Here is a 143884-nt window from a genome sequence, read left to right on the forward strand (position 1 = left end):
ATGAGGTATAAAATTAAATTTGATGGTTCCACCTAAAAGTTGACTAGATAGGCCATCATGGTGGATAGTGAATGGGTATAGCAAAGAGAGGAAAGGAGTTCCTAATATGACGGGATCTATTAAATTTTTGATTAGAACAAAAGATGTTATAAAACAAACATTTTTGTGACAAATATGGGCTTGATTAATTTTATATTTTAAATCCATTTTACTGCCATTGGCAGAATTTAGTTTTTCTTTAGTCTTGGTGTAGTATATACTAGGTATGAGACCTTCTTGGACACAGTTTAAATCTGCACCTGAGTCTAAAAGGGCATGTGTGGTTAATTGAAAATCTTGAATGATTATGGTGATTTGAATGTGCCATTTCCTAGGTGTAGGCTGTGGGGATAATGGTTGATTAGGATGAATCTTTAATTCTTTGATTTCATTTTTAATTGATTTGGACTCAGATTGTAAATCTTGAATGGTGATAGGAATGTTTTTGATTTTATGAGGTTTAGGTTGAGAATTAATAACTGTATCTAAAGGTTGATTATGGAAAGGAAGTTCAGCAAAATGTTTTAGATTTTGATTTGAGTATTGATTAGGACATCTATGTTTTAGGTGACCAGATTGTTTACATTTAAGACACCTACTTTTCTGCATTTTTAATATTTTAGGATCTATGGTATTGGTACTAGGAGGTGATTTTGGATGATCCTGTGATGTTTTATCTAAGGTATTTAGATTAAGGGATGATTCTGGAGGAGAAGATTTGATTATTTTTGTGTCTAAAGGGTGATTTGACGCAACTGTTGATTTATTTTTTGATTGTTTAACTGGTGCATTTTTTATGATATTAAATTTATTTAAAGGGTGATAATGGTATTTTTCTAAATATTCAAAAAAGAAAATATCTTTTTTGAGTGTGATCATTGTTTGTTTCCAACTAGCTAAGATACTAGCTTTTTGTTCTTTATTATATGTTTCATGATAATTAAGCATATTATCTAAGTTTTTTATTGATTTACTTTCTTTGTATAATTTAGTCCAGCTAGGCCTGAATGGTGTACTTAATGTATTTAGTTGATTATATTGATTATCTAAAAAATCTGAAGCTGTGGGTGATTGTATTGATTGTGATTCCTCATCACTGTAACGAGGTTGACTAACCTGTCCAGTGTGGTGTATTGATGTTAATTTAAGATTGTCTAATCTTAATTTGTATAGTTGTTGTTCTAATTCCAGAATTTTAATCCTATATAATTCTTTTTCTATTTCTTTATCTCTTCGAGATGTATTATCAGAAGAGATTGATTCTATGATTGGTTTATTAATGGATTTTCTAAAGGAGGTTTCTCCTAAGTTTTGATTAGATTTATTTTTATCAAACGTGATTCGAACTGATCCATCATCAGATTGTAAGATAGATTCAGTATTGGTTAAGATATTTTGGACTGGGGTTGGACTTTGGACATCCGTTAATACCCAATCAGAGGGTAAATCAACTTCTGACCATTTGATTAATCTAGGAATTTGAATATTTAAATCTTGATTTAAATATTTCCAATTTGGTTTCCATTGATTAGTGTTGATTTGTTGGCAGCTTTCATCTTGATTGTTTAAATTTGATGTAGATTTAAATGTGTGATTACTAGATGAATTTGAAGATATATTAGACTTAATACTAATAGGTTTACTAGGGAAATTAGATCTAGACTTACAATATGTATTAAAATTACTATAAGAAGGATAATTATGTTCTTCATTATCTACTCCTAATATATCGTTACCACTAAGTGATGACAACCTAGAGTTAGTACTTAATCTAGAACTCGAAGAAGAATTAGACCTAAATAATCTATCCATTTTCAAATTTTTAAATTTAAATCTTTATAAAATAAATCTATTCTTTATCCTAATCTATTTTTTTAATTTTACCCTTCTAATCAACTATCTGCTTTTCACTAACCTTTCACTTTACCCTTTCACCCTTCTTCCTAGACCTCTCACGCCGCTCCTCTCATGCCCTATCCCTCGGGTCTTACTGTTCAGTCCCACGGTCTTACTGTTCAGCTTTCGGTCTCTGGGCAACGCTTGGTAAAGCAATTGGCTAACTACGAACAAACAGAGATAGCAATATGGCAAACTAAAAGGTAGACAAGATTCAGAATAAATCTACGGTATAAAGGTTTAAGAATTAAAAATTAAGAAATGAAACAATTATATAAGTATAACACATCCTACGGGTGCTAAAAGAAGAAGATAGCATATAGATCGGAACACTTATGGCTCTGATACCAAAACGGAGATAGGGGGGAAGATGCGTTATATGGATGAAGAACAGATATGGAAGAGACAGAGTATGAATATGGAAGCGGAAGGAAATGAAAATGACAAAATAAAAGATAGAAATAGAGGCGGCAAAGCCAGCCAAGCAATATAAAATAATAAATAATTAAAAACGAAATAATAATATTGAAGGCGGTATAACCAGCCAAGCAATATATATATATGAAAACAAAAATAATAGATAAAACAAATAAATGATATGAATGAATGCTTACTTGATTCGAAGAACCAAAGTGTTATAAGCACTCAACACTCAGAATAAACTCAGAATAAATTGATTACAGAGTTTTTTGGGATAGAAGAAGATTGAGAAAAGAGGAGAAATCTGCTAGAAACTCTCATGTTAAAACCCTTCCTTGTTTGGGAATTCCTTCTCCAAACTCATTTAAAATTGTTCAAACTGATGCCTCCGACATTGGTTTTGGTGGTATTCTCCTCCAACAAATCACTCCTGAATCACCTGAACAAATAGTCCGGTTTCATTCTGGAACATGGACATCCTCTCAAATCAATTATAGTACAATCAAAAAAGAAATTTTATCTTTAGTATTATGTATATCAAAATTTCAAAATGATTTACTTAATCAAAAATTTTTAGTTCGCATTGATTGCCAGAGTGCAAAATACATTTTAGAAAAAGATGTTCAAAATCTTGCATCTAAACAGATTTTTGCCCGATGGCAAGCTATCTTAAGTGTTTTCGATTTTGACATTGCATACATAAAAAGAAATCAAAATTGCATTCCTGATTTCTTAACCAGAGAATTTTTACAGGAAAAGAAATCTCTCTGCAGGATCATAATGCCTCTTAAGAAAAAGGGATCATCTATCCCAAAGGGATCATTTATCCCTCCTCCTCTTCATCAAAAGGGATCATCTATCCCTCTTTCTACCCCATCCATTCCATCTTCCCAAAATCAAAACCCCCCCAATGAGGATCAAACATCCCAAAATCAATCCATAATTCCCATTAAATCAACCCATCTTCCTCATCCTATCCCAATCAGTCAAATCAATTATCAAACTGCTTTAACCAAACCATATAACCCATACAGTTTAACCCCAAGTCAACCATTCACACCTCTTGCCCAATCACAACCTAAATCAACCCCTTACTTTGATATTGCTAAAAAACTTCTATTCTATATTGAACCTTCCCTTACTAAATTACCTACCATTCCCCAAATCATTAATCAATTCTTACCACCCAATTTCCATTTCATACCTAAATTACCAGGCATAACTTTAAAATACTATACAGCCATTCTCCAACATACACAATCAGCAACCATAACCCCACTCTTTGACAAAAATGATAATCAAACCATTATTTCCAATAAACTCTGGATCCATAAATTAATCACCCTTGAAGAATGGAATCAACCAGCCTACAAATCAAAAAAGATCACTTATCCTGGTGATGTTCCTATGATTCCCTATACATATAATTACTATGATTATATTGATGCTTGGGAATATATTTTCTATCATCAAAACGAATCATTTTCCCATTCTTGGTTTATCAGTTGGGATTCAAAATTTCAAAGAAATTTCCCTAGCTGGTTTTTCCAATGGTGGTGTGATCATGGTACTGTAAAGGAACATCTTCCATCACAAATTCAAAACTTAATCAACCATTTTTCCAAAAAATATCAAATCAATTATAAAGAAAATGGATTTCCCATTGAATTAATTTTTATGTCTAAATATAAAGTCTCTTGGATATTCAAATGGCAATATTCTCGAGAACAAGATATTATTCATCGAATCCATTCAGTTAAATGGTGGGATAAATGGAATTCAGACCGAACTCATAAAATGGTCATGGATGAATTTCCCATTTCTCCTCCCAAAGTTATCAAATCATCATCTAGTCAAACTTCCAGCAAATCAACCAGATCAAAGAAGGAAATGCTTGCTCATATCCAAAAATTAATTGAAGAAGTTGATCAACTATCAGACGACTTAGAGACATCTGATGAAGCCTCTAGTCAACCTATAGCTGAATCATCCAAATCAAAGGAGCCCTTTGGAGCATCCACAAGATGGGCCGACTACCAAGATAGTCAAGATCCATATGATTTGGGATCTGACTAAATCATAATCAAACAACAGAGGGAATCTCTGACAGTACAAAGTTACTTTCAGATATTCAAAATCAGACAAATCACAAAATCAGACAGATCACGAGACTTTACTGTTCAATCACTATTCATGAACAGTAAAAGGAGCCGAAAGCAGATTACTATTCAATCAATCACCAACAGAACACTGTTCAATCAACTATTCACAAGACCTCCTTTGCCTATTTAAAGGAGCCTCATTTTCATTTGTAAATCAAGTTTTTTAAAGTTTTTGTAGAAGTTTAGAGAGAGTTTAGAGAGTTTCTGGCAGATTTCTCCTCTTTCCTCAATCTTCTTCTCTAACAAACTTTGTAATCAAACTAGTGTGAGTGCTTGTAACACTTTGGTTCTTCGAATCAAGTAAGCATTCATTCATATCATTTATTTGTTTTATCTATTATTTTTGTTTTCATATATATATTGCTTGGCTGGTTATACCGCCTTCAATATTATTATTTCGTTTTTAATTATTTATTATTTTATATTGCTCGGCTGGCTTTGCCGCCTCTATTTCTATCTTTTATTTTGTCATTTTCATTTCCTTCCGCTTCCATATTCATACTTTGTCTCTTCCATATCTGTTCTTCATCCATATAACGCATCTTCCCCCCTATCTCCGTTTTGGTATCAGAGCCATAAGTGTTCCGATCTATATGCTATCTTCTTCTTTTAGCACCCGTAGGATGTGTTATACTTATATAATTGTTCACTGTTCAATCAACTTTTCCCGACAGAGCACTGTTCAATCACTGTTCAATCAACTGTTCATCAACAGGAATCGAGTATGGTTATTTGAATGTGCCATTTGTTAAGTGTGGGTTGGGGATATAAAGTTTGATTAGAGGATGCAGATTGAATTTTTAATTCTTTTATTTCTTTTTTGATTGATTTATATTCAGATTGTAGATCTTGAATGGTTATTAAATTTTGGTTTTGTTTTTTGTTAGGTTTTGAAAGAGGTGATTCTGGATGTTCTTGTGATGTTTTGTCTAAAGTATTTAGACTAGGATGATTAAGGGGTGGTTTAATACAAGAAGAAGATGTAAGTTTACCGGGGAGTGAACTGAACACAACTGTTGAGTTATCGGTTTCTTTTGGTAATGTATTTATGTAATTTAAAGTATAATAATCTTCGAGAAAATTGAAAAATAGTATATTAGTTTTAAGGTCGAGCATTGTCTCTTTCCAACCAGATAAAATATGAGCTTTTTGTTCTTTAGTGTGTGATTGTTGGTATTCTAGTAATTGAGTTGTATGTTTTTCTAATTTAAATTCTTGATTTAAATATTTCCAGTTTGGTTTAAATGGTATGTTTTTGTTGATTAGGTGGCAGATTTCGTCTTGATTAAGTAATGTATATTTAAAATTTTTGTTATAATTATTACTAGATGAACCTAAAGATATATTAGATCTAATAGACTTACTAAAGACAGACGCACTACAAAAGGGACTACAGGAAGGATAACTAATATGTTCTTCATTAATTATGTCTGGTATTTGATTTCCACTAAGTGATGACCTAGAGCTAGTACTTAATCTAGAACTAGTAGAAGAATTAGTTCTGAATAATCTATCCATTTTCAAATTTTAATTTTTAAAACTCTATTAATTCAAAATTACTATTGCCATTTGATTGCTCTCTTCCCTTGACCTCTCAGACCGCTCCTCTCATGCCTCACCTGGGACTTATTATTCAGACACGGACCCTTTACTGTTCAGCTAGGGACGAACACGAATGACAACAATAAAGTTGTTGTAATCAATTTATATATATGTATATTCGGAAATTCTATGGTGAAAATAGTCCGTATGAGAACTGCAATATTAGTGATGATATTTTATGGTATTAATAACGGTTTTTTTAAAAATCATCACCAATATTATAAAAAACTGTCACCAATACTGTAGTGCACATGAGAACCGTCCGTACCATAAACGGACTGTATGTATATCCAAGATTTAATTTTAGAATGGACTTTTATAATAATTTTTAAATGTACATCATCAGTTAATTTATTAATTGAAAAGTGAAAAATGCTGCAAAAAATAACTACTCTAAATCGTAGATTTTTCAATTGTTGTACATTACAAAACGTTATTTCATATAAAGAATATCCATGGAATAAATATAATTTTATAGTAAAATATTTAGTTGTATAAAATCAACAGCTAAATTAAATTAAGTTTCTCAATTTATTATAATAATAAACTCTAATTAAATTTTCCAAATTAGCCAATAATATTAAGAGAAATGCTGGATCCACTGCAGAAAATACTTTGTTTAAATTCCCATAATGCCCTTAATAGCTACGGTATCACGTTCCTTCAGTTATCCCCCTACAATCGTAGACTCACTTTTCCCTTTCATTTCACATATCTTCATCTTCCATCTTCACCTGCTTTTTCATTGGTTGATGAGATTTTTCTATGGAAATACAAGAAACCAACTGAAAGTCAGTAGAGCATGTATGAGTTTCTACTGAAAAGGACACAAATCAGACGTGAAATTTTAAGAATTCACTTTCTTTTCTTTCCATAGATTTTCTCGGCAACCAAACGAACCCTTAAGAGGGAGGGAGGGAGAGAGGAAGAGAGAGAGAGAGAGAGAGAGAGAAAGAGAGATTACAGGAAGATTAGGGATGTAATCAGATAGGTGAGGAACATCTTAAAGAACTTAGCGAGGACCGACAACGATGTTAAGCACGGAATTGATAGAAATTCCCATGCTAGCCTTGGAAAGATGAAGTAGCGTCTGTGATTGGAAATTAGATTAGGGAAAGGAGTTCGTATGATCGAAGCAGAGAAAACTGGGACTGGTAATTGTAGCAGAGCCTGAAACGGTGGACGGGCAGGGCGAGGAAGAAAAAATAAATAAATATATAAATAAGGATATTTTGGTCATTTAAAATTGTATAGGACTGTACAGAGTTTATTTTACATTGCTAAAAGAACTTCTCTAATATTAAATCTGTTAATGCAATTTACCAATCAACATAAAGGATTCCACCTCAAAGTTATATTTTAATAGAAAACTAATTATAATTTATTGATTTTTTTTTTTTTTAAATCCATAAAAAACTTTTTTTTCCCCTCAAAAGAAAAAAAATAAGAAAGATATAAAGTACTTTTTAATACTTTTTAATTTTTAATTTTGTATATAAATACTTTTTAATTTTCATCTCTCTATCTTTCTCTTCTTTCTTTCTTTGATATTTTATTTTTTATTTTATTTTTATGAAATATAATTTTTTTAAGGAAAATACTAATATATATACATATATATATATTATATTGTTTATATTTTTTAATTTTAGTTTCCCACCCTAGCCCTATCCCTATCCCTACGGTGGCTATGTCTTGTACACAAAACCAATGTCATAAAACAGGCAATAAGAATTCTTTCAAAATTTCAAAATGGTTTATTACCACCTTGGAAACTAAATTTCAACATGGTTTATACCCCACTTTGGAAACCAATGTTTTATAATAGATGACGAGAAAAATGGTTTATTAGCCAAATACATATTTTTTATAAATTTTATAATGTGATTAAATGGCCATATTTATTGTATATAGTTTTCCAAAGTATTTATGTAAGTTATATAACAATATTTTTTATTGGAAAAATTTTTAAAAATCACATCTCATGATCTTATGGAACTTCAAACCCATAAAAGAAAGACTTCTACAAGTTCCATAAAAGATTGAACAAAGATCCTCTTCAAAAGATCTCAATTTGAGTTAGCCAAATTATGACATATCAATAAAATTGATTTCAACGGTTAAATTTGTACCATGTTATCATTCTTAAATAGAAAATATTTTTATTGGTCGTTAATTTCCTTTTGTAGCTTATAGTTTAAAATAAAATAAAATAATTAAATATAACTATACAAAATTAAATTTCTAACTGATTACATTTTTTAAGAAGTGATAAATACTAAAAGAATTAAAAAATAATAATAATTTTTTAAGTTTTACCAAGATATACTTATATAGTATATATAAAATATACATAATGTATTCCATAGCTCAACTTTAGTTTTTCTTTTTAACCCTTGGATCGGGCTAAGATTATATTTATTAATTATTAATTTGAAGAATTTATTTTTCCAAAACATTGTTTTAATATGTCGCTAAAGTCATATTTCATCACTTTTTGAATTTTAAATATAAACCTTTGACATAATTCAATAATTAATAAAATGAAGATTTAATGCTAAAACATTAAGTCGTTTTGATGATGTTAGCTCACTTTTCCATGTATTATATAAATATTGAAATCTTAACGATTAATTATGCATACTTTGCTTTTAAGTTAAGATTATTTTTATATCTCCATTTATTTAATCCTTAATATTACTTAAACATGACAATTAAAAAAAATATCATATACATATATATATATGAGAGGAGGCTATGATGTCGTCTGTCTGCATGCAGATTTGTATCAAAACCAATGTTTTTTTTCTTTTAAGAAGCATCGATTTTGGTGCGAATCCGCTTTCGGACGAACTGCATCGTAATCTTTCTCTAAGTATTGCAATTTGTCATCAATGGTGACGATAACTAGTTTATGTAACAAATTTTAATTTGAAAATTTAATCATATTATTTTCTATACTAAAATCTTAAAAATAAATACTTTAGTGGTTGCTATTTAAATTGTTATATGGCATGTGGATCTCATTTATGATCATTTGTCTGCAATGACAAATAACATTTTTCTATATTATTTTGGTCATATTTTAGTTTTTTTTCCCCCCTTTCTAGACAATCAATTAGGAATTTTATTTTGATTAATTATATTTGATTTTTTATTCTATTTTTAATTTTAAATTATAAAAAAAAATTAAAACTAATCAATGACTAATAAAAATATTTTTTATTTAACAATTATGATATGGTCCAAATTTAGCCATCGAATTCAATTTCGTTAGCAGGTCATAATTTGGCTAAACTAATTTAAAATCCACCATTTCTAAGGAAATTGAGAGGATTCTTATCATAAAATATTGCTATTCATACATTATAAATTTTATATACACATCACTTTTTTATTACATTTTGCTTATAACTCTTTTAACATAATAATAATAAAAAATTATCTAGGTCTTGTTTGGTAAGATTAATTTTTTAATTACATTTTTTTTATCTAATTGTGTATAATTTGCTTAATTATGATAGTTATAGTGTGTTAAATATTTTAAATAACTAAAAACTTGAAGGAAAAAAATTTGAAGTTATGTTCAATCTTGTATTTATGTTTATTTTTTCTTTTTCATTATTAACTTTATAATTAACTTATACGTCCAACAAACTTAATTACCATTAACACTTAAAATAAGTAAATTACAAACAATTAGGTAAATAAAAATTAAAACAACAAAAATTAAAAACCCAACATGTTACCAAACTATACCCTAGTTTTTTTTTTTTTTTTTTTCTAATAGAGTTCCAATTTCCAACATATTAAAAAATTGTCCCCAAGGACCAAGACAACTTGAGACAAATTAATTACTTTTCAAGATAAGGTGGATTTTAATGTTATATGAAAGCACTTACCTCATTTTTGTTAGATTTACATTATGGTTGGATTAATGGAATATAGAAGTATAAGAAGAAAATGATTTAAATCCCTTCTTTGTATAGTTAAAATAACGTGAAAAGGAAAGGAAATGGAATGAATTAATTCTTTTATTTTAATCAATTTTGTTTTCTTTTCAAAAATTACAGAAAACGGATGGAAAAGAAAAAAAGTTTTAATAACTACCCTTATTATTATTGGATGAAAATATTTATTACCTTTCATATCTTTTTTTTTTCTATTTACTAATCATCCAAACATCAATTATTTTTAAATTTTAAATTTTAATTTTTTTATCCTAAAATTTTAAAAATAAATCTTTTAATAATAACCTTTTAATTATCATTCGATATATAAGTTCTATTGCTGATCATTTACCAATAATATCAAATAATAGTTTTCTATTAACTTCTATATATTTGTTGTCGTTTAAGTCATAATATAAAAATAAAAAACATGGTCTTGAAATAAAAATATGTTAATAAATTATTTGAAAAAACTATAAATATTTTACCAAGTTAATTGAAATTTTGGGATATTTATTTTGCTCTCTATTTCTAAACAAATTCTGTATTTTTAATTATTTCAATGGAGATTTTTTTTCAAATTTTTTTTTTTAATTTTGATATAAGCAAAAACTAAAGGATGATAACAAAACAAACGAACAACAAAGCTTATTGTCGAACTTCAAACAAAATAATCTTCAACTCAAAAATAAATAAAAAATAATATTTATTTATTTTTTCTGGTAGTGTATTTATAATTTTAGTGAATTTTACATTTTTCACAAAACAAGTCTTATATTATCAAATTTAAATTTTAGACTTCACATTTAGTAGATGGTTTTCAAAATAAAATTCATGATAAATATTTTCTCTTATAATTTCTAAACTTAATTGTAATTTTTTTTTTGTTAAAAAAAATTTAATTGTATTTTGTATTGACACCAATGCACCTTTAATGGTATATCTTTGACACTTTTTATCCTATTTTTTTAATGGTATCTTGCACTTTGAACTTCACTTTTTTTTTTATTTTTTTATTTTTTAAGTTGCACCCTCTTTCTTTTGTCTATTAATTTTTTTAATAGATTCATCACATGGCTGACATATGAGACAAAAATGAAAGTGCAGAATGTAATTTTATATAATTTAGAGTGCAAAATGGAAAAAAAAAATCAAATTAAAATTAATAAAAATTTATTCAAATTTTATAAAAATAAAATAGATATTATTTAAAATGTTATATTTGAAAATTTTGCATTTTGTTATCTAAACTATAAAAATTATACAATGCATTCTCATTTATTACCCATATGCTAGCAATGTGAAAAATCTACTAAAAAATTAACAGAAAAGAAAAAAAAAAGATGCAATAGTAAAAGAAAAAATAAAATTTGAAATATAAAATGTAAAAAAAAATAAAAAATTAAAGATGCAAAATGCCAATATATATAATTTAAAATGTATTGGTGTCAATATTTTTAAAATTAACAAATTTCATAATAAAACCTCCACGTCATCAATACCAGTTAACCTCGTTATCTTTTAAACCTTACCAAAATCAAACTTAAAATAGAATTTTATTGTCAAAAAAAAAAAATCAAAATGGAGTCTCAATTAAAAAAAAAAAAAATTTGAAAAATGACGAGCTCAATTTTAAATTGAGGGTAAAACAGAGAATAGCTAAATTAGTTATTTTATTTTATTTTTGACCAACAATGATAGTGTTTGGAATCGGATTGGTTTCCGAGGAAAAATTAAAAATTAAAAAATAAAAAATAAAATAAAACCGAAGAAATCGATGGTAAATTATTAAATCGTCTAAAATCCCACACACAACCGCCACTCGCCTAACACCTAAGATAGGCATCATAAGTCATAACCAAACCTAACTAAAATCCGCCACGTGTACGGTCGGTCTCAGTGAATCAAGGACAATTTCGTCCTTTCAAAAAAATTCTCTCTCTCTCTCTCTCTCTACAATAAAATATATAACACAATTAAGGAAGTGTGTTGCATTTTCTAGACCACATCTCCAACTGAACTTTGTCTGGCTTCTCCAAAACAAAAACGCCCACCACACTCCTAAACACCCCAAGAAAAACAAAACAGAAAACAGTTTCTGAAAACACGAAAAACACTTTCTTTTATTTATTTATTTATTTTTTGTTTCGTCATTGTTGTTGTTTTTTTTTTTTTTTTTTTTTTTGGGGGTTTGTGTGGAATTATTAGGTTAGAGCTTTATGGTGTCCGTGAATCCCAACCCAGCTCAGGGTTTTTACTTCTTCGATCCAATGAATACGGCCTTGCCGGGACTTGATTCTCTGCCGGCGACGGCGACTGCTACGACGGCTCCGGCGACAACTGTGACTGCTACCGCTACTGCTACTACTACTACTACTACTGCGCCTGCTTGTACTGCTTCGACGGCGACTAATTCTACGACTTCGTTGGCTGACGATTCCAATAAGAAGATTCGGAAACCGTATACGATTACTAAGTCGAGGGAGAGCTGGACTGAGCAAGAGCATGACAAGTTTCTCGAAGCTCTCCAACTGTGAGTTTTTCAATTCCTCCTCCTTTTTTCGTGTCGATTTGTTGTGTTTTTAGAGTTGGTTTTGTGTGGATTAGTTGATGGTCTGTTTGGTTGCTGGTAAAATTGAAAAAATGATTGTAAACTTTCTTCTTCTTTTTTTTTTTAATTTTAATTGACTGAAGATTTTGAATTGTTTATTTTTCTTCTTTTTTCTCTAATTTTCTATCAAACAGAGAGTGGTAATAGGGTTTATGAATGGTTTTGTTAATTGGTTAAATAGGTTATTTAGAATTGAAGAATTATAAGTCAAATTCAATTTAGACAAGTATTTTCTTGTATTTTGAGCTAAATTTTGGCTGTGGACGTAGAAATGAGCAAGTCCATTTGGGGTTTTGATTTTCCATATAGAGATATGGGCTTTTGTATTGTGAAATATATGTTATTTTGTTCTGTACAGAATGCGATATAAAAGAGTATGCACCCTATTTGAGAAAGCCTTTTGATTTTTAGTTCTTATTTGTTATGTATACTGATCATTATTTTTTTCCCCCCTTTTTGGTTACTTTATGCATTAGATTCGATCGTGACTGGAAGAAAATTGAAGCATTTGTTGGCTCAAAGACAGTTATTCAGGTATTTTCATATCATAGGTGAATTTATCTTGTATCCGATTGATAGCAAACCGCTTAATGATGATAGGATTATTATTATTATTATTATTATTATATTATAATACGCTGAAATATTGTAAATTTGTAACTTCCATTAGTAAGCCCTGGTGCTCTGCTGAGAAGATAATTTTTATACTCGAATTTGTTTATTCATGTTTAAACTTAAACAAAGTTTATACAGTTCCATTATAAAAGTATCTGACTTGGGTCGGTGTCATGATGGAAAATCCCATCTATGTTTCTTTGAGTCTTAAGTGCTATGAAGCTTGTTCAACTACAGTTGGGTGGCCTTGGAGTAAACTAAGATAGCTTTGAACGTTATGCAAGAACTGCTTGTCAATTATGGTAGTTAGAGCACTTTTTGTTGATGAAACTAGGTCATGATTCCAGCTTTGCTTCTTTTTTCTTTGCCTTGCTGGTATCAACTGAGAAGCAGAGTGAATAGGATGGCAGACCTTTCTTTGTTTATGGAAATTATTACTAGTTCAAAAAATGGATGTCTTGGAATCATGTTTAATCATCCATCACGTAAATTATATTACAAAGATTATTGAATTTTGGGTCTGGTGTTTAAATTTTATGTCTTGTTTAATCAAACTAAAAAGATGTGAAAATAACAAGATAGGTAATAAAACATTTACTCTATGCATGGAGCCATCTTTTACAAAAATTCTACCTCAGTTGTAGAACTACTTTTGATTTCTTCTTCTACATTCTGTTGCACTGCCTGTGTACTGCATTTTTTTTTTTTTTTTTTCATTACTTAATCTAAGGAATGTCTTTGACAGATCCGTAGCCATGCACAGAAGTATTTTTTGAAAGTTCAGAAAAATGGGACCAGTGAACATGTACCTCCCCCTCGGCCAAAGAGGAAAGCAGCTCATCCATACCCCCAAAAAGCCCCTAAAGGTGGTTAGTATAGTTGATCATCTTTCTTGTTTATGCCTTTTTTGGTTTGGAGAACCCATTGCTCATTGGGTTTTGTCTGGCAGCTCCTATTGTTGCTCACATTAATGGACCATTTCAATCTTCTGCTGCTTTGCTTGAGCCTGGATATGTGTACCAGCCAGATTCATCATCTGTTCTTAACAATCCTGTTCCCACTGCTACATTATCTTGGAGTTATGGTTCCTTGCCACTGGTCAATGTCTCACAAGTGATCAAAGGTTTAAGCTTTTCCAACTCAGTCTTTATGAACTTAAACTCAATACTTGTCCAGTTTTCCTGCATTTTAGAATTTTGCTTGCAACATTTTCTGAGAATTTTCTATATTATGTGGTTTTCAGAAGATGGTAGATTATCTGGACCAACTATGGCAAATAACTGTCACAGTAGTAGTAATGAAAGCACTCCGAGGACTTGGCCTACCAGCAAAACAATTGATCTTGGTGATCCAAACAAGGCAATGAGAGGTTGGAATTGCAAATTTTATGTGAATAATATAAATGCCTAAAAAAGTTTGCTGGAAAAGAATTATGGAATAACTTAATAGTAGTTCCTTAAACAGGATAAAATTTGAGCCCATCTTTTGTTTGTAACTTGGGGCTTGGAATTTGATTGACTTATATGCATTAAGTTATTCGAATTTCCTCTGATTCTCGCAAATTTCTCGGTCTGCTTCAAATGTTGGCTGCAAAAAATTTATTTTATTACCTTTCTACCAAACATTCTATCATCCTTTTAAGTTAACCACATATATCTCTATAAATTTGTTGTTGATGCCATCTTTTATCCTAGTGAAAAGTGGCAATAATGTGTGTGTTTGTTGCAGCTTTATGTCATCCTGATGACGTTTACTAATCAACATGTGTTTATAAAGCTTGTTATATGCCAAATACATATTTTGTATAGTATATGTATATCTATATACCGTTCTATATTCTCTTCATATTTTGCTACATTGTTTATAATTTTTTATGATATATTTGTACTTCCTGTGGTCGTAATCCAAGCTTCTACATGAACAGTTATGCCAGATTTTGCTCAAGTGTATAGCTTCATTGGCAGCGTCTTCGACCCTAATGCAACTGGTCACTTGCAGAGGCTGAAAGAAATGGATCCAATAAATTTGGAAACTGTATGTTAAAGTTAATTTCTGTATTCTTTTTTTCTGGCAATTTTTGTTTACAGTAAAGGTGACAAATCCCAATGCATAGAGTCAAGTTCTGTCTGGTGTTTTTCTAATTTCTAAGGAAACTGTTGTTTCACTGAATGATTTTTATATGGATCTTTCACAGGCACTGCTGTTAATGCAGAATCTCGCAACTAATTTAACAAGTCCCCAGTTCGAGGATCATGTAAGCTGTTTTCCTTAACCCTACTCTGTCCATAAACAGATATTGGTTTGTACGGCAATGTGCCATTAGTGTACCACTCTTCTTGCTCCTTTCATTTGAATAGCATAATTCTAAGGAGTCAAATAGGTTTCTCCTGTAAAGATAGATGCAATTAGGTATTTTCCATTTTTCCTTTTCCCTTATTTTGGTGCGAATGTTTTCTTACCAGTTTAGCATATTACACCTTTTGGCCAGTTGATAAATTAATTGGAGCTGTTGAAATGTAATATGCTATGAAATCACTGTGTGTGATCTGCTAACCCCTTAGTGTTTTGCATGGCTGCCAACTGGAACCATATGATATCTTCAAATGATGTTGCACTGCATTGTAAGAACCTTGGATATTTGCCCAAGTTGTATTCTTTTTTTAGTTGAAACATAGCGTGATAGATAGTTTGCACTTCATCATTAACTACTAAATTGATACCTAGATAGTTGTTTTCAGCTTCTAAACTAGGTTGCAGCAAACTATAGCATGTACATGTGCCGTAGTTGACTAGTTATAAACTGATGTTGGAAGTTCGGAGCATGAAAATTACATTTCTTTCTTCATGTTTTCTTCTTTTTTCAATCGCAAGCTGGAAGCTGGTTAAAATTGATGGTTCTTGTGGTGGTTAATGGATCCGTTTGATGTGAACTTACCAGTTTGTTCCTTCCTCCTGAATTACAAGTATTACTATTATTGTACCTACCTACATGCTTAATGACACTCGTTATAATGTCTGTTGCACTAGAAAACTTATGCTTCTAAGTCGGTCATTCATATACTGATTGCAAATGGTTCTCTAGACACGGAAATAGAGTTTTGATTTTCGCTAAACAGAGATAGTTCCCGTTCTTCTTAGCAAAATTCTTTTATCTTTCTTACGTGCCCATTCCATACAAATTGTACATTGTTTTGCATTCTTTGCATGTTGATTTCCCTTTCCTAGCTGGATCTAGTATGGCAGTTTAAGTTGTCTTACATTATGATTATACTCTCTCATTGGTTATATATTGATTCAGAGGAGGTTGCTGTCTTTATACGATGCTGTTCCCGAAAAGGCTAAATCCGGCAGTCCTTTCAGCTTCCCTTTCAACAGTAATTCAGAGAATGCTATCTTATCTGCTTAAGAGATGGAAATGTTAAAGCAACCTTTGAACCCAAGTTTCCACTGCCAGGTAAAGGGGAGAGGAGGCTGTGAGATGATTCAGTCGACTAACTGTAATAGCATTGGGACTCTCGGTAATCTGTATATATGTATAATATATATGATCTTAAATGGCCTAGGGTATTTCACTGTTATTGTAGTTTGTAAGAATACCAATGTCATTTTTGTGTCAGCTGTGTATACCGTGTACGACCTTTGTTTTGAGTATATAGGGTAGTATAGGTCAACTTCAAGGTTTGTTGCAGAGGCTGTCATGTATAGAGGTTTTGAGTATATTGTCACTGAGCGTTGACTGTAAATGGTGGTGAGATTTGTATTTTTCCTTCTTCTTTTTTTCTTGTATTTATATAGGGGATTGTTACTTTTTGCGAGTTGCTTTGGTTCAAATGATGTGAGCGAATGCATGTATGTGCATCGTCCGATAATTTGGGATGATTTATCTTATTTCCTTACATATTGGCTTTTAAAAATATTTCAACTAAAACTCTATTGGCTTTTAAAAATATTTCAACTAGAACTCTAATACCTTTTAAAAATATTAATTTGTACCCGCTGCGAGGAGTGAATTATGAAAAAATTGATGTTAAACTGGGTGTGAATGTAATAGCGGGGGGCTCGATGAAGAGGGGTTTTTTTTTTTTTTTTTTTAATTCTATTTTATTTATTTATTTTTCTTAGTAATTAATGGGAAATTGAAATTAAAGGAATCCAATTGAGTTTAGACTAAACTTTGAGAGAGGTGGAGACGAATGGAATGAACACCCTTTCGGATTTTGGGGTACTATATTCAGTTCATCCATCCTTTTCTTTAATTTGGCGAAGGTGGTTTTTAAATTAATGGAGCTCAATGGACCTTAAGTCTGACAAGGTGGTTTTTAAATCAATTCGGGGGCCTATCAAAGAACGAGAAAGACCACGATGTAAAAATTTTAGTGACAATGGACCTAAAGTGCTACATCATACTCAAAAGACTGACAAACTTGGCCTCGAATCCTTTGATGTTGTCCTCTTTTGTCTCATTGTCCAATGTTTATATGTTTCTGGCCCTATCCTTAAGAGCCATGGGCAGCTGGTTCTCCCGACTTTTGCCTGTTTGAGCTCATAGCCTCATTCAAGGAGGTCCATTTTCAGCTTGGCCATCCATCATGCATTAGGGGACGAAAGCAAAACCTCTCAGAGCCTGAAGGCTGAATTACATTGTCAGCAAAACTTCATCTAAATAATGTACAACTTGATCAACGCCCATTGCATATTTCAACATTTACAAAGTTCTCTTCAAAAAAGTCGTATCAAAATTGCATTAGGAACAAACCAAGGGCATAACAACATTCTCAAATACCTATACCAGTCCAAAGCCAAAACTACTCCTTAGCTATGGGACAAAACAAGGTCATTCACACTACAAAAAGATAGAACAAGAAAATATGCGAGACATATCTGTGTCCTGATTATAGTGCGTGTTTTTTTCTTTTTTAATCTTTTTTAATCTAAAAATGAGAATTCATATTACCATTTAGAAACACGAGATCTAAGAAGATTCCCTTATCAACCTCTCTACAAATTTTTCTACTCTTAACTTGTGAGAAATGCTTGTACCTCTTCTTCTGTCCCTCCAAAACATCAAAAAGACAAAATGAACTTAATTTCTGAATTTTATTTCATATATTAACTTTCATGCCTTGATACACCACCAACTCCAAAGGATACAGAATGCAATTTTTCAACCACCTTAATAGATTTTCAAACAAACTTTCTCTACACCTACAGCTAGTCAACCAAGCTGCTGCTTTTTTTTTTTTTTTTTTGGGGAATAAGAAAAAGAAAAAGTTAATAATAGATCCAAGAAAAGCGCCAATAGCAAGAAAAATCCGTTAATTACACAAGCCCCATCCGACCCCATTTGAAATAAACGGCATTAAACCCATTCCTCAACCAACCAAAAACAACCGAAAAAAAAAAAAAAAAAAAGGAAAAGAGCATTTCCCAAGCAAGGAGTTACAGATTTGAAGAGAGACCATTAATACACTGCCATATACACTAAATCATAATCCCCTTTATCTATACCCAAAACCCATATCGAGCTCATGTCCAAACATCCCCTGACTATGGCCACCAGGAGCAAAAGGGTGAATCTGTTTTGGGTTTGCCCTGAGTTCCATCTCAAGAAGCCTTTGGAATGCCTCTGGATGACTGCTTCCACCACCAACATCGTGAGCTGAAAGTTCAATAAGAAAGAAAAATTATTGACCACATGAAATTCTAACATGATGCATATTAATAATGTCAACAGTAAGCAATGTTCCGCTACAGGCACCCAAGTTCTAGATTACAATGAGACAAACCCAGCAATTGCATCATTAAGAAAAGTAACTCAGTCAAAGATACTTCTCATTTTATTTTTTTTTGCTCTGAAGTCAGAGATACTTCTCATGCTACATTGTATCACATTTTCAAGACCTGACGCTAAAATTACCCCCTCCCCAATTTATCCAAAAATAAAAAATAAAAATGCAATTTTTGGGAACTTAAAACAAGAAAAATTTTTAAAGGCCTCAAGATAGTCTCATTTGACTTCAGATTAATTTCTACTTCCAAAGGAATAACTTTTAGTGCAACTATGGGTTATAGCAAAACCATGTGAAAAACAGCCTCAAAAAAAGTGAAAAAGTGAAGACGCAACCTAACAGCCATATACCACCTAAAATATGCTATCTAATGAGAAAAGAATGTTTTCATACAAGAAAGCATTTGGTTGCTATGAAAAAATCAAATTGGGATAGAAAGCAAGTAGGTTTGAAGTTAATTGAGAACGGAATCTTAAATATACTGGGCAGGTGGAAATGAGAGGAGAACAGAATGCACATCTATCAACTCCAAGCGATGTTATTCTCGAAATGCTCAATCAATTCATTTGTTATCAATCAAACAAAAGACTTTGAACCACATATTTCCTAAAATCAACTAGTGTATTACCTGGTGGAGGCATTCCAAGACTACCAAAGTTTGGCTGTCGGTGACCAAAAGGAACATTTGGCATTGGGTTCAGATCTTGTACAAAACCAGTAACCTGACTGTTGGGATGAGCAGGCAGATGTGCACCACGGCTCGGATGTGAAGGCAGTGGTGGACCCCTGGACAATCCTTGCAGCATGTGAGGTGGTGGAAAATTACCTTGCATGTGTATTTGCTGCAACATAGGATGATGAATGGGTTGATCAAACCCAGGTAGCCCTGTGCTGGGATGATGGAAAGGAGGACGTAGCATATCAGCAGGAATTTGATGATTTGGAGGATCATGATGGATGTTAGCTTCTGAAGCCAAAAACTTCATCTGGGAATTCATATTAACAGGATGAGAATCCATTGGATGGAACAAAGGCCCCATATTATTCAATCGAGGATGATGGAGCTGTGCAGAAGACGGTTGGACATTAAGATTCTGATAAGGAATATCTGACTCTCTCTTATCATAAGGACCACGAAAGAAAGGTGGTTCTTGACCTCCCCTTGCAGATCTTTCATCTTTAAAAGCAGAATTGAAAGCTGCTAACTTTTCAGCAATGTCAACTTGTGGGTTTGAGGAGGATGGCAGCTCTGTTTTAACAAAACTCCCAGAGGGCATAAAATTTTGATGGTTCGGAGGATTAGTGGCTGTAATCAAACTATCCTCCTCAGGAAGTGGAATATCAGCAGGCACATCAAAACCTCCAACTTTAGATCCTAAGTTGATTTGAATCTGTGATGTATTATTTAGTCTAGCTTGTGGATCATCAAAAGCTAACCATTGCTCATCGGTCCTGTCTCCTTTGGTTTGCTTCCTTTTATTTGCAATTAAAACATTGCCACCATGAATAGCGGTGCTAAATCCAATTTCATTGGTAGAAGGAACAAGACTTTCATCTTTCACAGGGAAAGGCAGTCCATGAGGCTCAGATACATCAACTCTTGCAGCCCCGGCCGGAGCCCTTTGGACAGAAACTGGAGCACCAACAGATTGCAATTCCTGCATAAATGCAGTGCCAAAAAGTGTTTCAAGTGTCAGAGTATTTGATGAATTAGAAACATTTTCACTATTAGCCTCTCTTAAATTTTGAAATGCAGCACTAGTATTAACTCCTTCAGTAGCATGTAGACTGTCCGCAGATGTGCCTAGATTGGTTGATGATTCCTTATCATTCAAGCTTGTTCCCTTCTGCAATAAGGAAAGGAGGTGCTGGGAAGCATGATTATCAATATTAGCTGTTCGCTGCTCAGTCTTTCCATCAGGATCAGACCAGCTTTGAACAGGTGGCTGCGAGCTTGAACCATTTGCATCAATTCCCAAAAGAATTGACTGTTCAAGGTCTTCGCATGTAAGCACTGCAGAAACCGTCTCGCCTTTATTGGTTTTGTTCAACTGCTCAGATGTATCTATGGTAGTAGACATCATATTAGACGTCATTACTTGGTCAACAGGTTCAGAGGTTTGAAAGGGAAGATTAGGTGAAATTTTCTCATTTTTACTTCCAGAAACTAGGGATCCACCTTTTTCACCACCACCAATCAATGAAAGCAAGTCATTAGACCTGCCAGATGAATGATCATTGCTGTGTTTCTTTTCTGCAGTTAAATAGATAAAACAATTAACACATATTTAGCAATTAAGCATAAACAATTGAAGTTCAAATGAAACTAACTCCCAAAAAGTGACAGTAGCTAACCTTCTTCAAGAAACAAATAAGCAAACTTGGAAGAATGAACAGTCTGAGGACTATGTGTCTCATCTGCTTTAGCATCTTGATCCTGAAATAGTGATAATAACAACAAATTCACACAAAGCTTAGATTTTTGCAATAACAACTTTTGTTAAACGAACACTAAAAAATCAAGTCAGTTCATGTATTAATTATACATAAAGATGATAGATCAGGATGTACTCTTAGAAAATCTTCAGTAACCTAATCCTCAAACGCTTTAATAAGAACTTTTCAAAACAAAAGTCATCCATGGGAGAAGTAACAATTGGGAAAGCAATAAAGGAGAAATAAATCAAAAAAATATTTACATAAGGAAAGATATTTAAAGCGACAATTATCGAGGCAATGGCAGCAAGAAAAACTCAGATTCCAAATTTTAAATAAATTATAAGGATCAGCAATTGATAATTATTTTCTAGAAACTCATTAATAAATAAAAATAAGAGAATAAAGGCTGTGAAAAATGAAAATATACTAGTAATCATAACTACCTCAAGGAGATTAGAAGAGCCACCATTTTTCAATGTTAAAGCACTGCCAAAAAGCTTGTCCAAGATCGAAGTAGAATGATCTGGATTAGACTCACCCAATAATGAATCCCCCATCACCTTCTCAACATTGAGCTCCATAGTTTCACTATTGTTTGAGGCTTCAAAGGCCTGTGACAGATTACTTTTCTTGTACAACTTGCCATCGATGTCCATTGTTGTATCTAGAACCCTCTCATTCTTGTTAATAGTTGAAGCATAGCTACTTGTATCTTCATGTTGCTGCTTGCTCAAACTCAGTTGTTGAGCTAATTGTTTCTCCACTTGGTTATTAGAATTCCCACTTGAAACAAGGTTGCTTTGGGCATGCAAGAAGTTATCCTCAATTTCAAGATTCCTAACCTAGAGAAAGGAGGCTAGGGTCAGCATTTTACTAATACTTACTTTCTCTGCGGTGTAAACAACACAAGCTACAATGGTTAAGCAGACAACAAAATAGACACAATTTTCCATTAGTAAACACCAAATACAAACAACCATCAATTCTTCTTCACAAGAGATCATTCTTAACAATATCATTTTCATTTTAAATCATGCACAAGGTAAACTTTCTAATTTCTTATGACTGACGATGATCTCTGAAATTTCCATCCAGGTTAGTATATTAGGAGATGCAAAACACATTATATCACGTCATACAAACAAAACTGTCCCCCAGCCCCCGCTGACTTTCAAATATCATAGAGATGTGCAATTTCTTGTCCATAATACTCCTATTCATTTAAGAGCTAATGTGAAAGAAACCATAATTATAGGTTAAATATTTAAAGGAAACATGAACAAATTCATCATCAACTGTACATATAATTACTGTATAATATTAAGATCCTGAAGCTACCACCTCAAAAACCAAGCTTTAAAAAAAAAGAGTGCAGGGCAGCAATCACTATCCAACCAGCAGATGCATAATAATTGATAACACAACAATAGTTACCTCTGTTGCATCAGGATGATTTACAGATTTTGCTCCAACATTTCTATCCAAAACTGTGCTGGTAAAACCAGGGGGTACAAGTGGTCTAGAAGCAAGAGTTTGTGGGGGGACTGAGGAACTTTTGGAATCATTATCTGAAGCAGATGGTATAACAGAATCATTAGATTTGTTGCTTCTGTTCAAAAGTTTCTCCTCATCTTTGGAACCATCCATCAATGTAGTAATGTCAAAATCACTGCCACTTTTGTCTAGACCTAACTTCTTCTTTTCTTGAAATGATTTATGCTGTTCCTTCCTCATCAATTCAAAAGAAGCTGGGAGGAAAGACACAAAATGTCACCATTTAACAAGAAAACACTACTAACCCAACTAAAGAAGTACATAACATTGTGAAAACAGCACAAAAATAATAAGCAGCATCATCAAACATTCTGAAGAAAAGGGGCTACCTCTTCTCTTTCTTTCCTCTTCTGCTCTATCTTCACTTGTACACTCAGAAGAACCAAATGTTTCATCATTATAGGAGTCATTAGTCTCCCTTCGTGAGTGAGGTACTGCCTGAAAATTATAGAATAAAAAAATAATGCACTTTCAAGCGAAGTTTATTCAATTGGCTTCAAACAATAATTCTTTCCCGCTATACTTTTTCTTCAAAATAGACATAATCATACTGCAGCTTTTAAAATACAAATCTAACCTTATATGGGCGAGGAGGATGATATGGTCCATTGCTTCTATTAAGCTGGTAATGCTCATTAGGTCGAATCTTTGGTGCTGAAACTCCTGCAGCAAACCCAGATGGTCTAGGAAAGGAACCACTACCAAGAAGTCCATCATGCTCAGGAACCTGCCAAGAACGTCGAGATTGATTGCTATTGCGCCTTCCAGAATCTGCATAATTATGAAGAATTCAACAGACATCACAACAAAAATTATACAGATGAATTTTCTTAGAGAATAGTCTAGCAGGAGCTCGGCACCATAATGTTAAGAGGTGGAATGACATTACCGCAGAATTGAACATTAAGTGGCAAACATGCAAACAACACGTAGTACAAGACAATCCTTTCTCAACCAGAATAAAATTTATATATAGACAACTAAAAAGGGATGGGTCACCTTAAGGCACCATTCACCAATACTACCAATCAAGGTATCACATAAGTGCTAACATAGGGCATCCAAGTCTCCAACATTATTTGGTAGCTCTCAAAAGAAAAAAGATCCAGTCTATCAAACAACTTTTTAAATTGTGATTAAAGTAGACTTAATACTGACCCCAAGTCAGATAAGAATTAAACTTGATTTACATGCTTTATTAGTTATTACACCAATTGCAGATGATCAACCCTTCATTCTCCTCACAATTAAGATATAGCTATCAACTTGTTTCCAGAAATATTTCATGTTTTTCAAGGCTGTTCAGAACAACTTTTGACATCACCAGCTACAATTTCTTAGATCCTCATAATTTACCTGTCCTCAAAGGTAAAATAATATGTCCACTTACAAAAATTCAATTAATTGGATGAAAGAGGTTATTCCCCAAGCTAGAGGTTCAAACTATCAGATAAATAACTAAAATTTTAAATTACATAAATATATTGAAGAGGCACCCAGTATTAGAGTGGTAGCTGGACTGTAGGAGAACATTAAGCTTATACGCTATCAAAGGCTCCAGAATCTGAATCTTAAAACAAGGTATATCACTAGGCAAATTAGTCGCTGCAGGCCTGGTTATATTAGTTACTGAACTGTGAACTTCACAAGAGCTCTATGTGACAGCGCATTAAATACATTAATGGATAGTCTAAATACCCTTAAGGCACATAAGATGGGAGCATATGCAATATTCAAACTCAATCCTGGTTAGTGAACTATTAAGAAGCAAAAAAAACATTATTGGGTCTCAACAAAAGATTTTTCCTTTTTGCTTTCGAAAAGATAAAAGAAAGTGCCTTATGGGAAGTCTTAAAATAATGACTTCTACGCTAACTACAACTTTGACCCTAATGTAAATTTAGTCCTTAAAAATATCTTATTTATTTAATTTTTGGAATCTTCTCAACCTTGAACTTTGATTAATGTGATCACTAGGTCCTTAAGTTAAATAAGTATAGCTAAATTTTAAGTTTTAGCATTGAGCAAAACGTAGTTAAAAGAAGTTAACATGCAAACTAACAACTTATACATCGAACTACATTTAGTCATAAGACAGTTCTGTTTCAATCTTGTCAAATTTGAACAAAAATAGCAAATAAAGGGCCCAATTGATACATTTATCAATGTTCAGCACCAACTTAACATTGGAAAAGTTTTGAAGGAATTTTGTAACTTTCCCAAAATAAAATTTACTACATCCATGAAAATATATCGATTGCATTACACGTCCCGACTGCCCAACTGCATGAAGCATTTCGTACGTTTGGGAAAAGGGGGAAAAGGCAGGGAGTGAAACCTTACCTGAATCCCATTCAGACTGTGAGTCACTGTCTTTATCGCTCCGTCCAGAAGAACGACTTTCCCATCTTCCATGGACTCCGCGAGAAAAACTAAGTAAATCACCTCTAGTAGGTGGGGATGACCCATATTCGCTACGTCTGAAACTATTTAATGATAAACCGCTAGAAATTCTCGGTCGCTCTTGGGAAGCATCCTCAAGTTCACTGTCAAAACACAACTACCCCACATTAAGACCTGGGTACAAAATAAAAACAAATAAAACAGAACAAAAACCATGAAAACACAAAGTAGTGCCAAAATATTACATCCTATACCTATTACTTCATTAAAAATAACAATAATAATAATGAAAAGCTACAAATTACAAAGGTTGGATCGTCTTAAGAAAGATCCTACCTTAAAATTGAGCGATCAAGCCCACTTGGTAACTTTTTGCATACATCTAAATTGCTTAAGGATAATAGAAAATCTCTGGTGTACGATTTCGTTACTTTCCTGGAACAATAGAAAAATATGGTCATGGTTCAACGATAAAGAAAAAACAAGAACAACCGAAATATTATAAAATAAAAGACATAAACCAAAAGCAGCCGTATTACTTTCGTGCTTCCTTGTTCATTTCAGAAGGCTGATCCGAAGAGTACTGGGTTGAACTCTCTAAGCTCATTCTGCGAATTCTGAGTACAACCAAAAATCAAACTACAGTTTTTTTTTTTAAATTTTTTTCTTGGGCAGCAAAAATTTCCAAACAGAGTTTGATTAAAAGCTAATCGTCAACGATTCAATAAAAGACGAGCTTGCCCTCGATGGCAAAAAAACTACCATTCATCAAAACAATAGCTCGAGCTAAAAACTAGCATCTTAATCGAAGCAAACTCTTCCTGCCTCTTGCAAAAGCCTGAATCCCTACTATTCTGTTCCTAAACCAGTAAAAGCAATTTGGTAAATGAACCCAGAGAATTCAGTGCAAGCAAATCAGTAACCCACAAGCTCTTCCATTACCAAGTACCCACAAGCCCAAAACAAATTTCACCATCCCACCAAAAATCCAAAAAAAAAATAAAAATAAAAAAAGTCAGACCCACTAACCTCTAAACCCTAATATAATGAAATTCCATTTCCAGATGCAGTTCAACCTACAAATTACACCCAAATCCACCCGAGCTTCCGAGAACCACCTAATTTTTTTCCCCTAGTTAGAAATTTTTTTCCCAATCTGAACTCCAAATACCATATATACACAGAATCAACCCCTCAAAAAAGCTCGAATGTTTCGCATACATCATGAAGTTATCGTCGAATTCCGGTAAAAATTTAGCTCCTGAATAAGCATCCAGTGGGAATGAAGAAAAGAAAAAAAAAATCTCTAGGGTTTTCTTGTTTTCCTCTTCTGGTTTTTCCTCAAAGAGCTCCAAAAAAAAAAAAAAAACTAGGATTTTCTTACAGACGAACTATCTGGATCCAAAATGACGAAAAACCGAGAGACAAAATCACAGAAAAAAAATTTTGAGGACTTCGATCTCTGGCTAATTATCCGTCCTATTGATTACACAGAGACAGAGAGAGAGAGAGAGAGAGCGCGTTTCAGTGACAAACAGAGAGAGAGGAGAGAGAAAATGGCTAAAGGATCTCTCCGGCTGTTTCCGAAATGACGATCTTAACCTTCAACCAAAACAAAAAAATTTAAATTAAATATAAGAATACAAACATATTAATTTACATTCTACGCGCTGTTCCTTTACGTGAAAGGTACGCTCTATTTTCGCGGACCTGGATTTGCGGGAAATGTGTAAGAATTGAGCTAAATGACGGTTGTTGAGTGGTTTCCACGACATATGGTAGCGCGTAAGAGAGAAGATTTGTTAAAAAAAATTTCTGTTAGGATAAATATGAAATAAATAGAATATGGTTTTGTGTAAGAAGTCCTAAAATTTCCCCTTTTCTTTTTTGTTTTTTTTTTTTTTTTGGGTTGGCTTATCAATTTCAATTTTTGCTTTTAGATTTCTCCAAGTAGGGTATCTAATATGAAAGTTGTTTATTTTTGGGTTTTATTTTTAATTGTATTTTTCCCAGAAGTTTATTTTGAGGAGTTAGGGTTGTTACTGAAAATGCTCATATATAGCCACGTTTTGTTTGTATTACTATCCAAATATAACATAATAATTTTGATTTGCATAATTTTTTAAAAGTTTTGGTAATGGGATATGTGCATTGGAATTCGTTATCATTGTATTATATTCAATTCCATTTAGGGTTATTAGTTATATTAGTTAAGAACAACTATGTTCATATTTGCATTTTTTAATTTGAACTTTTTTTAATAGTAATTTTGTATTCAAAATTATAATTTTTTGGTGCATTGTTGGTCCTTAAATTAAATTACTAATTAATTTTAAAAGCTTAAATTATTAATATGTAAGTTTTTTATAAATATCAAGGTACACCATTTTAGCATAAATGTCAATTCTTTAAATAGATATTTTGGTCTTTATAAATATTAATTTTTAAAATGGATAACAATATAAATATAGTGCAACATAAATATGGAATTTTAGAATTTTAAACTTCAATACCATATTAAAATATCATTAGTTTAAAAAATTTAAACTGTTAGGATGTGGATTTATAATTATTATAAAGTTATGTTTAATATGTAATATATTTACCGCAAAAGAAAAATAACAAAATTGCAAAATTAAACAATTCCGTAATATTCCTACATATTGCATCCATTGCATTATATTCTTCAACGCTGCTAAAAAATATATGAAAAAATAATTTAAAGACCAAATGCGCCAAAAATTAAATTTTATAGACCAAAATATAAAAATAAAAATAAAAAGTTCAAAGGTCAAAATCCAACTAGAAATATCATATAAGTACTAACAAAAGCTAATAACTCTTTTATTTATTTTGAGAAATGATATTAAGGAATTGCCAAAAAAAAAGCACTTATTTTTTTTATATGAAGTAATTTTCCAATAATCATCTATTATTCTAAAGTAATCAAAAATGTGATTTTCGTGACCAAAATTACAAAAAGTTATTTTACATTTATGAACAAAAAGATCAAAAAGATACTTTTAATCTTTTCAAAATTAGTCTTACACATTTTAAAATCACTTTCAAGTGGATAAATGCTTTTTTTACAATTATCAAATAGGTGATTTTCTATTAAATAAAGTATTAAAAAAAACTCTTTTAAAATTTTATCGTCAAACAGTATAAAAAGTATTTTATATTATGAAAAGTGATTTTAGGTATTTCAAAAACACTTCACGATGTGCATATTGAACATGTTTTTTGTTTTTATTTTCTTATGTTATCAACTTAATACATTAGTGAGTAAACACAATTATTTAATAAATATAAATATATTAAATATATAGAAATTATCTTTTAAATATTTTTAAAAGTTGAGATTTATAGATAAATTTAAATTTATATAAGCCATGATAGGGTTTATTTTGTCATTTTAATATTTTAATATTTCACTGTACATTTATAAACTAATAATTCTAAGATTTCGTTTGAGAAGTGTCAAAAATAAGTAAAAAATTGATTTTCAAAATTTAATTTTCTGAAATTTAATTTTTTAAGATTTTATTTTTCTGTTTGTATGTTTGATGAATAATAAAAAAGTTGAAACTTGTGATTAATTAAATTTAATATTATATAATAAAATAAGGATAAATATGTATTTAAAAAAATTAAAAATATTTGCTCTATAATTTTCAAAATGAAATCTTTATAGGTATGAATAACTTTTTCAAATATTTTTCTACATTTGTGGAAATCTAATTTCCTGAACCCATACTTTTCCACCTTACAATAAATATCCAAATAAAAAAATTTTATTACTTTCTCAAATAAATTAAATTCCACTAACTTTACCATTACCTAAATATGCCATAAGTGGAAATTTCATCAGGGTATCCTCCAAGACTAGCATTATGTTTGAATTGAGGGAATAAAAGGGAAAGGAAAGAAAATAATTTAATTCCTTTGTTTGCATTGTTAAATGGGAGGAAAGGAAAGGATAATGAAAAAAAAATGAAGAACTAAATTATAAATGTTTTAACCATCTAACTTTCCATGTAAATTTGATAGAAAACAGATGAAGATGACAGTTCTAGTGATTGAATGCCTCTATCTATACTATAAGAATATGGATTCGAATAATAAGATAACAGACATTTGGGGATAATTTGTAATTTAAAAAAAATTTTGATAAAAAAAGGAGAAAAGGAAATAAATTTAAAATGAAACTTTTAAATATTCCAATATTATTATTCTTAATTAAAAACTAATTAATTGGGATATTTTATATTTAAAATAATCTTGTAAAAATACAAATTATATAAATTATTTTTTACTTTTCCTTTCCTTTCCATTCCATTAGTAATCATCTAAATAAATAATTATTATAAAGATATTTTATTTTCCTTTCTTTTCCTTTCCTTCCCTTATTAAATTTATATTTTCTTTTCATTTCCACCCTCCAAACCAAACATAGTGTAAACGTATATGTATTATGTCATAGTCATTAAACAATACTACATACAAAGATAAATATTAAATGGTCAATTTAAAAACAATCTTTTTATTTTATATTTTTCACATAGTATCTTTCTGTCTTTTAAAATTTCAATTTCTTCCCTTTCATTACAATATTATGATTCAATCACTAGCGATGTAGTAAAAGCTGATTGTGTGGAAATGTTTATAAATTTATTTTTACTTACGCCTGGTTTGTCAATGTTTATATTTTTGATTTATTGTTTTTCTAGAGATGAAGCATGCCATAAACAATAAATTATTAATATGAAGTGTTGTTTATTTATTTATTTATTATTATTATTATTATTGTTATTTTAAGTTTGTAGCTATTTGTGAAGCTTAATTTTCATTTTAATCATAGGTCAATTGTACATAACTTAAGTAAAACATTTTAAGGAAAAACTTAAAACATAAAACATAAACTTACCGTATGAGGGGTTAATTAAATGATATGTTCAGCAAAAATTTTGAATAATAATAAATTATATTCTTTTGACGAAATTTATCAACATAAATTTAAAAAAAAAAAAAAAAACCCTTTGACTGTTGTTGATGTTTGATCATTGAAATAAAAGGTTAAAAAAATCATAAAAGTTTGCTTGTTTGTTTCCTACCTCTAAATATAAAAGTTGTTTCTTTAGTTGCGCTGTCCATGTATAATAAATTGATTGTCCTGATAAGACTGAAAATGGTTTGAGTAGAGTTGCAAGGCTGCCTAATCTCTTGAATTTCTTTATCCCTAGACCGTTATATTTGGTATTTTACTCTTACTCTTGTACCTTTCTTATTAAGGTAACTGTTGCATTTCCCTTGAATTGAATATGCTTTAATATTTTTGTCTTTAAACCTTTTTTTCTAGCATTATGATATATGAAGTTGAATTCAATTCCACTTGAAAATAATTTTTAAAATGTTAAAATCTAATCAGTTTAAAGATCATTTATGACAGTAAAATTCTAGTTTTAAAAACTAATGTGCCAAAAATTCAAATTCAGGATTAAATGCCAAAACATGTTTAGTTCATGAGAAAAATGCATCAATTTCCATCTTATTATATATAGACCACATCTTGTTAATGAATCTTTACTTAATTTTATTTCATCTTAGGGGTAATTACATTATGCGTGTCCTTTAAATTAAATGCTTCATTATGTACCATATCCAAACTACAAAACCTTTCATATTGCACATTTAACTTTTATTTTTCTTACCAAGTTAGTTTAATTAAGCAAATTTTTAAAAATAATTTTAGCAAAATTAATCATAAAAATCGTCCCAAAAAATGTAATTTCTCAGAGTTTATAAGAAAATAGTTTTCAAACGAGTTGTGCATATATAATATTATCAAATTTATTTGTTAAAATGCATAATTGTATTTAGTGGGAAAAAAAAAATCATATTTTACCGGTTCCGCAAGGGATAATTTCATATGGGGAGCAAAGCAAAGTACCAAATACAATATAGTTTAAGGGATAAACTATATATTTAGCCCTTTAATTTCTTTAAATATGGTAACAGTTACTATAGTATACACCAAATATGCCATAGATTGTATTATATTCTTGTTAGCCTTTTAAGTTTATCATAATTTTCTTGCTTTTTTTTATAAAGTTTATGATAATTTAAATTGCAAAAATATAAGTTTATAATAATAACTAAGATGCCAACAATTGATATAAGGTCTTATAATTTTATATTTTATACATTAAAGGACATTCTGATACTAAATATTAATGAGAATGGTAAAAATGTGAAAGTTTAAAAATTATTGAAAAATCATGCATTATCAAATCACATGTGATACTTTCTTTTTTTTTTCTGCTTTTTAATTTATGTATAAATTATTTTTAATCTAATTTTAATTGGAAATCTTAAATCTCGATTATCGTAATTATTATTATTATTTTTTCTGATGAGAAGCTTTTCCTTTCACTTGGATTTATTTTCCACTTTCATTTCATCCAAAATGTTCATTATCTTATCCTGTTTCAATCACAGAAACCACACAAAAACCAACTGCCCCTGACGTTGCTAGAATTCACAAAAAACAGCCCAACTCAGACAACACCTCATCAGGTATTAATGTAAATATCTTTTAATTCGAGGGCTTTTTGCCACTTCGTACCAAAACCCAGAGTGTGAAAAAAACCAGAGCGATAGAGTTCCGACTACACAAAACAGAAACCCATTTCCATGGCGTCCACTTCTCTTTTAGGCTCAGCTACGTCGTCATTTCACGGCCAGTTCGCTGTCGTCCCAACTCCATTATCGGTTCGAATGCCGTACGGAAGCTTCAGGAATGGAGGTGGAGTCGTATCGGTGAAGGCCACGGCGGGGACTGTGCTGGTGGATAAGTCCGACGCAGAGAAAGTTCATCGGCTCAAGACCACTTACCTTGAAAAAGTTGTTCCTTTGCTTAAGGAAGAGTTCTCTTACGAGAACATTCATGAGGTAAAATAAAACTTAAAAATTATATACATTTGACAGTATTTGAAATTTTGGGTCACGGCGTTTCTGGGTTTTGAATTGGGGTCGAAAATGATGTTAGAGTTGTGTTGTAATGGTCTAAGTTTATATTTTTGTCAAATGGGGTTCGATTTTTTGGGGCTGAATATGGAATTGTGGATATTGTTTTCGTTTGGTTGCTAAGAAACTCTAGGAAATAGAATAGAACTGGAGTTTTTTTAAATTATAATTAGGTTTTCACTACCTGGGAACACAATTCTCTGACTAAGCTAGCTAAGCTCATTTTATTTATCATTTTATGAAGTAAGAAGAGAAAAAGGGCAATATATATTTATATATATGTACATAGAAAGTGACAAAAAAAACTTGTGTTTTGGAGCTTGAATATTTTTCAAATGAAGTCGATGAGAGGATAATATAAACAAACCCCTTTTCCATGTTAAGCTTAGATTCTTGTGATAATGTTGGCAAAAAGAAAATATCTCCCACTGAAAAAAGATCTCTGATGCTTTATCCTGGTGATGAAGAGCCTGTCTTTTTTGGTTTCTTTTATCATCAAATAAGTAGGTTATTATTAGAGATAAGGACTCAGAAATTTTTTCTATGTGGAACTCGTGTAGGTTCCAAAGATAGAGAAGATTGTGGTGAACTGTGGTATTGGAGATGCTCAGCAGAATGCAAAGGGTCTGGAAGCAGCAATGAATGAGCTGGCACTCATTACCGGGCAGAGACCTGTTAAGACACGAGCAAGAGCTTCTATTGCTACTTTCAAGATCAGGGAAGGTCAACCACTAGGGATTGCTGTTACACTCAGAGGAAATGTAAGCTTGTTTTGAAATCAAGCACTGAACATTATTTTGAACTTGATTTTATTCTATTATCCATGATACCTCTGTTAAAACGTCCTAGCAGTAGACGTGTCACTAAATCTGTTTATTTATTTAAAGACGTTAAAATGAAATTGCAATCAAGCAAACTCTTGGTTACGAGTCTGTCAGTAGATGCACTATAACTGATGGCACCAGAAAGTAGCTGCTGCCCGTTGCAGGATTATTGTTAGATGTTCCTATAATGGCATGGTGTGTTCTAAAAGATTTTGAATTATCTTTAACGGAAGGTCAAACCGTGGGAGGGTTGTGGGATTTTAGGTGATGGAAAATGGCAAGGTAGGAAATGATAGAAAGTTACGGTAACGGTGATGACAGCACTGGATTAGATTGGATTGGATTAGACTCTTTTTTAAGTTCAGATCAATCAAATTGGAGTATTTTAAATTTAGCTCAATATGATTGGACAAGACGTCTAATAGTCCTGTCCAATCCAATCTCGTCCTGCAACACAAACGGGCTCTTAATGTTTTAGCAGTAGTACAGTGACAACTGGATTAGTGGTGCATAACTTGGGCTGGTGGTGTTCATGGTGTCTGTGTTTGTTTCAAGAGCCAGTAGTATTGACAATGACTGTTAATAGTTAAATGCATCTCTGATGGTAATTACACTGCTTTGAGTTGTTAGTCTACTCATTGCAAGTGCAGATATATTGTTTTCTACCAAGAATAAAATTTAGCTGTGCGTGAGATATAACTATTCCCTACTTCTGGTTTGTTTCCAGTTTCAATCTGTTAGTGTATGTTTGGATGTTATTGAACTTTTTCAATGTTAGTTGCATCATTAAAGTTGTTTCTCTTTCTATCCCTCCCCAGTTAATTGCTCCTAGAATATATAGTTCCTAGCCTTTGCAAAGAAAAACCAAATCATTGAGTGCATTGGTCAGTTACCACATTCTACACAATAGCAGGTTTCATAAAGTTACAGCACGACAAATCAATGCAACTGGGCATACATTTTATACTTGAAGTACCAGCATTCATTTGACAAAGAAAAAAAAAGGAGAAAAAAAATGTTTTATATGTATTTATTTCTAAAACGTATCAATTTTTCTTCTTTTCTTTTCCGCTACAAGTATATAAAATCTTATTATGCATACTCATTGTTCTATTTTGTAGCTCATGTACTCGTTCCTAGATCGCCTTATTAACTTGGGGCTTCCTAGGACAAGGGATTTCCAAGGTGTGAACCCTAGCAGCTTTGATGGACATGGGAACCTCAGTGTTGGAATTCGCGAACAGAGTGTGTTTCCAGAGATCAGGCCCGATATCATTGGTAAGCCGAGGGGAATGGATGTCTGCATTACAACAACTGCTGAAACAGACAAAGAAGGGCAGAAACTTTTAGCTCTACTGGGGATGCCATTCCGAGAAGGTGGAGGTCCAGCAAGTTTGATGCGCAAGAAGAAGCTCAGGGCACACCATTTTGATTCCAAATCAAAGGGTAGAGTAAGAAGATAAGGGGTTGGACTGTTGGTAGAATCAAATCTCCTCGACATATTTGGCTTTGTGTTGCATTTTTTGGAGTTATGCTTTCTGTTGTATCTTATTGGTAGGAAATTGGATTTTTATGTTGATGTGTAAATCGCAATTTTTTGCTTCTTTCACGAGATTTGTTGCCTATTTATTCTGAATTCTTCCTTGTAATTGTGTTTATCTTTTTTCTTAATGTCTGAGCCTAACACATAATAACCATTTTCCTATAATTTGTTGAATTCAGCTTCTTTTCTTCCTTTTCTTTTTAATAAATATATAATCCGGGTATTTGGATTTACGATTATTGCTTGAGGAACCAATTAGTCACCCCGAAGGGACTAGGATCATTCGGTTCGAGCAGCATAGGTTTTACGATATTTATTGCCAAAAAGTACAAGTTATACCATATCCTCAAAATGGAGCATGACTCTTTCCCTTTTCTTTTCTTTCTTTTTTTTTTTTTGGGGATTTTTTTCATTTTAATAATAATACAGATATATTTATTAAATAACATATGTTAAAATGTTTTATTAGTTTACATTTTTGTATAATTTAAATGTCAAAAATAAAATTTTAAATTTACAAATAAATAAAATATAAAATAATTAAATAATATTTAATCATCTACCAAATCGTTTAATAAATAAATTTAGTAAAAATTTTGATAACTCTAATATTGTTATTTTCATTTTACTTAAAAATATTTGATAAATAAATTTAATAAAAATTTTGATCATTTTAATAATATTATTTTCATTTTATTTGAAAACATTGAAAAAGAAATCCCTTGCCTATTTTACAAGTTTTCTAACCAACTCATTGAAAAGAAAAATGTTTTGATATTAGATGGGTCCATATGAAGTAATATTACTGAGACAGTTGATGTTAGTCCATCCATCGACAGTAGATGTATATAATTTCACCAGAAAAGGAAAAAAGAAAGAAAAAGTATGTTTACATATATATATATATATATATATATAAAGGCGAGCTTTGGATGGGTAATATCGAAGAGTAAATTGAAGTTTGGCATTATAGAGGAAAACTAGTCAAACTAAAGAGAAGGATGAGCACAAGAAATGATATCTCACAAACCCAAAAACGAAAAAGAAACCTCTGTTTCTTCGCCGTTGCTGTTGAAACCCTTTGTTTCACGCCGTCATTGTTCGAAAGTGATTAGAATCCAATTTTCCAATATTTTCCGCCGTTTATGTAAACAAACGAAAACCTTCTAAACCCATATCCAGAAAGTAACAATATATAATATATTTATAAAAGGGAAAAGAAAAAAATGATGGGTTATTTTCAGATAGCAGTAGGAGGTGGAATAATGGGAGTGAGAGTACCAATGGTGAAACCTTGGGTTATCAAGGCAGAGAAACCCATGGCTCCTGATATCTTTTCCGACAGTTCGATTTTGCGAGGTGGGTCCTCCTCTTCTCGCCGTCGTGACCTCGTTTTCGTCGTTAATCCCCAAGGTCTCTCTCTCTCTCTCAGTATTACATTTTTTTTTTTCTTTTCATATCTTTTTGGTTGGTGGGTTTTGAAGTTTTTTACTGAATTTTTGAAAGTGGGTTTTGGAGGCAGGTGCTAATGGTAGGACAATTAAGGAATGGAAGAAGCTGCTTCCTTATCTAAGGTCTCGTCTTGGTACAGATTATAATGTGTGTTTTCTCTCTTTGATTCTGTTAGCTGCTCATGGCAGTGTAAACTTGACACTGTATCTAATTTTGGTCGATAAATTATGTATATATCTATATATATATATATATATATATATATTAACTATGAATATGAGCTATACTAATTGACTAATAATTGTTTATGTACATACTAATAATTTATTTTCCTCTGTTATGCAAAGTTGGTATTGCACGAAATGCTTTTCTCTATTTCTTTTCTTTGCTTCCTATTATTATTTCAGCTTAATTTATAAGGCATTTTGTTATTGTTATTGTTGTTGTTTTGTTTTTTGAAGAAATTAGTATGGCGGTGATTGCATATACTTATGTCCCGTTTGCAATAAAGCATATTATAAGATCTTCCTTTCTGTTTTTCCCCCCAAAATACATTGTAAAAAGACGCCTATTACCTGAAGGGCTTCATGTTTATGTATTTGGAAAGAAAAATCATGTTGAATAATCCATGTGCATTCTGTAAATTGTAGCTGATATGTGAAGCTTTGACTTCTGATATTGTTTTTATACAACTTGGTTATGATCAGCTGTTTTCAGTGTTGAAATAAATTTATTGAAACTGTCGCAGATATGTGAATCTCTAACTTCGGGTCCTTCTCATGGAATCGACATAACAAGAGAGGTAACTTTGAAGCCTTTATACTTTGAAAATGTCCTCTCACGAAAGATTGGGTTGACATTAGCTCTGTTTTCTTCGATTGTCTGCAGGCAATATTGGAAGGTGCTGATGCTGTAATTGCAGTGGGAGGGGATGGAACTCTTCATGAGGTGAAACCTGGTTTGCTCTGAGAATTTAGACTATTGTCCATATTGCTAGTATTTATGATTCATCTTTCCTCTTCACATGTTGGTTTCTGTTCCTCATAGCACAAGTGACTGTAGCATGTTTCGTAAGGGCCAATTGATAGTAGTAATTTAATGGAGATGACCATTTTCTCTTCCTGAATCAGCTACTCTTAGCACAACTGACTAGGCCATCTTTCTGATGGGCCAGCAATATCAGTAAATTAATGGATTAATTATCTGTTTATGAAAACATATCAGTCAATGAAGTGTTTATGGCAAGTCTTCCTTGTTGGAGAAATGCTTCAGTTAGCCCATGGATAGGAAATGGAATATTGGCTTTGTTAAATATCATATGTGCAATATTTTTGTTAGCTTTGATCTGGATGATTTGATTGGAGAAGAAATGAGAGGCCTTTAATCTGCACAATTTGTTGAGAAAAAATGGGAGCCTTTTCAAGGACAAGAGAGTTTCAGTTTTCTTATAGGCATCTGTGCTGAGAAAATCGAGGATATCCCTGCTTCTTTGTTTATTTTGAGTTGGAAGGATGTTATTTTGTTTCAGTACTTTAGAACTTTTGTTTGTGTTTGCGGATTTCTCATCCTCTCTATTCATTAATAAGGTAAAAGTTTCCTATTAGAAGAAAACGACATGGATAATGATCTTTTTCTTTACTTTTCTGTTAGGAATTTTCTTGTGAGGATGTGAATTTCTTAAACTTGATATCAGGCTCTTCTCATATTGATCGATAATATACTATTCATCCACAATTACTTTCGATAAGCAGGTTGTTAATGGATTTTTTTGGGGTGACCATGCTGTAACTAATCTTGATAGAGAGGCTACTCATTCAACTGCACTTGGTGTAAGTGTTTACTATCAGACTTTTGCGATTTAATATAAACCTTTTCTTGTTCTCCTGTCTCAACAGCAAATTATGTCTTCATTGACATTTTCAACTGATAGTTTACCTGCTTTTTATGATTTTCTGAAGTCAAGATATAATATATTTTTCTGCAGCTCATCCCTTTAGGAACTGGGTCTGATTTTGCCAGATCATTCAACTGGTTAGTTTGTGTAATCAGTCTGGTTGTGTAGCTTTCCTCATTTTCAGTTATATTGTACGTTTGATAATTTTTTGTGATTGTTAGTTGCTCTAGATGATTAAGTTTGCTTGTTCATAGGAAAAATGATCCTCATGAAGCGGTTGAACGCATAGCTAGAGGTTCCCACTCACTGTCTTTCTAATTTTTTATTTTTTGTTTTTACTTTTTCGTTGTTTCAGTTTCCCTTGTGTCATGTATTTTTGACATAAAAGATTCAAGGAGGTTTCACTGATTACTTGTTACTGATTATGTGCTTTTACTTGGTTATGTGATTACTAATGGTTTATTTTGCAGGACAGCGATCACGGATAGATGTTGGTGTCATTAGTGGAGAAACCAAAGAACCTCATTATTTTTTAAATGTTGCTGACATTCATTTGTAAGATTTACCATGACCTCTAGAATTGAGCCACGATAATGATGCATGTTGGTCTTAAAAACTCATTGCTGTGCCTTTTATTATTTTACAGGAGTGCTAAAGCAGGATTCTATGCTTCTAGGTACAAGAGATTTGGGAACTTGTGCTATGTGATTGGTGCTTTGCAAGCCTTTATTGGGCACCATAATCAGGATCTTAGAATCAAGGTTGGTTTATTTGTTGCCAAAATCTAGTTATTTTGTATTATGCTTAACAAGCCATTGGTCCCGACTGTATTGCAAGTGACATTTACTTTTATATGAGGAAATGACAGATCAATTTATAGCTAACTTTTGATCACTAAATGGTGTAATGCTTATGGGGCAGGTACTATAAAATTGTCACATCACCACCACACCATCCCACATCAAAATTGATGATGATTAGGATGATGTTGTAGGCTCCGTAGGATTAATCTTTTTACATATGACTTATTGGTATCAACTGTAATGTCGATAGACTGTTGTCAACGTAGGTGAATGGGAGTGAATGGGAAGAATATTCTCAGGTGACAGCCCTTTGCATTGGAAATGGAAAATACTTCGGGGGTGGCATGAAGATTGTACCAAATGCTGACCCCTGCAGTGGAAATCTCAAGGTGAATTATTATTTTCAAAATTTTCAACACAGATTGTTTGATTGTTGGTTTTGGTAGCATGTTTAAGTCTTTCTATGAGATTCTTTTGTAGGTTGTGATTCTTCAAGACTTCAAGTGGTATGACTTCATTCTCAAACTGCATCAACTCTACAGGGGAACACACTTGTCAGTGAAAAATGTGTCCTCGTTAAGGTAGCTCCAACATTTATGTACAATGATCCTTAAATTATTCAGTGTTCTATGCTGATTGATCTAGTCTGTCTACCATTTTACACTCTTCTCATGCTGTAGTGTGCATTCGATTGAGGTGGAGGACATTTCGGGAAGTGGCAGCATTTACGTTCAGTCTGATGGAGAACATTTAGGGTTCCTGCCAAGGAATTTTCGCATCTTACCTGCTGCTATAGAGATGATATGCTGATCCAAAACATTTTAATATATTTACGGTGATCATGATACGTTAACTGTGCCTCTTCTGCCAGTTTTCGTCTCTCAGTTGAGAAGTGATGAATGGGCCACAAACAGGGGCAAAGGGAAACAAGCTTGATGTGGAGATGATTGTTTTTAGGTTTAGTAGATTCTGATTCATCTGATATACTGTTTTGTCCAGCCAATGCTCATTGTCTTGTGTTGTTGAAAACAGGGTTGTTTTGTATTGGATATAAAATAAATTACACATCAATTTTTATCCTCTCTCTCAGCAATTTCTTGCATGTTTATCCTAAATTAAGTTCTTTTCTCTCTCATTCTTTACAAAAGAACTAGAGTAGAAATTCAAAGTCTATGATTGGCAGTTTAATTTGAAAATGGGTTTTGATAGATTTTGGAACCCAAATGGTATTATCTTGTGAATGGTCTGATCCTTTTCCCTAAGAAAAATGTTAGTAAAAAAAGATGCCAGAAGCTGGTTGGTGATACTTTGGACTTTAGTAAAAAGAGATGCCAGAGGACTTTGGAACCCAAATGGTATTATCTTGTGAATGGTCTGATCCTTTTCCCTAAGAAAAAAGTTAGTAAAAAAAGATGCCAGAAGCTGGTTGGTGATACTTTGGACTTTGGATATGGATGCTACACAAGTTTTTATTTAGATTATATTTGAACTTTTGGAATTCATCAAGTAAAATAAATAAATAAATAAATAAAAAGTCCACGGAGTTTCGTTTCGCCCATAAATTAGAGAACTATTTCTTTGATTTTTTGGAATTAGATTTTATGGGGCAAAGAATGGCCTAAATAAAGTGAAAAATGAAAAATAAAAATGCAGGATTAGTGTATTCTGGCGTGGAGTTTAAATAACCAAATCATTTTTAATTTTTTTTTTTTTTGTACTTTTCAATTTTCTTAAAAAGAAGTAATAATAATTAATTCTATGGCCACCGTTCCCCGAGAACACAGATATTTTGAACAAAACCGCGGGACGAAAACTCCCAACTGTGTTTTTCAACTACCAACCTCTTTCTCTCTCTATGAAAATGGCCACCATTTTTGCCATTTCTTCCAACTTTACCCACCTCAATTCCCAAACCCAGCCCCTGTTTTTTCATCCAAATCTTCGTCAAAGAAGATTCTTCAATGTTCGTTGCAGTGGACAGAACCCGGCAACCAACTCCTCCACAGAAAGAGAACCAGAGGAGCCAACAAATGCAGTGCTTAAGCTAGCTTGGTATGGTTCTGAGCTTTTGGGTATGGCCACTTCCTTCTTCAAAAGCAGACCTGAAGCTCCTGATGAAGTTCGTGTTGAGCTTGCAAGAGATGGGTCTGGAGTAGTTGACCGTGCCCTTTTGGTGCAGACCATCAAAGACGATTTCCAGAGGTCCTACTTTGTCACAGGTTCCTGATAATATTCCATTTGAAGTTTCACTTTTTTTTTTCCCCCTAATTATGTGTTTGTAAAATGTTCACAACCAAATATAGTATGATATTTATCAAGTAGTTATAAAGACATGCTATAGATATGATACGGCAAAAATATGATTCTCTCTTTTTGGAATATGATTAGGAATTTTGATAGTAATTGGCGATGTTCTTTGTTTTTTTATGTTGTTTGATGTATTTCGATGGATGATCAATGCTTGACTTGAAGTCGGGTAAAATGGCCTAACTGGGCGGTGTCCTTTCTTTTTTTTTTTTTTTTTTTTTTGGGTTATCAATTGCTAGGAAACCTTACTCTTGATGCTTATGAAGAGGATTGTGAATTTGCTGATCCAGCAAGCTCCTTCAAAGGGCTTCGCCGTTTCAAAAGGAATTGTACAAATTTTGGTTCCCTGATAGAGAAGTCAAATATGAAGCTTATGAAGTGGGAAGACTTTGAGGTGTCATTTTATACTATATTTAAGCAAAAAATCTTTGATAGTTTGAAGCCGCTATTATCCACACTGTTATAAATGTTGAGTCAACATATAGTTTCTACACATCTATGTGAATGAGGAATATGATACTTCTATATACCAAAAAAAATTTGTTCCCATTTAAGTTATAATTTTTCTGTGAATCCAACAAGTAGGATAAAATTCTCTATATTGGCAATCACTTCTTGCCAACTTGTAATTGAATCTGGTTGACACAGGATAAAGGAATTGGTCATTGGCGGTTTAGTTGTATCCTGTCTTTTCCATGGAGGCCCATTCTTTCTGGTATGCTTTTCAAAGCTCTAATATATAATACAAAATTCATCGAAAGACATAGTAAAACAAGCCTTTCTTGAGAAACATAGATTGAAGCACAGAATAACATTTGCAGATTTTTTTTCATGAGAAGCATAGGTTTCTTTTTCATTAGTCCGTGAACTCTTTCTTGAATCAATTCATAAAACAAGCCTAAAGCATAATAGGAAGGAATGTCCATGCTTTACATATCTTAACCACATGTACTATGCATCAATCTGACTTTTTAAACTGTACTGCAGCAAGTGGATACACAGAATACTTTTTTGATGCACAGTCTGGAAAAGTTTGCAGGTAACATTGTAAACCACTCGCTTTCTATCTTTTCCAACATTGTCATGTGATTCAATGATCTCTTTTTCAAATGTCTCAGGCATGTGGAGCATTGGAATGTTCCCAAAATGGCCTTACTGAAGCAGATTTTAAGACCTAGCCGGGGATTGAAAACCGGTGGTTGAAGCATAGGTAACTTCAGATTTGCAGTTTCAATGAGTACATTTGTACCTGGCCAAATATTGTATCCTGAGATATGAAAAAAGAAAAGGTTGAATTGATTCTCAAAAATCTCAAGAAGAGGTCCTGCTTTGTCATGGAGAATGCTTGCAACAAATTAGAGCTGGATATGATCATGTGATTTGAGCCTTGTTAATGCTTTCCACACGAGACCTTTTTGTTGCAAGAAGCAAGTATGATCTGCATTAGTGTTTATGATGAAACCACTAACAGAAATAGAATTTGTAGGGAAGAAATGTGTATACTTTTCATGTGAATAATGTCGTCTTTACTAATATCATTTACTTTGGCATTTTAAAGTTTTTAAGTGCTATAGTTTAGTGAATGTGACATCGTTGCAGTTTAGAATTGCCCCCACTCTCTCCAAATTGTTTCGTCTTTTTGGTAAATCTCTCTAAATTGCTTCTTCGGAAGCACTATTATATGTGTTTATATATACAACTCACTATGAAGTTTATGTTCCAACAAAATAAAAAACAGTCATGATGAAGCTCAAATTTTTCACCTTCTATTAAAATCCTCTATAAACTATAACGAAGGACATGCTGCTGACTTATTTATGGTTTACTTGTTTAGGATAAGTTATTCAATACATATTGTGTACCAAAGTGTAATCTAATTTTGATACACATGAACAATCTAATAATATCATGTATACTATTAAATTGTAAAGTTGCATAGATGGCAATTTCTACTCGTTATTGGGATTTCTATGTTCTCAAGCATTATTGAATTGGGCATGCATACCAAATCAATGTCCACCTTGGTATATGTACAAAGTGTACTGAATAAATTCTCGTTGCTTAGGAAATTAAAACTCCCATTGTGAACTAACCATTAGTCTTTGTTTACCTTGGTTTGGCTAGTATGGTCTTACACAATTTCCTTATTTTATAAGATTATATTATTAATTTATAATTTATATAATATATATATATATGTTACTATAAAAACGTATATGATATACATGCTTTAAGAGTATATATTTTAATGAATTAAGTAACATTTAATTTACAAACACCAACTTTGTTTATCAATTGTGGAATTGAAAAATAGAACTAAATAAGTTATAAATTAAAAAAATATGTTATTTACATTATTTAACTTTAATTTATAAATAAATTTTTAGCCATAACGTTATTGAAAATTAAATAAAACGAATAAATACTTTAAAAGAACAAAACGAAAAAAATCCGGTCGGCCTGCCTTATTTTAAACGCAGAAAGAGGGTAAGCCCGACCCATTAGCACCAAACCGAACAAATCATTGAATATTCGGGTCATGGAAATCCAGTCGGGTTCAAAAAATCGGATCCTTTTCGCTCTTCCAAGCTCTTCACTCCCTCTCTCTCCTGGTCTCATGTATATACTAGTCGTACCAAACACACTTCAACGAAAAGAGCAAAGAATTATTTAAAAAAAAAAAAAAAAAAAAATCGTCTTGGTCGCTTGTTTCTCTGCACTTTCTGGTTAGCCATGGGGTTTCCTTACATGGAAGCTGTTGTTGGTACTCATTCTCTCTAATCGAATTTCTTTAAGTTTTCTAATTAATTTTTCTGACCTTTTTGACCTGCTTGGTTGCGATTGAGTTTTTGCCGTATTTCTCGTCGTTTCTCTCAGTTTTTCGATGATTATGTTGCATTAGGTCCTGTTCTCGTTTTATTCGTGTCTAGTTGCTATTTTTTTTTTCCCCCAGCTCTGGATGTTTTGGTTAGTATTTTTTTAGATTTCATATACATGCTAGGGTTTTTCTTTTTTTTTTTTTTTGAATCTTCTACGAGGTTAATCTTTCAAGATTAGGTTTTTCTTTTCTTTTCTATATTTTTTCTTTATGTGTTTTGGTGTTTTGATCGCCGTTTTAGTTTATACCTTCATTGTTTATATATAGGGCTTGCTTAGCAAGAATAATTTCAGTGTGCTTGTTTATTAATTTGCTAGGAAATGTAGTGTTAGGTTAGAAATTTGGAGTTCTAAATAGTTTTTATTTGTTTTAATCTATTTCTAGGCATTATTGTCACTTGGACTCTGGTCGTTGCGACTGAAATTTCCCTTAATTCGTAAGCTGAAAAATGTAGCTTTACAATTCTACAAATGTATATGATATTAGATGGTTTGGTTTGGGGCAATCTGACGCTGATTTAGTGAGAATAAAAAGATATGTAATGCACTTTTGAGCATAATAAATAATAAGATATTTATTTCAATTTTTTGGGAGGCATTATGATCTATGACGCATAAACCTTTATATAATTTTTATTGGGGGACAAATGGTATTGTGGCTTTGTGTTTTTAATGAAGACTATGTCATTCTAAGTTTTTAATGAACGGATTATATATTATCCCTATAGTACAATATTCTGGGAATTGAAGTACAAGTACATGTTTTTTGTTCCACATGCCATGGAAATCAACATTTAAAATATTAGTGGAATGCACCAGATATTTGAACAGGCTAATGCGGTGGTGTTGGAACATTAAAAGGAAATTGTCTACCTGAGTAACCACCATTTGTAAAATAAGCTGCCCATAAATTAGTTAGAGGTCAAAGTACAAGGCTGGTGTTTCACTCCCCCAACCAAAATGCATTGCTTTAAAGATTTCCTTGTCTAGTTGTCATCTTAAAGTTCGGTATTAAACATTCTTTCCAAATTATATTCTGTCACTGAAAACCAAAAGTTATATTTCTGTTTTTAAGCATCTAACTGTTTTCTATTTATCCTCATTTTGTGCCCAGGATTTATGATATTGACATACATCTTTGAAACGTATTTGGATTTGCGGCAACATGTGGCCTTAAGATTGCCAACTCTCCCCAAACCTTTGGTTGGGGTAATCAGTCAAGAGAAATTTGAAAAATCTCGGGCCTATAGTCTTGATAAAAGGTATGTCTCGCTGTACAATATTGATTCTTTGGATAGGTGGATAGTGGTATAGCAGTGTTAAGCTTCTTATAAGGTATAACTTCTGTAGCGTCTTATTTTCTGATATGACTTTCTTCACTTTCAGCCACTTCCATTTTGTTCATGAGTTTGTGACCATACTGATGGACTCTGCACTTCTGTTTTTTCGGGTATTGCCTTGGTTTTGGAAGGTAAGTGATTTGAGTTTTGTTTGTGGTCATTCCCTTTCTCTTTTCTATCACTTGTTTGATCTTCTTCCTAAACTGAAGAAATCAGGAGACTTTGTCGTGTTAGCTGGCCTTAATGCAGAAAATGAAATACTGCACACTCTTGCATTTTTAGCTGGTGTTATGATTTGGTCACAGGTGAGTATTTGTTCTGCTCTCCAATTGAAAATGAATAATTTTTGGCTTTGTTCTGACATAGTACTTGAGCAAATAAGTGACTTATTTATAGCTGGTGGATTTTCCACTTGGATGGACAAAAATAAAATACTCTTCTCTTCTCTGGAAAGTATAAAAGCTTATTTAACTAGTGTGTAAATAGTATTTTATATTAGAAGTTAATTACTAGCTGTGCACCAATGGCATGTTTGATGTGATATTATTATTATTATTATTATTCTTGCGGCTTTTGGCTTATGAAATATGATAATATAAAAATAATTCCATTAGTGAATAAATTGGTATGGCTCTTTGCATGTACTGGTTTATAAGCTAATGACAAGATTGATAGACTGTCTTTTGGTGTGTACTTGCAGATCACTGATTTGCCATTTTCTCTCTACTCCACTTTTGTGATTGAGGCTCGTCATGGTTTCAACAAAGTTTGTACTCTTGCCCTGACTCCATAACACATTATTATCTCTTGTTGTTTCTTGGTTTATTGATTTTCTGTTGGGTAATAATTTTCACTGGTATAAATTTCTTTTGTTTCATTGGTCAGTTGCTTTGTATCTCATGCTTGTTTCTTTCTAATACTTTTTAAATTTACTTGACAGCAAACAATATGGCTATTCTTTAGAGACATGTTTAAAGGAATTGGTCTTGCTGTAATACTTAGTCCACCTATTGTGTCTGCAATCATCTTTATTGTACAGGTAAACTCATGTACCGGTGTTACTTGATCACTTATTTGATCTGAATCTAGATTTTTTATGCTAACCATACTTTACCTTTTCTTTTGTCTTAAAAATGTCTTACTGCACTTGTTCATCTATTCTCTAGTATCTGTGTTACTCTGCGTCTCTCTTTTTTCACAGAATGATGATAAATTGAAATAAATGTTGAATGTATGATTTCAGAAAGGAGGTCCATACCTGGCCATCTATCTTTGGGCATTTATGTTCGTTCTTTCACTTGTGATGATGACAGTGTACCCTATTCTAATAGCTCCACTTTTTAACAAGTTCACCCCTGTGAGTAATCAGAATAGCTGTTACTTTGCTGATGTTAGTTTGTGGCTTTTAATGTTTAGTTTGATTTTTCCTTATGTGATTATATTTTGTGACGCCAATAGCTTCCGGAGGGTGAGCTCAGGGTTAAAATTGAAAAACTTGCTGCATCCCTCAAGTTTCCATTGAAAAAGTTGTTTGTGGTTGATGGATCCACAAGATCAAGTCATAGCAATGTGAGTTCCAACTGCTTTACACTTTATTGGGCTCTTTTGTATGTAGCTCTATTGTAGCCTGATCTTGAAGTAAAACACTGAATTTTAGTTATGAGACTGAGAGTTGATTTTTTTTCATGCGAGAATGATTTTGACAGAACTAAGAAGGGGGGTTTGTAAAATATATAAATAAATTAAGAAACATTAATAAACATGTGATTTTGAATAGAACTCATTGTATCATCTGTTTCTCTGCCCCTGTCTCTTGTTCTGGGTTTTATTTTATTTATTTATTTATTATTGTTATTATTATTCTTTTTGGCATTTCTTCTAGTATCTGTTTGTCAACCTTTATATATATTTATATATATTTCCCTTCATCATTGTAATTTAGAAATTTTTGTTTTAGTTGACGGAACAGTTTAGGCCTCATAACTATAACATATATAGAATGCTTCCCCATTTGCCAAGCAACTAATTAAAGATACAATATTCTCTTTTGTTCTTTCTGTTTCTTCGTTAAAATTTAAGTTGTTAATGAAACTAGTTATATTTATACCTAATGGGAGTGGAAGGGTTTATTTGTGGGTATAATCATCTAAAATTAGATGTAGAAAGGTTTCGTATTATGCTATGTCCTTAATAAACTCTTACAAATAGGGATTCGATTGACCATAATTAAACAGCTATCTGGGCCTTTGCCCTGAGAAATGCTAGGCAATGATATCAACTTAGGAAAATGGTTTAACATGTACATTTGATATGCTATTATTTTTTAAATGGTAAATAATTGTGCATCCATTAGTGAATATAAGTTTTGTGATTATCCTGCTTGGTGTTAAACATATGCTGCTTTAAAAAATTATTATTATTATTATTATTTTGCTTTGTTGATGGATTTATAACGGATAATGATGCAGGCTTATATGTATGGATTCTTCAAGAACAAGAGAATAGTCCTGTATGATACTTTAATTCAGCAGGTAAGGATGCATTATATTCCTTAAATTCTCAACTTGTGTTTTGAAACAAAACAATAACCTTTTTAGGGTTGCTTCTTTCTTTGATGGAGTGTTCATGCATTTCTTCTTCTATATCATATTATCTGTTATTATGAACTTGTTATCTTAAATGATTGGAGCATAAGAGGGTTGCATGCTGTTCTTTTCCAATATTTTCTCTTAGATTATATTTTCATATGGTGCAGAAAGATGCTCATCATACTGTGGTGTGCATTTTAATTGTCTTTGGGGATATTTTTCCATGAAGAAGATAAATTTGAACTATTTGACCTAAAAAAATGTATTTCTTAGCTTTTCATCATGCTGATTTTACTGAAAATTTGTGATTTTCCTCTTTTTCCCCTTGTTTTACCAATCGGTCGTAGAAACATCTGTTGTGTCTATCAATTTGTATGCAGCTAGACACACACTGGCTTTAATATGTTTAGCAAGTGCCATTTTGTCTAACATGCTTAACCAACCTGAGAAGGCACGTCTTTCTTTTTAATCTAGTGTGACATTGAGGCGGATAGGAATTTCCTCAATGGCTGCTCTACTTTCATGTCATTATTCGTATATTTATTTGTCATGCTTTAGTGTTCTCCCCTTCTAGTTGTCCATGTTATGTGGCTATACTTTTCTCTCGTGATGCAAAAAGGTCTTACATGAATTCATGATGCCTGGCAGTGCAAAAATGATGAGGAAATTGTAGCTGTTCTAGCTCATGAACTGGGTCATTGGAAACTCAACCATACAATGTATACATTTATAGCTATGCAGGTAAGCTGAAATTGTTCTCCTATTAACTTCATTCTAAAAGGTTCAAAGATCAATTTGCAAAGATCTGTCTAATTTTTAGTTTGAATGTCTAATTTAGATCCTCAAACCTCGTTGATGATGAAATACAGTAGGGGATGGCAGCAGATATGTGATATTTCTAATCAATAATACAAGGTCATATGGAGTATTTTAAAGATTACTTCAAAATAAGGCTAATCTTAGATTTCAAATTGTTCTGCTGGTTAAAAGTTCTCGGATGAGGTGTAAAGAAATTGTTTAGCTTAATCTTTAAAATCAAACCATTTGTGGGTTCAAAGCCTCAAATGAGGTGTTGCTGAGTATGGTAACAGTATACTGTCTCACTTTTCTTGAGAGTAGATGTCATTGGTGACAAAGTGGTCCATCACTTGTCTACTTTGGAACTAAGAGGAACAAATGGAAAAAGAAAGGGAATTTTTGGTTAGAATAGTTAAACCTTGCTAAAGAAAGCTATATGTTGATGTTGCAAAATGTAACATAAATATTTCTTCCTCTTGTTTGTAATGGTAATTTGTTTAATTTTATTGAACTCTTGATACTCTTTTCTTTGCATGAAGTACGAAATATTTTATCTTTTGGAGAAAAAGACGTGTTATAATCAGTGAACGAGATAAATTCTGTTTTCCATTTAAGTCCACTTAGTTGGACTTGAACTAATTTTTCACTTCCCATGGGTGGCGATTACTAATTTGTTATCTTAGATAACCTTCAACATTTTATGTTTTGACTTAAGAAATGGTTTAACTAATGCTGTCTCTTGGTTGATTATGTTTCTTCTTCAACACAGATTCTTACATTTCTGCAATTTGGTGGATATACTCTTGTGAGGAACTCGAATGATCTATTTCAAAGTTTTGGGTTTGATACACAGCCTGTACTGATTGGACTCATAATCTTTCAGGTACTTTTGTGCTAATAGCTTTTAACTAACATGAAGGAATTGCATGCTGTGTGCTTGCTAATTATGGGTGGGATTTATTATTCTTACATCTCTTTGTTTGCAGCACACTGTAATGCCTCTTCACCACCTAGTTAGTTTTGGTCTCAACCTTCTGAGCAGATCTTATGAATTTCAGGTGATTTTTTTTTTTTTTTTTTTTTTTGGGTTTAATTTTCTTTTCTTTGTTTTGGGAAGTTGATATTTTGCTAACAATTTATTTTTATTTCTGTTTAGGCTGATGGTTTTGCGAAGAAGCTTGGTTATGCTGCTCCACTCCGTGATGGCCTCGTGAAACTACAGGTATTATTTCTCTGGCCTACAATCCCCTGCCTCTCCATTTAGGAACTATGCTTACTGCCTTGCTCTATTTTTGAGTTGCTCTCAAATGGTAGTAAATATATTGATGAAATCATATTGAAATTTAAACAGTCAAAACTGTAAATAGGACTTCTGAATGAGTTTCTTTACTTTACTGGTTTCTTCTGTTCATATATATATATATATATTTTTTTTAAGATTTAGCTCTTGCAATGTTGGGACATTTTTCCATGAACTAAGTCCTGCTTTCTTTTTGGTGGTGGTTGGTTCAAGAATCAGGAAGATCAATATCTCACAATTACAAATTATCTTTTCTATGAGATTGTTTTATGACTACTCTAGAAATGTTTTCGTTTCTTTAGGTGTAATTTTGTTAGGTAATAATTTTGGGAAACAGAATAGAAGTTGTATATGGCTCCTAGATGTTCCCCTATATCTTTGTTGTTGCAGTAGTTACTTTACTAAGTGGATATCTCGATTTTGCAGGAAGAAAATTTGTCAGCTATGAATACCGATCCTTGGTACTCAGCTTACCACTACTCTCACCCACCCCTTGTTGAAAGATTGGCTGCACTAGATGAACCAGATAAAAAGGCAGACTGAATGGATATTCTTACAGATGACCACTGGCAGGACGAAGTTCATCATCTCTTGATTGACCGAGAATGAGACTCCTGAAGATCGACAGCTGCATTGTACTTAAAATCTTTTTGAACTTATTGTGGGTACAGTGAATTTACACATTATAGGAGGATGGATGAACAGAGAATCACGAAAACAAGAAAAAAGAGGGTAAGATCAAAGAACAGTTTAGTTGTATTAGTCACGTTTGCACGAGGCATTGGATTTGCTTAACCCTTTATTTTAGCTGCTTCCTACCGTGTTGTATTGTAACTTCGCTTTAGGATATTTTTTTTCCTGTAAGTTCTTTTTAGTCCTTTTTGCTATGTGCATTTAAAATTTTGCTGTATGCATGGGGAAATTCTCATCTTATTCTGTATGCATGGTGGAATTCTCGTCTCAAATGCAGTGTGTTAAGAAGTTGGGTGGTTAGAGAGGTCAAATTCCCTTTTCTCTGGGGTCCTAACTCATAACTTTAATTGAAAGTTAGCTCCTTTGATAAACAGTATTTATTTCTTTTAATTCAAATAAAATGGTGTGTCTCCCAAAAAAAAAAATTATCTAGGAGTTGGTATTAACTTTAAATAGAAAACTAAGGGAATTTTGGATAGTTTACCATCTAATAATTATCTTGGGGTTGGTATTATGTTTTTTAAGTTCAGATTAGAAAATCTCTCATTTTCAAGTTATGCATAGTCACCGGAATAATAATAATAAAATAATAATAATAATAATATTAAATAGTTTCTTATGGACTTTGGTTTTACAAATTATCATAAAATATGAAATTAATGCCTTGCTGCCATCTTGTTTCAATGGATGCGTATGGTTGCTTATATAATGGTTATTACTAGACAATTGTCTTCCAAAGTTTCCTTGCCTAAGGATTATTAGAATTGTCATTTTTGATTGTTTATACCAGTCACATTTTACTGTTTCTGTTTTAGGAAAATTTCTTAGGTCCTGGTTTTAATGTAAATAAAGCCTTTTTTTTTCTTTCTTTTTTTTTTTATTTTTTTGGGGATAAATCGGGGAGGAAGTTTAATTACAAGCCCTTAGAATCCAAAATTTGGGGATTATCAAAAAGTGTGTTATGTTTCTGATATAGTAATTGACTAAAAAAGTGTATATAGATATAAAATATTAATTTTTGGGGTGAAGTAACAAATTTTATTTTTCGTTATTAGATTTTTTGTTGTTAAGTAACAAAAGTATATTGTTTGTTATTTGATTGTTGACAAAAATGCCCATAAGACATTACGTTTGATTCTCAGTGGTATGGCGGTGTTAAAGTTAGGTTACTTTTTTAATTAACTTTAAATAAAATATAATACAAAGCGAAATATGATTAATATTTACATTCCTTTGATAGCATTAATTAAAGTTGTTTCTTACCTTAGAAGTTATCGTACTGCTCATTCATCATCCAACTGTCTCAATTATACTTTTCATCATCAAAAAACAATATATATCCTGTTACTCTTAGGTCAAATCAGGTTTTAAATCATGATTTTTAATTTTAGCACTTAAGAGTTAAAAAAATGGTAAAATTTGGTTCAATTGTTTACAATTTAAAGTGCATGATTTAGAATCTGATTTTAAAAAATCGGGACCTGACCCCTATTATATATATTATGTATATAAAATTCCGATATCAAAGAAGAGCAACTTGAAGTCTTGAATTATGGAATGTGCTAAGCGCATTTAGGTAGAGGGACAATGTTTTAATTGGCAAACGACCTCAAATGGTGCTGGAATATAAAGAACTCCCACAAATACAAATTGACAAATAAGGATAAACATCATAAAAACAACATAAATTCATAGTGTTAGCTAATTGTTGATAAATTTGGCCAAATTTGATTTTAAACCGGATTCCAATATGTATTGCAAATACTACTATGAATTATGAAAAATGTACAAAAGGGACAAACTTTCCGGTTCAAACAAAAAATAATTTTAAAATAACAAAACTATACTTACAAAATGAAATGAAACAATAAAGTGGTTTGTCCTATGCTCGATCCGATTAACATTTTTAAATATAAACAACCTCATAATTTACATGATTTATTAATAATTTGCTAAAAATTGACAGGGGTAATTCAGTCCCAAAGTAAATAAAAATAATAATAAAATGATTCCAAACTTTTTTTAAAAAAAATAAATAAATAAAATAGAATGTGATTAGATTAACTTTTGGTTTTCTTTTGTCTGGATTCTGCATTAAAATATAATATAAGATTCTAAAAGGGTCACTTGCGATTTGCAAGCAATCCAAGCAATCCACTTGCAATGACAGCACAACAAAGCAAGCAAGCATTATATGTGTACATTTAACTTTCATTTTTCAACTTTTCATCAAATAACCCCTCAAAAAAAAAAAAAACAAAAAAGACATTGCATTTGACCTCATTTGTAATAGGATGAAACGGACAGAAGTGGGTTAATCAAAGTGAGAAAATTACCGCCAACGTCCGATATCGGTAATAAATTTTGTGGGCCCAACTAAATTGTCAGCGTGTCTGAGTAATCCATCTTAGCGGTTAGCTTTTGGCAATGTTGCCATTTTTATACAGCCGTTAACTGTACGACCAAAACTTCTTGCATTCCCTTCTTTGGAATTTGGATAATGACTTTTTTTTTTTTTTTTTGGGGGACATTAGGATAATGAATCTAAGGCTATAAAGAGTATTTTCAAGGATTTTTTATTTATCTAATATTTTTTATTTTAACAAATTAATTTTTGAAAAAAAAAATTAATGGATTTTTTATATTTATTTTTTAATAATATAAAAAATATATTCGATTTCTGTAAAAAGTTAGGTTCATTTTTTATTTTAATTTAATGTATTAAAATTTCTATCACTATACTATAATATTTAAAAAATAACTTAAAAAAAAAGAATAAAAAATATAAGAAGAGCAATAAATACTTATTTGATAGAAGAAAAATAAAAAGTACGGTTAGAGGATATTTTAAAATTTTATTCTATAGATAAAAAGTACGTTGGAAGATATTTTAAAGTTTTATTCTCTACTTTAAAATATATTAAATATTGCAAAGAAAAAAATGTCTTTAAACGAATTCCTTATAAAATTTTACAAGCTAATTTTTCAGCTTGTTTTCCTAAAATTATTTTAGTGGTGTTTCATTTAGAATCACTAAATAAATAATTTTACAATTTTTAATTAAACATTATATAAAGTTTTTTTTATCCATTTAAAACCTTTTTAAAATCACTATTAAACTGGCAATAAATTTATTGAGATTTTAAAAGACAAAAAACCAAAAAAAAAAAAAAAAAGTATGGAAAAGCAATTAGCTATCATCTTGACAGAAAGAAAAATTTTTTTAAAAAAATTAATCTTAAATATATGTCCAAAAAAAGTAGCTATATTATTACAAAAATTAAAGACTAGCTATAATAAATATACCTACACGTAAAATTCTATTAACATGTTTAGAATTTTGGATAAAAATAAATAAGTTATAGGCCACATTTTCTTTCATGTGCGGTAATAAAGTTTTTAATTTTTGTTTTTTTGAGTAAAGGTTGGATAATTAATATAAATCAAAGAAAAGCAATATATTTCGTAATCACAATTATATTTTGAGGTTTATTTAACACTACTTTGAAAATTTAGATATTTTTCTTCTACCAAAAAAAAAAATTACATAAATTATATTCAACTCTTTTACATAAATTTGGAAAATTATGAAATAATTTTTTGACACTAGATCCATATTTAAGCAATGTTGTCCTTAGTAGAGTTAACTTTTGTAATAAATCATCCACATAAGTTTGTACATATTAAGTTTTTTGAACTCATTAAACTTCGTCTACTGTTGTCATACATTAAAGAACTTTTAATTGTAAGATCTCAACCAAAAAAAATAAAAAAATAAAAAATATATATATATATATACTTAGGAGTCTACTGAAGAATTAGAGTGAAATAGAGGATACAAATTAACTCCTATAAAGTATACAATAAGATTTGGCGAACTTTAATTTAGTGATAATAACTTCAAATTTGAATTTCTACACTTGCACTAAAAAAAATTACAAGATAAAATAGGTAATATATTTTAATTGTCATATTTTTTTCAAATATAAAAATAAGAGTTTCAATTGTTGCTTCCAATTTGTAAATTAGTGGGAAAACAATCATGTGATCATCACTTGCCATTATAATATTTTTTATTGATTGAAATCGTTTTATAAAAAAGAGATTCTATTAAATTCCACAATAAAAAAAGATTTAATATGAAGTTAATCTTTAAATTAAATATGACTAAAGCTTACGCTATATATGTGTGTATATATATATATTGATAAATCATTGTGAGATAGTGTTTAAAAAAAAAAAATCATATTGAGATAAAATTAATTGTAAGTGTGAGTATTTAATACTTTTGGACATTAATCACAAAAATGCTTTCTATATAAACTTTCACTTATGTTTCAATTTCCTCCTAATTAATATATATTTTTTGAAAGTTATTTCACTCTTACTTTGTGACGTAATTTCAAATCAGTCTCTCATTTATACTTTTTTTTTTCCCTTAGAAATTGATAAAAATAAATACTAAGATAGCATATAAAATACATATATATAAATTCATTTTCCTAATAGGAAAATAACCTATTATAATTAATAAATTTCATTTAGAAAAAATTCATTCAAAATAAATATTTATATATTTTTAATATCTATTTAGGTTGCTTGATAAGTGTCTAATAAAATATTAGATATCATGTTATAATCTAATAGTGACATTTGTTAAAAAGAAAAAAAAAAAATTGACATTGAAATGCAATCCAAAACAAACACACACTCTTTGATTTTTTTTTATTTTTTTTTAAGAATTTGATTATTCTAATACTCTGTTTTTTTTTTTTTTTTTTAAGAAATAATTTCCATTTATTTATTTTACTTTGGTCAACATAAATTGCAAAATCCCATTCAAATTTAACCATCAATTAGTTCTCTAAAACATTAACAATCAATTGAAGTGTCGGATTCCACCTGTTTGTATTGAATTTAGCAAAATGCAAAAAAAAAAAAAACAAAAAAACAAAAAAATAAAAATTACTCAACCTAAATGGACATAGACGTAATTGTGTTGCGTCTGAAGGGTATTCTTAGGTCAAAAATTAAAAAAATATAAAAAATTACAGAGACAGCTCACAATTTTTAGTGAGAATCATATATACAGCTCTCATCCTCTCTCTCTCTCTCTCACACAAAGGCTTTAAATTCTCTGTTTACTCTCTCTGTCCCTCTAAAACGCTTTCTATGATTCACTTCGTCTCTCTATTCCTTTGATTCTTTCTCTCTCTCTCTTTTTTTTTTTTTTTCCCGTTCGCCGGAAACTTCAATATTCCGTTCCTGTTGATTTTCCGGGACCAAATGCCGGCGAACCCACAACTTCCCGATCCCACTCGACCTCACAGCGCCTTTTAATCTCTCTCTCTTTCTGCTCAATCTCTGTTCTTGTCTCTAAAGCGGAAAAAGAACGACACAACGATGTCTGTCTACGATGCAGCGTTTGTGAACTCGGAGCTCTCAAAACCCACCTCGATATTCGGACTCCGACTCTGGGTGGTCATCGGAATTTTCGTGGGTTCACTAATCGTCCTCACCCTCTTCCTCCTCTCACTCTGCCTCACCTCTCGCCACCGAACCAAGCAGCACAAATCCAAGTTGGGGAAGAACAACGCCGCCGCTAGGGACTCGCCGACGCCGGTAATTTCCAAGGAAATACAGGAAATCGTGCACCACCCGCAGCCCGAAATCCACGTGGAGATCGGGAAGCCGGAGCACCGGGTCGTGGTGTTCTCGGACAGGGCGTCCAGCGGTGAGAGCAGGGGGACCATGATGAGTGGGTGCGAAACAGCGTCGTTGGGGAGCGGTGGCAACGTGGGGCCCGGGGTGTCGCATCTTGGTTGGGGTAGATGGTACACTCTGAGAGAGCTTGAGGCGGCGACTAATGGGTTGTGTGAGGAAAATGTGATTGGGGAAGGTGGGTATGGGATTGTGTATCATGGGATTCTTGTTGATGGAACCAGAGTTGCTGTGAAGAATCTCTTGAATAACAGGTACTTCTTTTTCTTTTTATTTTTTATTTTTTTTATAAGTTTTGATTTTTTTTTTTTGAATTTTTTGGTTATATTTAATTCTGTCTATTTGATTGATGTGTTTGATAATTGTTGAATCTGGGGCTTCTTTGATTTATTGATCAAAATAGCTTCTTTTTTTTTTTTTTTTTTGGTTTAATTTAGGTGTGGCAGGAAAAGATGAAAGTTTTTATTTTTATTTCTTTTTGGTTTGTTGTGTTTGTTTTAATTCGGGTTAGCTTCAAGTTGATTGCTGGGAAAGAAATGAATACGAGAGAAGAAAGTTCGTATTGATTCTATATTTTTGTGGGCTTCTGAATGAGTGTAGAAGAAGAAAAATGAAAGCAGTTTCTTACTATTTTCGGCTTACGTATTTTGGAGGTTAAAATTGGAGTAAGTATAAGATTTAGATAATGAGTTTGTAGGTCTGGGATCACATATAATTGAGTAGTGGACAATTATTGTTTTACTTGAAAATTTTCTATTTTAGAAAGGTGAGATTTCGGTTAGGCTTCGTCCTCGAGTTAGGTACAGTTGTTGACTTCATGCTCTCTCTCTCTCTCTCTCTCTTTCTCTCCCTCTGGAAGTCCGAGGATCAATTTTTAGCTGATTTTATTTATTTATTTTAATGCGACCTCTTGGCAACTAAATGTATCATCTTTTGTTCGGTTATTCCTGCCTTGTGTTTGTTAAATTGTTCTGAAAAGTCACCTGCTTTCTGAAAAGACCCATCTTTACTGTGTGTGAGTTCTGGTTGCTCCTTGTGAAACCTTACTCATGGTTTTGGTGCGAGAATCTCTCTCTTACTTACTCTGTTTGTCTTACCCGTATCACATGCACAATTTGAATTTCCAGAAATTTTTTTTTGTCTTTCTTTTTCGCTTCGCTTCATTGCTTATAGTGTTCAATCAATAGCTTTATACAAAGTTTTTATTTTTTTTTATTTTTATTTTTTGGGTGAAAATCTATTCAAGTTTTTAATTGATCGTGTGCTTATTTTGGTTTTGATATCTTTCCTCATCTATTACCTGCATGTATAATGCATTTGCTTATGTGACTCTCAACTGTCAGGGGTCAAGCTGAGAAGGAATTTAAAGTGGAGGTTGAAGCAATTGGGCGTGTGAGACATAAAAATCTTGTAAGATTGCTTGGATACTGTGTTGAGGGTGCATACAGGTAATTGATAATCTCTCTTGCAATCTGGACTTGAAGTTTGATGATTTGTTTGGTGAAAAAGTTAATCTTTCATCTGGTTTTGTTACTTAGGATGCTTGTTTACGAGTATGTTGATAATGGTAATCTGGATCAGTGGCTTCATGGGGATGTTGGTGATGTCAGTCCACTAACATGGGAGATCCGTATGAACATTATACTTGGAACTGCAAAAGGGTACTAAAATTAATAATAGTTCATATGTTTTCTTCTTATTATGATTTTTTATTTCATGTTTACACATGCAAATGTTCCACAAGTTATATATTTTATTTGCAGTTTGGCCTATCTCCATGAGGGTCTTGAACCTAAGGTTGTCCATCGTGATGTAAAATCCAGCAACATTCTACTTGATCGTCAATGGAACTCTAAAGTATCGGATTTTGGTCTTGCTAAGCTCCTGTGTTCTGAGAGGAGTTATGTGACAACTCGTGTGATGGGAACCTTTGGGTTAGTTTATTTCTTTGCCTCCAAATAATATATATTCCTTTTTTTTTTTTTGGTAACTATTCAGTCCTAATCTAAATGCTTACATTAAGAATTTTATTATTGTGTCATTATAGGTGGAAATGACTTTTATCTGTTGGTCCTAATCTAAATGCTTAGATTAAAAATTTTAGTATTGTGTCATTATAGTTGGAAATGACTTTTATCTGTTGCTTTCCTAGTTATGTTGCACCAGAATATGCTTGCACTGGGATGCTTAATGAAAAGAGTGATGTTTATAGTTTTGGAATTCTTATCATGGAGTTAATTACTGGAAGAAGCCCTGTTGATTATAGCCGACCTCAAGGAGAGGTTAGTCTCTATACATAATTTATTTGTATCCACCCTGTAGTTTATTTTGCTGATGCGAACTAGAACTTGAACATGTGTATATAATTGCAGGTTAATCTCGTTGAGTGGCTGAAAATCATGGTTGGAAACAGAAAATCTGAGGAAGTGGTAGATCCAAAGCTGCCTGAGATGCCAAGTTCTAAAGCACTTAAACGTGCTTTGTTGGTTGCTCTTAGATGTGTCGATCCTGATGCAACAAAAAGACCAAAAATGGGGCACGTGATCCACATGCTTGAGGCAGATGACTTACTAATTCGTGATGTATGCCTTCATTTATGTCAATACTGTTGATGACTCCTGTTATTCAATATGCAGCAACTTTTATCCATTTTTATTGGTGATAATGCAGGAACGCAGAATCGCCAAAGATATTTCCCAATCTCATCATGATTATCAACAGGACAATCATGTTTTTGTGAAGATAGGTGATAAACAATCGGATGATGGAACTTCTGATACAACTGAAGGTGATGGTGATAGGAAATATCCTCAGCCAACAAGGTGGAGATAATGCCATTGGAGGATTAGGTGACTAACAGATTAATTTCTAGTTTTTTGAAAGCTCATTTTACCTTCTCCTTTTACACCAAGTATTTTTCGCTGTACCTTCAATTCCAGAAAACAATAATTTGCATATGTTCTATGCCTAGATACATATCTTTTCAGATGTACCCTGCATCAAAATAGGATGCATTAGTAGAATTTTGAGAAATTCATTCATCATTCTTATAGGAATTATAGGTCATCAATATCCTTTTGTTTGTAAAACAAGACATGTGTTGATAGTGCTACACTAAAAAATACGTTCTTTCTCAGTGTTTACATGATAAAAAGTAAATTATCTGTATCTCCTCAAAACTTTGATTGTCTCTTTTCTACCTCCATTAAGAAATTGATTACTCATCATGCTTGGGCTTCCAACTTTTTGTTACATCACTGCCAGCCTCAAAAAAACTAGATGGGCATGAGTGGTGGGTCCAATTCCCAGCTACTTTCATAGAAGCACTAAGATTACATCCACATCAAGCCAACTTCAAATTTGGATGGTTCTGCAAAATGGACCCAGTAGCCAGCTAATTGAGTTGAAACTTCTGCTGCAGTCTCTAATTCATGTGCTCTTCCTTGTCCTTATTGGGGTTAGCAAGGCAGGGCAAACCCAGATCTGGATTGGAAATTGGGGGGTCATGGATTTTTGTTTTCTCATCAATGCCAGAACATGCTGTTGCTATTGGGCAGCTTCATTAATGTTGACATATTGTTGCCATAAATGATTAAGGTGGCCTTGGATGTTTATGGGGGGTTGCCCTTTTTGTCCCTTGTTGTGCGGCCTGCAATTATGCTAGCTTTTGGTTGATTTCTTAGGGAACTGGTCTTAATTCTTCCAAACTGTTTGATGAGCACAATTATGCGTCTGTAGATTATAATATTTTTGGCTTTGTTCTATGTGAATGTCTTTTGTCTATGATTTATAAGGATCTCGTGTTGGAATTACGAAAACATTTGTTGACAAAAGCATGTGAACATGTTACCATTCCACAAGCTTTATTAGAGTAGTTACGTATTATTTTTTAAAATTTATTTTTATGGAACTATGGTCAGACAGGGTATTTATTAAGATTATAGGTGTTTTTTTTTTTTTTTTTTGGGGGCTAATTAGGATTATAACAGTTCATTTGCCATATATTTCGAATATAGATTATATCAAGAAATTGAAAAACTACAAAAGAAGGAAAAAAAAAAATACTTATTTTTGGTTGACCAATAATAAACCATATTTGCTCTTTTAAATTATTCCCTATCCTTTCCTGGTTGTGGACTTAGAGATATTTGAGTAAATACATCTCCATTGAACAAGGCTGCCATCATTAAGCTATAAGAAAATCAAGCCATCATTAAGCTACAAGAAAATCAAATCAAGTGTGATATAGTTGATAAAAATAGAATTTTTATTTGTAGAATTTTAGATTATAGGTTTTTTTAAAAAATAATTTTTATTAAATAAAGCTAATAAGTGTTTAGTTGTAAATAAAAAAATTCTATTAAATACTGATTAAATTTTTTATATAAATTAAAAAAAGAATAGTTTAAAATTTGGATTTTTTAAAAATAATTTTAAAAAATTATTTTTTTTTGTTAATAAGTACTTGTTGATTTTTGTAAGAAGTATTTATTTTTTGACAAAAAAATTTTTGATCATCAAATAGAACTTTTGGAAAAACAAAAAAAGAAAAAAAAAAAAAAACTCTTCTACACACATCCCAATTGGTTGTCTTTGAAATAATTTTTTGACTTTGTTTGGGTCAATGGGATTTTCCATTCTTCAAATTTATCTGTTCAAATCTATATCGAATATGGAAATCTTCAAAAAATTCATTCATTGATTTTGTAACTATATTTTATATTCATAATCAATAATTTTATAGGTATTAAAATATTTATAAAATTTATTTATAAAATAATTGACATATTTATATAATATAAATAAATAAAATTTTAAATATACATTTAATAAAAAATAAATTAATTAGATAATACCAAATGGCATTCATTTTAATAACTCTTACATTATTGTTTTATATTTAATTTAACAACCTTTTATGCTAACATATCTGAAAAAAGAAAAAAAAACTTTTTAAACCAATAATTTCTAGACAGAATAGATAAAATATTAATTCTCCATGTAGAATTAATGGCAGTGCTGTTTATAGGTGTTTGTTTTTATTGGTGTTTGTTTCGAAGGAGTTACCTATTCTCAGAAAAAGGGAATTAGAATTTGCAGACGAATTTTGATAACTTGAAATTTGGAGTAGCTTGCATTCATGTCATACTTTAATTGCTAACTGGTTTGGTTTCCTATGTTTGGTTGTTTAAATATGATTATTTCAATTTCAGTCAATCATATGTCTCTGTTCTTTCATCCAGGTTAGTGAATAGGCCATGGGAATTGGATCATTGAGATAAGCCCAAATTAAGCCCAAATTAGCCGCAAGTGTCAAGGCCAATCTTGTGGGCTTCATTGATTGGATTCCTTCTCTTTGTTTGAAAACCATATTGTAGTTTAATCACTTTTTAAATGGCTGCTTTTCGGGTTTTGATTTTGTCTCCTTTCTTCATTGAAAATGTTTGTTAGGGATGTTGTCTAAAAATATATATTTATTAGAGTTAATGGTAGTTACAATTTATTATTTATTTAAATTAATTATAATTTTAAAAAAAATTAAGAAAAAAAAGGAATAAAATCACAACATTAAACTGAATTTAAAATAGTTTTTAATTTAGTGTTTTTAACCTTTATATTTAAATTTATTATTATTTGAAATGCTTAACAAATTTTGATTAAGAACTACACCAATAAACATTTATAGCAAACACATCGCATGTAATCAGATAAAACTAATAAAAATTTAAAACCAAACTACTTATCGAACAACACTTTTAATTAATGTTTTGTTTTCGCTTACAAACTTGTTCTTATAATATATATTATTATAAAATAGCATGAATAAGTTATTTGATTTGGAAAAGTTGTTTTTTTCCAAAATATTATGTCTCATTACAGTCCCACTCTCCATTGCCTTGGTTTTTTATATCTGCCTAGACTTTTTTTTTTTTTCGATTTTTTGTTTAATAATTGTATTGTATTTCAATAGCAATAAAATCTTAGTTATTTAATCAAAGCTTATATTCTTAAAAAGATACTTGGACAAAATTTTGGTCTGAAATCGGTCTTACTAATGTTTGTTACTAGTTCATTAAGAATAATTTGACTGGCTAACATATAATCTATTAAAGTTGTTACAAATTAGGTAGGTTGATTTATAGTTGAACATCTTTTACAAACAATAGTAATAATAATAATAAAAGGTCATATCATCTTATAATTCTTTGTTTTCGTATTCAAAATATTGTCGCCCACATCGTATTGATTGTGACAGCTTCTCATCATCTTGATCAACTTTGGTGGTGGAAACGCGTTTAGAATTTTAAAACTTATTATTCTTTTTCATTATTTCCTAATGTAATTAGTCTGATACTTTGCATTGACTTTTTTTTTTTTTTTTGGTGTGTATATTATAGGTAAAATTAAACCAAATAAAAAATAAAAGATCTTTGATAGAAAATGTATTTGAAATATATATACCTTACTAGAAATGTCTTTTCAAAAAAAAAATAAAAATTGTGGGAATGTGACCTTATTCTTTTTTTTTTAAGTATTGGTAATAGACCTTATTCATTCATTCAACCGTTCACATGAAATTGAAGGAATAAATGCAACATAACATGCTCAGGTTCATATTGCCCATCAATTTTAAATCTCAACAATCACCATCTCATTTGGTGGTTAATCTTTCCATTCCATAAGACATAATTCCCACATAGAAAACAAAAATAAAAATATTCTTAAAACTCTTCCACTGAAATTGAACCGATTATTGTCTATATATATATATGTATAAAGTTCATCTACGATACACATCTTGCTTGGGTTAAAAATAATAAAAAAAGGCCGGAAAAATTCCACAAGTTGAAGCCAATTTTCTAACAGAAATTGATTGAAAAGACACCATTACTAGTATTATAGAAAGAAGTATAAGATTATATGTTGTATTTACAATAGTCCAACAACCAAAAATTAATGATAATAATTATATTTTTTATTACAAAAATATCCTTATTAAAAGAATTACATTGTTTTCTTTTACCAACCAATTCACAAAGGGACAATATCATATGAAATTCCTAAACTGTATCAGTTGTGACATTTGGATTCCCTAATTATGTTTTTTTTTTTTTGAATAATTTAATCCTTAGACTCATTACAATTATGCAATATCAGGATAAAATTAAAATTTCATCCAAATAACTAACAAAATACACATATAAGAGTCACATGACTGTTTAACAATAAAATTGAAGGTTATTTGCATCCTTCAAATCCTCTAATAACTTTGCAACCTATTATCCAAGACATGATGGTTATTGATGCAAATAACTTTCAATACCCTTGTTAAGCAGTAATGTGATATCATAGCTGATTTAGTTTAGAGGCCTCATATGACATTATCCTATTCATAATCATGGCAAATCAAACAAAAATATGTATATATATAAAGAATAATAACTAGCTGATTTGTGAAAAGGAAAAAAACATTATTTTTTGAAATGAAATATCATAATGTGGAATTAGGTCTCATCTTGTCTCTTGACTAAAAATGCTGCTCCCAAAATTTGGTGAGAAATCGCTATGAATCAAAGATGAAAAGGATTTGTTGTATATTCCTGCAAAACCCAATTGGAGGGGGAACAATGCAAAAGTAGAACTTAGTGAGAAATTATTGGAGGAATGGTTGAAGGAAAACATTTCAAAAAACCTACACAGTGAAAATAGGGTAATATTGTAGATATTTCAGTTAAAAAAAAAAAAAAAAAACTAGGCATACTAGCAAAGAAATCTAACAAGAAGTTGACCAAAACACCAAAAAAAAAAAAAAAAAAAAAAACGCAATTTAATGTAAAGTCACTGTTTCTTCTAATAAAAGTTTAGAGTTTAAATTCCTCCATTTTAATATTAAAAAAAACAGAGCATTTAAAATGGAACATTTTAAAAGTAAAATTACTGTTTTTTCTATTTCAAATGTAATAATTAAAAGAAATAGCAAAAAATAAAATAAAATCTCCGTATACCATAAAGCAATGGTCCTTTTTTTTCCCACAATGTATGGTTGAGACGTAATTAAAACTTTATTATATATATTTTAAAATAAGGGTAAATAAAATTATAAAAAATTAAATAAAACTAATTTCATAAAAAAACTAATTTTTTTGGAAAATCGGTAAAAAACATATTTCCAGAGGACCATTTTCTTTCTAAGTTATGACTAGTTACAGCCACAATATTCATATTCTTTAACGCAAGGAAGAAAAACAAAAAAAAAAAAAAAAAAAAAAAAAAAAGGGAAATTCGAACCCAAAATAGCCAAAAAAATAAAAAATAAAAAATAAAAAAATCACAGACCTACTCATATCAATGCCTCATAAAAATGAATAAATAAATGAAAGAAGTCCAATTTCTTCACGGGTTGCCCAAGCTTTTTCCAGTTCAAAAGCATCCTTGAAAGTTCGCATTTCACAGTCAAATATTATACAATAAACATGCAAGGTACGCGTGCGAGTCAGAAAAAATTTTGGATAGATTATAATTTAGGTAAATTGTTAAAAAAAAAAAAAATGCATATTACATATTCCACCACCTGATTATAATTTTCTTGCAAGACCCAAAAGCCCAAAAAAATGAAGAAATGTCAAAAACCTTTGTACCTACCGACATGCCCTCCTCATATTTAGCATTTCCACCTTCTTCTTCAACTTGGGCTTTTTACCTTACCTTCTCTTTCCAATTCACTCGCAAAAATATAGCAAAATCCTCAACTGGGTCTCTTCCGTTTTCGGGGTTTCTGACTTGGGTCTATGGATTGCGGTTCTGCTTCAGCAGCTGAACACAGCAACATCAAGGGAGTTCCTATCCATGGTGGACGATACCTTCGGTATAATATATATGGTAACCTCTTTGAGGTTTCCAAGAAGTACGTCCCTCCAATTCGACCTATTGGAAGAGGTGCCTATGGCATCGTTTGGTAAGAATTTTTTTTTTGGGGGGGGGGGGGGGGGGGGGGAGGACAGTTGGGAATTATGTAAATTGATGTTTTTCTGATTGCTGTTTGTTACTTTTGGAAGTGAACTTTGTGTTTTGATTTGGTTCAAGAAGCAGGGAAATCACTTTCTAATTATAGATAAATCATTTAGTTTAGATTTGGTTATGGGTGGTTTTGAAGATTTTGCTGCATGACAAATAAGCTAGGTTGCTCGTGTTGCATATATCTTTTTGGGTTTGAAATTGTTGTTTTTTGTTTGGATTATGAACTAATAGTGCTGTGGGATTTCTGGGTTGTAGATTTGTGTTCTTTAAATTGTTAATGAGGTTAGAAATTAAGTGGTTCTTTGGTTATTGCTAAGAGTTAAGCACTTCTATTTACAACTTGATCTCTTTAGTTTTAGTCAAGGCTCTGTGATCTCCCAGCGAGAATTGAAGATGTCGGAATGGTGATGTATGTCTATGTTTTCAAGTGGAAATTAGAGGACATGTATATATCTTTGTCTTCTAACTGAGAATTTGAGGAAATTGAGATGTAAAAACTAAGTGATTCTCATTCTTTTCTTTGTTGCTTTTCCTCTAATTTAGTTGCACTTAAATGGCGAATTATGAACGGGTGAAAAAGGTCAATCAAATCCTAAATATGACTAAAGACATGATTTGTTAACATTTATGAGGCCTGCATGTGTACATAATTATGGTTGTTGAACATGACAGCTATTGACATTTATTTTAGATAGCATGATTTCATTTTTTTGGTCACATATGACAACCTCCCAAGTCCCACCTAATGAATGGGTTTTAATCATCTTACCTTCCTCTCGTAAAAAGGATGGATAGCCAGCCATCCCCTGAAATCTCATGGTCCCAACATTTGTATAGGGAAGGAAGTATGATAACAGTTTTTCAGACAACCAAAAGTCCGTGGGCCTTCAATATGTTTCAAAATGTCCATTGTTTTAATACATTGCTGTTGGTTAAACAATAAAGAGAGAACCCATCATCAATTTTATGGATGATCCGCTGTGTCTTCCTTGACATTAACACCTTATAGTTGAATTCATAGAAAACTAGATAGTATATGACCTTGTACTTATACTCTTCATAAATTTGACCGCTGCTTCTTTAGTTGTTTTAAATCGTTCAAATCACCTGAGACAGTTTGGGTATCAATTCATTTATCTTTGTTGCATTATTTTTGAGCATTCTGTTTTTAGATCAACGCTGTAGGTCCATGATTGTAGTTCACTTCCTCTGAGGATCTTCTTTCTTAAAAGAAATAAAGAAAGAGTGCAAGTAACATATGCACTGATGTAATTGATAAAAATTAATTATGTTGCAAATACTTTTCTTCTTTTTGGAGCCCTATGCTGTATTCTCTCCTGGTTAAATGCTTTTTTTTCGTCTGTTTATTTCTCAATTTTGTATTTTTTGTTTTATGAGCTTGCTGATGTTGGCTCTCATAGAAATAGGTCTAAAGTACCAATAATTTGTTCTAGTTTGTGTCCTCATTAATTTGCCGTGTGCTTATAAAATGTATCAAACAGTGTTCACATGTTATTTAATATTTTTATCTTGTAAATGATGTACTATATCAAGATGATTAGTCATGGGTTCCTTGTCCTCTTTATTTGACTCTTTTTTCTGTGTTATTACCAATTCAAAGGAAGATAAAATTTTTTTCATTTCCTTCAGTGCTGCTGTTAACTCGGAGACAGGTCAGCAGGTTGCCATAAAGAAGATTGGTAATGCTTTTGATAACAGAATAGATGCCAAAAGGACATTACGAGAAATTAAACTCCTCCGCCACATGGAACATGAAAATGTAATTTAGTTATATCTTTTTTTGCTTACTCTCATGTTTTCATACTGTATGCTTTGTAAAATTTTTCTTGCCTTTTGTTTTGTTTTTGTTTTATTGCATGTTAAAGAAAAATTAGTATCCATGAATGTTCTTAGTCGCTAGAATCATATTTCTTTTAGGGCACGTTTAGTATATAGAATGGTTATTCTTGATAAAATAGGAATACCTATTCTTAGAAATTAAAAAAGGGAAGGGAATAGATATTCCTATTGACATGTTTAATTTTTATCTTGAATCAAGTTCAATGTTTAGTCTTTATAAGAAATTTTTTTCTTTCCAAAATATCAAATTTGATAAAAATTAATTAAAAGTTAGATTTTATAGTTATTTGTGTATTTTTAGTTTAGGATAATCAATTTAGATTTGAATATATTTTCAAAATGGTAAGGATATTCTTCCTTCAATTGAAGGAATAACAATTCTGAGTTTTTTTTTTTTCTCAAAGAAATAGCTATTATTTAAATGGGGGAATAAGTATTCCTATGGAATAGATATTCCTGAAATATAAAATATACCAACATAGGAATAGTTTAACCTCTGGAATAACTATTCTATTCCTACATCTATTCTGCATATCAAACATGCCCTTATTTTTTTCCTAGACAAGACATATTAGTTGTTTCAACAAGAGTGCTCATACTTTATGACATGATTCTGAAACATGTTTTCAATTTTTTTTTTTGGGGGGTGTTTTTCTAGCTTTTGGAAATGTCATGCAAGTGCTGATGGGACAATTCTTGTAATTTTTATTACTATTATTTTTAATTTTATTATTAATTTTATCATTAGTATTATCATTATTATTTTTTTGGGATGGGGGGAGTTGTTTTTGTGTGTGTGTTTTGACTTTGCCTCTCCAGCTTCAGTGTAGGTATGAGGTTCTGGCTGTTATCATTGGTGGAGCTCAGTGAGGTTTTCCTGCCACGAGACTTCACTGCTCCATTGTAATAAAATCTTGGGTTGTCTTGATTCTGTCTGCATAAGTTTTTGTTTTGTTTTGTTTTATGAGAGTGCGACAATGATATAGTTTTTTTCTTCGAGTAAAAAAAGGGGATTTTGATATGGCTATTAGTTTATTTTCTTTTTAAACCTTATGCTTATTGGTTATTTCTTCCTCTGTTGCAGATTATTTCAATCAAAGACATCATACGACCTCCAGAGAAGGAAAACTTCAATGATGTCTATATTGTATATGAATTAATGGATACTGACCTCCATCAGATAATACGTTCTAGCCAGCAATTGACAGATGACCATTGTCGGGTTGATACCGCACTTCTATGTCTTCGTGCATTTAAATAATTATGTTTGCTTGCCATTTGAATGAAGCACTCTGTACTCTCGTTTCTTGTAGTTGGGATCACCTTGCTATGATTCTATTATCTTGCTTTGATTTCTATGCATGCCATTTCTGAATGTCACTTGTTCTAGAAATGTTCAATTGCCATGTCTTACATATGGAATTATGAGTTAAAGAATAATTATTAGCTATCAATTACTGTTATTTTAGCCATTTGCCAATTGTATGTTTCAAGCTTGGAGTGTCCTTGATGCTTTTGAATGCAACGTTTTTTTCCCAGTACTTTCTGTACCAGTTGTTGCGAGGGCTTAAGTATGTACATTCAGCAAATGTTTTGCATCGTGATCTGAAGCCCAGCAATTTGCTCCTGGATGCAAATTGTGACCTTAAGATTGGAGATTTTGGGCTTGCAAGGACAACATCTGAAACTGATTTTATGACTGAGTATGTTGTCACTCGTTGGTACCGGGCACCGGAATTGCTTCTTAATTGTTCGGAGTACACTGCAGCAATTGATATATGGTCAGTGGGCTGCATTCTTGGTGAAATCGTGACCAGACAACCTCTATTCCCAGGCAAAGATTATGTTCATCAGCTGAGACTTATAACGGAGGTATGGTTTCTAAAGCTTACTGACTCTAGGCTGGCGTGTCATGTCCCTTTTTTAAGTACAAACATGTAGTTGATTTTGATAAAAATAATGAACATTAAAATTTTACTCATTGCTTGCTATTTTTACTTGAGGTAATAAAGTGTCCGTTTTGCTTAATATTCTGGGTTATTCAATATTGAACTTTGTGTCACTTCCTGGATCATGTTGACTCTGGCTTACCCTTCTCGAATTTTCTGCTTTCTACAGTAAGAGCAAGAATGGAAAATCAACATATTCACTGATATACCTGGTAGTTCAAGGTTGCTAAATACAGGATAAGAAGATAAAATCATTGGATATGTCAATTGAAATATTGCTGTAGGTGGATATATTGATTTGATGTTGATAAAAGTGGAATTGGTAAAAAAAAGGTAGATTTTTGCTGATCTATGTGGAATATGTTGGTGGAAATATTAAAATATCAATGGGAGCTAGATTCAAAAGAATTTTCAGCAATCATGTTTATTGACTCTACTGATATTAATATACTACTGGTATGTTAAAATATTCTGAATGTAGACCATATATATTTGTTGGTACCAATTGTTTTATCTTTGAGTTTGAGCACGTTGATATTGCTATTGCCAAATGGCATAAAGTGCTAAAACTTTACGGAATTTTGGTATGTCAATGTGACTTTCGGTTTGAAATAAATTAGTCTATATGGTGACTAGACACAGAAAAAGAGTATTTCGTTTAAAAGATTAACAGAAAGCATCACTAGCTATCTAGACTTTATATGGTGAGAAAATATTTGTTATGGAATTGAAAAGAAGGGTCTATTATCCTCTTATTATTTTCTTGATGTGCACTCTCTTTACTATTATTGTTATTATCATTGTTGTTATCTATGTTATTTTTGTTATTATTATCTTCATCTTTAAACATTTCCTACGATATGAAGTTGTTTATTTCATTTGAAGTTAGTTACAGCGACAACTTCTGAAATGTCCCCCTTTGTTCTATGCAGCTCATTGGTTCACCTGATGACTCCAGCCTTGGGTTTTTACGAAGTGATAATGCCCGAAGATATGTTCGGCAGCTTCCTCAGTACCCGAGGCAACAATTTTCTCTTAGATTTCCTAATATGTCTTCTGGTGCTGTCGATTTGCTAGATAAGATGCTTGTCTTTGATCCAAACAAGCGCATTACAGGTATAATGGTCATGCATATCTATCAGTTTGGTTTTAACAAATATGTTGACAACTTCAATGAATTCAGTGTTAAGTGATTCTCCTCTTTTTCCTTGGTAGTTGATGAGGCTCTTTGCCACCCATACTTGGCACCTCTTCATGATATCAATGAGGAACCTGTCTGCCAAAGGCCTTTTGTTTTTGATTTTGAGCAACCATCATTTACTGAAGAAAATATCAAGGAGCTAATCTGGAGAGAAACTGTAAAATTCAATCCTGATCCAACTCAGTGAGGATTATGTGATTATCTGTTGTATACGCTTAGAAGATTACCCAATTACTGATTTACAGGGGAAAAAAAAAAAAAAATAGTATTATGAAAATATTGGGATTCTACTAGAAATTGTTGTGGGACATCATTCATTGACATTGTAACATCTTTGGATTTATGAGTAAAATAGATTCAGTAGAACAGTGTCGAGGTTGTCTATTCAAGCATAATCTTTGTGGTACACCAATCCCTCATCTGATGCAAGTTTATGCTTTGGTTGTATGCATTTGTAGCCGGGCATGCCAAACGGATAAGTATTTTAATGCTTTTCTGCTTCAAGTTGACGAGTTCATAAGAGTGCTGTACTTTGAAATGTTGAGAATGAGTAAGAAAAATGCGTCAGTTTGCTAGGCTGGTCCTTCTGTCATGTTTGTTGCTTTGAAGTCTCATAATCTTCACAATTTTTTTTTTTTTTTGCTTGAAGCTCTATTTTTACACTGGATATATATCAGTCCCCAAAAGAATTGTCACTAGGCACTGGAAATTTTATAGAACTTGTATTGTGTTCTTCCACGTATATTATCTTATATGAAATTTATATTGTTTTCTGTAATTTTGAGTGGTAGAATTTGATTTCATTTTGAGAAAACCAGTGAGAAAGAGTTTATATATCATTTCAAATCCCAGTGTTGAGAACTTGCATTTGATTTTTGGTGGAAATGGTAAAAACTAGCTTTTGGTACATATCTTGGAAACTACTACATGTAACTCATCCTATAGCTACACTTTTTGAGCTCAACCAGATCAATTGGTAGATTATCTTCAGGAAACTCGCAGCTCGTAGCTTTCTGTTGATCCGGCAATAGTTCACAAGGGCGAGGAGTGACGCCGCTCGTGATCCCCGCCACGTCGGCACAAGTCCACGGTTGCTTCTTTGCCTTTGCTGCCATTCCTATAGTTACATTTGAGATGCATATCCCTGTAAATGGATCGTTAGCAATGCCTTCTAACCTCGCTGCCATGGTGACATTCTCCGCCACCATATCCCGGTAGTTGATCCCTTTAATCTCCGGCAATGCATGCGGATCCCAATGAGTATCGGCATGTGAGCCGTAGTTACCGGTCATCCAAAATGCCCATTTCATGGTGTGCATGGTCATCTTCTTTACGTATATGTCTTTCACAAAGCCACCTCTCCCTACAGCAGTTTTGATCCTGACCCCTGATTCTGTATGGATGGCCACGATGTCTTCAGCTCTGACATCTTGGATCCCACCTGACATCTCACTGCCCAATGCGATCACAGCACTGAATGGAGAAATGCACGTGAGCCGTCTGATGATGAGTTGTTTTGTGGGCCAGCCAAATGCTATGCCATACTCATCCCAACCGCTCTTAACGGCCACACAATCATCCCCAGATACTATGTTACAATCTTCAATTCTAGTATTTGTGCAAGAATCTGCCAAAAACGCAAATGAAATTATGCATCAGGAAAACAAACTTTATGGGCCCCTTGATTCTTTACATGGACCCCATATTATGGTGGGTCCGAAACCCTGATGATGAGATACTGATTGAACCATAGCAGAAATTTTTTTTGGAGTACTAATGAAGGGGACAGAACCTGGGTTGATGCCATCTGTGTTTGGTGATGTAACTGGAGCAATGATGGTGATGCCTTGTATGATAATATTACTGCAATTCCATAATTTCAAAATTAATCAAAATGCTATTGACCCAAAATAAAATAACAAAATTTTGTCTAATGAAAAATTATTTATTATATATATATATATATTTTTTTTTTTGGGGTGAACCTAATTGAAAAATTATTGGTCGTATGTTGATATAAGAAAAAGATTTTCAGAAAGTAGTTCTTCCGGATTACAAATGTTGACTATTGGTAATTAAGGTTTTATTATAATTTATTTTTTGACAAAGAAAACATGGGTGTTCAGTAAGAAACAGAGGAACATACATCAGACCAATGCAAACATTCTTATCCTTTCCCACCTAAGATTAAAAAGACATTAAAGACAAAGCATGAGAAAAGTAGTGAAACCCCTTTTTTTTTTCCAACCCAAGATTTTCTCCTGAAAAGACTCTGATTGACAAATAGGCCCCACATGTAAGACTTCATATGAGTTCTGGAAAATGGCCTGCCAGAACTCCTCGCCACTAATAGAATAATAAATAATTAATAAATAAAAGAAGGTTGGATGGGGGAATAATTACCTGCTGTAAACCGGATGAACATTCCAAGATGGGGAATTGAGGAGCGTTAGATTTGAAATTTGGATTTGATCAGAGAACATGATCTCAATTAGGTAAGGTCGGGTATATTTTAGCTTTTTCTTGTGGAATTGTTGCCACCAAAATTCACCCTGTCCATCAATTGTAGCGTTGTCCCCTGAAAATCAACAAAGGCAATGAAAAAATACTATAAATTTATGGCTTAATCTCCTTTAAATTTTCTATATTTATCAAAGCAAATTTATCTATTAGTTTTATCAATTGATTTTGACAATTAAAAAGGCTATCAGTCTATTAAAAATCAATATTTTATAATTAAATATTATTATAAAAATATAATTTCGATTTTTAACGATTAAAATTAATTTGTAAAAACTCACATATTGACATTTAAAGGAAGTTAATAATAAGTTTTTAAAATTATAATTTGAATATAGTTAGGACAAAAATGAAAGATATAAATGATATTTTTTTTTTCTAAATTTAAATTTAATTTACCCAAAAAAAAATGTTAAAATTGAGAAATTGGTAATTAATTACCAGTGATAATTACATCGGTGAGATTTGTTCCAAATATGAGACTCGTAAACCGTCCAGCTGCTGCATCTCTTCCTCGACCGTACGATGGCAAAGGTTTGAGCACTGGCCACTCGTTTATATCCTGATCCAAATTTGTTATACGAATTTAGTGAGTCCCAAAAAAAAGTTAAACAAAAGTTTACGAATGATATTTTTTAATATCTATTAATTATGGTATTCATATATATATATATATATATATAATATAATTAAATTTAAATAACATCTACTTTATTTTATAAAATTAATATTAATTTTTTATAAGCATTGATTCTTATTGAAAAGATGAAATCTACTTAATTATTATTAGAATTCAATGATGATAAATAAACATCAGTTTAATAAAATAAAATGATGTATGTATATATATTTGTTTTTGTCTTTTATGGTATTCATATTTTAGATACTCTCGGCAACTGCCCCGTGATGTGCACCCTATTGTGGGTCCCATATGCACGATGCACCATAGACTTTCTCCACCCTTGGGTGTGGGTCCCATATGCACGATGCACCATAGACTTTCTCCTAACTGCTTTTATCAGTTTTTTAGATTGAATCTTTATCCCCAAAAAAAAAAAAAAAAAATCCCTACAAATATTCTGAAAAAAAAAAAAAAAAAACGTTTTTTTTAATGTTGGTCTTGAGGAAAAAAATTCCAATTTATTTTTTTTTAAATAAACTGGAAACAACTAAATTTTTTTTCAAGACTTTCGTAAAATTTTGACATCTTTTTAATAAATACTTTAAGTTTGACATTTTCAATCAGCGTGAGAACAACCAGCGACAAAACTAACGTTTTTTTGAAATCCAAGTTTGAATTTCTATATCCTTATATTTTATAACATATGAAATTACCATTATCTCCTTGGAAATACTTACAAATTTATAATATTACAAGCCAAAAAAAAAATATTGAAAATCAGAAATATGTGAAAAATCATTATTAAAAAAAAAAAAAAAACAAAAAACACACCTGAGAAGCAAGAAGAACAGCATCTTTATGGAGATAAAGAGTGAAATGACTGGTAAGACTGAAACTACCAGTCAACCATTTTCCAGCAGGAACAAAGAGCTGAGCTCCACCGTCCGATGCATAATGGCTTAGCTTATCAACCGCTGTCTGAAATGCCTTTGTATTTGACGTTTTTCCATCTCCAACTCCTCCGAACTCTGTTAATGAAGCTGTGTGTGCTCTGCAATTCAAGGCACTGTACTCAAAGGACTCCAAAATCCTTGTTTTTCTGCTCTCACCTCCTCTCAATAAACTCACCAAAACAACTACTAACACTGTTTTTATAACCTGTAAAACAGAAAAAAAAAAAAAGAGTAAAAAAATAAAACATACCCATTAGAGGATTACGTAATATTTTTAAATGTAAGATAAAAACTTTGATATGGAAATGGAAGATCAAAGAAAAATTCGTTAGTGTAGATCAAGGACCTTTTTCATGCATTGCTAATTGTTAGAATATTCTTTACAAGAAATTATGTTAGTCATTGTACAAATATGTCATATGAGAAATTGTAATACGCTTTTGGTTTTCTTTTTATTGTTTGGGTGCCAGGAAAGTAAAGAAAAAGGAAAGAAGAAAGAAAGGAAAAAAGTAGAGAGAGAGAGAGAGAGAGAAGTATTTTACCTGATAGCTCACGGGACTTCTCCATAACTTCATTGTGGGAAATGGGCAATTTGGAATTTTGTAATATGGGTGATGATGCAGTGACAAATGGGGTATATATATAGGACAATGTTGGGTGCTTTTTTCAATTCTTCAAGAAAAGAATACAGATTATCTTCTTTCTCATTTTATTTTATTTTTAATTTTAATCTTTATTTTTCTATTATACATGTATATGTATATATAAATAAACATCGTTAAAAAGTTACAACAGCCTTAATTACTTTTCAGAAAGTTAAAAAAATGATGTCATTTGTTAATCAAGTTGGATTGCTAGGAGACATAATATCATATTCAGTGCTCCAAATTTATGATAGATAACAAACTTTCATACTTTTTAGGACTATTATGTAATCCCTTTTTATAAATTCATATCTTATTTTGGTTAAATTAATTAGATATTGTGAATTTAAGTCTAAGCAGTGCAAAACAAACCCCTTAATCAATTAAACTTTTAACAATTTTTGAATTTCTTGATTATGTATTTAATAGTAATGCATGCAAAAACAGTTGTTAATTAATGCCATTGCTTTTACTATCTAAAGTTTTAGGTAAATATGCATTTAGTGATTCAATTAAAAGGTGTATATGCATTTAAGAGAAGGTATATGCTTGAGATTATGGGCTTTATATTATCAAATGCATCTTCAAATGAAAAATATACTCGAATCTTTAATTAAAACAAGGTACATATTTTTCCATTAATTGGCTGGAGAAATTTAAAATTGTTACCGACATATGGGCTTTAGTAATAGTTTACCCTTGAAGGACAATCCAATTCAAAGATGCCCTTTGCTTTTGGATAGCCAATTATAAATGTCTGAATTTATAGCAGCACCTTTATTGCACAATGTATAGTTAGCATTGAAAGAAAAGTGATGCAATTATGAGATTAATCTTTTGCTTGTACCCTAGTTTTTGTTAATTCTTGGTGCTTTATCATCAATGTCCCACGCTTAATTTAACTTTTAGAACCAAATTTTTATTCTTTAATTTTCATGGTTGGTGACTAATATATATGTATATATATATATATATAACCCTTTGACTTGAGTAGATCATATATACATATATATATATATATATGGATGCTCTGAAAAGCTTCCAACAGCAATCTAAGTTATATAATCAAAATCTTAAAGCATGGTTATACTACATATTGTTGGTGGTTTTCTTGAATAATATCCCCAAGCATTACATCAAAATCAGTATCTTTATGACAAAGAAAAACGTATGAGAAAAATACTTTTGTCATTGACATTTTCCTGAATCTAAGCAAGAATAAAGAAATGGGTTTTATGCTTCAAAGAAAGAAATAGGTGGTCTCAAAGAAATAGGTGGTCCCTTGAGGAAATTAAGTAATTCAATTAATAGAGGAAATTAAGTAATTCAATTAATCTCATAGGTAACCCTGAGAGGAAAAGCAAAGAGAAAAACAACAAAAAGAATTGGCAGCCATGAGGGTTGTGGCTGGATAGGGCAACTTTTGGGAGAGAGCAGGATTTTGGTGATGATATATATATAAATATACATATATATATTTTTTTTATTTATTATTATTTTTTTTTGGGGGTACTTTGGAGTATGGAATTGGAAAGTAGCAAGTTAATTGGGCGCCAGTCACACTCCCTTTTGTTGGACTATGCACATCCGACATATCCAATCTCGTGAACCCTTTTCTCCTCCATTACCGACCCACTTCACGGGCGATGAGTTTTGGTGGATCCCACCCATGACACACCCCTCCTTGGGTCCCACGATTGGCTTTTTCATCTTCATCTTCGTGGTTTTATTCCATGCATTGCGCAGGTCGTTCTCAGTACATAGTATTCATGTACCCTTAAGCAATATTATCTAATTATATGCAAAAAAATATTTCCACATTCATTTAATTTTAATTGATTATGAATGTTCATTCATATGTCACACTATTCCCCAATTGTTGTGTGTATATATATATATATATATATTCGTCCAATATTAATTTGTCCCTTACTTTCTATGAATTTGTTTATTTGTGTATCAAACAAATCAAACTATATCACACGAGAAATATATGTTTTTTCATCTATAATATATGGATTCAAAAAATCAATTAATATTCAAGAAAACATAAATTTTGTTGGTGTTTGTCCATTAGGAACTACATGGGAATAATGTCGGATCAACTTTTTCTCAATATGTTTCCATGTCTACTTACACCAATTTTTATGCGACTTAAAAGGTATGGAGGATTTTTTTTTGGCCCAAAAATATGGTAATATATGTAATATGATCAAACACTAGCTTGGATTCTTTCCAGCAAACACCAAAAAAAAAAAAAAAAAAAAAAAAAACCTCTAGCTTGGATTCTACCATAAAAAACAAGTTTACTTGCAGTATTGGCAAGGTCAGACGATATTGTTACAAAAAGGGAACCAATTACATGACCCTAGAACTTTAGTTTAGCTAAAACTTCCTTCCTTCTCTTTTTTATTGGAATTCTTGATCTAGTTTTAAATGTTTAGTCCTTCTAGTTATTTGGTGCTCATATATATTATATTATATATGATGTATATATGTATATATAAAAGAAGATTAAATATTTAATTCTACTAGTTGGTGACATCTATTTTATAAAACTCTTTTTTTATTTTATTTTAATAAATTACATGCAATTGGGTAATAATTGGGTAGTAGAATACTCCTTTTTATTTATAAGATATATACTTGAGTTTTTTCAACTCCACTCTTTAAGTTCATAATTATATCCTCCATTTCTCTATGCTTTCAAGAAAAGGTATTCACCGGGGAATAAGTAATAATGTGACCAAATTTGGTTTCTTACCAAATTCTGTGGATGGATACTTCAAGGGATCGATGAGTAGTAGGTAGAGATCTAGTAGAGAGTATATATTCTCTAAACTTAATGGACGTACGTCAAATCAATGATGTTCAGTGGAAGATATATTCTCAATTAATATTGTGTATATACGTTATATATACTGTACTAGGTATATACTTCCGAATATCTGAATCGGATCTTACTGTGTTTTGTGATTTGTGTCTTATTTATTTGAAATTTTTATATATTGTCCTTTGCGCTTTCATACTTCTAATTTCTGATGTTGCATTCTTAATAGCTGCAATGTACAACCAAGCGATAAGACGAAGCCATTAGCTAAATAATTCAATTGGACCATATAACAACAAATCATAAAATGTTAAAATTGAAACATTTAAAAACAAATACCTTAAAATGTTTAGTGTATGAAATAATGTTGAAGATGGATGAGAAATTAATAAATTAATTTGGTTTGTTCATATGTGGTCCACTAAGGAAGTCACAAGATTAAGTTATTGAGTCACGAGGGGCATTCCTCAAATTCCTTTGAAACATGACCACATAAAACGTCCAAAGTAGCTTTTTGAGGGGATTTGTAGTGCTGCTCACATGAGCTTCTCAACCTTACAATTTTTTTTAAAGCTTCTCATCCAATTATAAAACAAACTCTTTCAACTTTTTGTTTTCTATTGAAACTTGGTGGGTTTGTTTTATTTTCTTGTCTTTCTTTAATTTTGTTATTGGGGTCGGTTTACTGCGTTGCATTTTTTGGGGAATGTGGTGGAATTGAAAACAAAATAATTCCCTATCCATTAATACCCAAAACCATGATTTGAGAATTCAGAATCTTACCCACCCTTATCTGCAGCTTTTGTGGAATAACATTCCACTTAATGGATCACCCTTTTTTATTTCTTTTTTTTTTTTTTTTCCTATCAAACTACTACCACATGCCCACAGTTTTAACACTTCAATTGCCAAATCAATCTCAGCATGCCATTTTACTATTTTAGTGGATTACCTCATTATTGTTTCCCATATCTCCAATTGTTCTTTTGTTTAAAGATATGTCATATTGTTGCTTTAAATAATTTTCATTCAATGAATGCCTCCAAATTAATGCATAGGCCCCCGGTAGAGACTTAAACCACAGTTTTAACACTTCAATTGCCAAACAATCTCAGCATGCCATTTTACTGTTTTAGTGGATTACCTCATTATTGTTTCCAACATCTCCTATCATTTTTTTTTTTTTTTTTTGGTTAAAGATATGTCGTATTGTTGCTTTAAATCATTTTCACTCAATGAATGCCTCCAAATTAATGCATATCCCCCTGCTCGCAGACTCAAACCACCCTTAATTTAATATTAAATTAATTATATTTTGATATTTTTAATTTTTAGAATTTTAGAATTTAAATCTTTAATTTTTTATTGATCAATTTAAGTTCTTAATTTTTCAATTAATTTATTGGAATTTGAATGCTATTTGATTTTTGATGACAAAGTTTATATATAATTGATATTAAATTTTATTAATTTTTAAACTAAAAGATAATATTAAAACTATTTTTTTCATTTTAGTATTATTATTATTATTATTTTTTAAGAAGTTGGTGCAAGTCGCCTATTGTATGAAACTGTACAGATTCTTAAAGTAGAATATTAATGTAGATTTTTATAATTATTTTTAAAAATTTTAGATTTTAATATATTGTAGTTTGAAGTTTGATGTCTTTTAAATATTAATTATGTAAGACGAGTGTTAGGCTTTACTGGTAAAAAGTTAAAAATATCCAAATTACAATCAAGATCTAAATTATTAAGTTAAAAAAGATAAAAGTCTATATTGAAAAACACTAAAAATTAAGAATATCAAAATATAATTAACTCATTTAATATATTTCAAAAAAAAAAAAAAAAGGTTCCTATTTCAGACAATATAGATATTGATTATATTGATTTTATATTATAAAATATATCGTCACATACAACCTATTCTTACTTCAGACAAGATAGAGATTGATTTTATATTATAAAATATCTCCTCATATACAACCTTTGTCTATTATTGATGCGGTGCAACCAATTAATCATTTATACCCAAAACATCTAAATAATTATTTTGTAAGACTCATATTTTTTATTTTGATGTTATATATAATTAATCCTTAGATTTATGTTGCATATTTACCCATTGTTGTATAAGTAATTTTGTCTTTGTACATGATATGAAGGTTTAAAATATTTAATTTTTTTTTTACTTCGATATTTTTATTTTTTGAAAGGATCGAAATAAAATTTAGGTTCGAAATGGAAATGGATAAAACTTTCATAATATCCATCGAAGTTTCTTAAATTTTGTCAAAATTTTCATGAAAGTTTTCTTAAAATATCCTCATCAAATTCTTAACGATTTGGTTAAAAAATCTATAATTTCTATAGACATTTCTGAAATTTCCCTTGAAATTTCGAAAATATTCATGGAATTTTTTTAATTTTTTTAAAAAATTCATAAATATTATTGATATTTAATAAAAAAATTTATCAAATTAACTTCATTGATAGTTTTTTTTTACCCTTTAATTATTTTCTAAACATTTAATGATATAAGCAAAACTAGCCTATTATTATTATAATATGAAACTCAAGTTGAGGGATATGGAAGTTGAAGAAGAAAATTATCTAGACTTGGATCCAACAATAATATTTGAAATTATAATGGAAGATGGTGATGAAGAGGGCAACCAAATATACCAATGTATTAGAGATGTTCATTTAAATGATCATAAAGGGAATCCTGATCTAAAGATTACTCAACAAGCTGAAAAATAGGGAATAAATGTTAAAAAGTGATTCATAAAAAAGTAAATTTTAGTAGTGGTGATTCATTTCAAAGGCTTATGAGAGAGCCAACTAAAACTACTAGTGCTTGAGCTCCATCAGGAGGTACACATTCACAATTTGAGACTCTTAGTAGTCACTTTAACTCCAGTGGTGATGAAAATAACTTCAATAAATTATCTGAATTTGAAGTTAGAAGAGATAGTAGCCAAAGAAAATCACCAAGTCGAGAGTTGGATTAAGCCCATTTATTGGTGAACAATATTACATGCATCCAACACAAGATGAAGATCATGGGAGTAGAGATACAGGTTAAGGATTCGGTGTTATTGGGAAAGACTATATACGTAAAGAGAAATCAATAATGGAGATGTTACAATATAAAAAAGATTTGATTTTTATGAATTTTAGATATATAAGGGTCATAAGTCATTTCATAACCCTTATTCAATGAATATATATGGAATGTCACTAAGTAACAATTTATGGCTACCATTTCAAACTCAATCATCAGAGAGTAGTAGTTATGCATATAGTCAACCAATAATGCAAGATCCATATGATTGACATATTGATAATTATATGCAAAATTATCAGGAAAAATACATATTTTTATAACTACTTTTTATATTTCATATCTTAAAATCAAAATGAGGAAGAAACTGATGATTTTCAACCACTCAGAAGTTTTATATGATATTAAAATGATATTTATGAACTATAACGTAATTGTAATAATCGTTTTATATATTTTAGTTAATAAATAATTTTATCATATACATATTTTTTGACATATCTTTATTAATAATAATTTATTTATGGTTATTAATACTTATTATAAATCAATTCACTAGGAAAAATATAATATCCATTCAATATTTTAGCAAGTTTTATAATCAATTTGATAAATGATAGATTACATAAGCTAATTCTAAAGTTTCAATAAAATTTTTTATTTTTTAAAATAAATTTTCATTATTTTTTTATAATTTTTTTTATCGATATTCAATATTTTCTGATATTTTTATAGAAATTTTCATATTTTAAACTTTTGATATTTCTATTAATATCGAATTTTTTGAACCTGGCATGATATAGATATTCATCTAGTCATTTGGTTAATTTATGATGCGCATAATTACTCGTTTGTACAAGTGATTTTATTTGAGCATTGTATGCAAGTTTTTCTCCTTTTAATAGTTGTAATTTTGAAATGTCTTTTTTATTTATTTTTATTTTTTGTCAACAATATGCAATTCAATATTGTTATAGGATTTGTTTGATTTTTTTTTTTTTACTTCTAGATGAAAACGTATAGTATTCTCATCATATCTATACAATTGATGAAAATAGCGTTGAAGGGCACAAGAAAGCAACCACATGCTTCTGCTTGATTATGATCACCTAGTTTGATTCCTCAATAAAATAGGGCGTACAGCTTTTGGATTTAAATTTGTTTGACATGATCAAATTTATTTTTCTTTATTTTGACTAATAACGTTATAATTTCTAATGTCCTTTTTACAGATAATTACATTAACCATGAAAAATAGAAGTCAATAGAAAATCATCCCGAATAATGTCCAACTTTTAATAAAGTAATAGACACAGATGAGATGCTGAGATTAATAGGACATCATGAAACTTTCTTACAGGGGAGTTAAGAGTAGTTTTCCCAAATTAGACTATGAAACTTCTACAAAATTCAAGCATAAAGCTGAACATTCAACACCAAAACCCACTTTCTGGTTTCTGGCATTCTGCTGTATATCCTTGCAAATACATATCATGAAGAAGCAAATGGGGTAAATTATATGTGCATATATATGCGAGAAAATACTTGTATATCCCTACAGTGATACAGTCATAGATACAAAAATTTAAAAACAAAGATAAAAATAAGAATAAAAAAGAAGAAGAGAGAATTGAGTTATTTTAGCAACCAGAATGGAGCTCAACATACATAGACTTGTTTAGATATGAGCTGCTGTAGGGGTTGACCACGATGGTTCTCTTCGTAGTTCCATGACAACAGCAGCCAATGCCTCAGGGTTTAGACCCAGTTCACATAAAGCAATGAGCACAGCCAGGGTGTGACGATTAAGCCCCGTGTCAAGAATGTTGGACATGTTAAATACGAGGTCTAGAGAGTCCCTTGCAGTTTTTGTAGTTTCTGCATCCATATCAAGAAGCTGAAGCTTGAAAAGAAAAAGGAAAGCTCTTTTCAATGATGAACCAAGCTATGAAACGAGCTGAAGTATCGATACGCACATCAAAATCTGGATTTTTAAAGATCAAACAGAAAGGAAAAACCATCTCAAATGAAATATAACATATCAAAATAAGTAAATGCAATTATGGAACCTCATGTTGAATTCTTGAAGACCTCTACGGCCAGACTCGTATACAAAGATTCTTCCATACAGATATTAATTTAAAGTAAAATAACATAACCTTGCCATTTCCATCCTTACAAATCTAAAGCTTAAAAGATTAATTCACTGATTTGCAGCTTTCTATATGAAAACCGACACCTCAAAATGTCAACACTCAAGAAAGCAAGGCTGCCAACAAGAAACAAATAAGAAAATGCTATGAATCAAAGAAATTAAAAAAAAAAAAAATATATATATATATATAATAATAATAAAGTAAATAAATACAGAGGAAAATTGTCATACCAGCGCAACATATTCAAAAATAAGCTAAAACTAGCAGGGATTTTATGAAATGTGATCAAAAGGACATAGCCTTATGGTCATTTCCATCCTTACAAATCTAAAGCTTAAAAGATTAATTCACTGGTTTGCAGCTTTCTATATGAAAACCAACCACTCAAAATATCAACACTCAAGAAAGCAAAGCTGCAGACAAGAAACAAATAGGAAAACTCTGAATCAAAGAAATCAAAATAAATAACAAAAAACAGAGGAAAATTTTCATTCCAGCACAACATATTAAAAAATAAGCTAAAACTAGCAGTATTTAACGAAATGTGACCAAAAAGGGGAAAAAAAAAAAAAAGATAACGTACATAAAATCAGGAAAACATGAAATTTTGGCTTTCTGAATGAATTCAGTGCTCTGTGATTGAAATGATGCCTAAAGCACCATAGTGAGTCTTAAGGAATGAATGCAAGCAAATTGATATTATATTTGACTCAGGTACTCATCTACCCAGCAAGTAATTAGGCATGAATATACTGAAATGGAGAGGTGGAGCAAATTGATACTCCTTCTACTATGAATTCATATTGACATAGAGCAATAAACTTGCAACATTATAACAAGAAACACAAAATTCGAGAGACTCCAACTGCCCAAAAACCATGTTCAAAATGAGGGCAACTTTTCTTCATGATCCAATTAAACCTACATAATGTTTTAAACCTACTTTGGCCCCCATACTTTCTCTCAGGTTTCATATTTAATTTAGTTTCTGTTCTTGGGTGACCATCAATTACTGTCAGGATTGGCAATGGAATTTTTAGCTAAGGCAAGCTTGCTCTGTTAGCTTCCTTTGACAGCCAATACCAAAACTCTATTTCTCTATCTTAAAAGTTTATATATCTGTCTTTTATTTGGTTGATTTTGCTTCCAACTTCAAAATATTGTTTTGAATTATTCATCAGCACTTGTCAAAAAGTTCCTGATTCAACAAACACCACCAAAACACCAAAAAAATCTCCTCCACCTCTCAACCATTCCAGTAAATGCAACAAACTCAAAAAATTAAGGCAACGCACCACAAAATTGAAATTGAGAATGCAAATTTATTGACTGTCAAAGAAAAGCAGGAAAAGAAAAATGAAATTGAAAATGGAACGTGAGAAATCATACCCAAAAACCCAGATTGAGCAAGAAACACTTACAGCTGCGGATGGCTCGGTTGGCTCAGAAACAGTTTTCGTGGGTCGCTGCAGCGGAGTGGTGGTAGAAATATCAGCTCAATTTCAGAGCGCTTTCTTTCGAAATATGGAAAATAGAATGGTCAAAATGGAAGCGGCAAAATTAGATTTCTTTCTAATTTTGAAATTTATGTTGGCATAACGATAATAATATCTTATCTTTCTTTAACTTCTTTTTTTTTTTTTTTGTTTACTTATGACATAATTACTACATTTTTCTTTTGATAAACATTTAAAATATATTTTCTTAGTTTTCAAATTTCTTAAAAATTACATTTTGAAAATGGTGTATCAAAATTGAATTTATTTAGGATTGTTTTTTGTCAAGGATTTCTATATAGGATTGTTTTTTTTGTCGAGGGTAATGGCATTTCACTCTTTGAATTAAAGGCTAATACATTTGGCTGCATAACCTTTGAATTACAAAAACCTTCCAACATTGTTTTTTCGTTTGTTTTGTTCTGTTTTTGTTTTTGTTTTTGTTTTTGTTTTGTTTTGTTTTTTTTTTCCCTTTCCCTTTTTGTCATTAAGTCCAATCATGCATTTTAAAAAATAAATTAGATAAAATTAACTGTACACGACTTATAATTATATTTTTGTATATACATGACTAATCACTTTCGTCAAAATTTATCAGACAAAATTCCACAACAGAAATTAATAGCAAGATAACTCAGGCAATGTATTGAAATCAATAGCGCCTATTCTTCCATCGGACTGCAAACTTATGTTTGAGAGACCTTGAATTGAAGGCCGCAAGCAATCAAAGTATAGCCGCAGTTGAAGTTAAACTGCAAAACCCATCAATTTTAACAATGCATACCCATTGGTATATGATAATTCATAACTGAAGATCTATCCCCTGTTGTCAACACAAAAAAGACAATCATGATTCTTTGTTCTTGTATAATGTACATTCATTCAAAAGTTTTGCTGTTAAAAGTCATATACAAAAATACTATTCACAGCTCTGATCTTGGAATGAGCTCCCCAATATAGCACCTTGCTGCTTAATAATCTGGACCGATCGTAGAAGAATATCTTGTTCTGTAGAGTACAACTCACTTTTGTTCTTCTATGGAAAAATTAAAGAACAGAAACAGAAATACAATCACAAAAATGAAACCCAATATCAAAGCAGATATGTGAAAGAAAAACAACCACATACTGTATAGTAAGCTCTAAATTAGTGTATGAAGGGGTAATGATTACCATATGTTTGAGGTTGCATCCGATAGTCAATTCTGCAGACGACTTCCCTATTCGAGACAAGAAACAATAAGGTGCATCTTTTCCCAAGAATACCTTTGGGTGTGATCTTAGCATACTGTTTATATCATCTGATATTTGGGGAACCTTGTCCAAATCATTAATTTGCAATGGAATTTTGTTAACAATGGCTCGCCACTCAGCACGTGACTTGTTAACGATCACCTAAAAATTTCCATTTTGCATGAGACACATAATGAATGTTTTGCCAAAGCAAGATTAAAATTGGATGATCTAATTACCAAAGATGAAAGCTTAATTAACATGAGAAAAAGTGAAAAAGAAAGAACACACCTGACTAGAAAATAAGGAGTTTGGAACTATGACAGGAAACTTCTCGGCATTCAATAATGAAGTTGTAATAAGTCCAATTTCCACCACCTGACCTTCTATAGATCCAGCCTTCAATGGTAAATTCATAAACATCATGGAGAAAATAAGAATCAAGAACAAAAAGCACATAATATTACACAGTGGATACATTGCGCTGCTACTGAAAATCTTCAAGTCAGTAAAAATGAATACATCTTATAAAGGATGGAACAAGGATTTTGGATCTGTCAAAAAGCTAGAAGAATACAATCAATTAAAATTAATTTGTGAGCTGCAATTAACAAAAATTATATACTGCTCAATGGCTGGCCAGTTCAAACTAAATAATAATCCATTCTATTTTAGGCGTGGACTAAGAATGTATAGCTAACAGAGTGCTGAAATAAAGGTGCTCAGTGCCTTTATCTATCAAAGAAGAAAAGACAACCATACAATAGTCACTTGACAAAGGCTAAATGAAAACTTTCAATCATGCACAATTCTAATGAAATATATGAAGCACGCACATTAAATAAGTTCATTACTAGAATGCTTATTTTAGTATGTTATGGTAGATTAATTAAGAAGTTATGATACTTGCGGCATTTTCAATCAGAACTACCATCACAGAAGATATATAGGATCAAGTCATCAGGTTCCTGGGAGCAAGTAGATGTATGACATACTTTTATAGTATCTCCAAGTGAAAATGGCTTTGAAAACTGCATAGACAAACCACTTAGCACATTTCCAAGGATATCTTTGGCAGCAAAAGCAGTAGCAACTCCTGCATTAAAGTGCAAGAAAGAAAAGGTCAGAGGTTGAACAAAATGTAGTTTAAGGTTACTAATTAACAGATCATAAAGGAAGGGTCAAACGATAGCTAAACAAACTCACTCATAAAGGCTTCAATATGGGTGATATTGAACCAAAATAATAAGATAATAGTTACAACAATCAGTGGAACTTTGAAGAAAAGTAAATAATATTAAAATATATAAAATATAAAGTAACAAGTTGCATTTATAAAACAATTTGTTGGGAATTTATAACGTAGAAGATCCTCAGTTTCACCACCAAAGGCATATAGAACTGGAAACAAAGGGAATAAAAGCCATTTTTCAGTATTTGATATGCTTCCTCTGTCCCATACCAAATGTCTTTCCTTTCATCTTTATTTTCCCATCATTTGTGTCCATGATGTCAAACAACTAATAATTTCCCATATTACAAATTAGTTTTGGCAAACCATAATAGAAGTCCAAGCCATCGATCTAGTAATTTGGCTGCTTAAATTAGTATAGTTGCAAGTTAGATTGTCACAATGGCATAATAGGAGTATCAGAATTTTATTTCAATAAGTTTGGCAACACTCATCAGATGGAGCCTAAACAACAATACAGTTATACGACCAAGATAAGAAGTCAAGAAAACCCATGGATGAATGTCAAAAGGAAAAAAGACTAAAAACTCAAGGAATAGAAGAAATACACAAAAATTTATTAAAAAAAAAAAAAAAGGGTAAAAGAAGAAAAAAATGAGAATAAGAAGACAACTCCAAATAGTGAAAAAAGGGATGGTGGAACTAGAGCTATGCTAAGTAACAGGAGGGGAGACCTTCCCATTCAGCATAAGGTTAATTACAGAAATTCATTAAACTGGTGGAAAATATGTAAAGTTACTTATAACAATTATAATCTTTATGTGTCATTAAAAAATAATTCATCTATGTTAGTATATCATTAGCCAGTAATGAAATTAAATAATAATAAGATCAAACATGCAAAAACAAAATCAATTGGCTTCGTGTACAAACCTCCTATGCCACCAACTGTAAGAATAGATTGCACAGCCACACCACATGCTTCCGCAAAAGCCATTATCCCAACTACAAAAAGACCAACAGACGTAATTGTGTCTAGAGCCTGCAATTTGTCACGATCTTGTGATGCCACACTAGGACCAGCCCGTAAACGGGCAAAGACATTTGTTTTCCACCTATACAGAAACCATACAAATGAAAGAATAACAGCACCCCTCCATGCCTGTTCAAGGTATTGTGATGCTATAGTCGTTGGAGCTACCATTGCGCTACTGCAAATTAAAGTCATCAAGTGTTATTGGTAATTGGAAAGAATAAACATATATATAAAAAAATATGGTAAATGGAAAGAATAAATATATATATATATATATATATATAACTAAAAGATGACCAAGAAAAAAAAAAAAAACTAAAAGATGACCAAGAAGCTTGAAGCTACTAACACTTGTGAAAACACCATGAATGTAATTAGATATCGCACTGGATCCTCTAAAGCACCCCATAAGCTTCTTTCATATGGGATTTGCTCTGCAAAAACGCTTCCAGGTAGTAATGCAGCAGGAGCTTTATTTACATACTTGTGTAACCTTCTTAAAAGCCTAGGCATCACCGCCCAAGCCAATATGGTACCTGTCATTGTAACACCAACGGGAACAATCACATTTCTAAGATATGGGTGTGAATCTAGCCAGTGTTGAACATATGGGGACAGTTCAACCGAAGATTCTTTAGCCTTCTGCCCTGTATAAGTTGCCACATCTAAAGCACTTTGCCAAACTTCTTTAGCCTTTTCAACCCAATCATTTCCAACATCTACTTCACCGCTACCAGATGCAGCAGGCACTCCTGATTCTCCATTTCTATTTGTGTCGCCACCAGATGAAGATGAATATGAACAGTACTTCGAGATGGAGCTTACAGACACCAAAGGAGTAGCTCTCCCAAAAAGTGAGTTTGATAATGTGGATGAAATTACAGAAGTAGGTTTCTTTGTGTGAAAGTTGTTATCAAAAAGAGATTGAGAACCCAATATCTGTGAATGAGCATTTATAAAATTTCTGCAAGACTCTGCTCCTTTAGCATAATTGCGGATTACATTAGCATATGAGGGTCTTACATATTCCATACAAAAGTCATGTGATTGAAAAGCTTGCGGTTTCAAAGAGGACTTGGTGGAATTATAGACTGATTTCAATATGGAAAATCTTACTCCAGCCATTACAACACCATATCACATTAAACCAAACTACCACATATGCAATACCAACTATTCAGGACCCAAAAACGACACTTTCTAATGGAATCTCTATCTGCAATCCTGAAACAAGAATATCAGCAAATTACATTTATATTCGATGATCAAACACTCAATAATCCAATGACAGTGTAATATTTTTGAAAGTCCAAAAATCGACCCATATACCAACTCTAGTTCAAGCAAAGAATAGAACAAAATATACATAAAGAAAACAATTTATTTCTTTTTCTTTTCTTCTCAATTTTTCCTGGGTTTTCTGATTGACCAAACAGAGTGGACAAGGATTACCTGGTCGAAGTTTGGGGAGGGGGAGAGTGGTTTAGAAAGTCCTTTGCAAGAAGCTTCCTTGTTTGCTTGATTTGGCGAAAGAACACTGGTCACTGCTAGACCTTCGCAGTGAAAATCGGCAGATTCCCCTTGATGAGTAGTACGCAAGGAGGGAACCCAAGATGTCTTTTATGGCCGTTCGATGGTTTTGAATGGTTGGGTAGGATCATCAAACGGTCGATGTACCATAATGATTTATGAGGGTGAGTTGTACAGTAACAATATGTCTTTGCGAAAGTAATTTTTTTTTTCCCCGAATTTTTTTTTGAAAAATAAAAGAAATAAAAAATGTCAGACTATCTGTAGGTCGGATGCATTGAGTGGTTGACAAGTCATCGATGCCACCAGTTAATAGTGTTAGTTATTACAACTATATATAAATAATTGTACAAATGTTCTTCTGTTTGAGATTTTTGTATTTTTATTTTTTTTAGTAATTTTCTTTTGAATTAATCTTAATAAAATATTTAGGAAAATTATAAAATTTGGTCGATAATTAATTTTAATTATTTTCTTGAGTGAAATATAATTTTAATTATTGAGAAAAGAGAAAAGACATTTAGGTTGTATCTATAGATTTAGTTAGTTTTTCTCTTTTACCTTACTCAGGTATATAGCAAATAGAAAATTTGGCTAAATGAATTTACATATGTATTTTTATATATGAATTTACATAAAAGTTTGTAGTATATATATATATATATATTATCATTAAGAATACTCGAACAAATCACATATGGCTATATAAAACAAGATTTTTAGTAATAATAATAATAATAATAATATTGATTTTATTGCAATATTACCCCCTACACTATCGAGTTTGTAGCTTTTGCCCTTAGATCTTTCAAATTTGCATGCATATCCCCTGTACTTTTGAAATCGTGTAGTTGCACCCAAAATTGTTAGTTCTGTCAAAAAGAAGGCGTTAAATAGTACGTCATTATCACGTGAGTCAAATTTGGTATTTGATGTTAAAGGGCAAAAAAGTCAATTCATCTTCTTATTACTCTCCTTACTCATCTTTTTAAATTCCTATAATTTCAACTTCTGCAGATCTTTCAATTTTTTAAACATGAGCTAGAGATGGAAAAAAATCGTTTTGTGTGTGCATTTATGGGGTTAGATTTTGATTTTGAGATGCCTAAAGAATGAAGGGGTTGGGGTTTTAAGGAAGTTTAGTGAATTAATTGATTGAATTTTGCTAAAATTGGCTTGGCTAGGTGTGGAAGAGTCTCATGGTGGACAAGTTTCTTTTCCATAATCAAATGCCGAGTCAACTGTCTCATGTAGCTAGGAAAGAAGGGAAATCTGGGCAAGACACCATTAGAGGAAGTGGGTAGTAATTAAACCCAGTTGAAGGAGAAGAAGAAGAAGCAAAATGATGGGTCTGGAGAGTGAACCAGAGAAAAGGATTTTTGGGGAATGACTATGGAGTGTGAGGAGACATCGGATGGCTTTGGGGGAGTTTTTGAATTTGCTTGTTTTCCAGATTAATAAGCGTTCCTTCCTTGTCTATTGTAATTTTGACTTTGAGATGCTTATTGACCAAATTCACAGAATTTGAATAATTTGATTTGCTTATATAGAGAAGACAAAGCTTTGGGAACTTGTAGATGATGAAGAATATGAATTGGCTTTTTAACCCCTAAAATCATATGCCAAATTAACTTACTTGATTAGTGCATGCCATTTAACGCCACCTTTTTAATGAAACTAAGGATTTGGAGTGCTGTTGCACGCTTTTAAAAGTACAAGGGATATGTGCATAAATTTAAAAGGTCCAAGAGTAAAATGTTACAAAGCTGATAGTTCAGAGATGCAATAAATCGTAAAATTTTAAAAGTAAAATATCAGCATAGTTTTTTGGAATGAAAATATCAATATAGTTGAAAAATTAATTGACGATATATTAAACACTTTAATTATAAAAAAAATAACAATTTTAGTACCTAAGAAACTTTTTATTTTAAGAGCAATGCTACGATATCAAAATATTAAAATAATGTATTGTTATTTTGTTAATTAATAAATTAATATAATCTAAATTGAATAAGTGAAAATTTGAAAAAACAAATGTAGCTAAATATAAGATAATAAAATAGTGATATTTCATTATTTGATAAAATATTTTAAATAGACTTGTTGGTACATGACATTTGGTAAAGTGATTATTTTTTTATATTTTTTTTATATAATTGCGTATAATTTGCTTATGTTGAGTATTAGTTAGTAAAATATAAACAATTATAAATTTAAAAGGAAAAAAATAAAAAAAACAGTTTGAAGTTGTTTGAATTAGACTTGTAAATAGGCTCAAACAATTCAAAATCAACTCTCGTAATGGACTCAAATTTAGCTCGCGCAAGCTATGCTCACAAAAAATATGAGCCAATCTTGAACAAAAAATAAAGATTGAATAATATAAAAGATGATTTTGAGTAGTTTGTGAGTAGCTCATGAAAAACTTCAATTTATAATTATATACATATATATATATATATATATATATATATATATATATATATATCATATTATTGATCTAATAATGTAGAATACTTATAATATCAATTTAATAATATAAAATGCTTAAAATATATTAATAATATAATAATTATTTAATTTTATAAAATGCATTTAATGAAACAAATGGAATGCATTAATAATTTAATGATGTATAGAATTAATAAATCAAGAGTTCAGTTTTTTTTAAAAAACTTTTATCTTAAAATAAGCTGAACCGAATTGGATAAAGTTTGAATTTTCTATAAATGAAAGGAGTTAATTTTAAGCATTGAATTTCAAAATTTGACGAGCTTAAGCGGAGTTTGATCATCTACAAACTATATGAGCTGAGTTTGAGAATTGTAATACTCGATTTAATCCGATCTATTTACATCCTTAATTTGAATTTAGTTTTATTTTTTTCCCTCTACTTTATGGTTTACTTAAATGCCTAATAAATTTTCAATACTACTAACTAGTGCTTAAACATGATACAAAACAAGAATTAAAAATCAACCATATTACCAATAAAAATGATTTAATCATAATACTAATTACGTGGCCAAAAATAAATTTTGTTACACTAAAAGTCTTTCAGCAAATACAAGAGGTTAAACAATATAAATTAACTTTATCTACGTCTAATAAGGACTCAAGATTTTTAAGGAAAAACCCTTAGATAACCTATATGAATGGTTTTGATTGTTGAAATAATTTAAAATTTTAATCAAGAAATTGCAAAAGAACAAACAAATGAAAAATATTTCATAAAGATATAAATAAATGGTTTTGATCGTTGAACTTAATTTGAAGGTTTAACTGAATTGACATTGTCCAAATGAAGTGTTAAAGTGCTGTTAATTATTAAATAATTAACCACATAATATCATTCTTATTGGAGATAAAAAGGTTAACATTAATGTCAAAATTAAAATTTATACCAATAAGCTGAAATTGTAAATAAGCATTAGTTTTTCTAATCTTAGTTAAGTTTTTTCTGTCGTAGAACTTCTGACTAATTCAAGGCTTCATTTCTCTCTTACTAGAGGGATAGTTCTTGTTGCGTTAATTAATTTATCTCATTAACACACCTATTTCGCAGACTTGTCACATATAGTTAACTTTTATTACTTGTACTTATTTATATGTAATTATATTGGTTTTAAACACAACTTCTAATGAAAGACATTTTAGTTTGCAAAAAAAATAAAAATAAATAAAAACAAATAAAAAATACAAATAAAATAATAAAATAATAAAGTAAAATGACCTAGAAATAATTAATTCGTGTAAAGAGCTAATTTTGCCACAGAGATAATTAAAAGACGAATTCTAATTCAAGTAAAATATTACCAAACATTTTTTTTTTTTTTTGGGTCACAAGATTTATTAAAGGGGCACAATAAAAACAAAATAGTCATCCAATTATAGATCCTCCTACCATATCACACATGCCAAATCATCAAACTATACCTATAAAACAATTATTAATTCATCCCTATACCTACGAATACCAAACGCACCCTTAACAGATTTTACTAATCAAGTTAGTTGTAAGTACTTATAAATCTTTCAATTATATAACTAGTTGTAAGTACTTTAAAGCTTTCAATTATATAACTAACTTTTAATAAGCTGAACATTCTTTAGTTTTCTTTTTCAATTTTGTTATTTTCTAGTTATGAAAAACCAAATATTTAATGTGTGCCACTGTAGCTTGATATGAACCTAATTAATAAGTATATATATTTTTCTAGCATACCCAAACAAATTGTATATTATTAACTAGTTATCAAACCATATCTGGACACATATATATATATATATATATATATATATATATATGTAAAAAAATATACATAAGGCTTAGACAGAGAAAACCCATTTGGGAGTGAAATATATCTATTATATATAACGGTGTTTAAGAAGTGTAGGATTAGTTTAGGAGATAGATATAATACAAAATATTTCCAAATTCATTTTGATTCGTCAAGAAATTTCAATTAGATTGGAATTCTTTTAGTATTATATTTCACATACACTCCTCTTGTTCTTCTATGTCTCTTCCAATTCCATCTCTTTCACAGCTAATATGAAGAAGAACAAGAACAAGTACGTTATAATAGGTTTCCTATTTTCTTATGTTTTATTATTTTACTCTGTCCTCTAACAATCTATAATTATCACCATTCTCTTTTCTTGTTCTCTTTTATTCTTCAGCTTATAAAAATACTCAAAATAAACCAACCTCAATGAAAAACAATCTTAAAGATCTGGAAATCTTCCATGGTTCTTGTACCATAAGGTCCATGGTTTGGCCCCTCTTCATTATAATCGTCATCTGCTTTTCTTTCTCCGCAAGTTACCTTTCCCGTTCATGTTCCTGTAACCAAACAGCACCCTTCCTCATCCCACTCGACAAATCCTCCTCGTCATCTTCTCCCATACCTCCACCGCCACCGCCATCTCCGCCGTCACCACCGCCGCCACCTGCTAAAACGAATCTCTCCCACATAGTTTTCGGCATAGGAGCCTCGTCCAAGCTCTGGAACCGCCGGAAAAGCTACGTGAAGCTATGGTGGAGACCGGAACAAATGCGGGGGGTGGTTTGGTTAGACAAGCCGGTGAAGATGAAACCAGAGGAAGTAGATCTTCTACCGCCATTGAAGATCTCCGGCGACACTTCGAATTTCAAGTACAGCCACCCAAACGGGCACCGTTCCGCCATTAGAATATCTAGAATAGTTTCAGAGACGCTGAGGTTGGGAATGAAGGATGTGAGGTGGTTCGTAATGGGAGACGATGACACTGTTTTCGTGGCTGATAATCTCGTTAGGGTTTTGCAGAAGTATGATCATAATGAGTTTTACTATATCGGAAGCTCGTCGGAAAGTCATGTTCAGAATATTGCATTTTCGTATAACATGGCTTATGGAGGAGGTGGGATTGCTATAAGCTATGGATTGGCTAAAGAGATTGAGAAAATGCAGGATAGGTGTTTGATGAGATACCCTAGTTTGTATGGTTCCGATGATAGGCTTCAAGCTTGTATGGCTGAGCTCGGTGTTCCTTTAACCAGGGAAAGAGGATTTCACCAGGTAAGGATTTGTTGATTTATTTATTTATTTATCTTTTTCATGGTTTCATTTTGGTTGATAAGAAAACGTGGGAAAATATAAAAAGAAAATATGGGAAAAGATAAAATGAAATCTTTTTAATATTTATCTGGTTGTTTTGTAATTCAAAATTTTTGATAGAACCTAGGGACAAGTACACCTAGTCCAATCATATATCCATTTCCCATAGATGAATTTGACGAAATTAGAAAATTGTTCTATCATGTTTTTTTTTATTTTCGATAGTTGGAATGCTACTTAATTTTGCCAAATGCATTATACAAATTGGCATCATTGGATTAACGTGTCAAGAAAAATATAATTTATGGCAATCTGATCATTTGTTTAATTTAAAGGGTTAAGTTAAAAAATTGTAGTAGTTTAGAATGGTAAAGTATAATTATTTCTAAATTTTAAATATAGAATATGAATTTGGAGTTGAACATGATAAAACTGTATTATCAGATTAACAAAACAATGTTTTAAAAATGCTAGAACTATTGGTTTGGAACTTAGTATTTTCCTTTTTCAATTATATTGTGTTTGTTTATTTTGATGGTAGGTAACCTAAGATTTCCAGACCAGCATATCCAATTTGACCATACTACAGTGAGAAATTAAGGAGACCATAACTAAATTCAGTCAATCCCTCTTGCTGCTTGTCCATATATATGATTCCAAATATTAATAATATATTGAATAGAAATCTTCTTGAACCATAACTGACTAACTTATAAATAACCTTTTCTTTTCATGTTTTGGGATTAAGTCCTATGACCCATATTTACCTATGGCTTTAACATATTGGCTTTGGGGGCCAAAAATTTATAGATTACACCAATTTTAAGTATCATAACCGTAAATTGATTCCACTTTTGATTATAAAATAAAAATAATACCATCTTATGATAGAATTGCTAATTTCACTCTCATATGAGGCTGAGATTGGTGATTGATTAATCTACCTTTTTGGGTTCTAGCAAAAAAACAAAAACAAATAAAAAAATAAAAAAATATACCTTTTTGGGACACCTGGGTAATTTCTGCTACCACTGTCTACCACTCAATTTTTTTTTTCTTTTCATTTTTTAATGCAATTTTCTTTTTTACGTGTCATGTGGTAGCTAAGCTAATTAAATATAAGATAATAGATTAATATATAGACTGGACACCAAACTTGTTTATCAAACGATATATTAGTTTAACTTGTATTTGTCCGTCAATAATTTTAGTAGCTAACATATATAATTTGATATTCAAAATTTAATAAATTAATTTCAAGTTTGTTGTATTGTATTACTCACTTTAATAAGGAATTGTAATATATTTTTATTTTTAAAGAAAAATTGTTGGTTGACCCTTTTTTTTTTTTTTTTCCCCCTTCTTCTCTCTCATTGCAGTTTGACGTGTACGGCAACTTGTTTGGGCTTTTAGCAGCACATCCAGTGACACCTCTAGTTTCAATCCACCACCTGGACGTGGTGAAACCCATATTCCCAAATATGGGTCCCATTGAAGCAATTGAAAGGCTAAGACGCCCAATGAGCTTGGACTCTGCTGGGCTTATGCAACAATCTATTTGTTATGACAGAAGGCGGCGCTGGACCGTATCGGTTTCTTGGGGCTTCGCTGTGCAAATAATCCGGGGCTTTATCAAGGCCCGAGATATGGAAATTCCGGGTCGGACCATGCTCAATTGGTATCGGACCTATGACGAAAATGGGTACCCGTTCAATACCCGCCCATTTTTCGAGCATAAGTGTCAGAAACCTTTTGTATATTACTTGTCCAATGCGGTGTTTGATTCAAAAACCAACAAAACCATTACTGAGTATATTTCGGATCGGGCACGAAGCCCAAAGTGCGAATGGAAGATGGCTAATCCATTTCGGATTCAGAAAGTAGTGGTTCATAAAAGACCCGACCCAAATCTTTGGGACAAGGTAAATTTCAAGGCCCTCATGTTTTGATTTTGTCCTTATTTTTATATTGGCGTTTTAGTTTTACCGTATGCCAATATGATTTTTACTGCATACAAAGGACAAATAATATAACAGATACCAATTCATCAAAAGAAAATAAAAACCAATTTAACGTAAACAAATAGTTTTGCGTTGTTTGGTAACACATTGAACATTGATTTTCGACTTTTTCTATTTAATTATGCATAATTTATTTACTTTAGGTATTTATTAATACTAATCAGGAGTAGTCGGAGTTTGTTTGATATCAATTAACTATAAAGTTAAAAATATAAAAAAAGCTACCAACTCAACTTGAACACAATCTAAAATGGTTTTCACTTGGGTTTTTTATTTTTTGATTTTTCTTTCCCTTTAAGTTTATAGTTATTTTTGTCGGTTAAAAGTTTATACTTATTAGAGATACATACTAAAATTCTAATTACCTCTAATTAATATTACTAGCAAACATTTGATATAAGTAAATTATACATATTAGATAAAAAAATCAAAAATTAAAAACCAAAAATGGAAGTGCTATCAAGCAGACACGTTAGTTACTTGTTATTTTGATTTTTTTGTTACTTATAAAAATGTTGTCGTTAGAGAAGAAAGTTATAAATGTTGTCAAAATTGTTGTTAACAGTTGTTTTTTGAAAAATGTTGTCTATGATTTAATAACTGTTATTTATTGTGCGTTGGGAATTGAAACAGTCTCCAAGAAGAAACTGTTGCAGAATTTTATCAACAAAGAAGAATAGCACCTTGATGATTGATGTAGGAGTATGTAAAGCAGGTGAAGTTGTAGAATTTTAGAGATGGGTGTATTATATAGACTTTTTCCATAGAAAATTTTGCTATACTTTTCATGTCCACAAATTGGATGCTAGATATTAGAGATTTTAATTAGTTTTCTTTATTAGAAAAAAAAAAAAAAAGGAAGACAAAAAAATGGAATGCATTTCAGCTCAAAATCCTTTGTCAAGTTAATACCATGTTTCCTTTAATGTTGCTAGGTGACATTACTTTTAGGTAAGTATTAAATTATTCTTCTTTTAGCCAAAAAAAGTATTAAATTATTCTTTAATTAAAGTGTAAAAAATTTACGTCAACTATTTTTTTTTCTAAGTTATTCAGACCTGAATGAATTCCAACGAAAGTAAAGGATTCTTTTCATTGCATATATATCGTTCAAAATATTAAATACTAGCTAATAGCAATCAATTTCGTGACAGATATTAGCACTTCCTTCTATTATACTACCTTTATCTATAGATATCTTACTAAATATACACACACACAAAAAAAAAAAAAAAAAATCCTATAGATACCTTACAAGGGGTGTATTTAATTAGAAATTTAATGGATTTTAAAAAAATTAATATATTTGATGGAATTAATTGATTTTTTTAGAATTCTATAAACTCCACATGGATTTTATCAGATTCCTATATGGAGTTTAATGGAGTTTGTAGAACTTATATTATAGATTTTAACAGATTTTTATGGAATTGTAATGGTTTAAATTTTTTTTATATAATTTATTTTACTATTTAGTGAAAAATATAATTTATTTTAGTAGAACAACTATATCATAAGCATAGTTTTTATTTATTTATTCATTTTTATCACACTATAAGCATTGTTGTACATTTATGATATTAGACAAATTAACAAATAAGCAAACAACATGTAATGAATATTAAACTTTAATAATATCCTTGAAATATTTTTAAAAAATGAAAAATAGAAAAAAAAAAAAAAACATTGACAAGATGAATTAAAATAAAATTAGATAAATATATCAAATAGTCCTGTATCATCTCTTTTATTTATTATTATATGCAAAATTTTATTTTCTTAAAAAAAATCATTGGTCATTACTTTGATTTCTTGCATTTTGGGCATCTATCCACATATTTAAAGCCATTGTAGTTCTCCGTTCATTAGTATTATCTCATTCTTGACTTTTAAATAGTTCCTCAAAATTATTTTCTTCAGCTTCTTGTTTTAATAATGAGAATGGAGATTCATTATTTGACTCTATAGGAAACTCATCAAAGCGACATTCCTTACGAAGAAAATAGTGCAATCCAGCACAAGCTAAAACTAGCTCTGCTTGTGTCTTAAATAGAAATTGAGGTGCAGATTTAAAAATTGTGGATCTATATTGACTATACCAAATATCCTCTCAATTACATTTCTTAAAAAAAAGTGATAGAGTTTGAACAATTCAGCAGCAGTTTCGGGATGATGACCTAGACCAGAAAAATCTTGCAAATGTTATTGAACCCCTTGAAATGGAGCTAAAAATTGTCGACGATTTAGAAATCCATAATCCACCCGAAAATATTTACCTAACAATATAAGATATTAATAATTAATTCACAAATATTATTTTTGTAAAAATTAGCACATATTGAAAAATATATATAATAAAAAAATTATATACCTTGTAGCACTTTAAGTCTATTCCTCCTTAATAAAGCATCGTGTAGCAATTTTGATAATTGGAGACAAAAATAATTTATTTTCCTAATTTTTTCTTAAATTTTTTATTTAAAAACCATATTTCCCACTTATAACAAGATACATGTTTTATTTTATTTTATTTTAATTTAATTTTATTGCTTACACGCTGTAAAATGATAACCTATATCTTGACTTGCTAATATTTTTGAGAGCTACTATTTTTTAACCACACTATGAATAAGTTTGGGGAGCTTCAAAAATGCATTTAAGAAATCTGATCGAAAAGAACTTCTAAATGCTGGTGTGTTCTTAATTTGAAGGTAACTATCTAATGAGTAATTGTATTAGCAAACACACCTTTTTTTGCATTGGCAAACAAGATTAGATTGAAGGAATAAGGATGATTCCTAAAGATGATTTACTATTCCATATTCCAAATTCTAAAGCCTACTAGTCCACCACACAACCAAAATAATAGTTGCATAATTTAACACAAACTAACCCAAGCACCCACCAAAAGTATCCTAGTAAGTTAACTCAACTAATCAAGATTCTATATTCCATAATAGGAAATTAAAAAACATCCAAAAATCAGAACACTATAAATAAAAGCTAAATAGATTATTGGGCACCTACACCAAGATGCCAGCCAAGGGGTTCGATATCAAATAATATCCTCTGGTTGGTGTATTCTGATGACCTATACAATTTGGGCACCTATTATGTATATACAAACAGACTTGCACTAACAGATACTATAATTAATCTCATTTTAAATATGTGTGTGTATATATATATATATATATATATTTTTTTTTTTTCAAGCGAAAAACAAGAAGAGAATGTTAAAAATTTTATGGATCTAAATATACATAATAAATTCCATAAATAATAAATTACTAACCTCCAAACGCAGCCATTGATAAATTAGATCTTTAATCCTGCAAAATAGAAACAACGTAAAGTAGTGCTATGGACACACTACTCTCAAACCACTCTCAGATTTCTGAAAACCTTAATCTCCAAATACTGTATGGTATTTCTGTTTGCTTGCCTTAGACCCTTTAAATAGTCTCTGCAAGTCAGACTTATCCAGTAATTTTTTGACACACATAAAATAATAATAATTTGATAATATAATTATATTAGGAAAAATATGGATAAGTCAATGGGCTTATAAAGAGAGTTGGTCCTCCAGTCCAATGGGCCAACTGGAGTCTTATAGAGAGTGTGTGAGCAAGGGCCCTACTATAAAATAATAAAATAAGCCAGTCCCATTAATGGCATAAATAGGCCCTGTAAGTGAGTAATTGATTATGCCAAGTCAACAAATATTAATTTAATTCAACATTCTCCCACTTGGACTGCATAATCATCATCATATAAAATCCAAACTCACTTACTATATAATCTCCCGAACCATAATGCCATTTCATCCAAATATATAGTATACCGACAGGGCACAACAATATACTAGACTAGGCAGTAGAGATTTTCTCAGTAAATCTCCCATAACATTATACCATTTCAACTGAGTACTTTGCATGCTATAAACTCAGTCTAGGTAGTAGAGATTTACCTAACCATGTGCAATCCCCCAACACACAAAACCATTTCATTCAAGCACATTGCGTATCGACAGGATACAACAATATACCCAAACTAGGTAGTAAGGATTCACCATGGCACCTGTGGATCAACATACACATATATATAGACTAATAGTCTCAACAGGCCTGTAAATACAAAGAGCAATAATATGTGTAATAAATCATCTCATAAATAAATAAATAATGATCCACATACATCAATGTATTAAAATATTCAAAGAAATAAATAATTCTCAACATGGATATTACTACAGAAAATATAACAAACTCCCACTGACCCACAGCAGTCTCAACTACCTAACAATCCCATACGGGACACATGCTCCTCAAATATGCCTACCGGTAAAGCCTTGGTCAGTGGATCTGCCACCATGCTATAAGTCGGCGTGTGAACAACAGTAATGAGGCCCTTTTCAACTTTCTCCTTTACCACAAAATATTTTACATCAATGTACTTCGCACCAGGAGTACCTTTTAAATTATTGGAGAAAGACACCGCTGTAGTATTATCACAATACATCATAATAGGCCTCTCAATGGAGTCAACTACTCCTAAATCACGGATAAAATTCCGTAGCCAAACTGCATGATGGGTAGCCTCATAACACGCCACATATTCTGCCTCCATAGTCGAGGATGCTGTCACTGACTGCTTGGCACTCCGCCAAGACACAGCACCTCCTGCCATGATAAATATATAACCAGTGGTAGATTTCTTATCATCCACACAACCTTTATAGTCTGCATCACCATAACCCACTACTTTAAGAGAGTTGGTGCGACGATATGTCAACATATGATCATTAGTACCCTGAAGATACCTAAAGACCTTTTTAACTGCTTGGTAATGAATAGGACTGGGATTGCTCATAAATCTACTAAGCACATCCACAGCAAAGGCTATATCAGGCCGTGTACATGCTTGAGCATACATCAAACTACCTACTGCTGAAGAATAGCGAACATTCTTCATGGCCATCCTTTCTCTATCATTCTTGGGACACTGATCTTTAGAAAACTTTTCACCTTTCGTAACTGGTACACTTCCAGGAGAACAATTATGCATATCAAATCTCTTAAGGATTCTATCAATATAAGCTCTCTGAGACAATTGCACTACATAATTAGCCCTATCTCGAACAATCTTGATGCCCAAAACAAAAGAAGCCTCACCAAGATCTTTCATATCAAAATGGTTGCACAACATCTGCTTTGTCTCAGCTAATAGGTCAGTGTTATTAGTAGCCAAAAGTATGTCATCAACATACAACACCAGAAATATAAAACTGCTCCCACTGACCTTCATATATATGCATCTATCAACAACATTCTCCTTAAAGCCATTTTGGGTGACAACCTCATCAAACTTAAGATACCATTGTCTTGAAGCTTGCTTAAGACCATAAATAGATTTCTTAAGCTTACAAACCAAATTACTATTCTCCGTTTGTTGGAAACCAACTGGTTGAACCATATACACATCCTCATATAAATCACCATTCAGAAAAACAGTTCTGACATCCATCTGATGCAACTCCAGGTCATAATGCGCGACAATCGCCATAATGATTCTAAAAGAATCCTTTGTGGATACAGGAGAGAAAGTCTTTGTATAATCAATTCCTTCCTTCTGGCTAAACCCTTTAGCTACAAGTCTAGCCTTATACCTCTTCACTTGACCATTGGAGTCTTTTTTAGTCTTAAAGACCCATTTGCACCCTATAGGCTTGCTACCCTCTGGTAACTCAACCAAATCCCAAACTCCATTTGATGCCATGGATTTCATTTCATCTTTCATTGCATCCAACCAAAAATTTGAATTTGAACTGCTTATGGCTTCCTCATAAGTGACTGGATCTGAATCATCACTTATGTCAAACTCATGCTCCTGCAAGTAAACCTCATAGTCATCAGGAATAGCTGATCTCCTAGTCATTTGTGACCTCCTAAAAGGTACATCAGCATCTGCAATAGCTGGAATATCCTGCTCTTCAACAATGAGTTCATTCTGACCAACTACTGGTTCATCAACTACTGGATCAACAATATCTCTATCAGGAACAACTATACTGGGAATGAAAACACTTTCTTCTCTAAATTGAGATTTCCTTGGACCATTACTATCATCAAACCCAAAATCATCTTCAAAGTAAATGGTCCTATCTGATTCCACGATCCTGGTGGTGTGAGAAGGACAAAAGAATCTTGAACCCCTAGATCCTATACAATAGCCAACAAAATATCCACTAATGGTTTTAGGATCCAACTTCTTAATTTGGGGATTATAAATCCTTACTTCAGCTTTGCAACCCCATATTTGAAAATGGTGCAAATTATGCTTTCTTCCTGACCACAACTCAAAAGGTGTCTTAGGAACGGACTTACTTGGAACTTGATTCAAAATATAAGCCGCCGTCCTTAAAGCCTCTCCCCACAAATAATCTGGCAACCTAGAATTTGCCAACATAGACCGCACCATATCCAACAAAGTTCTATTTCTTCTCTCAGCTATGTCATTTTGTTGAGGTGTACCAGGCATCGTATATTGCGCATCAATGCCACACTCACGCAAATAAATAGCAAAAGGCCCTGGGTTCCTTCCAGTCTCATCATATCTACCATAAAACTCACCACCTCTATCAGACCTTACAGCTTTTATTTTCTTATTCTTTTGAAGCTCCATCTTTACCTTAAACTCTTTAAAGGCAATTAAAGAATCTGACTTCTCACGAATAAGCTCCACATGTCCATAACGAGAGTAATCGTCAATGAAGGTAATAAAATATCTATAACCACCCAAAGCAGTTGGTGTAAGAGGTCCACATATGTGAGTGTGGATTAACTCCAAAACATCTCCACACCTAGCTAACTTATCCTTTCTTACCTTGGCAGTTAACTTCTCTTTCACACATTCAACACAAGTCAACAGATCAGAGAAATCAAGATTAGGAAGTATCCCATCCTTCACTAACCTTTCCATTCTGTGCCTAAAAATATGTCCCAAACGTTTATGCCATAACATTGAGGAATTGTCATTAACTCTTGGGTGTTTAGAAGCAACAATAGAATTAACAGAGAAATTAAGACCATTATTAAATAAATCAAGCTTATATAAATTGCCACATAAAGTTCCAAAACCAACAACTTTACCATCCTTAAATAATTCAACTTTGTTATTTCCAAACAAAAAACTATAACCTTGACTATCCAAAATAGAAATAGATAACAAGTTTCTTCTTATTGAAGGTACATAAGAAACTTCTTGCAACTCCAAAATATATCCATTGGCAAGCTTCAACTTGATTGTTCCCACAATGTCCACCTTCACTCTTGCGCTATCTCCCATATAAACATGCTGCTCAAGATTGGTTGGGCCCCTTCGGCTTATCATCCCCTGCAATGAATTAGTAACATGAATTGTTGCTCTAGTATCTAACCACCAAGAATTCATAGGCACATCGATAATATTGGTCTCAATCATTAGAATATTACCTTTCTTTTCTTGCTTTCCCTTTAAGGTCCAACAGTCTATCTTCTTGTGTCCAACTTTATTGTAGTATCCACACCTTCCATTGAAGTACTCTTTCCTTTCTCTAATCTGAAAACCACCATCCCTCGGCCCTTTAGGCTTCATACCAGAAAGCTTCTTTCTATTGGGGTTAAAACCCTGCCCAGGCTTGAAACCTTGTCCTGGCTTGAATCCTTGTCCTTTCTTTTGGAAAAACTTCTTGGACTTATCTACTTGATGTGAAACCATAGCAACAGACCTAGACTTAATTTAATATCATCCTCTTCCTTGACAAGGATAGTAGTCAATTCCTCCAAACTACAACCTTCTTTCTTAGTATTCAAACTCGACCTTATATTATCAAACTGTGATGGAAGACTCCTCATTATAGAATAGGTCAAGAAATCCTCTCCAATGTCCATCTTAAGATCCTTCAGCTTATTATAATAGGAAGAAAGTAGCATAATATGGTCCCTTACTCCTTTAATACCATCATACTTGGTATTATTCAATAGGTCCAAATAATGATGCTTCTCATTCATATCAAACTTGATAAACTTCTTTCCTATCTCCTCAAGAAGTCCCTTTGCAGTATCCACTTTAGGAATACTAGCATATATGGCCTCATCCATGTAATTCTCCATCATCATCATACAGCACTTATCAGAGTGTTTCCAATCCTCATAAAGTTTCATTAGAGTGTTTCCAATCCTCATAAAGTTTCTTAGCTGCTGCAGTACTCTCATCAATCGGTATCTCTGGTGGATCTATCTCCAAAGCCAAATCCAATTTCATGAAGGTCAAATTCATAACTAAGGTTTTCTTCCATTTCTGATAATTTGTCCCATCCAATTTCATTATGGCAGTCATGGGCAGAAGGTTTGGGGTGCTACTAGCTGTAAAAATAGTAAACAACAAGACATTCAAAAATTTAAGACAATTCAATTACTATTTTCCAGCCCCTCAACACAAAAACACAAACATAAATATCGCTTAGAGTCTTTGTAGCACTAAAGATACCCTTACGCGGGCCAGGGACAGTCAACCAAATAACCACAATCAAATGCATTGAACTGAATCACCGACAGGGCAACTCAGAATCTGCAATACATGGTATTCAATCAACTTCCACTGCCATTCCAGGCATCATACAAAGCAACTAAAACTACCGACATGGTAGCCTAGTTACCCGTATAGACCCTGGTTAATAAGTGGGAGAAAAATAACATATTGGCAATTTCATGAAATAGGCAAATATAAAATATCCCATTCACTATGCCAACATACATTACATTGGTACACATAATGCAGACAAAATAAGTCTCACGACAGGTGAGTACCTAAAATCCCACACTACTATACCAACTAGGCACAAAATCTTTTTGGATAAGCTCACACAATCCAATTTTCCAATCACAAAGATTTAATTTAATTTAATAAAATTGGAATGTGATAATTAAACAAATAAATAAACAATAAATAATAAATTGAACAATTGAATCACTAAATTAATTAATAAATAAACAACAAATAAATCAAAAAAAAAGTTTTTTTTTTTTTTTTGCCTGCTGACGTCATCTGCTGATGTCAACAAACGACGTGTCGTGCTGACGTCATTAGATGACGTCAGCAGTCAGCCAAAACGACACGTTGTTTGCGCCTTCTTCTTCACCCAACCGGGTCACGGGTGACCTTGTTCCAGTCCAAACGACACGTTGTTTGCGCCTTCTTCTTCACCCCGCTATTCTTTCCCGGCCATATCTCACAGTTCCGGCCACCGTTTTCGACGATACCAGCGGCGTTAGTTTCGTCTTTGCTTGGGCAACGTTTCCCACAAATCAATTTGATTCAGAATCAACCCAAAATAAACATCCAAGCAAGGTTTATATTCGGCCAAAACACAAACAAACACCCATGGAAACACAAGAAATTCCAGAAAATTTTAGGCAAAATTGGTGCCGTTTGTTTCGTGTCTTCTGGGGAAACTTTTTCCCCAAATCAATTTGGTCCAAAACCCAGAAAATTATAACACCCAAGCATGTGAAATTGGGTCGCCGAAAACCCAGGTTTTTATTTTTTATTTTTTATTTTATATACATATATATATATTTTTTTAAGAACAAACAATAATCGACCATGAGTATATATATATATATACGTAAATATGTTTAATAGAATATATAATCTTGAATCTCAAAATTTACATATGTATACAAATCAAGAAAAGAAAAGAAAAGAAAAATTAATGTAAAGCAACGTGTATATATATATATATATATATATATCTAGAACACACTGATAATCAATCATGAATGGCCAAAACACAGATCAATATTCACATGCGAACTGCGATAAATTACAAGGAAATTTACTATGCATATTAACCCCTGCTCTGATACCAATTGTTAGAAATTTTATGGATCTAAATATACATAATAAATTCCATAAATCATAAATTACTAATCTCCAAACGCAGCCATTGATAAATTAGATCTTTAATCCTGCAAAATAGAAACAACGTAAAGTAGTACCTATGGACACATTACTCTCAAACCACTCTCAGATTTCTGAAAACCCTAAGCTCCAAATACTGTATGGTATTTCTGTCTGCTTGCCCTAGATCCTTTAAATAGTCTCTGCAAGTCAGACTTATCCAGTGATTTTTTGTCACACATAAAATAATAATAATTTGATAATATAATTATATTAGGAAAAATATGGATAAGTCAATGGGCTTATAAAGAGAGTTGGTCCTCCAGTCCAATGGGCCAACTGGAGTCTTATAGAAAGTGTGTGACCAAGGGCCTTACTACAAAATAATAAAATAAGCCAGTCCCATTAATGGCATAAATAGGCCCTGTAAGTGAGTAATTGATTATGTCAAGTCCACAAATATTAATTTAATTCAACATAGAAGACATAAGAATGAATGGTAATACCTCTACTTGTTGTTTGACAACTACAGAACTGCTATAGCCTAGTTTGTTATTTTGGAACAAGAGAAACAATATTAAAAAAATCCTATTTTTGAAAAGGATATTTTTTTAATAAAAAGAAAAAAAAGATAAAATTAGCGTCATCATATTTGTATACCAAATTTTATTTATTAATTTTTTTTTGGAAGAATACAAAAAACTCAATAAGACTTGACCATATTATTCCAGAGACAAAAAAAACCAAACGGAGGCATGAAGGAGACAAATAAGAAGCGGCTATGGTGGCCTACTTCAGAGCAGCAGAAGAGCTTCTAGCTCTCTATTTTTCCAGTCTTGAAACTAAAATGATATCAGAAAGATGCCAAACTCCTAACAGATACTATGAGTTCCTTAGAAAACTCAAAAAATTGAAGAAAATCCATATAACCACTTGTTTAGCAGCACCAAAGGAAGTGCCAAAGCAAATATCAGGCAAAAACACAATGCTTACTCGGATTTCAACAATTACTTCTCATTCGGCATTCAAAATTTTCAAAATATTGATTTGGGTTTTCATTAAACAGTAGCTGGATGATGCAAAAAAGCAGAAAAAAATTGAATCATAGTTAGAAGCCTATATCAGGCGAGGAAGCACGAGGAGAGAGCCCATAGGGACGATTGTCGTTTTGCTTGCCGTTAGTTCGTCGATTTTGTTCAACCGTTCATCCAGCGGGTTGGGTTCGTCCATCTATTCTTTGTTCTGTCTCAAGTTAGGGGTCTCACTCGATGTTGGCTTCTAAAATATGATGAAATCTATGGGGTGGAGGCTAGATTTGTGAAACCCTTAAGTATTTATACCTAGCATTTCAAAATCCAATCAAATTTATTGATTCGTAAAATCTTTATAAGTCAATAATTTTTTTAATACCAATAGATTTTTATAGACTATTAAAAAGTCATAATTGAATACTATCAAATTTATATAGATTCTATAAAATTTTAAATTGAATACCATAATACTTTAATAGATTTCATACATATCTTAATTGAATACCTTTTGACTTTTAAAATCTTTTAAGATCCATTAAATTCCTAATTGAATACACCCACCTAAGTTTTTGAATTTATGCTGATCTTACTTCAACCAAAACATTGCCAAATTTTTTTAATATTTGTGAATTACATTTCACACATAAACTCTAGTTTCATTTTTTATTTTACAATAATTCTCCTCTCATTTTAGTATCTAAAATCTATAACCTCCCAATCAAACATATTAGTAACTTATCAATTTAATCAACCTCACTTGACAACTCTAATATCATTTGAATAAAAATTCTATTGTATCCATTTATTATTTTCTTCCCCGAAGCAAACTTATTTTCCCTATAAAACTTTCAAGAAACCATCAATTTAAGAAAAAAGAAAAGAAAAATATTTAAACTTGATATATTTTAATGGACTATTAACATATAAAATGAAAGTAAACGTGTGTTTACTAAAATAGTACAATGATGGAATTGTCTACTATAAAGATATGCACTGGGAAAAAAATTGCTATATTTATTAAATTATTTGTCAAATGATGTGGTGATTCATTGTTTATTTATCTATATATTTTGTTTAAATTGAAACTTCAAATCTGATCAACCTATTTGATATGGTCAATTAAATTTGACCATTTTAAACTCACCAAAAAACCTTAAATACTTCAACGAGAAAATTCCTCAAAATATAAATTTCCTGGTAAAGCTTGTACATAAAACCTAATGTTTTTTTAATCAATATATAAAAATTTGAAATACATATATATATAAAAAAAAGAGATTGGAACCTTATTCCATTTGGTTACTTTGTGCCTTATATTTTGGTTAACCATATGAAGATCCTTTGGACTTTTGCATGCTTCAAAGAGAATATTAAGCACCATATGAACCTTTGGCAATCAAAGATGAATGATTCCTTTTTACACAACCTTTCCCTTCTCTAAAACCACAATCGCATCACAAGTTTGTATGCCACTCAATCTATGAGCCACAATTACCCTAGTCCTCCCTACCATAACATTTTCCAGCGCATTTTGGACCATTTTTCCTGACTGACTACCAAGAGCACTGGTTGCCTCATCTAATAACAATATTGTTGGATTTCTCACTATAGTTCTAGCTATTGCAATTGTTTGCTTTTGGCCCCTAAATAATTGTGCTCCTTTATCCCCACACCAAGTTTTATAACCCTCTTTACGACTTGAGATAAAATAGTGAGCATTTTGCTATCTTAGCAACCTAAATGTTTTCCATTTTATTGATTTCTTTAGGTGCTCCATATACAATGTTTTCTCTAATTTTTCCTGCAAATAATGTTAGCTCTTCGTTAAGAATTCAAATATGTTTTCTCAATGATCTTAGATGGTAGGATCTTATATCTTGAGCATCGATTTTCACTGAATCTTTTTGTGGGTTGTAGAATCTCTCAATTAGTCCAATGATTGTTGATTTCCTGGATCCACTTTGTCATACTAAGGTTGTAGATTTTTCAGCTTCAATGTTGATTGAGAAGCCATGGAAGATCATTAGGTTTGGCCTGGTTGAGTATGCAAAACGCACATCATGGAGTTTAATATGTCCTTTCATGTTTTCAGGTTGATTGCCTTGGATTGTTACTGTCTAGAATAATTGTCTACCTATTAGGAAGCCATTAGAGATAAGCTTACCACCATACCAATAGTAAATAAAACAATTGCAAGTATTAATGCTGTGAGAAAAGGCAAGTCCAAAACCAGTAAACCACAACTGTAAAATGCTCTCTCTACATGGACCATCTTATGCATTTTCGAGCATTTTCAATATTCTATTTTGAAAAGAGAAAGCAGTGATGGTTTTTAGATTTATGTATAAATATTATGTGGACTTGGCATAATTAATTACTCACTTACATGGCTCATTTGTGCTATTAATGAGTCTGACTTATTTATTAAATCATGTAGTAGGTTTTGGACACATACTTTCTGTAATACTTTAATTGGCCCATTAGATTGAAAGATCAGCTATCTTTAAACGCCCATTTTACTTACCATATTTTATTATTATTATTATTATTATATTTATTATTAAATTATTTTGGTGTGCATTAAAATTAATGGGTAAGTCATATAGCTTGCACGTGACTTTAGTCTTTAAAACGACTGAGGTTTTATTATTGATGTAAGTGAAAAAACGCACACTGTATTTGTTTTAGGGTTTAGAGAGATCACTTTAGATTAGTCAAAGAAGCGCTTGAGAGCAGTGTGTCCATTATAGGCATTGCTATTACATTACTTCTATTTTGCAGGATTATAGATCTGATTTTATCAATGACTGCGTTTGAAGGTTAGTATTTTCTTTATGTATTAATTGTCAATATTAAATAAAATTTATTATGTATGTTTTATGATCCTTGTGTTTATTTAACTTCAACAATTGATATCAAAGCCTCATGCATAATAAATTCCAATTTGTTGTTATTATCTTGTCTGTGTATATATGAAACCAACCATTGATCATTGATCTGTATATGTTGTTTATTTTTATTTTTTCCCTTCTCTGAATCATGAGAGTTTATACCTGATTTGTTCTGTAAAATTAAATATATATATATATATATATATATATTTGAAACCAATGTGAATTGTGTATATATTTATATATGTTTTGTTAAATAAATTTATGATATAAAATTTGTTTGTTGATTTTCCAAAAAATAAAATAAAAAATTATTTCTAATGAATTCATAACCTGGGTATTGCGTAATGTTATTTTTGCATGGAATGGAATGATTTTAAACCATCTTTTTGATCCAAAACAAAGAAAACCTACTAAAACCTGTGTACGTTCAAGTTGATTATTTATCTTTTAGGTTAAAAATTAATTGATATTGGACCTGGATTACACTTGCCTGTCACCAGAAGGTTGGACCGTCGCTATAACTACCAGAAGCAGTGGTCGGAAAAGCAGTTTTCTAGTTAGGTCAAAAACGGGTCGTGTGACCCATTTTTTAGAAACTAGGTCGACCTGTTGACCCAGGTGGATTTGGAAGATGGATTAAATGATGTGTCGTTCTGCGTGTGCTCACATCACTATGCTTATGTCAGCATGATATCAGACGAAGTGTTGAGGTGGCTTGACGTCAGCGTGATGTGTTTTGTTGATGTCATCATAACGTCAAACGACATGTTTATTGGCGGTGCTAACATCAGCTGATGACATGGACATGATGTGTGCATTGACATCATCATGATGACTTCAATATAGTGTGTGTAACCATTGTGATGACATCATCATGCTGATGTAATCATGTTGACATTAGCAACCCGTTTTAAAAAAAATTAAATTTTTTTTGTTATTTATTTTATTTTATAAATAAAAAATATATAAAAGAATTCCATTCCAAATTTTTCGAATTAAAATACTTATGGTAATAATTAAATAGTGTTAGCTTTTCCTAAGGAGGCTTTGTGCCTAGTTGGTATAGTAGTATGAGATTATACGTTCTCATTTGTCGTGAGGCTTATTTTGCCTATATTATACGTGCCAATGTAATATGTGTTGACATAGTAAATGAAATTTTAGGTTCTTACCTATCGTAAGACTTAATTTGATCCACTTTATGAGTGTTAATATAATATTGACTTAGTGGATATGATGTTCTTATTTTTACCTATTTCATGAAATTGCCAATATGCTAATTATTTGCCACTAGTTAGCCAGGGTCTAGATAAGTAATTAGGCTACCTTATCGGTGGCTTTATTTGCTTAGTGTGATGTTTGAAATGGCAGTGGAAGTTGATTGAATACCATGAATTGCATGTTCTGAGTTACCTTGTTGATAATTCAGTTCAATGCATTAGTTTGTAGTTATTTGGTTGACTGTCCTTGACTCGTGTAAAGGTATTTTTAGTGTTACAAAGATCCTAGCGATATTTATATTTTGTGTTTTATGTTGAGGAGCTAGAAAATAGTAATTGCATTATTTTATGTTTTAAATGCTTTGTTATGTTTGCTATTTTTATAGCTAGTAGCATCCCGAATGTTTTGCCAATGACTGCCATGATGAAGTTGGATGGGACAAATTATCAGAAGAGGAAGAAAACCATGGTTATGAACCTAACCTTTATGAAATTGGATTTGGCTTTGGAGATGGATCCACTAAAGATATCAACCAATGAGAGTAATGTTGTATCTAAGAAACTCTATGAGAATTGAAAGCACTAAAATAAGTGTTATATGATGATGATGGAGAACTATATGGATGAATCCATATATGCAAGTATTCCAAAGGTGGACACTGTGAAGGAACTTCTTGAGGAGATAGGAAAGAAGTTTATTAAGTTTGATATGAATGAAAAGTATCATTATTTGGATCTTTTTAACAATACTAAGTATGATGGAGTTAAATGAGTGATCGAACATATTATATTACTTTCTTCTTATTACAACAAGCTTAAAGACTTTCAGATGTATATTAGAGAGGAGTTCTTCACCTATTCTATAATGAGGAGTCCTCCATCTCAGTTTGATAGTATAAGGTCATGTATGAATACCAAGAAGGATGTAACTTGGAGGAGTTGATTGCTATTCTAGTCAAGGAAGAAGATGGTATTAAGTTAAACAGGTCGTGGTCCATTGCTATGGTATCGCATCAAGTGGACAAGTCTAATAAGTTTTTCTAGAAGAAGGAATAGGGATTTAAACCTAATGAAAAGAAGTTTTCTAGTGTGAAGCCCAAAGGGCATAAAGATGGTGCTTATTCCTTAAGAAAGAAGAAATAGTACTTCAGTAGAAAGTGTAGCAACTGCAACAAGGTTGGACACAAAAAGATAAATTATTGGAAATTAAAAGGAAAGTAAGAGAAAAAAAGCTAATATCTTAATGATTGAGACTAATATTATTGATGTACTTATGAATACTTGATGATTAAATACTGGAGTAGCAATTCATGTTGCTAATTCATTGTAGGGGATGATAAATCAAAGGGGGCCAACCATCTTGAACAGCATGTTTACATGGGAGATAGCTCAAGAGTAAAAGTGGATATCATGAGAACAATCAAGTTGAAGCTTGTCATTGGATATGGTTTAGAGTTACAAGAAGTTTCCTATATACTCCCAATAAGAAGGAACTTGTTATTTGTTTTGTTTCTCTTTTGGATGGTCAAGGTTATAGTTTTTTTGTTTGATAATAATAAAGTTAAACTATATAAGGATGATAAAGTTGTTGGTTTTGGATCTTTATGTGGCAATTTTTATTAACTTGATTTATTTAATAATTATCTCAGTTCTTCTGTTAATTTTATTGTTGCTTTTATTGTTGCTTCCAAGTGCCCAAGAGTTAATGATAATTTCTCGATATTATAGCATAAGCATTTGGGACATATTTTTAGGCAGAGAATGGAAAGGTTGGTGAATGATGGAATACTTTCTATCTTGACTTCTCTAACCTATTAACTTGGGTAGAATGTGTGAAAAGAAAGCTAACTTTCAAGGTTAGAAATGATAAAATAACTAGGTGTGTAGATTTTTTAGAGTTAATCCACACTGATATTTATAGAACTTTCACACTAATTGCTTTGGGTAGTTATATATACTAGATACTTTATTACCTTCATTGATAACTTTTCTCATTATGAACATGTTGACCTAATCCGTGAGAAGTCAGATTCCTTGGTTGCCTTTAAGAAGTTCAAGGTAAAGATAGAGTTTCAAATGAATAAAAAGCTAAAGACTGTGAGGTCTGACAGAGGTGGTGAGTTTTATGGCAGATATGATGAGATTGGTTGGAATCCAAGGCCATTCGCAATTTATTTGCATGAGTACAACATTGATGCTCAGTATACAATACATGATACTCTTCAACAGAAAGAAGAAATCGTACCTTGTTGGATATGGTGCGATGCATGTTAGCAATTCTAGATTATTAGATTACTTGTGGGGGCTTATATTATGAACCAAGTGCCAAGTAAATCTGTTCCTAAGATCCCTTTTGAGTTGTGGGTAGGAAGAAGTTGAGGTTTGAATTTATAATCCTAAAATTAAAAAGTTGGATCTTAAAACTATTAGTGGTTATTTTGGCAGCTATTGTATAGGATCCAAGGGTTCAAGATTCTTTTATCTATCTTACATTGCCAAGATCGTAGAGTCAAATAAGTCTGTTTATTTTGAAGATAACTTTGTATTTGATGACAGTAAGAATCCAAGGGAGATCCAACTTAGAGAAGAAAGTATTTTCATTGCCAATGTTGTTGTTTCTGAAAGAGATGTTGTTGATCGAGTCATCGATGAATCAGTAGTTGATCAGAATGAATCCGTTATTGAAGAGCAAGATGTCCTAGCTCTTGTAGATGCTGATGTGTCTTTGAGAAGGTCATAGAGGACTAGAAGATCAACTATTCCTGATGATTATAAAGTTTACTTGCAGGAGTATGAGTTTGACATAAGTGATGAGTTGGATCTAGTCATTTATGAGGAGGCCATAAGCAATTCACACTCAAATTTTCGTTGGATGCAATGGAAGATAAAATGAAATTCATGGCATAAAATGGTGTATGTGACTTGGTTGAGTCACCGGAGGGTAGCAAACCTGTTTGGTACAAATAGGTCTTAAAACTAAAAGAGACTCTAATTGTCAAGTGGAGAGCTATAAGGCTAGACTTATTATCAAATTGTTTAACCAGAAGGAAGGAATTGATTACACAGGAACATTCTCTCCTATATCCACAAATGATTCTTTTAGAATTATTATGGTGATGATCCAGAGTTGCACTAGATAGATGTCAAAACTACTTTTTTAAATGGTGATTTGTATGAGTATGTGTATATGGTTCAACCAGTTGGTTTGTAGCAAGCGAGGAATAGTAATTTAGTTTGCAAACTTAAGAAGTCTATTTATGATCTTAAGCAGGTTTTGAGATAGTGGTATCTTAAGTTTGATAAGGTTGTTACCAAAAATGGGTTTAAGGAGAATGTTGACAGGACCCGCCCCAGGAACCCTCCCCAAGACCTCCTGGGTGATCCCGCCTAGGGAAGTCCCACTGGACAATCCCTAGAAAATATCCAATGGAACCTCACTTTAAAACATAGATAATCAAACACCAGCATTAACATTAATACCTCAATATATATATATATATATATAAATAAGTCCACAACCGGCCTACTGTACTATAGGCCATAACTACACACATGAGTACCATGATCTCTACTGAGTTACATAATTAAAATCAGAGCATTCTAAGAGTGTTAACAAAGTTTATGAGTACAAATAAGTAATAAATAAGTCCAGAAGATAACAATAGGTGAAGAAAAGATAAATACGGCCACTGCAGTGGAAGGAAACAAACGATAAGCTATGCGCAAGGTAGACTGCTACTAGCTGCCTAGGCCTAGGGGAATGAATTTAAAACAATAAAACGTGAGATAAAGAATCTCAGTGAGTGGCATAGTATAATAGAAAAGTAATGATTTATTTCTGAAAAATCTTTCTCTCAAGATATCTCATTCCACTCGTTGAAAAGTTTCCCGTTTAAAAATCATTTCACAAAACCCAAACTTGTACCCCAATTAATATCACAAAAGTCGATGCTCAAAAGTATGAATGAACGATCATAATTGTAATATTATGAAATGTTTCAAATCTAGATATAAACATTTGAGCATAAACTATAATAATTATAGTCCCACCAAATAAATATGAAAATGCAGAAATCACCACAATATCTGTAAATCAACAATATATACAAACAGATACAATGTACCATACGATGTACCAATATACAAACCGTGGAATACACCCACCTCACGACCCTCAATATATGAACGGTGTCGTGGAAATAATAAATAACCATCGGGACGTACCCAACCTCATGGTCCGCGACAATAATAAACCGTCGGATAAACCTGACCACACAGTCCATAGTAATAATAGATAACCGTTGGATGAAACCAACCTCACGGCACCGTGGTAAACCCAGCGTGCAGTAATATAATATAATATAATATTGATCCAAGGTATTGGCATTACATCAATTTAAAAATAACCAATACAGTATATATGAAACAATCTTGTAAGATTATAAATATACTTTTCCAAAAGATACTGTATCATAAATCATAATTTAACATTTAAACTTCCACCATTTAATTAAATACTTCAAAATCTCAAAATATCATTTCATACGAAAACCAGAAATACCACAGTGAAATATACTCACCATAAACTAATTTTAAGCACATAAAATTATAAAATATTTGATTGTGCTTAAAATTATATAATTTTCAATCTGGTTTTTCAAACCAAATAGTTTCCAAAATGATTTAAAACCTCAATTTAATTACCAAAATATTTAAATACCACAAGTCCATTTATGGACCCATTAAAATTGAAAATCACTTAAAATATTATCAAAAGTCACATAAAATGATAACACATATATGTGAAAGCAAATATTTATATATGCATAAAATAACATTTCAATCAAATGGTATATACGTAAAATATTTAAAGCACATATATATTATACTGTATGCCCAAAACATTTAAAAATGATATAACCACTCACAGTACTGTAGATGCTCATGCCTGCTCCTCTACAAGATTTCCTCCAGGCTCAATTTGAGTGCCTCTAATATAATAAAATATTCCTCAGGCACCAAACAACTAAACCAGAGACACTTGTATAATCTAAATGTCTCAAAATAATTTACAGTACTACAAAATCGCATAAATTGGACACCGGGCAGTCCAATTATATCGCGTGTCCTTAGGACCCGGTACCCAAAATTGGAGATTTTCACCCGAAGCCTAATATTTCAAAATTGAACCCCCAATTAGGTCCTAATATTATCCAATTTCACTAATCTAACTTCAATTCTAATCAATTTAACCACAATCGTCCAAACACAATCCCAATTTCTCCGAAAATTAGCCAAATAACCCCAAAAATAGAAAAATTATCAAACGACCTCAAAAATTCACAAATTATAAGTCAACGGAAAGCCCAAGAGACAAGAAGTTCACCAGTGGTCTTACCTTGGTCTGGTGACTCCTTCGGTGACCGAAAAATTGACGTAAAGGTTCGACCGAACTTGAACTTGAGAGATCTCTCAAATGGTGGGGGTTTTGGGCAATCTAACCACGGAAATGGACTTAGAGGGGTTGAAAATGGTGGGATAGACGTATGGGTCGAGCTGGGTTGGCCGGAAAACACAAAAAAAGAGGAGAGAGAAAATTTCTGTCCGTCCGGCTTCTCCGGCCCGATCTGGGCGCGTTTGGTTATCGGTGGCCGTGAAATTTTGCGGCCAAGCTCAACTCCGTCCCCCGTTCCTCTCTAGCCAGCGCGTGTAGCAAGGTGGTGGCTGAAGATGGGTCAAACGGCGTAAACCCGGTTGGAGGTAAAAACGGTCGGTTCGGCCGATGGGTCTGGGGTGTTTTTCTCGAGTTTTGGAGAGGAAATGGGTATTTTTGGGCTTTTTTTCCTGTTTGGAAACTTATCGAGGCTTATATGGAGCCTAAATCATTAACAGACAAAAACTGAGGACTGGCTTGGATACTGATTTAAAACTTATTCTTAAAACTTCTCAGAACCATAACTTTTTATCCGTAACTCAGAATTTGGCGTACCGTTAGTCTGTGAACTCGTATCGACGAGATCTATACAATGGTACCTCAGTCAAACCAAAAATATTGGCTATTGAAAAAGTCAACTTGAACCCATATATTATTCACTTGGTCAAACTTGGTCAAACTTGTTCAATCATGTATATTTTTTTTTTTTTTGGTATGGGGTGTTACAATGTTGTCGATAGATGGATATATGTGAAGGTTAGTGGGAGCAGTTTTATATTTTTGGTATTGTATGTTGATGACATACTCTTGGCTACCAATGACATTGACTTGTTGGCTAAAACAAAGCAGATGTTATGCAACCATTTTGACATGAAAGATTTTGGTGAGGTTTCTTTTATTTTGGGCATCAAAATTATTTGAAATAGGACTAACGACATATTGCAGTTGTCTTAGAGAGCCTATATTGATAGGATCCTTAAAATGTTTGATATGCACAGTTGTTCTCCTGGAGGTGTACCGCCTACAAAGGGTGAAAGACTTTCTATGAACTAGTATCCTAAAAGTGATAGAGAAAGGATGGCGATGGAAAATGATCGCTATTCTTCTACAGTTGGTAGTTTGATGCATGCTAAAGTTTGTACACTACCTGACATAGCTTTTGCTGTGGATGTGCTTGGTAGATTTATGAGCAATCCTGATCTTATTCAGGATACTAAAGATTATATGTTGACATATTGATGCACCAACTCTCTTGATGTAGTTGGTTATAGTGATGCAGATTATAAAGGTTGTGTAGATTATAAAGCATGCTGCTAGTCTATGAATTCATATTGATAAGTACTTTACAATCATATATGAGTTAAAACCAAATTTTACAAGAATAAAAAGTCAAATGCGACACTACTCGGACAATTTAGATCGTAATTCATTTTGCCTAGTCTACGAACTCGGATTGACACGTACTTCGTAACGGTGTCTCAATCAACATGAAACTCCATCTGAAACAAAAAGTCAACGTGGATTCCACGTAGTCAACTCGATCAAACTCGTCAACATAAAAAAAATTTTCGGTGTACTTTGGAATAGAGTGTTACATTAGAAGTTCAGGGAGCATATATTTTCCATTCAATGTAGATAATATCCCAGTAATAGTAAGTCAAAGTAAGAAAAAAGTACATTTTAAAAAAAAAAAAACTTTTTTTAAGAAAGATGTAATACATGAATAATACAAATATGCACGTAGTTTTGAAAAAAAAAACAATTATTTAAAAAAAATGTGTTTCTGAATGGAAATGTTTAAACAGATATTAAACGTATTGTCATTATATTTTATATATCATATATATTCATCATGAGATTATTTAATAGAAAAATTAATTATTGTTTTTGGTTTAATATTTTTATTTTTTTAAAATATAATTGTTATTTTGAAACGATCTTTTTTAATAAATAATAATATAAAACATATGTCAAAATATTATTGGTTGATATAAAATTTAAATATGAGATTTTTTTTTTCCCCTTGAACCTAAACATTAGAATTATCATCAACAGTCATTACCAATTAGGTTGTCCTAAAAAAATCTAGATAAATGAATCATTAATAAAAAGAAAATATGCTAATTAAATACTACTATATATTTTTAAAATAAATAAATATTAGTATATCATTTATTTTATTATTTGGTAAACAATTAATCACTAGTATGATTGATCAAAATAATACTGGCGTTTCATATAATAAAAAGTCTTGGTCCTCTGGTTATACCATTAAAAGTATATTTTCAGATTAAAGGTTACTTTTAGATTTAAAGTTCAATTTTTAACCAGGATAAAAAAAGTTAGAGAAAGTCATAAATCCATCAATACATGAATTTCACAACAAATATATCTAAATATCAATAAACTATGGCGACTAGGACTCATGTAAATATAGAAAGCTCTTTTGATAAACTAAATATAGAAAGCTATGTGCCTTGAAGCTTTTTGTTTTCGTTTTTGCTTTTTTTTTTTTTTTTGTCTTTTTAATAAAATTTAATAAAATTACTTCTTCAAATTTTAAAGGTACTCAACATGAAATTCTAATTTCTCCTTGTAATATTAAAAGAATTTATGATCAAAATGTTCAACAAATTAATGCTGGTATCAGGGATTATTTGATTTTCTTATATTGGTTAATCAAGACCTTGTGTTTTGATAGCAAAACATCATAGTCTTCATATGATAGCATTATAATTTGTTAAATATATTTAACTAGATATTATAACTTTTCAAATATTTTTAACTAGATAAATTTGTCAACTATATAACATACATAGAAAAAAGCTTACATAATTTAAATTATCATATATATTTTTTTAAAAAACAAAGGAAAAATTATCACATGGTTTAAATAAAATTTAATTAAGAACTTCAAAGCTTCAAATTAATCGTTGCAAAAAGAAAAGGAAGTATAAAGGTTTTAAAAGTAATTTAATTTTACTAAAGGTATAAGGGTAATTTAGATTGCCTCTAGAGGGTGTGGATGAGTTATTGAAAATATGAGGGATGTTTTTTTATTTACCTTAAAGCTCAAGAGTATAAATGAAGTATTCGCTTTTTTAATATAGCAACAAACACCAATTTTTTTTTTTTTTTTAAATCCTTACTCTTTTTTTCTAATTTTTTTATAACGTGTCTTTTATGTAATTATGATCTTATCAATTATATTCTTTATTTAACTTAATTTCGGTTGTTATATTACTCTTATTTTTTTTACTCAAATCTTTAGTTTTTACTTTTGTACCTTTTGTCCATATTTTTCTTTTACACAAAAGGTATTAAAAAAAAAAAGTAGAATGAAAATTGGAATGCTTGAATAAATTAAAAAAGGAATAAAAAATCGAGTGAAGGGGAAAAAAGAAGAAAATATCAAAAAAAAAAAAAAGAATTAATATGAGTTATTAAAAAAAAAAAAGAGTATACAATGGAGTAACAAACTAGTCAAATACAATATTTTGTGTTTAAAAATTAAAATTAAAGAAAAGGAGAAGACGTGAATTTTTAAGGGGCAAAAAGGAAATATGAGTAAAACTAAAAAGACTTTAATTATATAAAAAAAAAAGGGTCAATGCATTTTACTACCCTTTTGTTAAGGCAAAATTTGTTATAAGTCTCTAATTTTTTATTTTTTATTTATCTATTTTCTATTTTTTATTTTCTATTTTTTATTTTTGTGGATTTAGTACCCTGGAAATTTAAAAAAAAAAAAAATTATAATTTTGTGTCAAAACTGTTAAATCCAACGTATACATATCTTTTTGTGGAAGGTTGAAACATACTCACTGGTTGTTCAATGCACAATGATGCTTCCAAATGATTAATGAATTTTATTTTTCCTCTTCATGTTATACAAGGTTTCACACAAAGCATTTAAGTTGCATCTAGATTTATGAGTTGACAACTAATTAAGTGCGTATATCTTATAATCTAGTTTAAATAAGAATTCAACTAAACCTTATTGTGACTGGAGAAGAAAAGGCCTTCATACAAGTCATTAGAAAGTTGATTGCTATAAATTTATCTCATTCATTTATGTATAGAACAACTAAAGGAATTATACATTAGTACTTTCACAAAACAAATAAAAAAGTCATCAGTACATTCCCAAAGCATCAATAGGAATTATACATACATTTAGAACAAATAAAGAAACAGGCTCCAACCAATGGAGAAAAAAATGCATTTTTTTCTCCATAGTTAAATAAAGGACATTGCTTTACTAATTAAACATGTTTAGCTATGCCAAAGTAGAACAAGGTTTCAGTTGAATAACCAAATAAATTGAACCTCATGCACGAATGCACAAATAAAAGTGTTGAAATGTGGTGATCTTGCCACAATGTGCAAGGTAGTTCGGTTACACTTGCACTCTTTGTTTTGCAACATCAAAGACCAAACATTATTTATGTTTATGCATTTTATTTTATCTTGTAATGTTTAAGAACAATATTTTTTTATAATGCCCTAAGCTCATTAACTATAGCTTAGGGCCTTTTTGTCTAGTTGCTGGAATTGTATTTCCAGCAACATAAGTCCATTTCCTTGGATGCCGTTTGAAGAAGGTTTGGGATTTGGATATGAATTTTGGCTATAATAAACTAGAAACGCAGAGGAAGCAATATTAAAAACAAATTTTGAAAAACAAGCTCTCTTTCTCTCTCTCTCTCTCTCTCTCTCTCACAACTACTATATTTGTTTTCTTCTTCTTCCCAAAAGCTAACAACCTTCTCAAGAACCCTAAACCTCCATTAAAACCAGAAACAAAACCTTAACAAACCCAAAAAAAACAAAATTAAGAACCAAGAACCAACAATAATCATTCTTGACTAACACCTTGAATGATTGTGCTCTAAGGTACAACAACATAAACCTACACCAAATTCCATCATGGTATCAGAGCATAGTGTAATTTCTTAGGACCTTGTGAGCTTTTAACCTAGACCATTTTATTTGTAAGAGGATCCCCCACCTAAAGCCTTCCAACCGAAACCAAAACCTCCCAAAAAGGCTAGTTGAAACTCACCAAAACACCACCACTAGAGAGCTTGTTCTTGTGTCCATTTTTCAAAACTTTTCAAAAACTATTTTTTCAAATGGCCTCACAATCCTTTGTAACCCCAACACCACCTAAGTTTGAAGGCCAAAACTATTCCATTTGGAGTATAAAAATGAAATCCTACCTTCAAGACTTTGGTTTATGGGAAGTCATAGAAGAAGGTTATGTAGTGGAAGAGTTGAGAGCTAATGCAACCCAAGCATAAACAAATGCACATGAGGCCGAAGTTGCCAAGGCGTTCAAGGCCCTCACTGCCTTGCATTCCTCCGTGAGTGATTCCATTTTTACAAGGATAATATCATGCACAAGTGCTAGAGAGGTTTGGATAAAGCTTTAAGAGGAGTTCTATGGAAATACTAGAACTCGGCAAATGCAAGTTTTAAACCTAAGAAGAGAGTTTGAGACCTTGAAGATGAAGGATAATGAGCTTGTCAAGGATTTCACGGAAAGGATGCTCAAAGTGGTAAATCAAATTCGGGTCCTTGGTGAGCAATTGACCGATCAAAAGGTAGTAGAGAAAGTATTGGTGAGCTTACCCGAAAGGTTTGAAGCTAAGATTTCCTCCCTTGAAGAATCTAGAAATCTTAGTGAAATAACCTTGAGTGAGCTCATCAATGCTCTTCAAGCAACCGAACAAAGGAGAGCATTAGAAAGGAGGAGACCATAGAGAGTGCATTCTATGGTGGCCACGGCAACAAAAAGAAGAATAAAAGGAGGAAGAGCAACATCACCAACCAAACTGGTTTTACAACCAACAACAACACAAACAACAACAAAAGTGGATGGAATTAACAACAACAACAACAAAGCCATCAAAACCGAGGAGGGCATACACCTTGCCCTCATTGCAAGAAGCTTGGACATCCACCATCCAAGTGTTTTTGGAGGCCGGATGCATCTTGTGAAAGATGTGGAAGAAAAGGCCACATTGCCAAAGTATGCAAGCAAAGGAGACAACAAGCCAATGTGGTTAATGAAGAAGCCGAGAACCTATTTGTGGCCACATGCCTTAAGGCCACAAGTAGTGGTCTCGGTTGGCTTGTGGATAGTGGTTGCTCACACCACATGAGTTTCCAAAAGGATGGTTTTATGGAGCTTGACCGAAACTACAAAACCAAAGTGAAGATTGGTGATGGCCGATTCATGCAAGTAGAAGGCAAAGGAGATGTGTGTTTGAACACCAAGGAAGGTACCAAAATTATAAAAGATATACTATATGTTCCTAGTTTGTGTGAAAACTTGCTTAGTGTAGCACAATTGGTAGAAAGATGCTTTGCTTTAAATTTTGCAAAAGATGGATGTATTATATATGATGCTTGTGGTAATGAGCTGTTTAAGGTACCATTGAAGGACAAAAGCTATAGATTGGACCTAGTTAAGAATGAACAAGCCTTCAAAACCAAAGTAGAGTCCATTTCTCAACTTTGGCATAAAAAGGCTTGGGCATTCTAGCTATGGTGCCATGAAAAACACCAATGCCATTGTGAAGGACATGCCAAAGATTAAGGAGATAAGAAGCCTATGTGATGTATGCCAACTAGGGAAATCCACACGGCTTCCATTCCCTAAAGCCGGTTCATGGAGAGCTAAGGAGAAGCTTGAGCTAGTCCATTCGGATGTGTGTGGACCGATGAGTTTGTCATCAATTGGAGGTTGTAAGTACTTCCTAACCTTCATTGATGACTACTCAAGGATGTGTTGGGTATATTTTCTAACAACCAAGTCATAAGTGTTTGAGAAGTTCATGGAATTCAAGAAGATGGTGGAAACCCAAAGCAATGCAAAGATGAAGTGTTTGAGAACCGATAATGATGGAGAATATACAAGCTTGGCTATGGAGGATTTTTGCAAAGAAAATGGAATGGTGCATCAATTCACAACACCATACACACCACAACAAAATGGTATTTGTGAGAGGAAAAATAGGACCTTGATGGAGATGGCAAGGTGTATGATACATGAGAAGAACATGCCAAAGAAGTTTTGGGCCAAAGCCATATACACGGCTAGCTTTATCCAAAATCAAGCATATACCAAAGCCAATGAGTCCAAGACACCCTATGAGATATGGTATGGAGAAAAACCATCTTTGGACAACATAAAAATCTTTGGAAGTGTTTGTTTTCTCCATGTTCATCCACACATGAAAGATAAGCTTGACAAAAGGGCAAATGTGGGTATCTTGGTCGGCTTTAGTGAGGTTACCAAAGGTTTTAGGGTTTTCAACTTGGAAACCAAGAAACTTGTGGTAACAAGGGATGTGAGGAATGATGAAGATGCTGTTTGGGATTGGATAAAGGAAGAGCTTCTTGTCCATGAAGATAATGCTCGGTTGGATGATGAAGAAGAAGAAACCAATGACAATGACAATGAAGAAAATGAAGATGATGAGGAGGATGCACTTGAGAACATTGGAGCCAAATTGGAGATTGGAGATGGTGTTAGAGGAGAAAGGCCATTGTTCGAAATATATGAAAGGTGCAATGTTGTCTTGAGTGATCCTACCAATGCTCAAGAAGTTATGCAAAAGAAAGAGTGGATAGAGGCCATACAAACCGAAATGGATACGATAGAAAAGAATGAAACTTGGTCTTTGGTTTCTAAACCTAAAAACAAGAAACCAATTGGTGTAAAGTGGATCTTTAGGACCAAGTTCAACCCGGATGGAACAATATGCAAGCACAAGGCAAGGCTTGTAGCAAAAGGCTATGCACAACAAATGGGTGTAGATTATGGAGAGACGTTTGCACCGGTTGCAAGAATGGAGACCATAAGGCTCATCCTATCCATCTCGGCCTCAATGTCATGGAAGGTGTACCACCTTGATGTAAAGTCGGCTTTCTTGAATGGTGTGCTTCAAGAGGAGGTTTATGTCAAGCAAACCGAGGGCTTCATTGTTCAAGGGCATGAGGACAAAGTCTACCATCTATACAAGGCACTTTACGGGTTAAAGCAAGCACCTAGGATTTGGTATGGCAAGATTGATGGTTACTTGATCTACCAAGGCTTTAGGAGGAGTTCAAATGAGCCAACACTATACATAAGGAATGAAGAAGGCATGATTGTTATCTCACTCTATGTGGATGATTTGTTGGTCACGGGTGAAAATAAAAAGAATGTGAAAGTTTTGAAAAATGAACTTGAAAAGGAGTTTGACATGTCAAGCCTCGGTGAAATGAATTACTTCTTTGGATTGGAAGTGATGCACTGCTCTAGGGGTATCTTCATATCTCAAGAGAAATACATCAAAGATCTTTTGAAAATTTTCAACCTTGATGAATGCAAGCCAATGTTAACACCAATGAGCCAAGGAGACAAATACAAGAAAGATGATGGCACACCAAAGGTAAACCCGACCCTATATAGAACCATGATAGGAAGTTTGCTCTATGTATGTTCATCAAGACCAGATATTATGCATGACACATGTGTTTTGTCTAAATATATGCAAGCACCATCCCAAAATCATTTTATAGGTGCCAAAAGAATTCTTAGATACTTAAAAGGAACACAAGACTTTGGAGTTTGGTATGATAGGTAAGATATGATGAGATTAATTGCCTACTCGGATAGTGATTGGACTAGATGCTTGGATGATATGACGAGCACTTCGGGGTATCTTTTCTCACTTGGTAGTGGACCATTCTCATGGAATGCAAAGAAGCAAGCAACAACCGCTCAAAGCACCGCTGAAGCTGAGTACATTGCTTGGTTTTCATGTGCAAATCAACGCATTTGGCTTAGGAAATTACTGGAGGACCTTGGTTATCCTCAAGAGGGTTTAACCATCATCAAATGTGACAACACTTCAACCATATCAATAGCCAAGAACCCTGTTCAACATGGAAGGACAAAACACATACGGGTGAAGTATCACTCTTTGAGGGAGTTTGAAGAAAATGGAGAAGTAAGCTTGGAATATATCAAGACCGAAGATAACCTTGTAGATTTCTTCACCAAGCCACTTCCAAAAGAAAGATTTGAGACCTTGAGGAAGCTTCTCAATATTTCAAGCAAGAACACCAAGGAGGAGTGTTGAAATGTGGTGATCTTGCCACAATGTGCAAGGTAGTTCGGTTACACTTGCACTCTTTGTTTTGCAACATCAAAAACCAAACATTATTTATGTTTATGCATTTTATTTTATCTTGTAATGTTTAAGAACAATATTTTTTTGTAATACCCTAAGCTCATTAACTATAGCTTAGGGCCTTTTTGTCTAGTTGCTGGAATTGTATTTCCAGCAACATAAGTCCACTTCCTTGGATGCCGTTTGAAGAAGGTTTGGGATTTGGATCTGAATTTTGGATATAATAAACTAGAAATGCAAATGAAGCAATATTAAAAAAAAATTTTGAAAAACAACATTTTTGGCTCTCTCTCTTTCTCTCTCCTTCTCTCTCAACTACTACATTTGTTTTCTTCTTCTTCCCAAAAGCTAACAACCTTCTCAAGAACCCTAAATCTCCATTAAAACCAGAGATAAAACCTTAACAAATCCAAAAAAAACAAAATCAAGAATCAAGAACCAACAACAATCATTCTTGACTAACATCTTGAATGATTGTGCTCTGGGGTACAACAACATAAACCTACACCAAATTCCATCAAAAAGTACCCACCCAGAAAACGTAGCAAATAAAATTAGAGTTTCTAATCTAATATTATAAATTGACCACAAAAGGGGTCAAGTTTCTAGCATTTTCAATTAACTTAGGTAAGCAAAATAGGGAAATTTTCTATATTTCCCAAATAGAATAGAACATAATCTATAAAGAAGAAGTGTAGTATTTGGGATTTAAGCATGCAATACAATGTTCCAATGGTCATAATATTAGTAACTATGTCTCTAGTTGATGTTACCAAAGGAATTCAGAAGGAATTGCGCCTTCACTTGATCCAAGAGTGAGGATAGAAGTTGGTAGCTTTAGCACTGAAACGTGGCTCACCTTATATCCAAAAACAATAAGAAATTTTTTTTTCTGTAACTTCAAGTAAAAAAACAATAAATACAATAAATTAAAAAACCTAGATAAGAATATGGGTTTGCTATTAAAAAAAAAGAAAAAAAAGAAAGGACCTTGAAATGAGTGAAGGCTGTGCAGACCTTAAGTTATGCCCTGCAAATAAAAATAAACAACAAACTAAAAGAAAAAAATAAAAATAAAAGTAGAAATCTTTACCATAAGAAGCATCAAACAATAGGCAAGCTAGAGTAGGGGAAGTAGAGCAGTGGGCAAGGAAGATAATGAGCCAAAAGAGCACAAGAGTCTTCTTAAAGTTGAAAGAGCCATAATCTAAAAGAATCTTAGAAAAATAGACTCTTTTCAGATGGAATTTACTTGGTCATCTACAACTGGGAGAAGACCTTGAAATGGGTGAAGGCTCTGCAGACCTTAAGCTATGCCCTGCAAATAAAAATAAACAACAAACTAAAAGAAAAAAATAAAAATAAAAGTAGAAATCTTTACCATAAGAAGCATCAAACAATGGGCAAGCTAGAGTAGGGGAAATAGAGCAGTGGGCAAGGAAGATAATGAGCCAAAAGAGCACAAAAGTCTTCTTAAAGTTGAAAGAGCCATAATCTAAAAGAATCTTAGAAAAATAGACTCTTTTTAGATGGAATTTACTTGGTCATCTACAACTGGGAGAAGAGTGAAGAGATTCCTAATGATTCGTTGAAAAGCAATTGCAGAAAAATTTGAGGAACAAAAACTCTAATGTCGGATAAGCTATGCCAGACGCTGGAGAGTTAGACGGTGGGAAGGAGCTAGCAAAGGGGTGATAGTCTGACAGAGGTAGACGGCAGCAATTTGAGACACTCCGGCTTAGGGTTTGAACTGGGACTCATACATAGAGAAATAAAGCTTCTCTCAGTGCCATTTTCTCTCTCTTCTTTCTTTCGTATTCACTTATTTCTTCTCTCCAACTTCAAAATAGAGTTCTCTCTACGGCAACGAGCTGGGCGCACAGCGGAGGTGTGGGGGAGGGGTCGACGGTCGCTGAGGAGAAGGGAAAGAAAGGGTAAAGAAACCAAGGTAGGGCCAAATGTTTTAATTAATTAATGGGCGAAAACTCATAGGCGGCAATCTTCCCTCCTAAGGTCATAATAAAATTTTGGCTTAAAAAAGTCAAAATAAAAATAAAAATAAAAGTTTTATTATGTAAAAAGTAAAAAAAAATATAGTTAATATTATAAATTTTCAATTTTGGTTTTTTTATCTATGATATCTATAATTATATAGAGATGTTATGGATTTTATTTCGAAATAAATTTTAACAGTTAAGACTACTATAGAAGTGGATTAGATGAAAAATGTAATTCAACCTAAAATTAATCATTTTTATTAAAAAAAGGCAAAATTAATCAATATATATAAATTGTTAGTATATCAAGTTATGTTGACTTATTTAATCAGTCAATTATTAAGAGGGGATTATTGTAAATATAAGATTGTCAGTATATATCAATAAAATATCAACAAAATAATTAAGTATAACATTTTATTTTATAATATTAAGAGTATTTTCAATGACTTTATTTATTATTAGACTTTTTTACCATATCAAATTAGTTAAACCGATATGCTAAAAAAAAAAATAGACACTGCTAAGGTGATCCTTACTTTTGGAGGTCCTATAAGGTATTTTGAAGTTTCTTTAAAAAGAAATTTTTTTAGAAAAAATCAATAAAATATATATAATTAATTATTAATCATAAATACTATTCTGCACATTACTGTTGGAACACAATTTTAAAAGTAACTATACGTTTATGTCATCTGGCTTTAGAATATGTTAATTTTTATGCTATATTACTAGAAGTTCATATTCATCATTGTAGATGCTCTAGATATAAAAAAGAAAAAAAAAACATATATTTGGAAAAAAAAATGAAAAATACATATATGTATATATATATATATATGTTTTTGAAAAATATATGCACATATAGTATAATTTTATTAGAAGTGCTATAAATACCAAAATGTTAACAAAAAATATTTACCAAATAATATCTGTTAATAAAATGATCGGTTCACATACTCATATAACTTAAATATAGATAACCGATTCTCTAAATAGATAAGTGAATTTAAAAAATAAACTAATTAAATAATGTCATATTATCTGCCAAATCATTTGGTAAACATTTTAGTATCTTGAGTATTATTGATACTTTTGTAGTCAGGTTAGGTCTTTTTTTTTTCTTTTTTTTTTTTTTTTTTTTTTTTTTTTTTTTTTTTTACTCTTAAGTCGTTTATTCAAAGAAAAGATTGTTTCAAATTTTATTTTTTTTAAAAATAATAAATAGACTAATTTGAGTAGCATACTAAAACAAAATCCTTTTTGAAAAGAAAAAAAAAAAAGAATCTATAGAGATTCAATGAACTATGAATATGTTTTTAAATATCAATAAACAATTGTGATGGATAAATGAAATTCTAAAATAAATATGCTTTTATAAAAATATGCTAACTATTATAAATATATATTGCAAAAAAAAAATATATTATACAACGCATATAAACACTAATATGTACAGTTTTTCCATAAATTAGATTCATTTTATAAGATGAGAATTTAATGTCAAGCACTATTTTGAAAGGGCTAATTTCATGCCAAAGTAAATACTCTATCATACAACAAGTCTACATAGTGGATATCTCCAGTTTGATATAAAGCTGATCCTCCTGAAACAATATTTGGTATTAACTTCTCAACATATTAAGTGAACATGATCCTCTCTATGTCAAAACCAAATATATGTACATTAGCTTGTGCACATTTATGATAATAATGATAATACAATGATAAGTATTTAGATCGTATTCCACTTATAAAATTTTAATTTTTAGTTTTATATGTATATTTTTTAAATAAAATTTTAGTTTTTACTTTTAGCTAGTGGAACCATTCTAATTATTTACTTCAATATATTTTTTTTAGTATAAAATAAGATACATTATCAATAAATTTTTTGTACATAAATTTTTTTATTATATGGTCATTTTTCTATGGTGTCACCTCAATAATTTTCTCTTGAGATTGTAATTTGAAGTTAAAGTTAAGTTATTCTATTCCTTCAGTTTATATAATATTATTGTAATTTTATCCAAAAATAAAAATCAATAGTAGACTTACATGGGTCAACATTTTTTACCTTTCAATTTTTGTTTAACCTATTTACTATTTTATCGTAAAAGATTAATTGTGCTCCTCAATTTCTCTTCCATTAGCTTTTTCAATTTTTTTTCCCTATTTTTAAATACTTTTCACTTACCTACTTTATTTTATCTATTACTTTTGTACAATTATAATTGTTGAATAGAACCAAAACTATTTATCTATAAATATTTACTATTATAATATCTTATTTAATTATGATTTATATTTAATTACAATTATAATTTTAAATATAATTAGTTAATAATTAAAAGTTATGCAATATTAAAATCTCTATTCATATTTTTGTTCTAATTTTTCTACCTTATAATTTTTTTTTACCTATTTATTATTTTAGTAGTTGAAAGGCTCAACACCAATATTTGGTCACTGATACAGTTTTTCAGCGACCAAATTTTAACAGTCAAAGGATTTTACCCATATGTTTTCTTTTTCAATGTTTCTGTTATTTAAAATATTAGCAACCATCCAACTGATCACTGATATGTAGCTTTACGACCAAAAATCATCAGTTGCTGAAGGTTAGATATTTATATTATTTTAGACTATCACTGACCAAACTATTGGTCATTGTTGACAACTATCAACGACCAATTATGTTTTGGTGAGTGAAAGATCTTCTTCTCACCAAAAAAAAAGTGGGGATGAATTCCCACCCTTGTTTTAGTGACCAAATATTTATTGGTCATAAAAGATGTAATTAATTAACAACCATAAAAAATTTTTTAAAAAAATAATAAAATATATGTCATTAATTAATATCCACAAATAGTATTATGCAAATTGCTATTGGAGAACAATTTTAAGATTAACTATATATTTATGCTATTTAGCTTTAGAAGATGTTAATTTTTAAACCACATAAGCGGTAGTTCACATTCACCATTAGAGATGCTCTAAATATAAAAAAACATATATTTGGAAAAAAGAAGAACAATACATATATATATATATATATATATATACGATTTTGAAAAATATATGCACATACAGTATACTTTTATCAGTAATGCTATAAATATCAAAATATTAACAAAAAATTATTTATCAAATAACATGTGTAAATATAATGATTGGTTGACAAACTCATGTAACCTAAATATAGATAAGTGATCCTTTAAATATATAAGTGAATCTATATAAAAAAAAAACTAATTAAATATTGTGATATCATCTACTAAAATATTTAGTAATCATTTTAGTATCTCTAGCATTATTGATACTTTTATAGTCAGGTTAGGTCTTTCTTTAATACTCTTATATTGTTTATTCATAGAAAAAAAAAAAAACTCATAAAGTTTTTGAAAATTTAACTTTTAGAAATAATAAATAGATTAATATAGATTCAGTAACATACTAAAACAAAATCTTTTTTCCAAAAAAAAAAAAAGAAAAAAAAAAAGAACCAGTAGAGATTCAATGAACTATAAATATATTTTTAAATATAAGTAAACAATGGTGTTGGATAAATGAAATTCTGAAATAAATCTGCTTTTATAAAACTATGCTAATTATTATAAATATATATAGCAAAAAAATATATTATACAACACATATACACACTAATATATACAGTTTTTTCGTAAACCATGTTCATTATATAAGATAAGAATTTAAAATCAGATATTATTTTGGAAGGGCCAATTTCGTGCCAAAGCGAATACTTCATCATACAATAAGCTTACATAGTGGACATGTCCACTTTGACATAAAGCTAACCCTCCTGGAATAATATTTGGCATTAGTCTCTCACTATATTAAGCAAAACCAAAAATATGTGCATTATTTTGTGTACATGTATAATAACAAGCATACCCAAACGATAGGTATGTTAGATTGTATTCCACTAATAAAATTGAAGTTTTTAGTTTTATATGTATATTATTTAAATAGAATTTTACTTTTTATTTTTTAGCTAGTGGAACCATTCTAATTATTCATTCCAATATATTCTTTTGCCATAAAATAAGATATGTTATCAACAAATAAGAATTTTGTACATATAATTTTTTATTATATGGTCACTTTTCTATGGTGTCACCTCAATAGATTTCTCTTAAGATTGTAGTTTAGAGTTAAAGTTAAGTTCCTCTATTCCTTTAATTTATATAGTATTATTGTAATTTTATCAAAAAAAATGAAAGCAATAGCAGATCCACATGGGTCAACCTTTTTACCTTTCAATTTTTGTTTAACCTATATCCTTCTCCCATTAGCTTTTCCAAATTTTTTTTTTTCAATACTTTTCACTTATCTACTTTATTTCATCTTTTAATTTTCTACAATTATATTGTTTGAATAGAACCCAACTATTTATCTATAAATGTTTACTATTATGATTTATATTTAATTACAATTATAATTTTAAATACAACTAGTTGATAACTAAAAGTTATGCAATATAATATCTATTTATACTACCTTATGATTTTTTACCTCTTTGCTATTTTAGTAATTGGAAGGTTCAACACCAATGTTTGGTCACACTATTTTTTAGTTACCAAATTTTAATAGTTGTTAAAGGTTTTTACTCGTATGCTTTCTTTTTCAAATTTTCTATTATTTAAAATGTTATCAACCATCCAATTGGTTACCGATATATAGTTTCAATGACCAAAAATCATTAGTTGCTATAAGTCATATATTTAAATTATTTTAGACTATCACTGACTAAACTTTTGGTCATTGTTGACAACTATCACTGACCAAATACGTTTTGGTCAGTGAAAAATCTTCTTCCCACTAAAAAAAAAAAAAAAAAAAAAGGAATGGATTCCCACCCTTGCCTTTAGTGACCAGATATTTATTCATCATAACCAATGTTTCCCCTACATTAGCCACAAAATATTTAGCAACCAAAATTTGGTCACTAATGGATTCTTTTAGTAACTTAAATATTGTGGTCGCTAAAAACTTAGTTGCTAATTCTGATTTTTTTTTATAGTGATTGTTTTGACCTAGAGGGTAACATTTTGGTATTTTATCTTGAGAGAAAGTAGCAATCATTAGGTGAGCAGGAAGCCACGAGAACGAGATAATAAGTAGAAGCCGAAGAGATTATGTGTCTTGGTTTTGGCCATTAGAGTAAGCCCAAGATGAAGTTCTAGTGGCCTTTTATATGCTTAACATCATAATCATATCTTGCAAACCGCTCTTTCAATCTTAATAATTGAGCTGTTGACAAGGCTTTATTTTTAAATTCCATGATTCTTGGGAATGAATAGCTATCCATCTTTATTAGAAATCTTTGCCCGATTAGATGGAATTCAAATTTCTTTATTCCATATCTGATTGCCAAAACTATTTGTAGATTGAATGGTAGTGCTACTCCACTAGCTTGAATTGTCCACTAGCATGGCTACAATGATGTTCTTGCCTTTTATGATCCTTCTTAATTAGAATAGCTCCCTAGTAAAGATCACTTGCATCGATCTGAAGGATTCTCTATCCTTTTCCCAAGGATCTTTAGTGGTGAAGTGTGTTAAGCCACTTCTTTCAGCTTTTGAATTGCTTTAATATATTCATTTCCCCATGCTGTGCATTCTTTTATAGCATCATTGATAACTTTGCTATCCATTCAGTCATGTGGGGTATAAAGTCTTTGACAATTCGCTATCCCCAAGAATTGTTGGATTTGCTTTGTTGAAGGATTTTCATCTAGGAAATGTAGTAATTCTTCATTAATGTGGTCTCCAAGCACTATATTTCCCTCATTTAGCTTCATGCCCAAAAAGTCTAGCTGGGCTTGTCTTATGTGCATCATGGGTTTTGACAGCATAAAGCCATGGGCTAAAATGATCCTATAAAATTCTTAGAGCAATTTTTCATGAGCATGTTTTGTCTTTGAGAACAATAGAATATCATCAATGTAGACAACAGCCGGATAAAGAATGGGCTCTAATATTTCTGTCATGGTTTTTTGAAAGAATGATGTAGCAATGTTTAACTCGAATGGTAAAACCTTCCATTGATACTGAGCACTGGGGATGTAGAATACCGTCTTGTAGTTGTCCCCTGGGTGAATTCCAACTTTCCAAAATCTAGCTTTCAAGTCAAACTTTAAGAATATCATAGCATCTTGGAGGTGCACAAACAAAAAGTTGACTTTTGGAAAAGGAAATTTATTATTGTGAAGAAATTGATTAAGAGGCTTGTAATCAATCACTAATCTCTTTTTCCCTTTTAATTTCTTTGATATTTTCTCAAGATAAAAATCTTAGCAACCCCTGAGGATGTTGTTGGTTCAATCAGACCTTGTTGTAATAGAGACTTACATTCAACTTTTACAAGAGCCAAGTCTGTAGGTGTCATGCCTGGATATGTTGCCTTAGTTGGGTTGATATCTTCATTGAGCTTGAATGGCAGCCTTTGTTCATATTTCTATAATCGCTTTGGATGATCAAAGAAACCATGATCATCTGCACATGCTGAAAGAAGTTTCTTCTTGACCTCATCAAATATTGGTGGAGCCTTATGTAGAATGCTGTAGATTTTTTATATTTGAGTGAATTGCTTAATTGTCAGGTTAATTACATTACGCACCTTCGAAGTTTCCCTTAATTACAACTGGGTACCTTCAATGTTTCCATAATTACATTATACACACTCGAGATTTTCCTTAATTACAACCGGATACCTTTATGTTTTTATAATTACATTGCACACCTTCGAGGTTTTTTCCTTAATTACAACTGGGTATCTTCATATTTCTATAATTACATCCGCCTCCCTTCTGATAAAATTTCATCCATAAAAATGTACTCTCTCTCTTATGTGGCAGTTAAAATTTTATTAGTTGTCCCTTGTATATATTAATTAAGCGTGGATTTTAATTGATTTGAAAAATAAAGTTATTTTAATTTGAAAAGGTTAAAGTTCAACAGATAGTAAGTACAAGAATACCTATCAATTTTTAATGGCACCCTCTGGAATGTTTAAAATATAATTTTTATGTTTTCTAATTTTTTTTTAAAATTTGTTTTCAAAACTTGTTTTTGAAAATGAATGGCCAAACTTGTGATATGTGCATTGGGGGATTGGTGGACTTCATGTTTTCAATAGCTACAGCAGGGGTCACCCTTGTGATATTATATATTTTTATAAATAATGCATTTCCTGGTTATTCTAGTTTGTAGCTGTTTTCTTTTCCTTATTTTTATTTAATTTTCTTTTTTTCTTGGTAGAACTGGTTATATATCATATTAGATATCGTAAAGTGCAATAAACATTTTTAAAATTCTATAGTCATGGATAGCCTGCGTAGCTTTTAATGATTACATACAGGAAAGAAACTTTATATATATGTATAATTAAGGATCTTAGTCCTAAAATCTCACATCCATTTATTGCAAAATACATGCCAGTCTTATCTCTTCATATTTGGCTAACTTCCTAAAATTTTTCCATGAACAACTCCAAAGGATGACCCAAATTCATTTTCAAAAATAAGTTTTGAAAACAAATTAAAAAAAAAACAAAAATTAGAAAACATAAAAATTATGTTTTAAACATTCCAAAGGGTGCCGTTAAAAATTGGTAGTTATTTTTGTACTTACTGTCCATTGGGCTTCAACCTTTTCAAATTAAAAAAAAACTTTATTTTTCAAATCAATCAAAATTCACGTTTAATTAAGATATACAAAGGACAATTAATAAAATTACATAAGAGAGAGAGTACATTTTTATGGATGAAGTTTTGTTAAAAGGGAGGTGGATATAATTATGGAAACATGAAGGTACCTGGTTGTAATTAAGGGAAAAACCTCGAGGGTGTGCAATGTAATTATGGAAACATAAAGGTATCCAGTTGTAATTAAGGGAAACCTTGAGGGTGTGCAATGTAATTATGGAAACATTGAAGATACTAGTTGTAATTAAGAAAAATCTTGAGGGTGTGCAGTGTAATTAAGCCTAAATTATCCATTGTATTGAATTCCCTGTGGTATGATCCTTAGATGCATTACTTGACAATAGACAACCATACCAATCAAGATATCTTTGTCTATGAATGAACAACGAATCACGTCGGTCCAAAAAATTCATTCTGGAAAGAATTTGATTCCTATTGACTTTTTGGTGATAAGTTATATGCATAAGATTTTACCATATGTGGCTTTGAACTTCCCTTTGTGTGGTATCTACATGTGAGGTGGTAGGATCTGGGGATCGATCATCGTTTTGTGAGCTTTAGTGTCCATGTAAGTAATCAATTTGACAGGCGTGGCATACCTGGTTTGCAACAGTGCAATTTCCACATTTAACATTGGAATTGGACTTGTGCTCAACAATGATTGTGCTTGAAAAATGGATTATACATCTTCTTCATCCAAGGTTTGTGAAGTATTTGATTCAAAGTCACTATCCTGTTTTTGAAATGCAAAGATAATGTCACTATTTGCTTCATATTGCTTTGAGAAGATGGACTAAAAATATACCTCTTTTTCTTCTAGAAGAAGAATTGATTCCTGTAGCTGCTGGATGAGCTTTATTGCTTTCTTTTGTTTCTTTGTGCAATTTTTGGAATAGTGCCATTTTCTTCCACAAATAATGTAAACATCAAATTTATATTGGCCTCTTCATGTTTTTCTTCAAAAAAACTTATATTTTGTCCTTCCATGAGTTGTCTTTTTGTCAGTGTACTTGTTGATATTTAGAGAGCTTCTTTCTTCTACATGTGCTGCAACTGTAACTATTTTTTCCATACTTGATCTTTAGATAAAACTTCAAACATGCCTTATGGATTTGAGGTTTGTTATTCAAGAAATTCTGAAAGAACTTTTCTTGTTCACATAGTTTATCAACAACTTCAAAGGTCATTTGGTGTATCTGACCAAATGTCAGGGATTTTACACCATCTTTGGATGCAACAATCATTTTGGCCAATTCATATTGAAATTGCTATGGTAGCGAATATACACATACTTGCTTTAGGTTGGGATCATTGACTCCGCTAAGCATATAGTATCGGAGAAACATATTTTTGAAATGAAAATCTAAGTCTTTCTTTTCCATGGATCAACATTTCATTTCAAAGTATTCTCTTCTTATCTGGGCATCTATGAGGTTTAGATCTCCAACAAATTTTGCATATATCTGACCAAATATTTCACTTATTATTCGTTAACAATTGTAGTTGTCTGTATAGGCCCAAACTCTAAAACCAATCTCAAAATATGCCAATGAACATTGATGTAAAATCTCTTAAAATGGTTTTAAGTTAGCTATTGGCTTTGTCATATGGGTACTAATCCATGCTCCAAATTGATTGATGAGAATCTGCCTGTGCCAGCAAAATTGACAATCTACTGGGGTGCTGACCCGATATGGATGAAGATCGGACCGATCACTAGAGCTCAAGCCAAGAGATTTAAGGAAAACCTGGCTGCTTTATATAGGGTGCAATTAATTCTCAAAAGGGCTTATCAATACCGAAGATCTAAAGTCTGTTTTAAGCATCCAAGTATTGGAAGCTGTTATGGAGCCGGGTAGTTGTTTTAGTACAAATATGGACTTTGGGCAGTAAGAATGGATCCAACACTTCTTGGATTCAATGAATATCATCAAGGGGCCATGAAATCATATCAAGGTAGAATCAAAAGCATCTAAAGCCAGCTTGTACGGACAACATCTCAATTTGGCCGAAAATGTGCTGTTTAGCTGCTGGCTTTGACTTTCCTTCTTGTTCAAGTAAGTTTGACTTATTCCAATCAAGGGGCAACATGTAGGAATTATTATTAATCATATTTGGTATCCTACATGGCATATGGAAGCTGATTTGGAGCTCAAACAAGCTGTACATCGGTCAAAGATACCTTAGTAGTCAAACTAGTCAACTAGTTTCCTAATTTGATTTTGACTTTTTGTTTTTGGAAATTAGGTTTATATTTGGTTTCTATTTATTTATTTGCTGGAAAAATCAACTTAGAAAATTTATTATTTTATTATTTTCATTGTAAATTAATTAATTCCTAATTCAAAATAAAAGAATTAATGAATCTAAATTAGTTTGAGAAAGTAGGTGAATTTCGACCAACATTAGATTTCCTATTCTATGTGGCCGGTTTTATCTAGTTAATTAGGGTTTTATTTTGTAACTTTATAGCCTATTTAAGGGCTTGTTTTATCAATAATATTCAGTACCTTATTCATACATAAATTATTTTGTAAGAAAGAATTCTCTTTGTTCTCTTTGAACACCTAAAACACCATTAGAGAGTGAGTGTTTTAGATTTGATTTATCAATAGGACATCCATAATCTATTATGGCGTCGTCATTATAACAAGGTTTCTAATAAAAGGTTGGTTAGGGGTTAAGGTTTTTCCGTAAAAACTTGAACTTAATTGAGATCCGGGCTAATATAATACGAGTTTGGGCGCAAGTGGACCTAGGTTGGTATCAGAGCCAAGATTTTGTTCAGGTCTGATCTATCTTTATTTAACTTTATTTGTTTTGTGTTAATCTGTAATTTTAGCATTAGGTTAAAGGTTGGATCTATTCTACATGTTCTGCATATAAACAAAAAAAAAAGTCTCATTCCTAGTCAAATTATGTTTTCCTTGTTATACCGTATTTTTCTTTCCTAGTTTTTTGGTTGTCTTTCATTATTGTTCTTGGTAATTTATTTTATTGTTGATTTTTCTTTTCTAATTTAGATCTTAATTACTTGCATTCATATATATATATATATATTTTTTTAAAAAAAGAGGAGTTTGTGGCAACAAATTTAAAAAAAAAAAATTATTACAAAATTTGGAAGTTTGAACTTTGGAGATCACGAGTTTGCTGGAATTTTGGTGTTGGAATTACAATTTTGTTGTTGATATTTTATACTGGAGTTTTGTTTAAGATATGTGAGTTATTAAAAAAAAGAAAAAAGAAAAGCCGAATATAAAAAAAAGAAAAAATTGTAGAAGGTCGGTTTTGGTAGAAGTTTGGAGTTTGAATTTATTTGCTAGAAATTTGTTTGAATTGCTAACTTGTTGCCTATTTATTCAATATTTGGAGTTGCTGAAAATTTGATATTGCTTCTAGAAATTTGAATTTTTAAGTGCTAAAATTATTTGGATTGAAATTAGTTAAAGGATTTGATACAAAAACTAGAATTACAAAGAACAACAACTAACAACTATCCTATATTTTTATTCAATTTGATTCTTGTTCGTGTTTGAATTTCTTTTTCTATATTTTATCCTTGAATTATTGGTTCATTAATATTCTGTTCAGCTTCTATTTCATTCCAAAAATTTTCTTGTTGAATTACCTTGTTTGTGCTTAGAAAAGCCGAGAATATGTATTTTCATTTCACTGGATATTTGTTTGATTTAGTTGCTGTTTTATTGATAAGTTTAAATTATGAATACTTGTGATCTAGTTGCTGTTAAGTGTGCTTTTAATTAGAACTTTAAGCTAATTCTTTGAGTAGAAAAAGACAAGAGCGTGTGAGCTTAAAAGAGGGTAAAAGAGGGTAAGTGTCGAGAGCTTATTAGAGTGAAACACGTGAGGGAGTGAATTTTGGTGAGGATTTATTTTATTTTGCAATATTTTACTAGCATGGAAAATTCAAGGATGAGGAGATTGGATGGTTCATTAAGAATTAATGAAGAGGAATCCGTAGGATTCAAAGGTGATTCCCGTACTACGGGGAGTGACGAGCACACGGACATGATGTCGGTCTTGGAGCAATTACAGCGGATGAATGCTTGATTTGATCATATAGATTAAAGGATAGACAGGTTAGAGAATTTCCAAGTGGGCCAAATGAAAGGTTTGATACTCATGGTGGTCGAGATCGAGGTCGAGGAGGCCGAGGGCAACCTAGAGAGGAATTCGGGGAAGGTAACTTTGGAGATGACTTTGAAAAAGAGGTTGATGATATTTTTGCACTCCAAGGAGGGACGACCCATGGGAGACCAGCAAGGAATGAGGATGATGATCTTAGGAATATTAAGGTCAACATACCACCTTTCATAGGAAAAGTGATCCTGAGGCTTACCTAGAGTGGGAGGAGCGAATGAAGATGATATTCGATTATCATAACTATTCAAAGACTAAGAAGGTAAAGGTGGCAGCAATGGAGTTTGTTCATTATACACTCCAATGGTGGACAAATGAGTAAAGTGCCCGAAGGAGAATTAGAGATGAACCCATCAGTACTTGGCGACAAATGAAAGGAACCATGAGAAAAATGTTTATACCAAGTCATTGCCATAGGTTGCTATATCAATGGTTACAATCATTATCATAAGGTAGTAGGTCTGTGGAGGATTATTACAAGGAGATGGAGATGCTCATGATGAGATTGAGCATGAATAAGGATAGAGAAACAACCATGGCACGGTTTCTAGGTGGGTTGAATCGAGAGATAGCCAATCAATTGGAATTACAACAATATGTGGAATTGGAAGAGATGTTGTATGTGGCTATCAAACTTGAGAACCAATTCACGAGGAGGAATAGAAGCTCATGGTTTGGAGGTGTTACAAGTAGCGGGAGGTCAAATTCAAGTATTTGGAGAAGCAATTCCACATATGATAACAAGCCAAAACCAAAGCTAGGTGATGAAAGCACCAATCGGCCAAAAAAGGAGGCTAAAATTGAATCTATCCAAGCACCAAAGAATGAACGTAAATATGATCCTATACCTTTTAGAACTCATGATATTGTGTGTTTTAAGTGCCAGAGATGAGGTCACATTGCTAGCCAATGCCCGAATAGAAGAATCATGATGCTGAAAGGTAATGGTGAGTTAGAATCTGAAAGTGAAGAAAGCGAAAGAGAAGCCGAATTTGGTGATGAAGAAGTTGGAGATGAAGGGCATGATGAATCCAAAACACTTCAAGCATCTAGGGCCGAATTGAGTTTGGCGACAAGGAGGGTTCTAGCCCTGTACAAAGATGAGGACCAAATTCAAAGAAAGAACATCTTCCACACCTGATGTGAAATTCAAGGTAACATTTGTAGTATGATAGTTGATAATGAAAGTTGTGTAAATATAATTAGTAATGTTGTGGTGGAAAAATTAGGCTTAACAACAATTAAACATCCAAACGATATAGATTACAATGGCTTAATGATAGTGGTGAGATGAAAGTAAACAAACAGGTCAAAGTAAAATTCAGCACTGATAAATATATGGATGTTGTTTTGTGTGATGTTATGCCTACGCATGCCGAACATATTCTATTAGGTAGACCATGGCAATTTGATAAAGATACTATACCTTATGGTCGAGAGAATGCTATTGTTTTTAGATTTAAAGGTAAAAGATTTAGCTGGAACCATTGACTTCCAAAGAAGTATTTAGAGATCAGCTTCAAATACAACAAAGGAGGGAGGCCAAAAAGCTAAAAGAAAGAATAAGGATGGCACCCACGGCTTCAACAACTATCCAAGGGGGCATGGCCGAACATTACCAACCAAGTAAATGTCCTAAACTCAAGCTTGAGGAGAAAGAAAGAGAGAAAGCTGAGAGGATGAAAAGGGATGAAAAAGCCAAGAGTGGGAAAAAATTGGAAAAAACCGAGAATGAGAGTAAAGGTGAGATGGCCGAGAGAGAGAAAGAAAAGTGAGGAAAGAGAAGAAAAATAAAAATTTCTATCTTAGTTTTAGGGATGTTAATAAAGTAATTTTGAATAAGAAACCATTGCTGGTCATGATTTATAAAGATGCATATTTAAATGATCATGTAAGACACCTTAGATTCGTTTTAGAAATACTTAAGATAGAAAAATTGATTACTAATATTAAAAAGTGTGATTTTTACTAAAATGAACTTATTTGTTGTGATTGTGTTTGACCTAGGAGATTTGATTTGGTTGCAATTGAGAAATGAGAGGTTTCCCTAACAAAGAAAATCCAAGCTTATGCCGCATGGAGATGGAAATTTTCCAGTTTTGGAGCGGATTAATGAAAATGCTTACAAACTTAATTTATCGGGTGAGTATAATGTTAGTACTACATTTAAAGTTGTTGAATTATCTCCTTTTACTATAGGTGATGATTTCTATTTGAGGGCAAATCCTTTTCAAAAAGAGGGGAATGATGAGAATACACCCGTGCCCGCACAACTGACAACCTGCTGGGGTGCTGACCTGATACGGATGAAGACCGGACCGATCACTAGAGTTCAAGCCAAGAGATTTAAGGACAACCTGGCTACTTTTATATAGGGAGTAATTAATTCTCAAAAGAGCTTGTCAATACCCAAAAATACAAAGCCTGTTTTAATCATCCAAGTAGTGGAAGCCGTTATGGACTCGGGTAGCTATTTTAGTGCAAATATGAACTCTGGGCAGCAACGAATGGATCCAACACTTCTTGGATTCAATGGATATCACCAAGAGGCCATGGAATCATGTTAATGCATAATCAAAAGCATCGAAAACCAGCTTGTACGGACAACATCTCAATTTGGCCAAAAATGTGTTGTTTAGCTGCTGACTTTGACTTTTCTTCTTGTTCAAGCAGGTTTGACTTATTCCAATCAAGAGGAAACGTGT

General features: G+C 31.6%; 12 protein-coding genes and 1 long non-coding RNA gene across 23 annotated transcripts; 8 read left to right on the plus strand and 5 right to left on the minus strand.

The window, feature by feature from the left end:
• Window positions 1–6627: 6627 nt before the first annotated feature.
• On the minus strand, window positions 6628–7347 carry LOC125419665 (uncharacterized). Its single transcript, XR_007238543.2, has 2 exons — window positions 7084–7347; window positions 6628–6882 (listed from the first exon to the last, which is right to left on the minus strand). It is a non-coding gene; the product is annotated as an uncharacterized LOC125419665 (long non-coding RNA).
• Window positions 7348–12061: 4714 nt separating this feature from the next.
• Window positions 12062–18713, plus strand: LOC107432960 (protein REVEILLE 3). 3 transcript variants are annotated; one of them, XM_016044186.4, is made up of 8 exons: window positions 12062–12602; window positions 13157–13214; window positions 14041–14164; window positions 14245–14418; window positions 14539–14664; window positions 15220–15329; window positions 15490–15549; window positions 16594–18713. In XM_016044186.4, exons 1-8 carry the CDS (start codon window positions 12289–12291, stop codon window positions 16699–16701), a joined length of 1074 nt encoding a protein of 357 aa, XP_015899672.3. In that variant the 5' UTR covers window positions 12062–12288; the 3' UTR covers window positions 16702–18713. The 3 variants fall into 3 exon arrangements, with proteins under 3 accessions (XP_015899672.3, XP_015899674.3, XP_015899673.3); XM_016044188.4 differs by having other exon boundaries at window positions 14542–14664; XM_016044187.4 differs by having other exon boundaries at window positions 14041–14161.
• On the minus strand, window positions 18374–27073 carry LOC107432961 (uncharacterized). Of its 2 annotated transcripts, XM_025066686.3 has the most exons (11): window positions 26020–27073; window positions 25817–25915; window positions 25421–25623; window positions 23655–23848; window positions 23407–23515; window positions 22958–23271; window positions 21967–22365; window positions 21440–21521; window positions 20854–21338; window positions 19713–20742; window positions 18374–18954 (listed from the first exon to the last, which is right to left on the minus strand). In XM_025066686.3, the coding sequence occupies exons 1-11, from the start codon at window positions 26085–26087 to the stop codon at window positions 18794–18796; spliced, it is 3144 nt and encodes a 1047-aa protein (XP_024922454.3). In that variant the 5' UTR covers window positions 26088–27073; the 3' UTR covers window positions 18374–18793. The 2 variants fall into 2 exon arrangements, with proteins under 2 accessions (XP_024922454.3, XP_015899677.3); XM_016044191.4 differs by having other exon boundaries at window positions 19713–21338; window positions 26020–27072.
• Window positions 27074–32075: 5002 nt separating this feature from the next.
• Window positions 32076–35047, plus strand: LOC107432948 (large ribosomal subunit protein uL5c). The gene is made up of 3 exons (XM_016044169.4): window positions 32076–32431; window positions 33067–33267; window positions 34452–35047. The coding sequence occupies exons 1-3, from the start codon at window positions 32174–32176 to the stop codon at window positions 34791–34793; spliced, it is 801 nt and encodes a 266-aa protein (XP_015899655.1). The 5' UTR covers window positions 32076–32173; the 3' UTR covers window positions 34794–35047.
• Window positions 35048–35822: 775 nt separating this feature from the next.
• LOC107432950 (sphingoid long-chain bases kinase 2, mitochondrial) lies at window positions 35823–40101 on the plus strand. Of its 2 annotated transcripts, XM_016044173.4 has the most exons (12): window positions 35824–36286; window positions 36396–36472; window positions 37074–37127; window positions 37214–37273; window positions 38077–38154; window positions 38310–38356; window positions 38474–38514; window positions 38690–38774; window positions 38866–38980; window positions 39289–39411; window positions 39503–39603; window positions 39703–40101. In XM_016044173.4, the coding sequence occupies exons 1-12, from the start codon at window positions 36100–36102 to the stop codon at window positions 39830–39832; spliced, it is 1098 nt and encodes a 365-aa protein (XP_015899659.3). In that variant the 5' UTR covers window positions 35824–36099; the 3' UTR covers window positions 39833–40101. The 2 variants fall into 2 exon arrangements, with proteins under 2 accessions (XP_048321863.2, XP_015899659.3); XM_048465906.2 differs by lacking the exons at window positions 38310–38356; window positions 38474–38514 and having other exon boundaries at window positions 35823–36286; window positions 38695–38774.
• Window positions 40102–40781: 680 nt separating this feature from the next.
• On the plus strand, window positions 40782–42894 carry LOC107432949 (uncharacterized). The gene is made up of 5 exons (XM_016044170.4): window positions 40782–41241; window positions 41569–41723; window positions 41978–42044; window positions 42317–42368; window positions 42448–42894. The coding sequence occupies exons 1-5, from the start codon at window positions 40878–40880 to the stop codon at window positions 42530–42532; spliced, it is 723 nt and encodes a 240-aa protein (XP_015899656.3). The 5' UTR covers window positions 40782–40877; the 3' UTR covers window positions 42533–42894.
• Window positions 42895–43930: 1036 nt separating this feature from the next.
• LOC107432967 (CAAX prenyl protease 1 homolog) lies at window positions 43931–51197 on the plus strand. Its single transcript, XM_048465689.2, has 14 exons — window positions 43931–44093; window positions 45321–45468; window positions 45593–45677; window positions 45756–45851; window positions 46247–46312; window positions 46487–46585; window positions 46790–46903; window positions 47005–47115; window positions 48015–48077; window positions 48783–48875; window positions 49702–49815; window positions 49919–49990; window positions 50089–50154; window positions 50659–51197. The coding sequence occupies exons 1-14, from the start codon at window positions 44063–44065 to the stop codon at window positions 50773–50775; spliced, it is 1275 nt and encodes a 424-aa protein (XP_048321646.2). The 5' UTR covers window positions 43931–44062; the 3' UTR covers window positions 50776–51197.
• A 4837-nt stretch (window positions 51198–56034) lies between these two features.
• Window positions 56035–60410, plus strand: LOC107432957 (probable serine/threonine-protein kinase At1g01540). 2 transcript variants are annotated; one of them, XM_016044182.4, is made up of 8 exons: window positions 56035–56900; window positions 57990–58094; window positions 58185–58307; window positions 58410–58580; window positions 58799–58928; window positions 59019–59228; window positions 59317–59495; window positions 59911–60410. In XM_016044182.4, exons 1-7 carry the CDS (start codon window positions 56329–56331, stop codon window positions 59476–59478), a joined length of 1473 nt encoding a protein of 490 aa, XP_015899668.2. In that variant the 5' UTR covers window positions 56035–56328; the 3' UTR covers window positions 59479–59495; window positions 59911–60410. The 2 variants fall into 2 exon arrangements, with proteins under 2 accessions (XP_015899668.2, XP_048321962.2); XM_048466005.2 differs by having other exon boundaries at window positions 59317–60410.
• Window positions 60411–65242: 4832 nt separating this feature from the next.
• Window positions 65243–71249, plus strand: LOC107432958 (mitogen-activated protein kinase homolog MMK2). The gene is made up of 6 exons (XM_025079556.3): window positions 65243–65602; window positions 67315–67444; window positions 68609–68746; window positions 69064–69396; window positions 70406–70589; window positions 70689–71249. The coding sequence occupies exons 1-6, from the start codon at window positions 65436–65438 to the stop codon at window positions 70859–70861; spliced, it is 1125 nt and encodes a 374-aa protein (XP_024935324.2). The 5' UTR covers window positions 65243–65435; the 3' UTR covers window positions 70862–71249.
• A 243-nt stretch (window positions 71250–71492) lies between these two features.
• LOC107432930 (probable polygalacturonase) lies at window positions 71493–75463 on the minus strand. The gene is made up of 6 exons (XM_048466006.2): window positions 75312–75463; window positions 74648–74974; window positions 73636–73756; window positions 73078–73252; window positions 72467–72537; window positions 71493–72301 (listed from the first exon to the last, which is right to left on the minus strand). The coding sequence occupies exons 1-6, from the start codon at window positions 75342–75344 to the stop codon at window positions 71598–71600; spliced, it is 1431 nt and encodes a 476-aa protein (XP_048321963.2). The 5' UTR covers window positions 75345–75463; the 3' UTR covers window positions 71493–71597.
• Window positions 75464–82819: 7356 nt separating this feature from the next.
• Window positions 82820–85049, minus strand: LOC107432954 (mitotic-spindle organizing protein 1A). Of its 5 annotated transcripts, none has more exons than XM_048465506.2 (2): window positions 84891–85049; window positions 82820–83297 (listed from the first exon to the last, which is right to left on the minus strand). In XM_048465506.2, exon 2 carries the CDS (start codon window positions 83199–83201, stop codon window positions 82992–82994), a length of 210 nt encoding a protein of 69 aa, XP_048321463.2. In that variant the 5' UTR covers window positions 83202–83297; window positions 84891–85049; the 3' UTR covers window positions 82820–82991. The 5 variants fall into 5 exon arrangements, with proteins under 5 accessions (XP_048321463.2, XP_015899664.3, XP_048321465.2 ...); XM_016044178.4 differs by having other exon boundaries at window positions 82820–83216; window positions 84891–85047; XM_048465508.2 differs by having other exon boundaries at window positions 82820–83210; window positions 84891–85046.
• Window positions 85050–85733: 684 nt separating this feature from the next.
• On the minus strand, window positions 85734–90516 carry LOC107432942 (mechanosensitive ion channel protein 1, mitochondrial). Of its 2 annotated transcripts, none has more exons than XM_048465505.2 (7): window positions 89879–90516; window positions 88776–89650; window positions 88324–88601; window positions 87194–87294; window positions 86490–86597; window positions 86139–86360; window positions 85734–85998 (listed from the first exon to the last, which is right to left on the minus strand). In XM_048465505.2, exons 2-7 carry the CDS (start codon window positions 89549–89551, stop codon window positions 85885–85887), a joined length of 1599 nt encoding a protein of 532 aa, XP_048321462.2. In that variant the 5' UTR covers window positions 89552–89650; window positions 89879–90516; the 3' UTR covers window positions 85734–85884. The 2 variants fall into 2 exon arrangements, with proteins under 2 accessions (XP_048321462.2, XP_048321461.2); XM_048465504.2 differs by having other exon boundaries at window positions 85734–86001; window positions 89879–90477.
• A 4158-nt stretch (window positions 90517–94674) lies between these two features.
• LOC107432931 (uncharacterized) lies at window positions 94675–98315 on the plus strand. The gene is made up of 3 exons (XM_048465761.2): window positions 94675–95520; window positions 96939–97481; window positions 98214–98315. Exons 1-3 carry the CDS (start codon window positions 94675–94677, stop codon window positions 98313–98315), a joined length of 1491 nt encoding a protein of 496 aa, XP_048321718.2.
• Window positions 98316–143884: the final 45569 nt, after the last annotated feature.

This window comes from Ziziphus jujuba, chromosome 11 (genome assembly GCF_031755915.1).
Source record: "Ziziphus jujuba cultivar Dongzao chromosome 11, ASM3175591v1".
NCBI lineage: Eukaryota > Viridiplantae > Streptophyta > Magnoliopsida > Rosales > Rhamnaceae > Ziziphus > Ziziphus jujuba.

Coding starts and splice junctions, on each gene's coding strand:
- LOC107432960 (XM_016044186.4), top strand. CDS start 12,289: ATGGTGTCCGTGAATCCCAACCCAGCTCAGGGTTTTTACTTCTTCGAT. Junction 13,215..14,040: donor GCTCAAAGACAGTTATTCAG/GTATTTTCATAT, acceptor TGTCTTTGACAG/ATCCGTAGCCATGCACAGAA. Junction 14,419..14,538: donor TGTCTCACAAGTGATCAAAG/GTTTAAGCTTTT, acceptor TGTGGTTTTCAG/AAGATGGTAGATTATCTGGA.
- LOC107432961 (XM_016044191.4), bottom strand. CDS start 26,087: ATGAGCTTAGAGAGTTCAACCCAGTACTCTTCGGATCAGCCTTCTGAA. Junction 23,516..23,654: donor ATCCTCCTCGCCCATATAAG/GTTAGATTTGTA, acceptor TATAATTTTCAG/GCAGTACCTCACTCACGAAG. Junction 18,955..19,712: donor TCTTGGAATGCCTCCACCAG/GTAATACACTAG, acceptor TTGAACTTTCAG/CTCACGATGTTGGTGGTGGA.
- LOC107432948 (XM_016044169.4), top strand. CDS start 32,174: ATGGCGTCCACTTCTCTTTTAGGCTCAGCTACGTCGTCATTTCACGGC. Junction 32,432..33,066: donor CTTACGAGAACATTCATGAG/GTAAAATAAAAC, acceptor GAACTCGTGTAG/GTTCCAAAGATAGAGAAGAT. Junction 33,268..34,451: donor CTGTTACACTCAGAGGAAAT/GTAAGCTTGTTT, acceptor TCTATTTTGTAG/CTCATGTACTCGTTCCTAGA.
- LOC107432950 (XM_016044173.4), top strand. CDS start 36,100: ATGATGGGTTATTTTCAGATAGCAGTAGGAGGTGGAATAATGGGAGTG. Junction 37,274..38,076: donor GGGATGGAACTCTTCATGAG/GTGAAACCTGGT, acceptor TTCGATAAGCAG/GTTGTTAATGGATTTTTTTG. Junction 38,981..39,288: donor ATCAGGATCTTAGAATCAAG/GTTGGTTTATTT, acceptor TTGTCAACGTAG/GTGAATGGGAGTGAATGGGA.
- LOC107432949 (XM_016044170.4), top strand. CDS start 40,878: ATGAAAATGGCCACCATTTTTGCCATTTCTTCCAACTTTACCCACCTC. Junction 42,045..42,316: donor ATGGAGGCCCATTCTTTCTG/GTATGCTTTTCA, acceptor ACTGTACTGCAG/CAAGTGGATACACAGAATAC. Junction 42,369..42,447: donor CAGTCTGGAAAAGTTTGCAG/GTAACATTGTAA, acceptor CAAATGTCTCAG/GCATGTGGAGCATTGGAATG.
- LOC107432967 (XM_048465689.2), top strand. CDS start 44,063: ATGGGGTTTCCTTACATGGAAGCTGTTGTTG. Junction 46,586..46,789: donor CAATCATCTTTATTGTACAG/GTAAACTCATGT, acceptor GTATGATTTCAG/AAAGGAGGTCCATACCTGGC. Junction 49,991..50,088: donor GCAGATCTTATGAATTTCAG/GTGATTTTTTTT, acceptor ATTTCTGTTTAG/GCTGATGGTTTTGCGAAGAA.
- LOC107432957 (XM_048466005.2), top strand. CDS start 56,329: ATGTCTGTCTACGATGCAGCGTTTGTGAACTCGGAGCTCTCAAAACCC. Junction 58,929..59,018: donor ATAGCCGACCTCAAGGAGAG/GTTAGTCTCTAT, acceptor ATATAATTGCAG/GTTAATCTCGTTGAGTGGCT. Junction 59,229..59,316: donor ATGACTTACTAATTCGTGAT/GTATGCCTTCAT, acceptor GTGATAATGCAG/GAACGCAGAATCGCCAAAGA.
- LOC107432958 (XM_025079556.3), top strand. CDS start 65,436: ATGGATTGCGGTTCTGCTTCAGCAGCTGAACACAGCAACATCAAGGGA. Junction 69,397..70,405: donor AGCTGAGACTTATAACGGAG/GTATGGTTTCTA, acceptor TGTTCTATGCAG/CTCATTGGTTCACCTGATGA. Junction 70,590..70,688: donor TCCAAACAAGCGCATTACAG/GTATAATGGTCA, acceptor TTTCCTTGGTAG/TTGATGAGGCTCTTTGCCAC.
- LOC107432930 (XM_048466006.2), bottom strand. CDS start 75,344: ATGAAGTTATGGAGAAGTCCCGTGAGCTATCAG. Junction 73,757..74,647: donor CTGTTCTTCTTGCTTCTCAG/GTGTGTTTTTTG, acceptor AATTTGGATCAG/GATATAAACGAGTGGCCAGT. Junction 72,538..73,077: donor GTTCATCCGGTTTACAGCAG/GTAATTATTCCC, acceptor ATGGAATTGCAG/TAATATTATCATACAAGGCA.
- LOC107432954 (XM_048465506.2), bottom strand. CDS start 83,201: ATGGATGCAGAAACTACAAAAACTGCAAGGGACTCTCTAGACCTCGTA.
- LOC107432942 (XM_048465504.2), bottom strand. CDS start 89,551: ATGGCTGGAGTAAGATTTTCCATATTGAAATCAGTCTATAATTCCACC. Junction 87,295..88,323: donor TACAGTTGGTGGCATAGGAG/GTTTGTACACGA, acceptor ACTTTAATGCAG/GAGTTGCTACTGCTTTTGCT. Junction 86,002..86,138: donor GATGCAACCTCAAACATATG/GTAATCATTACC, acceptor ATTTTTCCATAG/AAGAACAAAAGTGAGTTGTA.
- LOC107432931 (XM_048465761.2), top strand. CDS start 94,675: ATGAAAAACAATCTTAAAGATCTGGAAATCTTCCATGGTTCTTGTACC. Junction 95,521..96,938: donor GGGAAAGAGGATTTCACCAG/GTAAGGATTTGT, acceptor CTCTCATTGCAG/TTTGACGTGTACGGCAACTT. Junction 97,482..98,213: donor ACCCAAATCTTTGGGACAAG/GTAAATTTCAAG, acceptor GAATTGAAACAG/TCTCCAAGAAGAAACTGTTG.